Source organism: Sphaerodactylus townsendi, linkage group LG16, assembly GCF_021028975.2.
Source record: "Sphaerodactylus townsendi isolate TG3544 linkage group LG16, MPM_Stown_v2.3, whole genome shotgun sequence".
NCBI lineage: Eukaryota > Metazoa > Chordata > Lepidosauria > Squamata > Sphaerodactylidae > Sphaerodactylus > Sphaerodactylus townsendi.
Window position 1 is genome coordinate 6,168,555 of NC_059440.1, and position 143,288 is coordinate 6,311,842.

At 50.2% G+C, this 143,288-nt stretch overlaps 2 protein-coding genes across 3 annotated transcripts; one reads left to right on the forward strand and one right to left on the reverse strand.

Annotated features, from left to right (window-relative positions):
* Positions 1 to 32,985: 32,985 nt before the first annotated feature.
* PTRH2 (peptidyl-tRNA hydrolase 2) lies at positions 32,986 to 38,331 on the forward strand. Of its 2 annotated transcripts, none has more exons than XM_048518968.1 (2): positions 32,986 to 33,162; positions 37,661 to 38,331. In XM_048518968.1, exons 1-2 carry the CDS (start codon positions 33,036 to 33,038, stop codon positions 38,191 to 38,193), a joined length of 660 nt encoding a protein of 219 aa, XP_048374925.1. In that variant the 5' UTR covers positions 32,986 to 33,035; the 3' UTR covers positions 38,194 to 38,331. The 2 variants fall into 2 exon arrangements, with proteins under 2 accessions (XP_048374925.1, XP_048374926.1); XM_048518969.1 differs by lacking the exon at positions 32,986 to 33,162 and adding an exon at positions 33,211 to 33,603.
* A 9,363-nt stretch (positions 38,332 to 47,694) lies between these two features.
* Positions 47,695 to 119,777, reverse strand: CLTC (clathrin heavy chain). Its single transcript, XM_048519374.1, is given in 35 exon segments — positions 47,695 to 49,319; positions 51,018 to 51,093; positions 56,416 to 56,436; positions 58,524 to 58,745; positions 59,300 to 59,470; positions 60,147 to 60,257; positions 61,841 to 61,972; positions 63,663 to 63,812; positions 65,912 to 66,079; positions 66,177 to 66,284; positions 66,844 to 67,008; positions 67,397 to 67,554; positions 72,384 to 72,576; positions 74,159 to 74,212; positions 74,214 to 74,352; positions 77,077 to 77,222; positions 77,314 to 77,436; positions 78,962 to 79,201; positions 80,690 to 80,827; positions 81,640 to 81,765; positions 85,346 to 85,509; positions 88,173 to 88,353; positions 88,528 to 88,692; positions 89,727 to 89,864; positions 92,111 to 92,233; positions 93,710 to 93,862; positions 95,649 to 95,849; positions 99,755 to 99,952; positions 104,431 to 104,604; positions 105,987 to 106,100; positions 107,221 to 107,382; positions 109,375 to 109,643; positions 113,270 to 113,272; positions 118,181 to 118,388; positions 119,688 to 119,777. Coding segments are annotated over 35 exon segments (5,109 nt in total). The 3' UTR covers positions 47,695 to 49,194.
* Positions 119,778 to 143,288: the final 23,511 nt, after the last annotated feature.

The following is a 143,288-nucleotide window of genomic DNA, read 5'->3' on the forward strand; positions in this document are numbered from 1 at the left end:
TTTCAGTTCTTGCATGGCTTGTTCCTGACTAAGAATGCCAGCTCTTATAACGGTTGCTTTTGCCTGGACTTTGCTAGTTCGTTACACCAAGCTGGCAGGGGCTGATGGGAATTATAGTCCATTAACATCTGGAGCAGTGTAGGTTGGCCACCCCTACCCTACAGTGAGGAGGAACGGGCCATATGGGAACAGCCTGTCCCACCAATTGACTCCCTTCAAGCTTGCAGATAAATTGGCACAAACCAGCATCTGATAAAGAAATGGTGCGGCATAATGGTTGGAGCGCTAAACAAGGTCGGGCAGATCCACTTCGTGGTCAATCCCTCCTCCAACCAGGAAAGCCTAGGTCAGGGGTCTGCAACCCGCGGCTCTCCAGATGTTCATGGACTACAATTCCCATCAGCCCATGCCAGCATGGCCAATTGGCCATGCTGGCAGGGGCTGATGGGAATTGTAGTCCGTGAACTTCTGGAGAGCCGCAGGTTGCAGACCCCGGGCCTAGGTCAATCATAAACTGCCAGCCTGATCTTCCTCACAGGGCTGTTGTAAGGACAAAACAGGAGAACTAGGCATATCACCTGGATCCCTTGGGAGTTAGAAACAGATTTACGGCACCGCATCACTGGACTGCTCCATCAGCAAGAACCAGGGGTGGCCTTTGTGCAGGGATGGCCAATCCAGATTTTCATGGACTACAACTCCCATCAGCCCCTGCCAGCATGGCCATGAACATCTGGAGCCCCATAGGTTGGTCACCCCCTGTGTTAACCCATGCAGTGCAGCTCTGGCTTTTTGGACAAACTGTGGCTTTCTAGGGTTTCAAACAACTGCCCCGAGATCTGCCAAGAAAGATGGCCAGGAGTCAGACCTGGGGCCGGTGTTCTGCCACAGCCTATTCCCTAAATATAGGCTTAGATGCCAGAAGATTCACCTCGGTTTGCCAGAAATAAAGCAAAACCAAGCATGCAAGTACAGAGGGGAAGGCGCTTTAGCTCTGCTTCACGCAACTCACTGGGGCAAGGGCACCATCTAGTGTTTGCTATAAACACCACGTGGATTCGATGCATCGTTCGAGGCTTTAACGGCTGAGATCAAGCGGCTGTCGTGAGTTTTCCGGACCGTGTGGCCGAGATCTGGTAGCTTTGCCCGTACACGTGGGCGAAAAGCTAGAGGCAAAAACAGTGGTAGGATTCAAATCATTTAACAACCGGTTCCGAATGGACTCCGTGGAGGATTTTCACCCAGTTCTCTGAACTAGACAAAAAATTAGCTACTGGTTCTACCGAATAGGTGCAAATAGACTGAATCCCACCACTGGGCAAAAACTAGCAGACTGCAGCCACACAGTCAGGGAAACATACAACAACCAACCATGTGGATCTTAAAAAAAAAAAAAAGACAACTAAGTAGTCCAACCTCAGTTTAAGGGACTCTAAAACAGCTGATAATGCTAAATTGACGAATGGGTGTGTAATCTATGATGATGCGGAATTTTGGGATAGTGTTGAACAGTTGATCTGACTAACCAAACCGATTGAATCCCCAGGTTTAAGTTCAAGTTTTAATTTATGGATTTAATTTATGGATTTAAGGCTTTAATTATGGATTTGTACCCTAAACCATTATTAATTGTCAATGTTTATTTACCATCTACTGACATAGACTTGGAACTTGGTAACTACTGGAGTCAACTTGGGGACTATCTATTTAATTTGGAAGTGAACATCCCTAATATCCAGTGGTGGGATCCAAAATTTTTAGTAACAGGTTCCCATGGTGGTGGGATTCAAACTGTGGTGTAGTGCCAATGGGGCTGGGCAGGGCATTCCTGGGCGGGGCTGTGGCAAGGACGCAGCCGCTGCGCCGATCCTTGGGCGGGAAACAAATGCACGCAGGCACAGGCTGCCACGCATGCCGGTGCACCTCCTGCTAGACTGCTTCAAGTTCTGCGCCTACTGCTGAGAGGAGGGGCGTAACTAAGGCAAAAATCCCGTGGCAAAATCACCAATTAGTAACCCCTTCTTGGCACACACAAATAATTAGTAACCTACTCTCGGGAACCTGTGAGAACCTGCTGGATCCCACCTCTGCTAATATCCTTATACTTATATTGGGTGATTTTAATGCCAGAATAGGTAAGGGAATTCCATTCCATTCCGGAACCTTTATTAGGCATAAAACTGGTGTGTGTCAAGAATTCCAAATACAATAAGAAGGTCATTATTGCACAACTTGTAGTACACAGAGTAAAAATATAGCAACAGCTTCCGAGATTTCAGCATTAGAATTATTTAGAAGCTTAGCCATTTTAACTTATCAGAAAAGAGCATAAATCCTGTTGCTAATACAGTCCTCAAATCAGTTCTAATGTTGTTGTATTTTGAACAGTAAAGCAAAATATGAGAAAGTGAATCAGTTGTATCAGGACAGAATCGGCAGCAACGCTCATTTTGTGGAATGTTAGAAAAGCGACCTTGGAGATGTACTGATGGAAAAGAGTTACACCTTGCTCTAGTCATGACCCATCTGCAATTGTAATTAACAAGTTGTTCCAGGTATATATCAAGGCTAGATTTCGGAGGGATAATCCCAAAGAATATTGGAGAGCAAGAGCTTTGCGCTTTGCTCAGGAGAAACTGATATTCTTGATCAAATAATCTAGTCTTTAGACGATGGTAAATCTCCGGAGCGGTGGGCATTTGTAGGGCCTCCCATGGGAAGCCCAAGGTAAGGGAATCAATTAATGACTCTAAAACAGCTTGGTCCTTAGTTCACAGCGACCCCAAGTGGAGGATTTCAGCAGTATATTTTTCTGCAGAATTGGTATTAGTAGAAGCAGCTATCAATAAACTTATATATTACTGGGAAAATGTCTTCAAGTAAGTAAGAAGAGCCAGAATGGCCGCGGTTTAGAGTGCTGGACTAGGATCCAGAAAACCCAGGTGTGAATCTGTACACGGCCGTGGAAGTTTGCTGAGTGATTTTGGACCAGGTACATTCTCTCAGCCTAACCTACTTTACAGGAGAAAAACAGAGGCGAAGAAAATCATTAACCCATGTTGGGATCCCCACAGGAAGAAGAAGAGTTTGGATTTATATCCCCCTTTTCTCTCCTGAAGGAGACTCAAAGGGGCTTACCATCTCCTTGCCCTTCCCCCCTCACAACAAACACCCTGTGAGGTGGGGGGGCTGAGAGAGCTCCGAGAAGCTGTGACTAGCCCAAGGTCACCCAGCTGGCGTGTGTGTGAGTGCACAGGCTAATCTGAATTCCCCAGATAAGCCTCCACAACTCAAGCGGCAGAGCTGGGAATCAAACCCGGTTCCTCCAGATCAGAGTGCACCTGCTCTTAGCCACTACGCCACTGCTGCTGGAATTCCCTTACCTGGAATTCCCTTACACTGGAATTCCCTTACCTATTCTGGCATTAAAATCACCCAATATAAGGAGAGAAAAATGAGGTATGAATCCATTCGGTAAATAAGCAGTGCTTCTTAAAAAGGCAGGATATTCGAGTTCAGCCTGGCAAACAGTTTGAGATACATTCCCTCTTTTGAAAGGGGCAAGAAACCAGTTCCACAGATGATACTAAACTTTTGAAGCATAAGAACATCAGAAAGAGCCTGCTGGATCAGACCAGAGTCCATCTAGTCCAGCACTCTGCTACTCGCAGTGGCCCTCCAGGTGCCTTTGGGAGCTCACCTGCAGGATATGAAAGCAATGGCATTCTGCTGCTGCTGCTCCCGAGCACCTGGTCTGCTAAGGCATTTGCAATCTGAGATCAAGGAGGATCAAGATTGGTAGCCAGAGATCGAATTCTCCTCCATAAATCTCTCCGTGATTCTGACAGGCAGCCCACAACACAGTTTTATTTCACACACCCTAAATCACTGCTGGGAGGAGATCGTTTCAAAAAGCTGAGTATCCACATTTCAATGTTATATCTCTCTTTGACTGCAGCCCTAATAAAGCCCAGATTTGATATTCCACGTATTATTTATTGGTTTGTTTAATTTATTATACCGTCCACTCCCTGAAGGGCTCTGGGCGGTGTACAGATAAAACTCTTCAAAGTCGTAAAAACAATTAAAAATAGAGGCAACACAACTAACAAATTCTAATGTTGGATGGCAACCCGTAAAAAGCCCCTAACCCCCTGGGAGAGGACAAGGCGCAATAAATTGCTGGTCCGGTACTAGCCAGGCCCATGTACTAGCTGGTCCGGTACTAGCCATGCCCATCTGGTTACTACCAGTCAGTAGCTGGCCCCTCCATTACTGTCTTTGGACGAGAGAGAGACCAGTAAACCTGGCGAGGCAGGAGCTTAGGAACACAGGAAGACAACTGATGCCAGAGGCGTATGGCCTTTAGGGACATGGGGCCACCCGTATCCCCGGGCACACGCCTTTTGGTCACAGGAACAAACGGTATGCACCCCAGCCGCACCCCAAGCCCCGCACCCCCACCTCAGGAGCCGGCCTGCAGGGAGATGGGGGTGCAGGGCTCAGTGATGGGCGGCTGTGGCACCTGCATTCCTTTCAAAAGCCGGCGTGCATGGAGGCCGAGGGAGCCATGTCCCCAAGCACGGGTGTGGGGGGGGGTGTACAGGGGACGCGTGTGGGGGTGGGAGCGCCCGGAGAAGGAGTTGTCTCTAGCCCCATGTTCCCCCAATACACCTCTGACTGATGTCCCCACCCACAATGCCAGAGTAAGGCTAGAGGAGGAGTCGAGGGGAATGGCCACAATAACCTGGTGAGAACTGGGTTGGGGCGGTTGGAGAATTTTCAAATAAATACAGACAGAAATGTAAACGTGTTTCAAGGTATATAAGACAGGATCGTTCGTTTAGCTCAAGATTCCAAACTGATTAGCCCGTCAGCCTGAATTTAACACTACAAAGCTATGGTACGTGTTGGAGGAAACGGAGTATTTATTAAAGCTCTTATGTCACACAACTGCCCTGTGGCTCGAGGTAGCTTACAAAATATAGCTTACATCGACTGCGCTGGAGAAGTAGTTCTCAACCTCCCGAATGCCGCGACCCTTTAATACGGTTCCTCATGTTGTGGTGACCCCCAACCCTAACATTGATCCATTTTACAGGTGGAGAACACTGATGCAGAGAGTCTTCGGCGACCCCTGGGAAAGGGCCGTTCGACCCCCAAAGGGGTTGCGACCCACAAGTTGAGAACCACTGCGCTAGAGGAATCGTTCTGGATTGAAAGATAATGTAGGTTTTATATAGAAGAAGAAGAAGAGTTTGGATTTAAGAAGAAGAAGAAGAAGAGTTTGGATTTCTATCCCCCCTTTCTCTCCTGCAGGAGACTCAAAGGGGCTGACAATCTCCTTGCCCTTCCCCCCTCACAACAAACACCCTGTGAGGTGGGTGGGGCTGAGAGAGCTCCGAACAGGCTCTACTTAGGGCCGGCTCCAGGGTCATGGGGGGTCGGATGGTGAGTGGTAGAACAGAGTCTGCACAACCTGTGGCTCTCGAATGTTCATGGACTACAATTCTCATCCAGCCCCTGCCAGCATGTGGTGGCTGCCTGAGGGAATACAAAACCTACTGTATTAGATAAGGACAGTCTCCTGATTATACGCTGAAATCTTGGTGCCGCTAGCCTAAAAACTACGCCCCCTGCAGGCCAAAAATGGAAAACCACTAAAAATACCAAAAACGAACCCTGCATTTTGATGCCCCCCACAAAGTGGTGCCCTGGGCAGCTACCCACCTTGCCCAGTGGGCATTAAGCCCCTGCTTGCAACAAACACCCTGTGAAGTGGGTGGGGCTGAGAGAGCTCAGAAGAATTGGGACTAGCCCAAGGTCACCCAGCTGGCGTGTGTGGGAGTACACAGGCTAATCTGAATTCCCCAGATAAGCCTCCACAGCTCAAGCGGCAGAGTGGGGGATCAAACCCAGTTCCTCCAGATTAGAGTACACCTGCTCTTAGCCACTACGCCACTGCTGCTCCTGAAGATGCTCACCTGTAAAGGTCCCATTGTGCTGTTCTTTGTTCATTCCTATGCGCCTCTGGTCACAATCTGTTCCATTTTCTGCCATTTCATAGATCAGTCGCTTATGGGAACCTAGCACCAAAAAACAAGCCCAGAGAGACAACAGCATTAAGCAGAACATCAAACACAGCAAAGCTGACATCCGCACAAGGCGGTTCAGGTAATAATACCCCAAAGCCTCAGTTCTGCCAAGTCCAGGCACCTGAGAACAGGCTTTCCGTTGTTCACAGCAACCACCAGAAGGAGCACTCCCGCACAAACCTCTCAAGGTTAAGACCTCAAGCCTCAGTGGTTTAGATCACTGAGTTAAGTCCTGCCCCCTGAAAAGCAGGCAATAGAGACACCATTTATAACGGGAGAGCTGTGGACCATCTTCCAGATGGGAGGAAAAGGACAGTTCCATAGTCTTAGCCATAGTTGCCTGGTGGAGACCTGAGGACCAAAAACCAGGGGGGTTTCCCTGTGGACTTTTTTTTTAAAAAAACTACTTTCCGTGGCCCAATCTATGGGACATAGAGGAGAAGAGTTTGGATTTATATCCCCCCTTTCTCTCTTGCAGGAGACTCAAAGGGGCTTACAATCTCCTTGCCCTTCCCTCCTCACAACAAACACCCTGTGAGGTGGGTGGGGCTGAGAGAGCTCCGAGAAGCTGTGACTACCCCAAGGTCACCCAGCTGGCGTGTGTGGGAGTGTACAGGCTAATCTGAATTCCCCAGAATTCCCCATTTATTGCCCTAAATATGAGGGACCCAGGGCCAGGTTCTTTGCTTTGTTCCCTGTAAAGTTTAATGAATATACAGCAGCTGGGAAGGTCATATTCTTATTAAACAACTCTTCTCCTGCGATTGCAACCTCTGTAGCCAAGTTTCTATCAGACATTTTGGATTAATTTATTCTGTGCTGGCTCTTCATGTATAGAACAATCTGACTTGCCAGTGCCTGTTTTCTTCCTTTTATTTTTTTAATGCCTAATAAAGGTAACCAATGGCAAAAAAAACTACTTTCAGACAGAAAAGCAGGGAAATTCTGAAGAGCACTAAACTCCTTCTGCAAACTGTTTTCTCTTTTGGCACGAGTGAAATACTTCTTAATACAATGAGGATGATCCAACCTTCTTAAGCGGCTGTCAGAAGAGCCATGAGTCGAGAGGAAGGAAGGCTTCAGACTTTGCTCAATGTAGTGCTGGGATCCACCCAAGTGTTTTACTTAAATTGTATAATATGACCTTTTTAAAATCTAAAACAATTTACAGCATGAGTTGATGACGATTCCTATTTACACACACTAGTATTTACTAGTTCTAGGGTATTAAACATAAGAACATAAGAACAAGCCAGCTGGGTCAGACCAGAGTCCATCTAGTCCAGCTCTCTGCTACTCACAGTGGCCCACCTGGTGCCTTTGGGAGCTCACATGCAGGATGTGAAAGCAATGGCCTTCTGTTGCTGCTGCTCCCGAGCACCTGGACTGTTAAGGCATTTGCAATCTCAGATCAAGGAGGATCAAGATTGGGAGCCATAGATCGACTTCTCCTCCATCAATCTGTCCAAGCCCCTTTTAAAGCTATCCAGGTTAGTGGCCATCGCCACCTCCCGTGGCAGCATATTCCAAACACCAATCACACGTTGCGTGAAGAAGTGTTTCGTTTTATTAGTCCTAATTCTTCGCCCCAGCATTTTCAATGGATGCCCCCTGCTTCTAGTATTGTGAGAAAGAGAGAAAAATTTCTCTCTGTCCACATTTTCTACCCCATGCATAATTTTATAGACTTCAATCATAGACTTCAATAGAACCTATTTCAAATATTAACAGCTTCGCATCCTTGTTTCTACACGATTCTTCACCAAGGTATTCATAGGTATTCATATTCTGAGCCGTGGTGAAGGACCACAGACCCTAGCTAAGCGTGCCTTCAGACGGCTCTAGAATTACAAGTTTCAATTACAAGTTTCAATTTCTCAACCATTAATCAATTATCACAGTTGCACAACAAAGTACGAACTGGTAGCAGCAACATCCAGAACGGCTCATCCTTTGTGAAATGCTTCTTGTTAACCAAGAACAAGCAGGGCATTTAACAGGCTCTTAATGAGAATATAACGAAATCAAGCCTAGGATAGCCACGCTTGCTTCCAAAACACCTGGGTTCTTTCCTCCCCAAACCGGCTGAGTTCTCGAGGATTTTATTATGAATTGAAAACAAAGAAATGAAATAAGAACATAAGAACATAAGAACGAGCCTGCTGGATCAGACCAGAGTCCATCTAGTCCAGCTCTCTGCTACTCGCAGTGACCCACCAGGTGCCTTTGGGAGCTCATGTGCAGGATGTGAAAGCAACGGCCTTCTGCCGCTGCTGCTCATGAGCACCTGGTCTGCTAAGGCATTTGCAGCCTCAGATCAAGGAGGATCAAGATTGGTAGCCATAGATCGACTTCTCCTCCATAAATCTGTCCAAGCCCTTTTTAAAGCTATCCAGGTGAGTGGCCATCACCACCTCCTGTGGCAGCATATTCCAAACACCAATCACACGTTGTGTGAAGAAGTGTTTCTCCAGTTACAGAGATTTCTCAGCTAAACACGTTCCTTTTGGATCCCTTTGTCCTTATCTCAGGAGCCCATGGCCCAGAGATGGTTCTCTGGCCAAGTTCTGAGGTGGAAATCTTCCAGCCTTTGTCTCTCATGGCTCAGGAAAACTGTTCTGGCCACGAGGTTATTTACATCTTTGAAGTGTACCCTTTGAAGTGTACCCTGGTACATCTGTATAGGCTTTCCTGTTCTCCATCCAGGAGATCAAAGACCCTTTTCACAGTCAGGTGTGGCTTCTGATACAGCAGAAGAACAACTTCATCACTGTTTATCACATGCAGAAGGTCCCCAGCACAACCCATCACCATCAATACTTAGCAAATCTTGAGTCACAGAGGTTAGGAAAGACCCTTCTGTGCCTACCCTTTAGTATCGCTGCCAGCCACTAAAGACAAAAACCTCTCGCGTTCTGATCTAGCAACGGTGAACCATGCAACGGTCACCTCCAGGTTAGACTACTGTAACTCGCTCTACGCGGGCTCGCCTTTGGCCATGATCCGGAAATTAAAACTCATTCAGAATGCAGCAGCCGGGCTGCTTACTGGCAGTTCGAGCAGGGATCGAATTACACCGATCCTATACCATTTGCACTGGCTGCCGATTGAGTTCCGGATTATGTTTAAAGTGTTGGTTTTGACCTTCAAAGCTGTTTGCGGTCTCGGACCTGCATACCTGAGGGACCGCCTCTCCCCATATTGCCCTGTCAGGCCCCTCTGCTCCTTGGAGGAGGACCTACTCGTGATCCCTGCTCCCTCAAATGATCAGGGGTTGGCCTCCTGACGCAGGGCAGGCCTTTTTCAGCTCCTGGCCCCTACCTGCGGGAAACAAACTCCCTAGGGAGATCAGGGATTCCAAGGGACTTACAGAGTTTCCGCAGGGCCTGCAAGACGGACCTGTTCCACCAGGCGTTTGGCCAGCCTGGTTAAAAATACATCTACCTTGTCATCTGGCCTCCCGTGGACACAAGGGGGGGGGGGGTAGCCAGACGCCATCCGCATTTTTAAATGGGTTCTGTTTTTATGTAATTGGTATTCAAATGATGTTTTTTTCTCAAAAAAAAAGAAAAGGGGAATAGCAATGTATGTTAAGAAAGAATTGGACCCTAAATTGGTAATGGAGGATAAAGAAGCCAGGTATCTGGCCGTAGAAGTTAGACAAAATGGCTCTCCTATTATTCTAATTAGCATATATGCCCCAAATGATAATAGAGCAAGCTTCTATGCAAATCTATTGGAAAAATTATTAGACTTACCATATGAAAATTGGGTAGTTATGGGAGATTTTAATGCAGTAGTAAATACTGCATTAGATAAGAAAGTGACGAAGGAAAGGAAAGCCAATACAGGGAAAAAGCAATCAGAAGTACTCAATATGGGCAGACTACCAAACTCTTTTTTCAAACTGATAGATCTGTTGAAATTATATGACGTATGGAGAGAAAAACATCAAAAGAACAAGGAATATACCTTTTACTCTCACAGACACCAGAGCCATACAAGGTTAGATATGATATGGGCCTCCAGGTCTTTATATACTCAGACACAAAATGTTGAAATACAATGTAGGCAATTCTCCGACCATAACCCAGTAAAATGGACATTGGGAGAGGTCCAAACACGAACACAATGGAAATGTAAAAATTGGCTATTAAAGAAACCTAAAATAACAGAAATTACTAGGAAAGCAATTACTGACTTTTGGGACATCAATAAAAACTCAATCGAAAACAAAAACTTAATCTGGGACGGTATTCAAATGATGTTTTAATGTATGTTTTAACCTTGTTGTGAACCGCCCTGAGCCCTCAGGGGGAGGGCGGTATATAAAAATTAATAATCAATAAATAAATAAATAAATAAAAAGAATGAGCTAGCTGGCTTGATTCACTGTCAACCAGCCTCGCGCAATTGATTCCAAGTCCAATTTTCTCACCCCTTACAAGCAGATCACCACCCACCCATGCAAGATACGTTGCATAAAAACATCTGTTTATCTTCCCTGTTGTTTTCGAGTGTGCCAGGCTGTTTACATTTGCCTTCAAGGGCCCTCTGGGCACAAGGCGTTCTTTGTAACCCGCTCTTCTACTTTGACAGTGCTTCATTCAGCCCGGGCCCATCTCGTAATAGATCTTCTTGCCGATGATTCAATACCTTGCTAATCAAAACATGGCCTTGGCCACAGGAGCCCGAGAGATGGATCAGCCAAACTGGGGGTGTCCAATGTATAGTCGAATGTACTGTCGAAGGCTTTCATGGCCAGATTCAACTGGTTGTGGTGGGTTTTCCGGGCTGTGTGGCCGTGGTCTGGTAGATCTTGTTCCTAACGTTTCGCCTGCACCTGTGGCTGGCATCTTCAGAGGCGTATCACAGGGGGAAGTCTGTTACACACTGGGGGTGTTAACTTTACACTGAAAACAGCTGTAGCAACCCATTCATTTTTTTTGAACAGGCAAAGTTTAAATGTGCTTCTGTTCCAGGAACTGAAATGCAGAAGACAAACCCATTTCAGAAAAAGGGGGCAGGGAGCTACTATTTCTCACAAGGAGGAGGGGTAGGATTACTTTTATCTGTTCTTTACAAATTTCGATTCCACATTTAGGTGTGTAAAAGCATGCAAGGAGGCCAATCAAAATGTCAGCACAAACTTGACAGTTGAAGGCAAAGCAGTTTAAAAAACATTAATAACCTAGGCCAGGAGTCCCCTACCCAGGAGTCCCCTACCATTTCAAGGCTATGGACACATCTGGAATTCTGACGTGGCATGGTGGGCGCAGAAGAACGATGGCTGAACTAATCTACGTATTTTCAAAGGCTTTCACAGCCGGAATCACTGGGTGGTTGTGTGGTTTCCAGGCTGTTTGGCCGTGTTCTAGTAGCATTTTCTCCTGACGTTTGGCCTGCATCCATGGCTGGCATCTTCAGAGGATCTGATGGTAGCAAAGCAAGTGGAGTATATATACCTGTGGAAACCACACAACACCCCAGAACTAATCTATGTTTCTAGCCAACACCTTGTTGAGAAATAATGAAAACCACCTTTTTTTTTAAAAAAAGGAATTATTATAACTTAATGTACGTTTAGTTTTCCAAAGATGTCAACCCTGCATGGTTCTTCTTCAGCCGCAAGTTTACAACACTGAGATCAGCCTACAGCCACAAGACATTTCGAACAAGGACATTTGAACAGAAATAAAGCATTGTGCTGGGAATTGTTTTTAAAACGTGGGTTTAGAGCTTCCTACATTTACGAGTTTGACTAGTGCAGTTTGACTAGTACAGTGGTGGCGAACCTTTGGCACTCCAGATGTTATGGACTACAATTCCCATCAGCCCCTGCCAGCATGGCCAATTGGAAATTGGGAATTGTAGTCCATAATATCTGGAGTGCCAAAGGTTCGCCACCACTGCACTAGTGGGAGAAGTTTTGCTCTGTTGCTAGATTTGCTCCCGACTCCTGGGGGGGGGGGAGGGGACCGGGGGCAACAAACCGACACTCCTGCATTTCCTAGCAAGTAGCATTGTTATTTTTGTTGTTGTTATTGCTATTTTTGTTGTTGTTATTGTTATTTTTGTTGTTGTTGTTTGGTTGTGGTGGTGGTGGTTGTTGTGGTTCTTATTTATTCGATTTAATAGACTGCTCTATCCCCGAAGGGCTCAGAGCAACGTACAAGTCAGACAGGAAACAACAAATAACAGTATACAAAAGACAAACCAAATAACATCATTAAAATCCAGTTAAAACAGCAGCAGTAGTAACAACCCACCCACAATTTGGTGGATGGCATCCAGTCCTATTATTTTATTCCAAACATAAAATGGAATGAAGGGTAACAGCAGAATCATGCTAAGTAAATTATACATTTGTGCTTCTTGTCTGTGAAGGTTTGCTTCCTCTTTGTGTCTAATCTAATTAAATGAGGTGTGGAATTCTTAGTACATCCTAAATAGTAAAAGATGTCCCAGGCTAGTCTGATGTTATCAGATCTTGGAAGCTAGACTGGGTTAGCTGGGAGACAACCAAGGAAGTCCATGGTTGCTACGCAGAAGCAAACCACCTCTGAACTTCTCTTGCACTAAAACTCCTCCAGGGTTGGCCCAAATCAGCTGCGACTTGTCAGCACTTCCCACCACCAACATGATGGTCATAAAATGCAAGAGGTGAGCGACTACCAAAAGAGTGACATTCTTGGCTTATCAGATTACTGGATTGAAATCCAACAGTAGGTGGACCCAATGCAGAGGCGTACTGCCTATAGAGACGTGGGCCACCCATGTTGCCAGGCGCATGCCTGTGGGGTGCCCAGCAGGCTCCTGCCCCCCTTGCCCACCCCCCCACCCACTGACCACTGCCGCCGCTGCTCACTGGCCATCCGGCCGTCGTCCCCCTTCCCCACAGGCTCTGAGGCTTGGCTTTAGGGAAGCTGCCACTTAGGCAGCCTGTCTTTATGATTTCTTAAAATTGCACTTTTAAGAAATCATAGAGACACGAGCGGCAGCTTCCCTGAAGCCAAGCCTCAGAGCCTGCAGGGAAAGTAAATGGTGAGTGCTGCGAGTAAGCGGGGCTCCGTGGGGGCGGGGGGGCAGGCGGTGGGTTTTTAGTCTCTGGGTGCCATTTAGAACCGGCACACCACTGACCCAACAACAGTGTCTGACCAGCCAAGTGACTAGCATGCCAACACTATTCCTAAGACACCTGCATGCACAAGCACACCCCAACTGTTGTGCCATGGAGAGAAACACCTCTTACCACAACAAGCCTCTGAAGATGTCAGCCATAGATGTGGGCGAAACATCGGGAGCAATAACTAGCAGACCATGGCCACGCAGATGGGAAAACACACAACAGCCAGACACCCAAACATCTCCTCTAGTGTTGCGGGTTTTCCAGGTTGTATGTCCGTGTTCTAGTAGCATTTTCTCCTGACGTTTCACCTGCATTTGTGATCGGCATCTTCAGATGCCAGCCACAGATGCAGGCGAAATGTCAGGAGAAAATGCTTCTAGAACACGGACATACAACCCAGAAACCACACAACACCCTAGTGATTCCGGCCGTGAAAGCCTTCAACAATACATCTCCTCTAGACTTTCAAAAAACTCCCCACCCCCACGTTTCACACAGCAGGAACATAATAGCAGCAACACCCTAGCAGTCTTTGGGGGAATCTTGTCCACACTTACTGATTCGCCAATCGCGGAACCTCTGCTGAAATACACCAGTAGCTTAACCAGAACTGATAAGACAACTGTAGCATCTGTTCACTAGAGTCACATTTAAGCAAGTCTCCTATGGTCATAAAACAATACACTGAAAGTCCCTGTGATTTCAGTCGTGGGTCCTCTCTTACAGCCCCTATCAAAGCAAACCCAATGAAACATTTCAAATGTTCAGAAGGCAGGGCTCACAGGGACCAAAGGAATCACCCCAAGTCCTAATCACAAAAGTTACAGTTTTAGGAACTTAGTGGGAATTTTTCCTCCAAACCCAACAAGCAGGCAGTTAAATCACTACACGCAGGTTCACCTACTTCAAATGTCCCAAGGAATATACCTCTCCGCAGTTTTGATTTCCTAGGTTTCAAACTCACCAAAAGTGTCCACTGCCTAACCGGCGCAGATATTAGGTACTCTACCAGATCCAAGGAGATACAGCGTCTCTTGCCCAGGGTGGGATGTAGAACACTTGGCTTTTCAAGGTTATGATAAGAGGTTTCTTAATAAGCAATCGGGTGGCAAGGGAGCAAAGTAGGGAGGGGGGGAAGCAACTCGTGATATTTTTAGCTCCCTGAACACCCAAAAGGAAAAAAACTCAATTAGACAGAAAAATAGAACAAGAATTAGGACATTTCATCAAAGATTTCCACTTGGTAGAGAATGTCCCCCATCCAAGGTTGGTCACTTCAGAAGGACATACAAGTCTAGAAATGGGACAGCCACTTCAAGCATCACTGGGGCAGAAAGTGCCGTGAAGACACAGCTTTATCTATCTGTCTGTCTGTCTACCGTGTTTCCCCGAATATAAGACAGTGTCTTATATTAATTTTTGCTCCCAAAGATGTGCTATGTCTTATTTTCAGGGGATGTCTTATTTTTCCTGTGTTCTGTTCGACGGGCATGCTTCCAAACAAAAACTTTGCTATATCTTACTTTCGGGGGATGCCTTATATTTCGCACTTCAGCAAATCCTCTACTATGTCTTATTTTTCGGGGATGTCTTATATTAGGGGAAACAGGGTATGTCTATCTATATCTATCTATCTATCTATCTATCTATCTATCTATCTATCTATCTATCTATCTATCTATCTATCTATCTATCTATCTATCTATCTATCTATCTATCTATCTATCTATGTATCTATCTATTTTATATACCGCCTTTCCCCCGAAGGGCTCTGGGCGGTGAACAACATAACAACAACAAACAAATGGAGGACAAAATAAGTTATAAATTATAAATAAATAATATAGGCTCCATGAACCTGAAAATCACTAAAACCCATTAAATACAGTGTTTCATACAAACTTCCCAGCGTCCGACATGAAAAACTTTCAGTAAAAAACCGTCGCCACAGGGTTTTCAAGATAAGAGACATTTGAAGGTGGTTTGCCATGGCCCGCCCGCCTCTGCTTGGGCTAAGAGAGTGCTAAGTGAACTGTGATTGGATCTGAGAGAACAGCGGCTGGCCCAAGGTCACCTAGCAGGCTTCAGAGAACCAGCGTGGTATAGTGGTTATGAGCAGGTGGATTCTAATCTGGAGAACTGGGTTTGATTCCCCACTCCTCCACCTGAGTGACACGGGCTTATCCCACTCTTACATTTCTGCTGGGCGACCTTGGGCTAGTCACAGTTCTCTCAGGACTCTCTCAGCCTCACCTGCCTCACAAGGTGTCCGTTGTGGGGAGAGGAAGGGAAAGGAGCTTGTAAGCCACCTTGAGTCTCCTTACAGGAGAGAAAGGTGAGGTATAAATCCAAACTCCTCCTCTTCTTATATGGGCATCAACTCATCCCAAACACTCTTTTGCTCACAAGACTAAAGTGAATTCTGCCCAGCATATTTGTAACCAGCTGCGGTTAGTATAAATGAGCCCATTTTCTTTTTTCCATTCACACGTGTGCCCTTTACATGTTCAGGAAGCGACTGGAGACCATGGAAACAATTCAAGTCACTTTCACACCTTTGCATAGAAACGCTTCTCTTAAAAAAATTCAACACATGCATGGCTACGAAGGCATAGAGAAATGAACCCCCACAACCATGCCGTTCGTCCCACAATCCGTTCCACGCACAACATTAAAAAGAAAAAGGGATTTTCTGGCAACGGCCAGGCAATCATGAATGTGTTACTGTAGATCAGTGGTGGCGAACCTATGGCACGGGTGCCAGAGGTGGCACTCAGAGCCCTCTCTGTGGGCACGCGCAAACAGAATCCCCCCCCCAACACATCTAGGCTGGCCTGGACCACTGGGCTCGATTATTAGCAATAAACCTAAGACCTACCCTGTTTCCCCGAATATAAGACATCCCCCAAAAATAAGACATAGCAGAGGTTTTGCTGAAGTGCAAAATATAAGGCATCCCCCGAAAGTAAGAAATAGCAAAGTTTTTGTTAGGAAGCATGCCTGACGAACAGAACACAAAAAAATAAGACATCCCCTGGAAATGCTTTGGGAGCAAAAATTAATATAAGACACTGTCTTATATTCGGGGAAACACTGTAGTTTTGGGGAAGCAGTGTCGGTAACCCTGTTCACAACACAAGCCTTTATTTGCATATAAAACGGGACAAAATTTTAATGGTAACCCTGTTAAGCGCTGTTAAACCCCACTGATTTTCATGTGAAGAACTAAAGCACTATCCTTTACCTGGGAGTACGCTCGGTTGCTGGCAATGGGGCTTGCTTCTGAGTAAACCCTCCTAGGGTCATGATTCACCCGTTCGAAGAGTTGCACAGTTGCTTCAAAGCAAAGCCACCGACTACCACTAAGCTTACTCCCGAGTAACGCACGCCTCGGAGCCAACTGTTTTTTCTAAACTAAAACCTCAGTATTCAGGTGAAATTGCCGTGTTGGCATTTTGCGATAAAGAAATGGGTTTTGGGTTGCAGTTTGGGCACTCGGTCTCGAAAAGGTTCGCCGCCACTGCTGTAGATCTTTGAGTGACCCAGCAGTCACACTCGCTGCCAAAGAGAAAAAACACGCTCAGCGGCCTTATGAAAGGGCAGGCGCTCAGAGAAGCTGCCCACAGCCTCCTGGGCAAACTACACAGAACAGAAGGTGGGTGGGCGGATTCTCCCCGACACAGCAGATGGTGGCGGAACCAAAAGTAAACGGGTGGAAGGGAGGAAAATAAAACGTCTGCCGCCTGTTGGGTTCGCCCGGGAGTGCCTTTGACCCAGGAGTGTGCAAAAGGATCGCTGGTTTCGCAATTTTTGTAAAACCCAGGTTGAGAGAAATATGAGAGGGCTGAGTCATCTTGGGGAAGACAGCTGGGTGAAGCTCTTCCCCAATAAGGTCCAGAAGGCATGATACTTGCGCCATGCGGAATCTACCTAACTTTACAGAACTGATTCTGATCCCCGGTACATTCCCATTTTGCTCACCTCTCTGCTCTGCTCCTCCCCTCCAATGAACAGCGTTTGGGACTCTTTGGAGAGGAGACGTCTGAGGGGGGATATGATTGAAGTCTATAAAATTATGCATGGGGTAGAAAATGTTGACAGAGAGAAATTTTTCTCTCTTTCTCACAATACTAGAACCAGGGGGCATTCATTGAAAATGCTGGGGGGAAGAATTAGGACTAATAAAAGGAAACACTTCTTCACGCAACCTGTGATTGGTGTTTGGAATATGCTGCCACAGGAGGTGGTGATGGCCACTCACCTGGATAGCTTTAAAAAGGGCTTGGACAGATTTATGGAGGAGAAGTCAATCTAAGGCTACCAATCTTGATCCTCCTTGATCTCAGATTGCAAATGCCTTAGCAGACCAGGTGCTCAGGAGCAGCAGCAGCAGGCCATTGCTTTCAATTCCTGCATGGGAGCTCCCAAAGGCACCTGGTGGGCCACTGCGAGTAGCAGAATGCTGGACTAGATGGACTCTGGTCTGATCCAGCAGGCTTGTTCTTATGTTCTTATCTTAACAGGGTTCGGGTTCCAATTTTAATTGTATGATTTTAAAGCATCCACAACCTTGCAGAAGAAGGCCACAAACCTGCCCCAGAGGCAATTTGCCTGCTTGTTCTGTCTGACCCACGACTTGCCCTAAAATGATCAAAAGACCGATCTTCTTTGTAAATATCCTCTTCCTTGTCACCGGGATGCAACTTCTCAGCAGGGCTTGAAAAGCCAATACTCCAAAAGCCATTACGGGCTTCTCACTCTCCCGCTCCAAGGAGTTCCGCAATGATGCACCCTGACCTACGGCGGCAGAGCGGTAGTCACCCTTGCATTACTGAACCCTAGTCTTAGCAGAGCCATATCAATGGCTAGGTTTAATGTTCCGCCTTCAGCGCTGCTATATGGTAGATTTAAAAAAAAATAGAGGGTGCAAAGATTCTGCACCTTAACTCAAATCAACTGGAAACTCTAGCCCAGGGGTGGCCAACCTATGGCGTTCCAGATGTTCATGGACTACAATTCCCATCAGCCCATGCCATGCTGATGGGAATTGCAGTCCATGAACATCTGGAGCACCACAGGTTGGCCACCCCTACTTTAGCCTCTTCCATTGCACTAAATACGAGGGTATTAGGGCAGTAGTGGGATCCAAAAATTTTAGTAACAGGTTCGCATGGTGGTGGGATTCAAACTGTGGCGTAGCGCCAATGGGGCTGGGCGGGGCATGACAGGGCGTGGCCAGGCATTCTGGGGGCGGGGCATTAATAATTTCTCTGTTACTGTAAAAAACTCTTACTGTAAAAAAAAAGTTCCTAATTTCCAGCTGGTATCTTTCTGTCCATAATTTAAATTCATTATAGCAAGTCCTATCGTCTACTGCCAACAGAAACAACTACTTCTCTAATTGACTGCCTGTCAAATACTTAATACTTTCAAATACTTAATTTTGTTTCTAGAAATCAAAAGGAGGATACTTTCCTTAAACAAGGAACTTTACCATATTTCTAAAACATGTTTTAAAAACAGCCCAACAGGGAGAATTATCCCGTTTTCTACCTTCGCTAACCAGCCACATAGGAAACAACAGGACTTTATGATTTTTGGACCTAATGGAATTTCTAACGGAAAAGCAGACCCAATTAGTAACCCCCTCTTGGCACACACAAATAATTAGTAACCCACTCTCGGGAACTGGTGAGAACCTGCTGGATCCCACCTCTGTATTAGGGGAAAATATGCAATTGCCCTTCTCTGGAAATGTGACAGGATATCAGATGCTCAAAAGATCTTATCCTTGCTAAATAATTCTGATCCTGTAGTTTGTGGTGGCCAAGTTTTTACTAAGAATTATATCCCCTAAAGGACAGCTTTTCAATTTTGTTGTGCCAGTCTGTTATTAAGAGATTCTCTATTATTATTTTATTTGGGGACTGTTTTACATTTGTATCCTACCTGTACCGTGCCATATGCCAATAAAGGCTTGCTTGGTTGGGAACCCTTGCATTAAAAAAAAGGGAGATGGCCCGTACAGCTGGTGCCCGCTCTCTTGGAAGAGCCAAGCTTCAAGTTCCTTAGAAGCCTAGCCAAGTATGTCTCAGCAAGGGGAAGCCAGGGAAGCTTTATGTCCTTAAGTGACCTTTGGGGACAACAGGTGCTCATCTACTCTTCAGATGAACTGCCAAAGAAGTTCAGCTGTCCATACAGCACAGGGCCAATTGTGTTTGTGCTTCCCCCCTTACCGCAGGAGCTGTGTTCAGGACTCTTAACTACCAAGTAATGTTCCAACAGTGTAAAGACACTATTACTTTTTGGCACGAAATCCGCTGCTGGACATCACAAAAGTAATCCTTAGCTCAGAGTGGTGTAGTGGTTAAGAGCAGCTGAATTCTAATCTGGAGAACCGGGTTTGATTCCCCACTCCTCCCCCGGAGTGGCAGAGGCTTATCTGGTGAACCAGATGTGGTTTTGCACTCCTACATTCCAGTTGGGGGGCTTCGGAACTCTCTCAGCCCCACCTACCTCACAAAGTGTCTGTTCTGGGAAGAGGAAGGAGCTTGTAAGCTACCTTGAGACTCCTTTTTTTTTTAACAACAACCACGAGCCTTTATTGGCACACAAAACAGGGCAAAATTTCAAAGTAAAACAAGATTAAAAAACACAGTTAAAATGACTAATTTCCGGTATAAAATTTGCAACAGTCTCGCACAAGAGCACATCAGAGCGCTCTGTTCAGGAGGTTGGGTATCTTGTCACACGCTTGCCACTGAGAACATTGCAAGAAAACAGAGTTCATATATTTCACGCGTGTCTTATCATATTTAGGGCATACAAACAGAGAATGGTCAAGTGTTTCAACTGTAACCAGATCACAAGAACCAACCCCTTTTAGAACGTTCTATATTCTTACCTCTTCCCTCCAGGAGAGCTGATGGCAGCACCTCAGCCTTGAGACTCCTTACAGGAGAGAAAGATGTGATGCAAATCCAAAACTCTCCTTCTTCCTTCTCCAGTGCTGCGCCCCCCCCCCCCCACCCAATTCCACGACCCCTTACCGCAGGAGCTGTGTCCAGGACTCTTAACTACCAAGTCATGTTCCAACAGTGTAAAGACACCATTACTTTTTGGCACGAAATCCGCCACAAAAGCAATCCTTAGCTCAGCGTGGTGTAGTGGTTAAGAGCAGGTGGATTCTAATCTGGAGAACCGGGTTTGATTCCCCACTCCTCCCCCGGAGTGGCAGAGGCTTATCCGGCGAACCAGATGTGGTTTTGCACCCGCTGCCCTGTTGGGGGCTAGTCGAGTTCTTCGAACTCTCCTGAAGCTCCCCACTTTGCCTCAAAGTGTCTGTTCTGAAGAGAAGGAAAGTTAGGTGCCAATCTTTTGAGACTTTTCTTTTACAGGAGAAGTGCTAAAGATGCAAATCCAAAACTCTCCTTCTTCCTTCTCCAGTGCTGCCGCCCCCCCCCCCCCTTCCCCAATTCCTTTATTTGCTGGTGTTGCAACTGAATCCAAACAGGCGGTCATGGGGAGAGGAATGTCACGCTATGAGTTGTGCAACAGGCCATGTTCCTTCAGCGCCACCATCAAACTGGGCCAAGCGAGGCGTCCTACATTGCGCCAGGATGAGGTCGGCGGCTCCGAGGGTGGGGCTGGGGAAATGGGATCCAGCTCCGTGCCCGCAGAAGACGAACGAGGTCAGGAGGAGAAAGCTGACTTGTGGGTTGATTTATATATTTGTGCGTGTGCCACTTTGGCAGGAGCCGGGCTGACTATGGAAACCGAAGGATGGAAAAGATTAACTTATTCATTAGAACATCGATACCCTGCCTTTCCTTGTGGTTCAAAGTGGCTTACAACAAGAAGTACAAATAATTTTGGGTTTAAAACAGAAAAATGAAGAACAAGAAAGGTTTGGATTTATATCCTACCTTTCTCTCCTAAGGAGACTCAAGGTGGTCTACAAGCTCCTTTCCCTTCCTCTCCCCACAACAGACACCTTGGAGGAGGAGGAGGAGGAGGAAGAAGAAGAAGAAGAAGAAGAAGAAGAAGAAGAAGAAGAGGAGGAGGAGGAGGAGGAGGAGGAGGAGTTTGGATTTATATCCCCCCTTTCTCTCCTGAAGGAGACTCAAAGGAGCTTACAATCTCTTTGCCCTTCCCCCCTCACAACAAACACCCTGTGAGGTAGGTGGGGCTGAGAGAGCTCCGAGAAGCTGTGACTAGCCCAAGGTCACCCAGCTGGCATGTGTGGGAGTGCACAGGCCAATCTGAATTCCCCAGATAAGCCTCCACAGCTCAGGCGGCAGAGCTGGGAATCAAACCCGGTTCCTCCAGATTAGATACACGAGCTCTTAACCTCCTACGCCACTGCTGTAGGTAGGGCTGAGAGAGTTCAGAGAGAACTGTGACTAGCCCACGGTCACCCAGCAGGAATGTAGCAGGAATTATAAGAAGGGTTCCTTATAAATCTAAATAAGTAAATAATAACCTTCAGAGTGCTGGCAGACAGTCACATTTGCCCTCACCACTCCCATATCCCATACTGGAAAATCTCACTCCAGAATTGACCACTGTGGGTGGGTGGGGGGAAATAAACTCAGAGGGACTGTTGGCAAAAAGGCTTTCCTTACTTGAGAGACTGAGGATCCCCTGAACAGCTTCCAAGAAAAGCGTCCCTGTTTCCCCATAAGTGGCTCTCATGGGAGTCAAAACATGGGAGCGTTCATAGTTGCGTTTTGCAGCTTCCAATCTAAAGACCCATCCAGTATGGCCCTGTGCATCAAGCCAGGGTGCCCAAAGAAATCATACATGTCTGGTTCTGGTGGGTTTTCTGGGCTGTGTGGCTGTGGTCTGGTGGATCTTGCATTTCGCCTGCATCTGTGGTTTGCATCTTCAGAGGTGTATCAAAGAGGGAAGTCTGTTACACACTGTGTCCAGTGACACACTTCTCTCTGTGATACGCCTCTGAAGATGCCAGCCACAGCTGCAGGCGAAACGATAGGAACAAGATCCACCAGACCACGACCACACAGGCCGGAAAACCCACCAGAAACAGTTGAATCCGGCCGTGAAAGCCTTCGACAATCCATCATACATCTCTGTTCCTATTAACATCTGCTAGGGATGATATTTCTAACTCATCGTTGGGCTGGATATCACCATATCCTTCAAGCACTGAGAGATATGAAGCAAAAATACTACGCAGCACTCAGCGGAGGCTCCCAGTGAAATCTCTGCGTGAGTCACTGCTCCGGCCTTTCGCCATCCAAACAGACGACACACCCAGGACAGAAGAACGCTGGCCCTTCTAAAAGCAGGTTACTCTTGCTCCGGCCAAAAATGATTTTTTTCCCAGTGTCAAAATGGAAGGTTCCTGACAATTGTGGAGGAGTGTGAATAAGTGAGCAGAAATCTGGGGTGGGGAAGACACCACTTGAAATATTCATAGCTATTTTCTCTCTTCACCTTGTCCTCAAGAACGGTTATATTTGGCTCATGAATGGAGGAGCTTCACAAGTCCGAGTTAGAAGTCCAGGATCCATTTGCTTTTCTTTCCCTCAAAGCCGAACCATCGTCCACCCCCCCACCCCCCCGCACCATGCCAATCCTGCAAATGAAATTGCTCAAGAATGAACACGGAGCCTCAAACTGAACCACAGGTCAATGAATACAGAGCCTCAAACTGCTCAAGAATGAATACAGAGCCTCAAACTGAACCAGTTTCAATGAACACGGAGTCTCAAACTGCTCAAGAATGAACACGGAGCCTCAGACTGAACCACAGGTTCAATGAACACAGCGCCTCAAACTGCTCAAGAATGAACACGGAGCCTCAAACTGAACCACAGGTTCAATGAACACAGAGCCTCAAACTGTTCAAGAATGAACACGGAGCCTCAAACTGAACCACAGGTCAATGAACACAGAGCCTCAAACTGCTCAAGAATGAACACGGAGCCTCAAACTGGAGCCTCAAACTGCTCAAGAATGAACACGGAGCCTCAAACTGAACCACATGTTCAATGAACACGGAGCCTCAAATTGCTCAAGAATGAACACGGAGCCTCAAACTGCTCAAGAATGAATATGGAGCCTCAAACTGAACCACAGGTCAATGAACACAGAGCCTCAAACTGCTCAAGAATGAACACGGAGCCTCAAACTGAACCACAGGTTCAATTAACACGGAGCCTCAAACTGCTCAAGGAGGAACACGGAGCCTCAGACTGAACCACAGGTCCAATGAACACGGAGCCTCAAACTGCTCAAGGAGGAACACGGAGCCTCAGACTGAACCACAGGTTCAATGAACACGGAGCCTCAGACTGAACCATAGAGGAAACCAACCTCCAGGCGCACGAGAGTAATAAACACGAAGCCCACAGCACGCCTCCAGGCTCATTCACACGGCCAACTTCCACTGAAATGCAGAGTTTCTCTCTCACGCAAACATGTACACACACCCTTCAGACACCCACTGTTCAGCTGACTGCACGCTGAAATAAAAAGCAGCGGCCCAATGCACACTTCGGCAGCGAGTTCAAGAGGATCAACATTAATTCTACGAGAGGTCACTTCTCTTAAGAAAAAAAACCAGGGACATCACTGTATCTGTCACACACTGGCCCAAGACGGTCCTTCTGAGACCAGGGGCCTCCTGACACCCTTGATTTGCATTGCAGCTCAGTCCCGGGCTCAGCAGCAGCACCAGCTATGTTCAAATTCCTCTTTCCACAGTCCTGACTTGAGCATGGTGTCTCCCCTGCCAGGCTCAAATATTGGCTGCGCATCTGTTTCAACCGCGATGCAGCCTCCTTGTCATATAAAGCCCTCAAGACTTCTTGTCACTCGGAATGGTGGGGCATTATAGATCCAAAGATTAACAAATTAGGCTATTCTTTGGATTATCTGGCCATTCTACCATCTAAAGAGACTTTCCAACTTCTGAGGAGAAGGCTGTTTGACCAGGAACATCAGATCCTACTCAAAAAGGCTTCCAGGACTTGTTCTCCTTTAGCTCTAGGCATCACCTACGTTGGTAATAAGGAGGCTCAATACCTGCACCAGATAACCGTGCCCAGGCTCCGTAGAGCAATGATGTTGGCCCGTTGCAATGCCCTTCCATCAGCCATATCAACAGGGAGATTCACCAAAACCCCTTACCGCCAAAGGCTACGCATATGCAACGGGAATTGTGTTGACTCTATAGACCACATTTTACTTTATTGTCCACTTTACACAGTACCCAGAGTCAAATACTTGTCACCTCTGCTACTCAAAAAAGAGTATGCATCTGACTTGCAAAAGATTACCTTTCTGTTGGACAGCCCCAGTAGTGATGCAAACGAAGCAGTCACCAAATTTTTGGATTTGTATATAAAACAGCGCTTTAGGAGCAAATCCTGAACATCAGCCTTCTCTACCTGTACATTTATTTTAGTTTCCCTCTACTTGGTTAAGTGGATCTGTGTATATAATGTTGTTGTGCCAATAAAGGTTCTTTGTTTGTTGTTGTTGACTTGAGCATCAGTCTTGAAAACAGCAAACTGGAGTTATCCAGAGACAAGACAGAGACCCTGATAAGTATGGGGAATTGCCAGATGTGCTGAAAAATATAGCTTTAGACATGAGGGGGGAGATACTAAAATGGCCTGAGGAAGACTAAACATGCTCCCACACACAGTTGAGAGTCAAAACATGGGAGCGTTCATAATTGCGTTCTGCAGCTTCCAATCTAAAGACCCATCCAGTATGGCCCTGTGCATCAAGCCAGGGAGCAGATGACTTAGTCCAGGGGTCTGCAACTTGTGGCTCTTCAGATGTTCATGGAAAATTGCAGACCGTGAACATCTGGAGAGCCACAGGTTGCAGACCCCTGACTTAGTCTGTCCAATCTTCTGAGATCTTAAAGAGTACGGGGCAGAGAGATTGGAGAAGGGGGACAGCGTCGGTGTACAAATTGCTCCTCCCCCAACTGGCAATCGCTGGCGGACTCCCACGTTGTGTGCCTTTAGCAAACAGACTCAACTACAGACAATCTTGTTCAAGACTGAACAATCGGCTATAACACAGCAACACGTCAAGTTGGATGGCACTCACCCAACTAAGGTGGAAAGTGCCATCAAGTCGCAGCCGACTTGCGGCAGCCCCAGAGGGTTTTCAAGGCAAGAGACGTTCAGAGAAGGTTTGCCGTTGCCTTCCTCTGAGTGAACTCAGAGTTCTGAAAGAACTGTGGCTGGTCCCAGGTCACCCCGCAGGCTTCATGTGGAGCAGTGGGCAATCAAACCTGGTACTCCAGATTCCAGTACATTGCTCACTACCACCACATAAGAAAGAGCCTGCTGGATCAGACCAGAGTCTATCTAATCCAGCACTCTGCGACTCGCAGTGGCCCACCAGGTGCCTTTGGGAGCTCACATGCAGACTGTGAAAGCAATGGCCTTAAGAACATAAGAAAGAGCCTGCTGGATCAGACCAGAGTCCATCTAGTCCAGCTCTCTGCTACTCGCAGTGGCCCACCAGGTGCCTTTGGGAGCTCACAGGCAGACTGTGAAAGCAATGGCCTTAAGAACATAAGAAGGAGCCTGTTGGATCAGACCAGAGTCCATCTAGTCCAGCACTCTGCTACTCGCGATGGTCCACCAGATGCCTTTGGGAGCTCACATACAGGAGGTGAAAGCAATGGCCTTAAGAACATAAGAAGGAGCCTGCTGGATCAGACCAGAGTCCATCTAGTCCAGCACTCTGCTACTCGCGGTGGTCCACCAGATGCCTTTGGGAGCTCACATGCAGGATGTGAAAGCAATGGCCTTCTGCTGCTGCTGAGCACCTGGTCTGCTAAGGCATTTGCAACCTCAGATCAAGGAGGATCAAGATTGGTAGCCACAGATCGACCTCTCCTCCATAAATCTGTCCAAGCCCCATAATACTCTGGCTCTCTAAATAACGATAATATTTAGCATTTGAATATTACCTGTCAAGTGCCTGGAAGACTTCACTTTTGGTAATTCAGCAATCCACTCAATATTTGAGTGGATTGGAAAAAGAAATTAGAGAGGCCAACAAAAGCAAAAATGTCGTGGTAATGGGCGATTTTAACTATCCCCACATAAACTGGAAAAATGCATGTTCAGGTCATAGTAAGGAGAGAACATTCCTGGATATGCTAAATGACTGTGGCTTAGAGCAGATGGTTGTGGAACCAACCAGGGAGAGGTGATCCTAGATCTAATTCCCATGTGGGACCCAGGACCCGGTGCGAGAAGTCGCGTTGTTGAGCCGAGGAACAGCTGCACCACAATGCCAAGTCAGATTCAGGCATCTCTGCATGCTTAACAAGTGACAACTACTAATGTAGTTACATTCACTTCAGAAATGGTAGAAATTTCTCAAAGATGAGGGAGAAAAGCGTAGGAAGCCGAAAGGGAAAATCAAGAGATGTCATCCAAGGTGCTTGGAGGTTATTTAAAACACAGTCTTAAAAGCTCAGCTGGAATGTAATTCCAGAGAAGGGGAAAGGCAGCTTCATCCAAAGAAAGCCACCATGGTTAACAAGGGAGGTTGAGGAAATTATTAGGAAAAAGATGTCTTTAGAAAATGGAAGTCCAACTTAACTGATGAAGAAATACCAGAGAGACAAACAAGTAAAAGAGAAGCAAGTTAGCTGTAAGGCAAAAAAAGGATTATGAGGAATCCATGGCTGCAACATCAAAACTAGCAAATGTTAGTTCTTCAAGGCCATCAAAAAGCAGGAAGCCAGCTAGGTGCCGTGTAGGCCCTAGATGTGGATGTAGAAGGGAACAAAAGGTGCTAAAAAAGCATTTATTGGTGGGAGATTGCAGAGAAGTTGAATGAATTCCTTTGCATCTGTCTTCACCCAAGAGGAGGTAGAGGAAAATTCTGCACCTGAACCAAGCTTCTAGGAGGTGAACTGAGGAAACTAGTTAAGATAGTGGTAGACATAGAAGAAATTTGGCAGCCATTGATAAACTAAATGCTACCAAATCCCCGCCCAGATTGTATCTACATCCAAGTTCTTTAAAGAGCTCAAGCATGAAAATTGTTGATGTTCTCACATTAATATGCAACTTATCCCGAAATCAGGCCCATCCCTGAAGACTGGAAGATGGCCAATGTCACACCAATCTTTAAGAAAGGGTCTAGGGGGACCCAGGAAATTGCTATGGCCAGTCATTTGACATCTGGTTCCCGGTAAATTAGTAGAATCTACTAATAAAGATAAAAATTATTAAACATGTAGAAGCAAGACCCGGGTTGAGGAAGAGTCAGCATGGCTTTTGCAGAGGCAAAGTCCCATTCTACAAACTTACTAGAGTTCTTTGAGGGTGTAAACAGACATGGATAAGGGGGAACCAGTGGACATTGTCTACTTGATTTCCAAAAGGTTTTGGATTAAAGCCCCCACCAGAGACTGTTGGAGAAAAAACTGAGCAAATGAAGGAATAAGAGGGGAAGTCCTCCCATGGATTAAAACCGGTTGGAGGAACAGGGAAACAAAGGGCGGGTATAAATGGAAGTTCTCACAATGAGACGTATGGTGTCCCCAAGGATCCGCTTTGGGACCAGTGCTCTCAACTTATTCATAAAATGACCTGGAAGTAGGGTGGGTAGTGTGGTGGCTAAGTTTGCAGATGATACCACCATGTAGGGTGGTAAGAACCACAAAGGATCAGCGGCGAGCTCCAAGTGGACCTTGATAAATTAGGGTGAGTGGGCTAAGAAATGGCAATGCAGTTCAGCGGCTAAATGTAAAGTGATGCACATAGGGGCAAAAACCAAACTTCACATACACGCTTGCCAGGTCAGTGCTATCAGTCACAGACCAGGAAAGGTGGGATTTGGGTGTCTTAGTTGATAGTTCCATGGGAAATGTCAACCATGCTGGCAGCTGTGAAAAGGCAAACCTCTATGCTGGGGATAATTAGGAAAGGAGTTGATAATAAAACTGCAAGGATTGTCATGCCCTTATATAAAGCAGAAAAGTAAAGCACCGCACTTGGAGTACTGTGTTCAGTTCTTGGTCGCCATATCTCAAAAGGGATATCGGCGAGATAGAAAAGTGCAGAGAGAAGGGCAACGAGGATGATTGAAGGATTGGAGCACCTTCCTCTTATGAGGGAGAGGCTGCAGCGCTTGGGACTCTTTAGTTTGGAGGAGACGCCTGAGTGGGGATATGATTGAAGCCTATAAATTATGCATGGTAGAAAATGTTGACAGAGAGAAATTTTTCTTCACAATACCAGAACCAGGGGCATACATTGAAAATGCTGGGGAAGAATTAGGACTAATAAAAGGAAACACTTCTTCACGCAACGTGTGATTGGTGTTTGGAATATGCTGCCACAGGAGGTGGTGGTGGCCACTAACCTGGATGGCTTTAAAAAGGGCTTGGACAGATTTATGGAGGAGAAGTCAATCTATGGCTACCAATCTTGATCCTCCTTGATCTCAGATTGCAACAGCAGACCAGGTGCTCGGGAGCAGGAGCAGCAGCAGAAGGCCATTGCTTTCACCTCCTGCATGTGAGCTCCCAAAGGCACCTGGTGGGCCACTGCGAGTAGCAGAATGCTGGACTAGATGGACTCTGGTCTGATCCAGCAGGCTAGTTCTTATGTTCTTATGTTCTTATCCTTCTAAGACAGACGAGCTCCATTTCCATAATGCTGCAAGACACTGACTCTAAATTCTCAGACCAACTGAGATTTCTGAGGTTTGAATTGGCTCGCTGTTTATATTCTGCATAACAGTGCTACTCAAGCTCAAAAAGTTGCACAAAGCAAAACAGAAAAAAACATGTAAATAGAAAAAAAACATGTAAAAAGCAAAGACAAGAGTTTAACACCGAAAAGTCCAAAGGGAACCTTGATCTAGATGAAAATATGCACAGGAAAAAGCCTGTTGGACTTTTGCATTGATAAGAAAGAGACAGACTTTGTACCACTTCAGAGCAACTATTTTTAAAACTGCTCTTCCCCAGGATGTAGTTATCAAACACTAAACGCATTAGATCAAACTAGCAGACAATGCCATTGGGTTTAAAGAAGAGCTGCACAAAACACACATACAATCTCACATTTTTAAAGGTGTTCAGAAATAAGTTTATATCTGATTTCACACATTACTAAACCGCTACTCAAATCGCCCCACACCACTATTGCAAGAACTGTAGCAATGCAAAGATCCTACCTACAGCCAGATCCTTGTGTTCCCAAACAAATACTGGTATGAGAGCGCATCAATTTGAAACCAGGTGAAATCCAAGCACGGAGCAGTCAAAAGTATTGGCTGAATCTCCATCAGCCGCACACTTATCTACATTGTGGGGAAAATGATACTGATCTACCTTTATGGATCATTGCAGGATTCCTGAGATATACCCCCTGTTATGCAGCAGTTAGTATCATGTCAGGACTGAGGGAATCAATGGCTTAACTCAGTATAAAGCAACTGCCTGAATTCATATCTATACTGCAATTTTAACCATCTTCAAGTTCTCAGGGCAGCATGTAGATTGAAGTCTATAAAATTATGCATGGTTTAGAAAATGTTGACAGAGAGAAATTTTTCTCTCTTTCTCACAATACTAGAACCAGGGGGCATTCATTGAAAATGCTGGGGGGAAGAATTAGTACTAATAAAAGGAAGCACTTCTTCACGCAACGTGTGATTGGTGTTTGGAATATGCTGCCAAAGGAGGTGGTGATGGCCACTAACCCGGATAGCTTTAAAAGGGGCTTGGACAGATTTATGGAGAAGTCGATCTTGATCCCCTTTGATCTGAGGTTGCAAATGCCTTAACAGTCCAGGTGCTCGGGAGCAACAGCCGCAGAAGGCCATTGCTTTCACATCCTGCAGGTGAGCTCCCAAAGGCACCTGGCGGGCCACTGCAAGTAGCAGAGAGCTGGACTAGATGGACTCTGGTCTGATCCAGCTGGCTTGTTCTTACGTTCTTAGAGTGTTTCTGTCAGTCCTGGGAGAGAGCTTCAGCACAGAATGTACAACTGGACCTTAAGATAATGAAGAAGAGTTTGAATTTATGACCTGCTTTTCTCAAGTAAGGAGTGTCAAAGCTGTTTACAAACTCCTTTCCCTTCCTCACCCCACAACAGACATGTTGTCAGGTAGGTGGGGCTGAGGGAGTTCTGAGAGAACTGGTCACCCAGCAGGGTCCAGGTGAAGGAGTGGGGAAACAAAACCAGTTCACCAGACAAAAGTCCGCTGCTCTTGTGGAGGAGTGGGGAGTCAAACCTGGTTCTGCAGATTAGAGTCCGCCGGTTCTTAACCAGCACACCATGGCGGCTCTCAAGATCACCCAGAGAACTTCATGGCTGATTGAAACTTTGAGCCTAGGTCCTTCCAGGCCCTAATGTGACACTCTAAACACTATGCCACACTTGCGCATGGCTTTTGCAAGTGTGCCACCTTAGGGAAATTATTTTAAATCTCTGCATCTCTATAGGCTACAAAGAGGAAGAGCTACCAACAGGCAAAGCATTTAGGTCTCAGACACCTGGTTCTGCAGCCCCCAAGCAGGCAACCTGTGAAATGGTACCCTGGCCCCCCTAAACATTTTTGATTCAGAAGCTCACCTGAATAGGATGTAGTTTTTTTTCCCAATAACCTTTATTGGCATTAGGTATGAGACAGTGGTTAAATAGGATGTAGTTAAGAACATAAGAACAAGCCAGCTGGATCAGACCAGAGTCCATCTAGTCCAGCTCTCTGCTACTCGCAGTGGCCCACCAGGTGCCTTTGGGAGTTCACATGCAGGATGTGAAAGCAATGGCCTTCTGCGGTTGTTGCTCCCGAGCCCCTGGTCTGCTAAGGCATTTGCAATCTCAGATCAAAGAGGATCAAGATTGGTAGCCATAAATCGACTTCTCCTCCATAAATCTATCCAAGCTATAGTTCTTCGAAAGCAGGCTCAGAATTATAGTCTTGGTGGAAACTATTCTAAATTTGCACACTAGAGGGAGCAAATGCGGAATGAAGAGAGAAAGAATCCCACTCAGGTGTGAAGGACCTCTTGGCTGAAGGGAAAAGATGCTCATTACCTAAAACTGACTTTTCAAACCAAGGACAGCTGGGGCAACAGCGGCCAGCTGTTGGAGCTCAGTCAGAAAATGCAGCACTACAGAATCCTACCCGTCAGTCACTTTTGGAAAGCCGCTTTGCTATTTTGCAACAAAACGCCAAAAAACACATTTCCCCCTTTCTATTAGGTTAACTGATGCCAACGGGAACATTAACATTCCCATGTTCTTGGGGAATGGGAGCACATTACTGTGGGACAAAGTCAGGGACAGGGCGAACTTGCTGCTTGATTAGCTAAGAAGAATAGGGAGAAAAGAGAGTTGTGGTCCTGTAACTGTTGTTCATTGGGTGGTCTTCTGTGCAGGCACGCATTTGGCATACATACGTGGGGCTGTACAGAAGCCACGATGGCGAAGGAGGGGATTGGCATCTTCACGACCCTATTCAGGACTTTGTAAATTGAATGGAAATGACCCTGGTGACCATGTGCTGTGATGACAGAGACTAAGGGACACAGAGGATGTTCCAGTAAGTGCATGCTGTCTAGCACGAAGATACAACCACCACCACCACCAGCTCTTCATTTACGAAAAGGCACAGAATGTACCATAACAGCCGGGATCAAGGCAATCATATATCAGACTAGGCTGAGCTCTTTCCACAGCACACTGTGCTTTCATTCACACGCAATAGGGCAGCAGACACTTAAGGCTACGTGGCTTCCGAACCTCGCTGTCACTTGGCAAGCAGCTTCTCACAACGCCCACAGCCCATGCCTGTGTAAATTCTCTCCTGCCTGGATCAGGACACCCGACCAACAGCCCTGCTGGATCAGACCAGTGAGGGTCCATTCAGTCCAGCATCTCAGACAGTGGCCGACCAGTCGCTCTGGAGCACAGGTGTCAAACTCGCGGCCCTCCAGATGTTAAGGACTACCGTTCCCATCATCCCCTGCCAGCATGATGCTGGCAGGGGATTAAGGGAAAGGTAGTCCATAACATCTGGAGGGCCGCGAGTTTGACACCTGTGCTCTGGAGGCTGAGGATAGTCCTCTTTGGGTGAGACAAGTGGTCTATCTAGTCCAGTATCTGGCCCCACACAGATGAAGGGACTCTGGCCAGTCCCTGGAGCCTCTGGCGGGATCCCAACGCTTTTGCTGGCTTGCAGCCTTTCCCTCCTCTGCCGGGCTCCCTCAGCCGCTCAACTGCAAGCTCCTCGGGGCTTGCTCCTCTTTCCCTCCACTAAGCGCATCCCGCTGCCCGGGAGAACTGCTAACAGCAAGAAGGGGAAGGGGAAGCACCGTGGGAAGAGGGCAGGTCACCACCAAGAGAGGGGTCACCACTTGTCCCTCGTTGGGCAGGGGAGGGAGAAAAGGCGGAGAGGGGCCGGGATTTGAACCCGAACCCAAGCCCCCCCTCCTCCTCCCCAGCACAGGTGAGGCCCCCTGACCAGACAAAAGTCCTACTCCTGGATGGCGCCCCCTCCCCATGCCCGAGGGGGACCCAGCAGCTGTGGGCAGGGGGCGTGGGGCACCGCCTCGGCCTTCCCCGCCCCTCAGGAGGCCGCCCCACCAAGCCCACCCCTGACGCACTTCCTCCCTTCCTTCGTTCTTCCGGCCTCAGGCGCCCGCGGCTCCCCTTTGCGGCGTCTCCGTCCGGCTCCTCTCGCGCTCCGCCGCTGCCTCCTTCGCCTCCTGCGGCTCTTCCCTCCTGGGCCCGGGCCAACCCGGAAGTGGCGAGCGGGCGCCGAGTCCAGCTCCGCCCATGGCCGGAAGCGGCTTTTCTCACGCTCGCTCCAGCACGTCAGTTCCGTCTCGTTTTCGGCCTGGAGGGTTCTTGTACGTCATTTCCGGGGGGCGCTCTTCCTCCACGCTTGGGTGGCCAGCCCCAGGTAGGGAAATACCTGGAGATTTGGGGAGTGGGGCTTAGAAGGGGCGGGGTTTGGGGAGGGGCTTCAAGGGGTTAGAAGGCAGAGTCCATCCTGCCATTCGCCTGGTGAGCTCCAGCCACCGCCTGGAGGTTGGCAACCCTCTCCTCCCCCAGCCTCCAACAGACAGCCCGCCCGTCTGCGGTGTCACGGGTACCTGAGGACAGACGCGTGGGCCAACGCGCGTCACCGATTGGTCGGCGCGTTCGTGACATCACGCAAAACGGCTTGGGAGCAGTGAGGGGATGGCGGGGAGTGGCCTGCGTCCTACGCCCTGATTGGCTGGCAGTGTTTGTGACGTAGACGACCGGAACTTGTCGTGGCTGCCGTTGGGAGCTGCTCGAGGCGGCGTGGAGGGGCCGCGTGGAATCCTGGTGCCCACGAGGAGGCTCGCTCGCGAAGCAGGTGGGAGGTGCCAGGCTGTGCAGATTGATGTAAATTGGGTAGCAAGGGGAAGCCTTAAGTCAAAGGTGTCAAATTCGCGGCTCTCCAGATGTTATGGACTACAGTTCCCATCATCCCCTGCCAGCATGATGGGAACTGTAGTCCATAACATCTGGAGGGCCGCGAGTTTGACACCTGTGCCTTAAGAAATGAGAGGCTTCCTTCCGCTCCCGCCACCAAAGTCCCATAGGAGTCTCGCCTACTTCACAGGGTTGTTGTGAGGACAAAAAGGGAGCGCCGCACTTGCCGCCCGTAATTACATAGAGGGCTGGACTTCATCATAAAAATCCCACTTAAAATGGACAGTGTATGCCAATAGTGAGGTGTGGCGGTTAGAGTGTTGCATTAAGGTTTAGGGCAGGGGTAGGGAACCTGCGGCTCTCCAGATGTTCAGGAACTACAATTCCCATCAGCCCCTGTCAGCATGGCCAATTGGCCCCCTGACCAGATAAAAGTCCCACTCCTGGATGGCGCCCCCTCCCCATGCCCAATTGGCCATGCTGGCAGGGGCTGATGGGAATTGTAGTTCCTGAACATCTGGAGAGGCGCAGGTTCCCTACCCCTGGTTTAGGGAGACGTGGGTTCGAGTCCACAATCAGCTGTCACGATCACTTTAGTCAGCCTATCTCAGAAGGTCGTTTTGAGGGCAAAATGCAGGAGAAGAGAAGCATGAGCACTGCTTGGAGCTCTTTGCGGATAGTTAATTATGTAAATGAAAATGGAATAAATCATCACACACTTTTCCAGGTTCAGTAATTTGTATACATCCCAGCATGGTTGGAATATCTTATTGTCTCCGTTGAATCAGCTCTAAGGGTACTACAGAAACCTGCTGATATAATATCAGAGCCTGCGTCCATGACGTTTGAGAATTGTTTTGAGAACGGCTGAAGCGTGGCAGGTTGAAGACAGGCAAATGTTGTCCCCATCTTCAAACAGGGTGAAAAAGAAGGATCCAGGTAACTTCCAGCCTGCCAGCTTCTATGCCGAGAAACGTTTTAGAATAAACCTTCAACCAGTTAGTCCTTGAGTGTTTAGGAAGGATGGCTTCGTCAAGAACGTCAAAATACCTAATCTTTTTTGAGAGAGTTGGGGAATGGGAGCATCAGGGGAAAGCTGTGGGCATATTTATCCAGTTGGGGAATGGGAGCATCAGGGGAAAACTGTGGGCATAGTTTATCTTGATACAGTCATGGTTTGGGTAGGGTTCCACATGATATCCTTTTTGACAAGCTGGTAAAATGTGGTGTAACCAGATCAGACCCAAAGAGTGCTTGTTAATGGTTCCTCATCCTCTTCAGGAGAAGTGACAACTGGAATGGCTCAGAGATCTTTCCTGGGCCCTGCATTGTTCAATATCTTTTTGGATGAAGGGATAAGAGGGATAGAAGGGATGCTTATTCCATTTGCCGATGATACTTGGGACGGGTAGCAGATACAGTAGAAGACAGAGTCAAGATACATGAAGGTCTTGACAGGCTGGAAACCGGGCTAAAACTTAACATGAATTTCAACAGAGATGGTTTGCCAACAGAGATGAACACAAAGTTTTGCATTTTAGGATAGAAAAATCAAATGCATAATTATGGGATGGGGGAAGAGTTCCCTTGACAGTAGTGCATACAAAAAGAAGAAGAAGAGTTTGGATTTATATCCCCCCTTTCTCTCCTGCAGGAGACTCAAAGGGGCTTACAATCTCCTTGCCCTTCCCCCCTCACAACAAACACCCTGTGAGGTGGGTGGGGCTGAGAGAGCTCCGAGAAGCTGTGACTAACCCAAGGTCACCCAGCTGGCATGTGTGGGAGTGTACAGGCTAATCTGAATTCCCCAGAGAAGCCTCCACAGCTCAGGCGGCAGAGCTGGGAATCAAACCCGGCTCCTCCAGATTAGATACACGAGCTCTTAACCTCCTACGCCACTGCTGCTCCTGGGAGTCTTTGTAGACCATACACTGAATAGCTAAAAAGGCAAATGCAATTTGGGACCGCATCAAATGAAGTATAGCGTCCATATCATGTGAAGTGATTGTATCACTTAACGCTGCTCTGGTTAGACGTCACTTGGAATATTGTGTCCAGTTTTGGGCATCGCAGTTGAAGAAGGATGTTGACAAACTGGAACATGTTCACAGGAAGACAATGAGGATGGTGGAGGCAGGGACATATCTACAGAAAATGACACCCAGGGCAAGTTCTCAAATTGTGCCCCCTCACCTCTTGCAATCTGGATGTTCTGTCTCTGTTGGTACACCTCAAGATCGCATTGGCTTTTTTTGTCATTGCATCACACTGATGGCTCATATTTAACGTACTGCCTACCCGTACCTCAAGATCTGGTTCTCACACTGCTACCCAGTAGTGCAGTGGTGGCCAACCTTTGGCACTCCAGATGTTATGGACTACAATTCCAAATTGGCCATGCTGGCAGGGGCTGATGGGAATTGTAGTCCATAACATCTGCAGTGCCAAAGGTTCGCCACCACGGCAGTAGTGTATCCCCATCCAGAGAGAGAAAGGGGGCAAAGAGAAAGGGAGAAAAATGCGGGAAAGAGGGTAAGAGAGAGCTTTGGTGGGGGAAAACATCGCCTATACCCACCAGCACCACAAAAAAAGAAAGAAGAGGCTGTAGTTGTGTTAAAATTATGATTAACATACGTCTAGGTGAGCAGTGGCCACGTGGAGACTGAGGGCGGCGACAAACCAGGGAAAGAACCCCCAGTCTCCTCCTGGCTGTTGCTCACCTAGACGTATGTTAATCATAATTTTAACACAACCATAGACCTTTTTCTTGTGGTGATGGGAGTGCGGTAGTGGTGGCCGGGGGGTCCCCAGGCAGCTGAGACCCAGTTGTCTAAACTACCTGTTAGAAGAAGAAGAGTTTGGATTTATATTCTCGCCTATAAGGAGACTCAAGGTAGCTTGGAAGCTCCTTTCCCTTCCTCTCCCCACAACAGACACCTTGTGAGGTGGGTGGGGCTGAGAGAGTTCCGAAGAACTGTGACTAGCCCAGGGTCACCCAGCAGGAATATAGGAGACACATCTGGTTCACCGGATAAGCCTCTGCCACACAGGTGGAGGAGTGGGGAATCAAACCCAATTCTCCAGATTAGAATCCACCTGCTCTTAACCACTACACCACGCAGGCTCTCTTAGCTATTTAAGAGGTGATGGACACCAATAGTGTGCTTCAAGCAGCTTTCTTTTGTTCTTGTTAAAATATTTATATTCTGCTTTTTCTGTGGAAGGAGATCTCATTATTTTAAACATTAGCAACTGTTCCGCCTAGCAGAACTCAAGGAGGCCTAAAATATCAATAAAATGACTATGAAAAACACAATAAAAACAATAAATATAAAACAGCAATTATTTAAAAAAACATAGATCTGAATTAGTCTGAAAACAGCTTACATTGTATAATATAGTAGTGAAGCCTGTTTACAAGGTGGGCCAATTAATCATGCCTGTATTCTACCTTTCTTCTAAGCAGCATAGAGCAGCATGCATTAAGTTAGTCCCATGAACTTCACAGCACGCCTGTGAGGTAGGCCAGGTACAAAGAAGGTATCATTAAGAAGAAGAAGAGGAGTTTGGATTTATATCCCCCCTTTCTCTCCTGTAGGAGACTCAAAGGGGCTTACAATCTCCTTGCCCTTTCCCCCTCACAACAAACACCCTGTGAGGTAAGTGGGGCTGAGAGAGCACCGAGAAGCTGTGACTAGCCCAAGGTCACCCAGCTGGCGTGTGTGGGAGTGTACAGGCTAATCTGATTTCCCCAGATAAGCCTCCACAGCTCAGGTGGCAGAGCTGGGAATCAAACCCGGTTCCTCCAGATTAGATATACGAGCTCTTAACCTCCTACGCCACTGCTGCTCCTTCCTAGTTCAATGATCAATGGGAACCCATGTCTCGACCTTCCAAGCCCAACACCACACAAAACTGTACTGTGACCATCTGAAATTGGCCTAGTTTGCCACCTCGATCCTTCCAGTAATGCTACTGAAAATCTGTTCTCTTCTTAGTCTGCGGCCACGCTATGGATTACCTGTCTAAGCCTGGTCTCTTCAACCTAATTGCCGGAGTCGCCTGCGGGGTATGCCTGGGTTGGGCCCTTCGGAGACAGTTCCACCGCCCGTCCAAAGCCAGACTGGCCCTGGCTGCCAATGAACTGGGTGACGGGGCCACCAGTATGAGCGAAGGTGGGGAGTTCAAGATGGTGATTGTGGTCCGCACTGACCTGAAGATGGGGAAGGGCAAAGTGGCCGCCCAGTGCTCCCACGCCGCCGTCGCGTCTTACAAGCAAGTCAATCGCCTAAACCCCGAACTCCTGAAACAGTGGGAATATTGCGGCCAGCCCAAGGTGGTCTTGAAGGCTCCCGATGAGGAGACCCTCCTGCAACTCCTGGCAGAGGCCAAATCGGTGGGCTTGCCGGTCAGCTTAATCCAGGACGCAGGACGCACGCAGATCGCTCAGGGCTCCCGAACGGTCTTAGGCATCGGGCCAGGACCGGCTGAGATGGTGGATAAAGTCTCGGGCCACTTAAAACTCTTTTGAAGGGAAAAGAAACACATCCTGAAACGGTGGTGTGGAATATAATCACAATTCATTTTCTGCTGGGTTTTTTTATAATATATGAAGATCATGCATCTACCTACACTCTGACGCTTGTTTCATAAATCAGTTTGTAAACCATTGTGCAATGCAAATGTTTTTAAGTACTTTACATTTTACACACACAGACACCATGGAGGTATAACAAACTGAGTCCATACAAAAGTATCTTCATGAAAGCAGAAAGATCTTTAATATATGTCTAGATCAGTGTTTCCCAACCTTTTTGAGGTCAGGGTACCCTTGACCTCACTCTTCATATCTCATGGTACCCCTGCCGCCACCCTCCACCTTCCCCTCCCATTGCCCCTGCTTGCCACACACCCCACCTTCCCCTCCCAGGGTGACGGGAAGCACTGGGGGTGGGGGTGGCTGCTAACCTTGTGGCAGGCCCTGCCCCATGGGCTAGCTCCATGTCCTTGCTGGCGCCGGTGGGAGACACCACAAAAATGAGGGGGGGGGGTAGTGTTGCTGCGGTACCCCTGGGACATGCTCACGGCACCCCAGGGTACCAGGGAACCCTGGTTGAGAATGGCTGGTCTAGATGAAACATGGTCCTTGAGAGAACTGAACTCCCAAAGTACAGTAAAACATGAAGAGAACTTTTGGGTCCGCCTTTTTTTAGATACTTTCACACACAAGGCTAGACCAGTCTGGGAATAGCGCCAAGCAAGAGATAACACAAACGGCAACAGTAGAAACAGGTGTAAGGAAGAAACAGTCACATTCCAATCTTGGGTGCTGTGTGGTTTCTGGCCTGTATGGCCGTGTTCTAGCAGCATTCTCTCCTGACGTTTCGCCTGCATCTGTGGCTGGCATCTTCAGAGGAACTGATGTTGGGAAAGCAAGTGGAGTATATATACCTGTTGGAGTGTCCAGGGTGGGTGAAGAAACATTGTCTGTGAGTAACGAAGAAGACAACCAGGTCAATAGTTGAGGGCATCTGAATAGAAGTATGAGTAACAATAAAGTCACTATTGACCTGGTTGTCTTCTTTGTTACTCACAATGTTTCTTCACCCACCCTGGACACTATACAGCCCGGAAACCACACAGCACCCCAGTGATTCCGGCCGCGAAAGCCTTCGACAATACATTGCTTTCCCTCTCTTTGATAGCCTCATCCATGACAGATGGAGGGGAGGGGATTTCCCCCCCCCCAGGAGTGGGGGAGGAGGTCTGTCTGCTGCCCCTTCCTGTAGTGATGTCATCAAACGACCATCGGAATTATTTTTCAAAATTATTATTCTGAGCATATTCTTCAGGGTGTCGTGGATATTTGCATGGCTGCAAAGATCTAAATCTGGCCCTGTGGGCAGTATGGGGGAACATTCCGGAACAGGAGAATTCACTTTCTGGAAAGCGTCCATCTAGAGAAAGTGTAGAAAGATCCAAGGTGCGCCTCTTAAACACTTGGGCGCTTGGTGTGAGAAGGAAGTTGCTGGGCTCATGCATCTAATTGCCTTTGGAAGTTGCTGGGCTCATGCATCTAATTGCCTTTGGCAGACACCTAGCACAAACTCAGAAGAGACACAGGGCCCATTAATAACAGCTGATCTAAAGTTCATTGATTATAAAACACATCTGGATCATTCAAACCATCACGGCACTTCGGCGACCATTCTCCCAACAGGGCATGTAACCCACACGAGCACGTGACACACCAGTAGCCTTCTGAGATAGCTGCCTAGAAGTGGATCTTGAATGGAGTCCCACAGCCTGGGAAACAGCCACGTGTTGGTTTAGGGTAGTGAATCATAGAGTTGCAAGGGGCCAAACAGGCCATCTAGTCCAGCCCCCTGCATAGTGCAGGATCAGACTAGAGCATTCCTGACCAGTGTTCGTCCAGCTGCTGCTCGAAGTGGGCCGTATCCTACCGCTCCCGTGTAGAAGGTGTACTTTTCCTATAGTCTGATCAGTTGCTGCAGCTCCTTCCAGCCCCCAGAAAGATCCTTGCAGGATCTGTGCAGACCAAGGGCCCCACAGGGGTGTGTGTGTGTGGGGGAGGGGGGGAACGCAGAGTAAGGGAGGAGGAGAAGAAATCTCAGGTACGAGTTCCTTCAGGGAGGGGCAGTTTTACCCCTTTCCCCTGCCTCACTCTAGCCCAGTGGTGGCGAACCTATGGCACGGGTGCCAGAGGTGGCACTCAGAGCCCTCTCTGTGGGCACACGCAAACAGTTTGTCATGTGGGGGGGGGGGAGATCGCCCCCCTCCAACATCTAGGCTGGCCTGGGCTGCTGGGCTCGAGTATTAGCATTAAACCTAAGACCTCGTTTTGGGGAAGCAATGAAGGTTAAACCCCACTGATTTTCATGTAGGAACTAAAGCACTATCCTTTACCTGGGAGTAAGCTCGGTTGCTGGCAATGGGGCTTGCTTCTGAGTAAACCCTCTTAGGGTCGTGATTCACCCGTTCGAAGAGTTGCACGGTTGCTTCAAAGCAAAGCCACCAACTACCACCAAGCTTACTCCCGAGTAACGCACGCCTCGGAGCCAACCATTTTTTCTAAACTAAAACCTCAGTATTCAGGTTAAATTGCCGCGTTGGCACTTTGCGATAAATAAGTGGGTTTTGGGTTGCAATTTGGGCACTTGGTCTCGAAAAGGTTCGCCATCACTGCTCTAGCCCACCAACTTTTGCTGTTACTCTGCCTGAATCCTGAAAACCCAGGCATGATTTCCGCAACATCAGAAAGAACTACGGAATCAGAGAGGAATGTGGGAAAAACACTGTACCTCCCACACATGGAAGATAAGATACTGCTCAACATTCCCAAACTCCGCATCCGTGCATTTTGGGATTAAAAGTTGAAGCGATGCACAGCACCCATGAGATATGCATGTTATGTTCTCAGCATGACGGAGCAGCTGTGCGCAAGAGCAGTTATCGTTTCGATGCCTTGTCGAAGGCTTTCACAGCCGGAATCACTGGGGTGTTGTGGGGTTTCCGGGCTGTCTGGCCATGTTCCAGTAGCATTTTCTCCTCACGTTTCACCTGCATCTGTGGCTGGCGCCTTCACGGTTATCGTTTCCTTCATTGATCATGGTTCACACAGGGACTGTGTTTGTTTCAGATCCGATGTCCCGTCAACTGTAGGCCAAACTTGACTCAAACAACATCCATGTGTCCCCTACAGGGGAGGGCGCAGTATAAATCGAACACAAGAACGATGCAACGTCCCTACAAATTAGTAATGACAAACGAGTACGATAAAGTGGGGAGATCTGCTTTGTGAGGGGATGGCGGATACGTCACCCAACAGGGCAGCTGGATTCTTGGAAAGAGCATTTCAGCCTCTCCTATTTATCCTACACGCATGCATGATTTCCTGCAAGGAGTCTCCACCTGTGAAGTCAGTGCAGGATAAAGTTGCACGGGGTCCTTGCGCAGCTGAGAAAGTATCATGCTTAAGAATAAGCCGTGAGCAGGAGTCGACCGGTCTCAAGTCTCAACCATAAAAGCACCCCCTCTTCCTCTGTCCCGGGTATCTCGGACTGCTTGAAGGATTAACGTGATCACTGTAGATTACTGTGATCATGACCAGCTTTTACACAGACTGCGCTGCACAAACACTCAGAATCCTCCAATAGATTGGGTTCATATTTGGATTGTTGTTCTTGTGGCTTCGCATGTTCGAGCCGGAAATATTTTATTTGCCTTCAGCAAGAAAGAGATGATTGTACTCATTCACCAGTGCCGGGCAGGAACTCGGAAGAGGGTGGAGTTAGTCTTGTTTGACCCCTTTCTATTCTGTTACTCTAAGCAAACGGGGTTGAATGTACAGTCCTTGCAATAGAGGGGAGGGGGAGCAGTGTTTTCCTGCAAGGAACAGTATTGGGGCTAGGACTTTTAAAAAAAATAAATTATTTGGAATTGAATGGGAGATTCAGTGTTGCCACTCAGGGGGAGGAGTGGGGAATCAAACCCAGTTCTCCAGGTTAGAATCCACCTGCTCTTAACCACTATAGAAGAGTTTGGATTTATATCCCCCCTTTCTCTCCTGTAGGTGACTCAAAGGGGCTTACAATCTCCTTGCCCTTCCCCCCTCACAACAAACACCCTGTGAAGTGGGTGGGGCTGAGAGAGCTCCGAGAAGCTGTGACTAGCCCAAGGTCACCCAGCTGGCGTGTGTGGGAGTGCACAGGCTAATCTGAATTCCCCAGATAAGCCTCCACAGCTCAGGCGGCAGAGCGGAGAATCAAACCCGGTTCCTCCAGATTAGATACACGAGCTCTTAACCTCCTACGCCACTGCTACAGGATATATAGCTTGCTGAGTGGTACAGAGGATTGTCCAATAACATTTCCACTGGGTCGACTTGCGGTAGCTGATTCCGCATCTCGGGGAACAGAGGCACGCTGGCTGAAACTCTGAAATGTAATTCGGCAGGTGCTCATGAGGGAATAAGAGACAGGCCAACTTGGGGGGGGGGACACAAGGGTGGATACATTAGCAACTGCTTCCACCTGAAGTTTATGCAAGAAAGCAACTGATGCAACAGCATGTAAGAAAAGTGGCGTGTTTTGCTGCTAGCGCCGCAGCCAGAGTTGCCTTAAGGGCAACAGGATGGAAACGGAGCCTCCAGCGCCCTCTGCTGTCCATTCTGTTACCATACCGCCCTGGCATAGCGGGGTGTGTGTTTGTGTGTGTGCTTATTCACAGATATCCCTGCCCGTGTACCAACCTTAAGTGTGATGCTGGCATTGAAGAGATGGGGAGCCCGTTCTCTGGCAATAGCCAGGTCTACCTACAAGGGATTTCCAGGAATGTTTTTTTCTTTCTGTTCTCAAGGTCTGTTTGCTTGCCACAGCAGCACATTTTCAGCTACACAGACCAAAGAACGCATCCTCAACACCATGCAGCAGCCCTGCTGAATGGATACTCATTTCCAGACACAAAAGGACCTCTGATGACATTGCCTGCTCTGGTTATCTTAACCCAGATACTCCCTTCTGTCACTAACGTCTCCTGACCACCTTACAATGCACTCTATTGTTTCCCAAACAATTCATCCCAGGTTATCCCAACACCTCCCAAAGGTAGTCCTGACACACACACCCCGCCCCACAAAGGTGGTTCTTCACCCTATAAATATCCTACCCTCCAAATGGCTAATCACCCAGCGCCATTGACACATTTCCGTCTTTGCCACTGCGCCCAATGCTTTGCCCCCTGGAACCAGCCAATGGCCGTTTGGTTTTGAGCCCCGGATCGTCTTCATGTCATGACCCGATCGCTATGTGAAGAAGATCTGAGAGATCCCATGCCCCTTTGTATTCCAAACCTATTTTCCATCATCATCATCATCATCATCATCATCATCATCATCATCATCATCATCATCATCATCATCATCATCATCATCATCAACCTTTTATTGGCATGAGTTTAAAATACAACAGAGAGGTTGAGGAGAATCAAGTTAAAAATAAGTAGGTTCAGACATTTCCAGCAGTTAAAACAATAAATAAATAAACTAAAATCTGTGGCGAATCTGTTGTGCCAGCGCCAGGAATTTGGCAACGTCCAACTGAGGAGACTGATCACAAAGCAGATAGAAAGATTTGATCTTGTCTGATGAGTAGGCATAGTTCTCAGTATGTGGGTCTATATATTGTCTTCTAGATGAAGCATATAGTTCGCAATCTAGGAGGATGTGCTCAATTGTTTCGATGGCTTTTTGTGAGCAGGGACACGTTCTTTGTTGGTATGGATCGAGAAATTCGCCGCTTCAGGACTGCCGGTGGACGTTCCAGTACGGCTAGCATTAAGGTACGCTGGAGGTACGGCGAAGATATATTGTAGAAATACCTTGGTAGCCCTTTGCTGAAGGGGAGAAGGTAGGAGCCCTCCGGTAAAATGCCCTTCGTGTGCTGAGTAGAAAGCAGTTGGTTTTCAGCGTCAAGTAGCCTTAGCAACAGAAGTTTGACTATTTGTGCTTCGTCCAATGTTTATGAAAAAATCTAAAGCGAAGCCTAACATATTTTCCAACATGTTTATATCTTAGGAACTCTGTGTGTGTTATTACATTGCATCAAGTACTTGTGAATCTCTAACCCCTATAATACAGATGGTCAAATTGGCATTATATCCCTCTCTGTGGATTTTCTTCCAGGAGCTGATCTTCGTATACTTTGGTATGAAAGATTCCCTACCTGGCCTCTTGCAATATTAATAAGAAGCCTGCTCTGAGCTAATTTTCCCCACATTATTGAGAGACTGCGTCTCCAGTCTGGGAAACAATTCTTCCCCAATTATGAGTAAGATTGTAGCCCGAGAGCCAGGGTGGTATATGGTTCTGGTGGGTTTTCCGGGCTGTGTGGCCGTGATCCACCAGACCACGGCCACACAGCCCGGAAAACCCACCAGAACCGGTTGAATCTGGCCGTGAAAGCCTTCGATAATACAGTGTGGGTGTATGGTTAAGAACGGCGGACTCTAATCTGGAGAACTGGGTTCAATTCCCCACTCCTCCACATGAAGCCAGCAGGGTGACCTTGGGCTAGTCATAGTTCTCTCGGAATTATCTCAGCCCGTGAGGAGGCAGGGGAGGGCAAGCCACCTCCGAACGTCTCTTGCCTGGAAAGCCCTTTTCACCACAAGATTATAGCTTAAACTTTTGGGAGTCGGAGACTACTTCAGCAGATTCTCAGCCAGACGAGTATATGCAAGTCCTGACCTGGATAGCCAAGGCTAGCCAGTCTCATCCGATTTTGAAGCTAAGAAGGGTGGGGTCTGATTAACATTTGGATGGGAGGCCACCAAGGAATGCCAGGGGAGCTGCGCAGAGACAGAAAATGGAAAACCACCACTCTTCATCTCTTGTATTTGCGACTTTACTGCAAAAAAAGAGAGAGACACACAGAGAGAGAGAAAGCAGCAAGGAACTGAACAGCAGGATTAAAAGGTCTTGGCGCAAGAGATACTGCCTACCTTTATGCAAACAAATAAATCAAAAGAGCAACAGGCAGAAATCTGTGGTGGTTTTCAGTTCCCCCTGGGCCATGGGTTGACCTGGAAGTCAACATTGCTCAAAGGAGAACTCCAAGGTGACCAACACTGTGAATTAAAAGTTGATTCACTTGAGACCACACTTTTCTCAGCTGCTAGAGATACTCACTTGCTTAGCTTGATTAGGATGGCCAATCACCCATTGCAGCTCTTTTGTACTGTCCTGATGCTTATCTTACAAGCTTGGGAACATTTTATGCCATTTGTGTACATGTATCAGTACGCCCCGAGGACTCACGTCATGCGTCTGGCAAAGTGGGCTCTATTTCCCCGAAGTGTCTGCCATGAGGCGTCTGTCTTTCGCTTGGGAGTTGCAGACCTACCCTGAGCCTGACCCCTTCTCATCCATGTTCCGTCCCCGCCGCCCCCAAACAGGGCATGCAGAAGGGTGTTAGCCCACTGATCCAACCGTTCCAATGTGGTTGCCAGAACTTGGTCATGCTGATAACAGACGGAGTTCCCGGGATGCTCTACCAAATGTCCCATTAAGTTCCCTTTTTTTTGGCCATTTAAAAGTTTACTTGTACTTAAAAGTCTGTATGTCATCAGAATTACACAGAGAGAAATTCACCAAAGCGCAAGGTGTATATTCCGTAAGGACCCCCCCAGTTCCTTCTGCACCGAATATGAACTACAAGAGTACTTACCACTTGGCCATTAACTACCTTGGTAAAATAGGATCTTTAGAACTACTACTGATAAAAGTCTCACTGTTCTTATTTTAACAATCCATCACCTTCAAAACCGCTAATCATCCGTTTATAGCAGCCAGCATAACTGCATTCCAACTACCGTGTTTCCCCGAAAATAAGACAGTGTCTTATATTAATTTTTGCTCCCAAAGATGCGCTATGTCTTATTTTCAGGGGATGTCTTATTTTTCTGTGTTCTGTTCGTCAGGCATGCTTCCAAACAAAAACTTTGCTACGTCTTACTTTTGGGGGAATGCCTTATATTTCGCACTTCAGCAAAACCTCTACTACGTCTTATTTTCCGGGGATGTCTTATATTCGGGGAAACAGGGTATCCAGTTAAGTTCTCCACTTCAAAGCAGGAGTCTGGTTGGCCACTCGTCCTCAAAGCCTCCCATGGAACAGCTGTGCCATTTCTCCCACAAGAAGTGCAATTTCATACTTCAGCTGGAATCAGGTATCCCTTTTTCTTTAGCTACCACCAACCCTTTCCGCCATGAAAGACTTTGGGATCAGTACAAAAAAAGTTATGCTCACAATCCACGTATTATGTGGAACCATATAATCAAATGTGAAGAAAATGGTGAAATAATCCCTTTTCTTGAAGCCCAATTTTAATATATGCAAAAATGTAAACTGTGGTGCAAAGTAAATCTACATTGGACTTTTGAATTGTATTTTATATATTGTTAGAGTGCTAATGTGCACCTTGTACATTTCTACAGCATTGATTGTTAAATCTGGTTGGTTTGCAGAGTGCAACTACGCACCGCATTCAACATTTTTGTTTATAGTCGTGCAACTATATATACTAACATTGGGCTTAATGATAAAACAGACCGATTATTTCATCACCATTTTTTCCCCATTTGATTATATTGCTCCGTATAGTACAGTGATGGCGAACCTTTTCGAGACCGAGTGCCCAAATTGCAACCCAAAATCCACTTTTTATTGCAAAGTGCCAACACAGCAATTTAACCTGAATACTGAGGTTTTAGTTTAGAAAAAATGGTTGGCTCCGAGGTGCGCGTAAGCTTGGTGAAGCAACCATGCAACACTTCAAATGGGTGAATCACGACCCTAGTAGGGTTTACTCAGAAGCAAGCCCCATTGCCAGCAATCGAGCTTACTCCCAGGTAAAGAGTTGTGCCCAGGCCAACCTAGATGTGTGTGTGTGTGGGGGGGGGTGATTTTTTGCCCCGCCCACTTGATGAACTCTGGGTGCGTGTGCCCACAGAGAGGGCTCTGAGTGCCACCTCTGGCACCCGTGCCATAAGTTCGCCACCACTGGTATAGTATGTTGATTGTGAGTGTATCCCTTTCCACCATGGCTGACCCACCATTCTTACACCTGCCTGGATACCCACAACCATCAGCTGTTGGTTCAGCCTGTTATGTCTGTGGTATGGTTTAGAGCAGGGGTGTCCAACTCTGGTGCCCCAGATGTTCACGAACTATGATTCCCATCTGTCCCTGTCAGCACAGCCAATTGGCCAATTGGCTGTGCTGTCAGGGGCTGATGGGAATCGCAGTCCATGCACATCTGGGGCACCAGAGTTGGACACCCCTGGTTTAGAGGTATCCCTCCTTTGGGTTGTCTCTTTCACGCTCTGAAAAGGGGGATCAGACCCCTGCTGCCCTGAGACGATCTGCAAGAACCGGGCTCTGAAAAACGGCTTCTTTCCTCTCTCGGCGACTGGGTCTCTCTTGCACATGACAAACATGACAGTATTCAACAGTGCTGAACATTGAAGTCAACTTTATTTTGAAGCTAAATATATTAAGGCAACTTAACATACCTATAACATGATCTCTTTTTTTGTCAAATTTAAATTGGAACACTCAAAACTACAACCCTAAAGAGGTTTTATTTTTCTTTCTTTCACCTGGGTTAGAAGACACTGCCGTTGGCTCAGCTCACAGCCAATCGTTGCAAAGTGCTATCACATCTTTCTCCCACGCCGGTATAGAGTCCCAAGCATTTATAATACACATTTCCTCACGCAGTCTCTTCAGTGCAAGATGCCTGCCAATCGTCTCCACAGAAATAAATTTGGTATTATGCAAAGCTGTTGGTCCTGCCCTTTGACCTTTTAGAACACTGTTCAACCTGTCTGTTTTTTTGAGGCCGGGTGCGTCTGTAGCCAAGGAGTTTGAAGAGAGATGCATACTGAAAAACTACTATAGAGGATTTCCACAGTCCAGTTATTTATTATTATTTTTTTCAATTTGAGCCATTTTAAATTGCACAAACATAACTGAACAGCAATTAAAGTTTTTTTTTCCACCCCTCCCCCTCGTTTTTGATTTCCACTCTCTTCTGTACACTCGGGAAAAAAAGTGATCTTGAACACCACAATATCCAACATACACAAACCTCGGGGCAGGATTAGTCAAATACACACAGATTGGATTCACTGGTTCTCTTGCTCCTCAAATAGAAAATTAAAAAAAGAAAGAAAAAAGAAATGGTCCCCACATGAAAGCACAGGGCACAGCACAACAGGAGGGCAATTGGTACATACGGAGTGAGCGAAGATCTAGCATTTCCTCTATGAGTAACTGGATTCTGCATAGGTCGAACGGGAAACTTTACTAGGTTTGTTTTAAAATTCAGGGAAGGTGCTTGTACGCAACTGGAATTTCTTGTTTTCCTGTAAAGAGCGCGGCCACCCAACCTGGGTAGGACGTGCCTGTTTAGTGTTTCAACACCAAATCCAAATTCTTCTCTCCGCTTTTCTTCCTCCCCCTTCGGAATACAAGATGAGGCCTTTAAATGCATTTTAGATACGACAGTACATATTGTTTTGTAAGCTGCGCATACACACTGAACTTAAAGAGAGATTCAAGAAGAGAGTTTAAACGTTACAGAGTGCAAATTGGAATCGTCACTAGAGACCGGGTTTCATGTCGAGAAGCGGTCTTGCAAATAAACCAAATAAACCGAAACACAACAAAACCAAAGGGCGTGGGGTGGGATGGGGAGAGAAAGCCCACTTGGAACATTGGAAACTATTCCCATTTGGGGAGGAGGAGTTCTAAGTGGCCTGTGGAATGTGAAAAACGGATTACACTAAATGGGATCCAAAGAGCTTGCACGGGGGGGGGGAACAAAACAACAGTCCTTCATGAAGTAGGGTTACAAGGACACAAAGCTTTTCCCTGTTGAGTTGGGCGGGGGGGGGGGCGGGGACGGTGGCGGTTCAACATTGATGCTCACTCCAGACAGACTTTGCTCCTCACATGGTGTACCCAAAGCCGGGCTGAGGCTGCCCGTAGGGAGGCGCAGTGTAGCCGTAGCCGAAAGGTGCTTGCGGGGGGACCGCCACGCTGGGGCCGGCCGTCAACATGAGCTGTGGCTGACCTGGAGGAGGGAGAAAGAGGACACGGTCAGCGGCCAAACGGAAGCCGGTCAGCAGCACGGGGTGATAAAAAAAGCACCAACGCTGAATAAAAGAGTTGGACACGTTTCGAATCAAGCCAACCCGGCTCTAGCTTAGAGGGCAGCAGCTTCTGCCTGTCAGGCCCTGGCCTGTCAGTGCCCAGACGTCTTGCTGTGTAAGAATTGCAAATGTTTTCCTGTAACTGCTTTTCTGTTTCCCTCTTCCCTTCCTAGCAACTCCCTGGCGCCAGCTCCCCTGCAAGAAGGTGCGAACGGTTCAGGTGGGTGCTGTATTGAGTTAAGGGTTTGAAAGTTAATTTGTGTTGGCATCTTCAGAGGAAGATTCCTCTGAAGATGCCAGCCACAGATGCAGGCGAAACGTCAGGAGAGAATGCTGCTAGAACACGGCCATACAGCCTGGAAACCACAGAGCACCCAAGTGATTCCGGCCGTGAAAGCCTTCGACAATACGGTTCCCAGGTTCTTTGAAGCTCTGTAGTGCAAATGTTGTGGAATTTGTAAAGCGCATTTGGTGTGGGACAATTGGGGGGGGGAGGGGGGTTGAAGGATATAATCTCTGGATCTAAGCTGGAGAGCTCAGATTCAGCTTTCTTTTGTTACTCTACGCGTTGTTAGAAATAAACTGCTTTAGGACTTTCCTACGGTCTCTGTTATTTCCACGTTTGAGAGCCTGACACTGCCATCGTGGAAGGAAGAATGCCAACTTGTAACCTAGTTAGGATACCTCTTCGATATAGAAGAGTTTGGATTTATACCCTGCCTTTCTCTCCTGTAAGGAGACTCAAGGCGGCTTACAAGATCCTTCCTCTCCCCACAACAGACACCTGGTGAGGTGGGTGGGGCTGAGAGAGTTCCAAAGAACTGTGACTGGCCCAAGGTCACCCAAAAGGCTTCACGTGGAAGAGCAGGGACACGCATCCAGTTCACCAGACAAGAGTCCGCTGCTCACGTGGAGGAGCGGGGAATCAAACCTGATTCTCCTGGCCCACTGCTTTTTACCACCACACCACACTGACTCTTGTAGCCAGTCAGGGGGTTACCGCCCCCTCCCTCATTCGTCCCCACAAGTATTTGTGGCAGGATGTTCCCTGCCTCAGAGAAGAGAATGGCCATCATCTCTCACAACTGAAGATGTGGTGTTACTGCGGCGGCAGCGGCCTTGCTCTGTGCCGCCTTCAACCCGGCCTCCATTGTGGGAGGTGCACAGAGGAAAATCTAACTGACTTTACTGCGTAAGGAGTGGAGATCCTAAAGCAGGGGTGTCCAACTCTGGTGCCCGATGTTCATGGACTACGATTCCCATCAGCCCCTGTCAGCTTGGCTCAAAAGAGCTTTGGCCTCTCAGCCAAACCAACCCCCCGCCAATTGGCCATGCTGGCAGGGGCTGATGGGAATTGTAGTCCATGAACATCTGGAGAGCCACAGGTTACAGACATATGACCTAGCCAGCAAGAGTCACATGACTTAAAGGTGCATGTTCTTATACACTTGTCTTGTGCTTTCAACTTGGCAGCACTGAACAGGGTCTGGTCGCAGCTCGAGGAAGCCTCCTGTTGACCCCCAAATCCCCTTTTAAAAACACGAACCCGAGATCCACAGCACAACCACGCAAGGAAGCCCCTCCGAGATCTAGCTGCCAAACAATCAGCGGGTCATTACCATAAACGATGGGCTGCGTCTCTGTTGCTTGTTCCTCCTCTTTCCTCAGCGACTCTGAGGCGTCCAGCTTATCCACCTGGGAAGACAGAAGAGCACCAGAAATTAGGCAAACCCACACCCCCACAGCTCACGTCCTATGCGGTCTGGCAGAGAAGTGGAAAAGCCTTCAGTGGGCGTGTAACACGGTCAGAGACAGGCGGCCACTTATTGACAAAGGTTTTGCGGGGGGGGGAGGAAAGTTAACGATGGGACTGCTAAAAGGACCGTCCGCACGTGACACTTGCCGGAGATGAAAGTAAGGAGGATGGTTCTGGAGCCTTCCCCGTCCAGGTTAGCATTCAACAGGTCCAGCTTGGACTGGGGTTTAGCACTGAGAACACTCAAGAAATTGGGCTTCCCTCCGTACATCTCTAGCGCTATCTTCATGCACTGCCATTTTAGTTGGCTCAGTGCCGTCTGCTCGTGGGCTTGGCTCGAAAGAGCTTTGGCCTCTCAGCCAAACCAACTGGGTAGATTTTGGAAGCCTCCTGGGGCATGGACTTCCGTGGGACCTGATTCTCCTAGATGGAAGCCATCGGCCCAAAAGAGTGTAATGGGAGCAATGAACTTCGGGGAATAAGTCAAGCGGTAACGGCTGCCATCCAGCCACTGGCGCCAATTCCTTTTCGAGACCCGCTACTTAACTCCATTAACAAACTACCTTTCCCTCTAGCCATCTTTGGAATGCGCAGTGAGGGGTTTGGAGCAGGTGACTCACAGACTGGATATGCCTCGAAGCAGTTACTCCCCCCAGCAGTGTGGATTTGCTGTGGGGACAGTTAAGTCAAGGTCTTTGGGGGTAAACAAATGCACCCTGCCTTCTCCCCCCGGTGTTTTTTGGAAGAAGTTCAAATCCGATCTTTGCAAAAAAAAGTTGAAGGTGAGTTTTAATTTTCCTTGGAAATATGCTGAGGCCCCTGCAGCTGTTTCTGCCTCAGATCATGCACTCCACGTCTACCTTCGTATCAGAAGCTGTGCTGCAACCCTCCTTCCTAGTTCCAGTGTCAATATGGATCTCAGATTGAGCGTTCGTTAACTAAGCCAGGCAGCCTGTTTGGCATCGGTGGGCCACATCGGGAATTTCCCATGAACAGGCCAGCACGTAGTTCAGTTAATGCAAGGATCTTTCACAAGTAGGGCCCTCTCGAATCCAGAAACAGGAGACCCCGTCTCCCTCCTGCAACATAACCCCACTGAAAGTGGTCATCACAGTATCTAGACATGCAACAGGACTGGTTTGTAGTTTCCCCTGAGCATGCTCACAGCCAACTTGCAAAATACCCAGGATCCCATGCTAGTTGACGTGACCGTAGCCATTCACCCTGCGCAGTGAGCATGACAGGATGTGCCTCATCCCTGCGCTGCAAGCTCGGTGTGTGTGTTGAAATCTTAAGACGGGACTCCAAACCCTGGGAAGGCCCTTGCAGAACCTGGCCCAGGTCTAGCTTCCGGTGGCATTCGCGTGGCCATTTCCATAGCATGGCAGGCTAACCCAGAAGTGCGCCCGAGGGGGTTTCCGGCACTCCTGCCTGAAAGGAGGGGGGCTGGCAGCCCCTGGGCAAAAGCTTAGGATCAGGCCTCCTACGTGCCTCCCCGGTCTATAGGATCAGGGGCAAAAGCCACTTCAGTGCGGGGCCAGTGAGCACTCTATCTCTGTACCTGACGAGCAGCATGTCTACTTAAGACAGTGATGGCGAACCTTTTTGAGACCAAGTGCTCAAATTGCAACCCAAAACCCACTTATTTATCGCGGAAGTGCCAACACAGCAATTTAACCTGAATGCTAGGAGGTTGTGAAGTTTAGTTTAAGAGAAAACAGTTGGCTCCAGTGATGCGTGCTACTTGGGGAGCAAGATTGGCGGTAGTCGGTGGTTGTGAGGTTGGAAGCAATTGCTGCAACTCTTCCAACGGTGAATCAATAATTCTAGAATGAGTTTACTCAGCAATCAAGCCCCCATTGCCAGCAAACGTGTTTACACCCAGGTAAAGGAGTTGTGCTTTAGTTCTTAGCGATGAAAATCAGTGGGGTTGCACCAGCTTTAACAGGGTTACCTACACTGTCTCCCCAAAAACTATAGGTCTTAGGTTTAATGCTAATAATCGAGCCCAGAGGCCCAGGCCAACCTAGATGTGGGGGGGGCGGGGCTCTGTTTGTGCGTGTCCACAGAGAGGGCTCTGAGTGCCACCTCTGGCACCCGTGCCATAGGTTCGCCACCACTGGCTTAAGAGGTGGATCGTTGCTGTTTGTTTAAAGCAGTGGTTCTCAACTTTCCTACTGCTGCGACCCTTTAATACACCTCCTCATGTTGTGGTGACCCCCAACCCTAACATTTATCCATTTTACAGATGGAGAACACTGATGCAGAGAGTCTTAGGGCTACTCCCAGAATTCGTAGAAAGGAAGGTCGCTCGACTTCAAAGCGGTCACGCAATTCATGGGTTGAGAACCGCTGGTTTAAAGCAACATGGATGCTGAGACTCAGCCTACAGGCCAGTATCAAGCAACCCTCTGGAAAGAAGTCCAGCAGTTACTTGTGTCCCGTTTCAGAATCCCTCTCAATTTGTGCAGTGGGAGTGAACGGGACAACTCCAGGAGCACTCCTGACTGCTACAGCCACCCCCTCCCGAGTCTACCTCTCCAGAGGCAAAAATGTGATATTCCTTTCCTTAGGAACCAGGGTTCACTGGATTCTCACCTAGCTGGAATCCATCTCTTCTGCTAGCTGGCCCTCAAAGGCTTTCAGAAGTGCCAGACTCGGGAAGCCAGCTAACTGCGGCAAAGAGATGACCTGGAGCCTCGCGTAGCACTCTAGCCATCCCGGTTCTAAGCGCCTTAACATCCCCGCTGATTGTACAGAAACGAAGCGGACCAACACTGGCGGAGCCAAGCCCGGCCATAAAATACCTCGCTAAAGTCTCTACGGGTGCTCGCGAGACGATTCCGACTTCAGTTTCGAAGCGCCAACTCCCTCTTCGTAGGTGCAAAACATAAAGGCACAAGCGCCACACCTGCCATTTGTGCAGGGCTGAGCCACAGACCCAGGCCCACCAGCCATAGCCTTCCGATCAGCTGGCAAGCTCACACCAAAACAAAACACACGAAGCTGCCTTTACCCACTGGAGTCACGCCATTGGTCCGTCTGGCCAAGGTCAAAGCTGTCCACTCCAAGACTGGCAGTGGCTGCTGCCACCAAAGTCTCAGGTGGAGGTCTTTCACGCCACCTGCCAGGGGTTGTAATGGGGGACCTTCTGGGCTCTGCCACGGAGCCCTCCCCCACCAAGAGAGGGTTCTAGAACAAAAGAGGGGCTTAGGAGAACCGGACACTCTCCCCAGCAAGTGCCAGCCTTCAGAGTTAACCCTTGGCTCATCCCAACCCTGTCCTTCCAGCTCAGGAATATCAGAAATCAGGCAGAACAAGCTGGGAACGTTTGAGGCGCTGAAGCAGAGATCCAGACAGAGGTGCGCGTCACAGAGGAACGCAAGCTAAGCAAAGAGGAACAGCTGCCGTGCAGCCGGCCAGCTTGCAAAAAGTGGCCCATTTTTGGGCTGTTTGAACGACTCTTTTGAGAAAAAAAAAACACAATACAAGCAGTGGCGGCATCCAAAAATTTTAGTAACAGGTTCCCATGGTGGTGGGTTCAACCGTGGGCGAGCCAATGGGGGCTGGGTGGGCACGCTGACGGGCATGGCCGGCATTCCAGGGCGGGCATTCCTGGACGGGGCTGTGGCAAGAACGCAGCCACTGTGCCGGTCCTTGGGTGGGAAACGAATGCACGCAGGCGCAGGCTGCCACGCACGCCGGTGCACCTCCTGCTAGACTGCTTCAAGTTCTGCGCGCTACTGCTGAGAGGAGGGGCGTCACTAAGGCAAAAATCACGTGGCAAAATCAGCAATTAGTAACCCCCTCTCGGCACACACAAATAATTAGTAACCTACTCTCGGGAACCTGTGAGAACCTGCTGGATCCCACCTCTGAATACAAGGGTGTAGAACACTCCATGAACAAATGCAAGCTTGCTTCAAGGGGAAGGGGCCGAGAGAAAGTGCTCTTTTATTGACACAAACCACACTGTTGGATGCCCTGCTGACAGGTTGATTAAGCGCACACAATTGTTGTTAAAAAAAAAAGGCTTTTCCACAGAGACTGCGATAAAGCTGCAGAGGAAGGAAAAGAAGTAGAACAAAACAAAAAAAAAGAGAGAGTCACATGCAGTCAATGTTAATACTTCCGGTGTTTCATGTGCATGGAAAAAAGGCAAAAGAACTGAAGCAAGGAGTGAGGCTGGAGATGGCGGCCAACCAGGCTCCCCTCCCGAGAAAGGTCACGGCACACAGCCCCCGCCCCCCCCCAAGCCCTCCCCCACAGCAATGCTCTGCAGCTTCAGGGAAAGTGAGATGTACATCACAATGACTGTTGAACATGCTCAGTTCGAGATGGCAAACACTGCAGTTCATGTACCTTTTTCCACACACCACACTTTCACCATCGCCAATGCCTAGCTGCTGGAGGGCGTCGGCGCCCAACACGTTTGAGGCAGGTTTGCCAGCGGGGTCAGGGGCCATCGAGGGGAGAACGGGGCCAAGGGCCAAAGCAAAGATCTCCCCTGCCGACTTTTACGGGACGGCCTTGAGGTTCCCAAGATGCCATCAGCCCAAACAGGCTGAACTTTGGAGAGTCTTGCGCCTGAGCTCCGGTTTAGGATGGAGTGCCAGGAATTCAAGGTGAGAAAGGATCGACCAGAGCAAGCGGACCCGAGAAAGCGGCCTCGGTTTGGAGCAAAAGGGGGCAGCGGAGCCCGCTGGAACCACGAGAGACCGGCACCTGCTTAAACGTGAGAGACCGGCCTCAAAGCAGCTAGCATTTGGGTTGTCGCCTACAGTCAGCAAGAAACATTAGTAAGACTCATGAGATCAGGCACTGGATCACAGCCCTTGGCAGGGAGGTAAAAAAAGAGGCTATTACGGGCAAAACCCAATCGCCACCCTTGCTACGCTTCAGGGTGGTATCGTTAATGGTTGCACTGCGGACAGCTGCAAATTTCTTTCAAGCGTCCTTGCGTGCAGAATTCAACCTCACCTCGCCGTTTCTCTGGCACGCTGTGATCCAACCGATCGCTTCTGACCTTCCTGCCGAGTCCATTAGCCAATTAGTGTCTACTGTTTGGTCCTACGGCTAAATGACTATGGTTTTAAACTTGCAGAGGCTTTAGTGAGATTTTTGTTGGGGGGAGGGGGCGTGGGCGGGGGAGAAAGCAGCAGCAGCAGTGTAGTAAAAAGGTAGGAAAGAGAAAACTCATGCAGATTTCCTTAGACTTAAGAGTCTCCAGACTTAAAGATGGAAAAAGAACCAACTTTCACCTTTTCCTTTATTGCATCAACCTGCAAAGGAATTCAGAAGGTGCAGCTTAGAGGAGAAAAAAAAAATCAAACTCCATACTGAGCATGTTAAAAAAAAAAGGTAGAATCAGCAAAGTGCGAGGGAAGAAAAAAGTTAAAAACCAAACAGCACGTTGGAGGTACTGGCTGCAGCAAGCCGATTTGGGCTTCGTCGTCCGAGGCTGCTCCGCTGGCTATTTTTATGCTTACACGGGGGCATGGCCTGCGGGATTTAGGTATTAGCCAAAAAAAAAAAAAATCCTGTTAAAGTGTATACTGTTTTCAGTGCCAGAATTTTCCAGCAATTTATTACAAGATTATTTTGCGGAACTCTCCATGCAAAGGGTGAAGATTCCCTCTTTAAGTTTCTGTTGCTGAAGGAGGCAGAGTCCGAGGATGTCATCCAAAACTCCACATAATCTGAGATGACCAGCTGCCCTCTTGGTCTCAGCCTTCCTGCGTTACCCTTGGTCAATCACTCTGTCTTTCCTTTGGTTCTCTCAAGGAGGAAAATAAAAGTTCCTGGCAGAAGGCAAACTGAACAAAACGGAGGCCCAGCCGCATGGCTGCCACTTAAACGAAACTGCAGGGCTTTAAAACTGGAAGTCAGGCAACGAGTGCATCCTTTCCAAGAAGGCTTTTGCTGTTGCTGTCACAAACTCCTCGCAGCGACAGACACAAGTTTCAGGAAAACCCCAACAGTGAGCATTTCTACTGCTGGCCAAGGAACATGGTTATCGACTTCTGCCATCTACTGGTGCCACTGCGGCAGAAGTTCAGCCATTTCCCAAGAAGGATCTTAACATTTGGGAACAATCATACAGCAAGGGATGTCAAAGCTACCTAGAACTGGCCGAACAAGGAGGGCCACCATGTGACAGCAAGGAGGGAAGGGTCCCAGGTTCAAGTCCTGCCTCACTCTCATTGCCACGGCAACCCCCAACCTTACAGTCTTGTTGCAAGGACTGCAGAGAGTCCACAAAATGCTTAAAAAATGTGCTTGAATCGCACCAATTTCCCCACTAATAAAATACGAAGGAGGGAGTCCTATCTGGCCACTCGCTGAGCTACGGAGATCGTGAGACCAACCTGAATATAACGTGGGTCAGGGGCTAAAGTAGGGAGGAAGACAGACAGCAGGCCAAAAAAAAAAAATCTGGCTAAGCGTATCCTATGAAGTGTCAAGAAAAAGAAGTTGGCAAGAAACTGATCCATTCTACACTCCCCTTTCTGAACACCTGGACGAGCTGCGGTGAATCCAAAACCCGTGTGTTGTACAAAGAAGCTGGAGACAATCGACCTGGCAGAGAGTCGACTGTACCAACTACCCTTGACAAAGGGCCACCTACTGTCTCAGGATGATGCAGATCTCTGCATTCGATTGATGAGTTACAACCCCAACAGCTCAGAACCGACTTATGTTCCCAGAAGAGGTTGGGCTGGAGAGACGCATGATAAACATGGGGAGGGTAGCTGGACTTGTGTTCACGGATTATTATAGGGCACTGGCAAGTCTCAGATGTTATGGACTACAGTTCCCATGCTGGCAGGGGATGATGGGAACTGTAGTCCATAACATCTGGAGGGCCGCGAGTTTGACACCCATCCACTACACAATGACAACAAGTTCTGTATTTAACTTGTACCTCCTTGGGGCGATGGAAAGGTGGGGCAGGGGATGATGGGAACTGTAGTCCATAACATCTGGAGGGCCGCGAGTCAACTAGCCAAAATAAGGACAGGTCAGAAGATGGTCTTTCAGGGATGTAGCTCCACGAGTGAGCCACTCTCCCCCTCAAGTGACTTCGGCGTCGTGGGCAATGCAGCCAATTCAGGGTTTGGCCACAGAACTTGCTGCCAGGTTTCTAAATGACAGTGGGGCTCCATTTCTGGGCTCGCAGCAGAACCGAAAGCCATCTCCCTCAGCTGGGCCCAGAACGAAGAGGGCAAATGGGGACAGAGACGGACATTCGCTAAGGCAACACAGGTGTTAGTAGCACAAACACAACAGAGGTGGACCAGACAAACAGGACAGCGAGCGGCTAACGGGGAGGCCCTGGGCTGACTGGGCGGCGGGCTCAGGCCGTTACCTTGGTCAAGTATTCCTTCATGACCTGAATGAAGTAGGGCATGGCGAAGTCCATGATGTTGTGCCTCCAGGCAGTCTCCAAGACCACGTCCGGCCGGAGAAGGTCGTAGCAAGTGAAGAGACAGGCTCCAAAACACTCCTGCTTGCCCTCCTGCAAGAACCACTGCAAGAGTTCCTCCGCCAGCTCTGTGTCTTTGGACTCGGACGCGTACTGCATGGCATCCTGGCGCAGGGAGAGGAAGCAGAGGGCAGGTCAACGAAGGTGGAGAAATGCCTGCCGTTCCAAGGACAAACAGCGTCTAACTTTGGCAGAGGAGGAGACCTGGTTGAGGTCACCGAGCATGGCCTAAAAACCCTTGAGCCGGAGACCAACAAGTGAAGGTGATGGAATGAGCAGGCTTCCCAAGAAGGAAAACATCTGAGCCAGCATAGTGTAGTGGTTAAGAGCAGGTGCGCTCTAATCTGGGAAACCGGGTTTGATTCCCTGCTCTGCCACTTGAGCTGCGGAGGCTTATCTGGGGAACTAGATTAACTTGTGCACTCCAACACAGCTGGGTAACCTTGGGCTAGTCACAGCTCTTTGGAGCTCTCTCAGCCCCACCTACCTCACAGGGTGTTTGTTGTGAGGTGGGGAAGGGAAAGGAGACTGTCGGCCCCTCTGAGTCTCCTTACAGGACAGAAAAGGGGGGGATATAAATCCAAAGTCGTCGTCGTCGTCTTCCCCTCTTCCTTCCCACCACCCTCCCAACGATTCTGTGAAGCACGCAAGACCACCACCTTGTATAGCCTGTCTTTCTTGCACAGCTCAACGCTTTGCTTCCAGCGATTGTTGCCTTTGAAGAGGTACGCAGCAATCCTCCTGAACTCGATCAGTTCGTGCTTCTCCAGACGCTGAGCGAGCGAGATGTTGTCAAAGTTGTCGTAGGCATCTATTGATGTCCTGAGCGCCTTGGGAGGAGGTACAGGTTTTTTTTAAAAAAACTGTTCTATTTATTTGCATATTTATTTGCATTTATTCCCTGCCCTTGACCACAATCTCAGGGCGGGTTACATGCAACCATACCACAATAAAATTACAAACGGTAAAAACCCAACGACAGTAACACAATAGCCCCATCCTAAAAACCCAAACAAAATCTAAAATCTCCCCACCCATTCAAAAAAAAGGGAGGGGGTGTACGGTCATCTTAGGGAGCCCCCTTCCAGTGGGGAGTCAACACTTTGAACATGACAAGTGACACTTGCTTTTTGCAAAGCCTGTATTGGGAGCCCTCTGAGAATAAGAACATAAGAAAGAGCCTGCTGGATCAGACCAGAGTCCATCTAGTCCAGCACTCTGCTACTCGCAGTGGCCCACCAGGTGCCTTTGGGAGCTCACATGCAGAATGTGAAAGCAATGACCTCCTGCTGCTGCTGCTGCTCCCGAGCACCTGGTCTGCTCAGGCATTTGCAATCTCAGATCAAGGAGGATCAAGATTGGTAGCCAGAGATCGACTCCTCCTTAAATCTGTCCAAGGAATGTGTGGAGTGGGGAGTCCATTTAAAGTCTGCTAAGCTTGAGAGTTTTATTATACGAAGACTGGTTACTTTGAGTGCACCAACTTTCCTGAAGTGAACACCTTACCTGGTAGTCTTCTTCTGTTATGAAGAGATTGTTCAGAGATTCATTCACTGATTTGTTATTGTGGTTCTGAACTGAACGCAAGTAGGGTTTCACTAGAGGAAGCTGTTTGACCTGTAAAAAGAAGAAGAACAAGGCTATGTACGGCTTTCCTCATTGACACAAATGGATATGACCACTGTGGTATTACTGCTGCTTGATAGCAACGGTGTTTGACCTGTAACAATCTGTTTGACACAAACAGATATATGATCCTCTGAAGATGCCAGCCACAGATGCAGGCAAAACATCAGGAGAAAATTCTACTGGAACACGGCCATACAGCCCGGAAACCCCACAACACTCCAGTTGTTCCGGCCGTGAAAGCCTTCAACAATATACAAACAGATATTACTGCTGTGGTTTCAAGGATTGCTGTTGATTTGGTGGACCAAAAGCCTTTAAAGCCCTGGCACATCCAAAACAGTGCCGGTGGCACCCTGAGTCTCGAGGGACACAGGCGAGGCACTAGTAGGACCCAGACGGCCAGCCAAGCCAGGAGACAACCAGTGTCAAATCCACTGTTTTCCACAGGCACTCCAGCCTTGTGGCTTTGATTTCAACACAAGTTCTTTGCAAGCTGGAAGGACTTTTCACATGCCTTGGGAGACCCAATTCACAGACTGAAGGAGGGCTAGGGTGCACACAACCCCTCAGTTCCCATGGCCCGGGGCCCAAGTTTGATGGAAGCCCTTTACGCGACACACCGACCCTGGAAAGGGAAGAGGCTCTTTAAAGAAGTTTATGATAAAACAAGTTCAAAGTTTCATGGGAACCCCCAAGAAGCTTCTTGGGAACCCCCAAGAAAAGGATGCAATGGAAGAAGGTCTTTGGATCATGACCAGTATCTCTTAACAGAGGTGGTTTGCCTTCTTTGTACAAGGAACCTCTAGGTTACTGGGTGCACACAACCCCTCAGTTCTCATGGCCCAAGTTTGATGGAAGCCCTTTACATGACACACCGACCCTGGAAAGGGAAGAGGCTCTTTAAAAAAGTTTATGATAAAACAAGTTTTGCAGATGGGTCATGACTAGAGCAACGTGTAACTCTTTTCCGTCAGTACATCTTCAAGGTTGCTTCTCTAATATCCCACAAAATGAGCGTTGCTGTCGTTTCTGTCCTAATACAACTGATTCACTTTCTCATATTCTGCTTCACTGTTCAAAATACAACATCAGAACTGATTTGAGAACTGCATTACCAACAGGATTTATGCTCCTTTCTGATAAGATAAAAATGGCTAAGCTTCTAAATAACTCTAATGCTGAAATCTCTGAAGCTGTGGCTACATTTTTACTCTGTGTACTGCAAGTTGTGCAATAATGATCTTCTTATTGTATTTGGAACTCATGACACACTCCGGTTTTAAGCCTTATAAAGGTTTTGGATTTGGATAAAACAAGTTCAAAGTTTCACTGGAGCCCCCAAGAAAAGGATGCAATGGAAGAAGGTCTTTGGATCATGACCAGTGTCTCTTAACAGAGGTGGTTTGCCTTCTTTGTACAAGGAACCTCTAGGTGACTGGGTGGAGGATCAAATTTGAGTGGTATACATCTTCTCCTTCTGAACTGCCTTGCCTCTTGGGCTGACAAGGGTGAAGCACAGCCAGCCACTCGCTGGAGAGGGGACAACCAGAGCTTGGGGAGGCATTTGATACCTTGCTAAAGAAGTTGACGGCACGGGTGTGGTCCAGTCGAGGAGATAGCACCATCAGCAGGTCATTCAGCAGCAGCGGTTTAAACTCCAAATAAAACTGGATTGCTTTGTAATACAGTTCCACGTTGGCCACCTGTGGCAAAAAAACAAGAATTGCTCGCTCACGCTTCTGCAGACCGAGGGTTGCTAGACAACACAGATCCTGCCACAAAGCCACAGCTGGCTCCCACAACCACATCAATCGGGCCTTTGTTGTAGGCACTTCCCCTACGTTCAGCTGGGGGGGTGAGGGAGAGAGCGCCACTGATGCAGGAAATGTTCACGCTACAGATTTCGGAGGCAGTATGGCGTACAGCCACAGGAAAACAGCTGCGTCAGGCACACCAAGAAAAGGAGAAAACAGCGACTGAGTCAGCATGCCCTCAACTTGAATGGTCTTTGCGTGCCACAAAATGGGCCCCGGATGGTCTTTCTGTGAGGGGATTGCCGGAATCACTAGCTGTATATGTAACCCCCTGACTGAACTGGCTAAAAACCAAACAAGCTACACTTATTGCCCTTTTGGAATGTCACATATGACTCCAGAAGCTGCTGAATACGGTTGTTCAGCATCTCTTGCTGTGCCCTTGCTATTCCGGTGCATCTGAAGACCTTCCGGTCCCACTCTAGAGATTAGCAAGTCTTCTCCATCCATGCCTTACTTTGCCAACAGAAGGTGCCAGCTTGCGTGGAGGCCACCAGCCCTCGACCCAGAAGCTGTGCCCCCCCAAAAAATGCCTCAATGTGGCAAACCGCTTCCTGTAACTTTCCAGCCCTACTCTCCCCAGCTGCCGAACGAGCTGCCTGTCTTCCAGACTCTCTGCAGACACAGGAGCCGTCCAGCTCTCTTCCTGCCCTAAGCTGTAGCAAAGCAGGGCAGAAATTATGCTGACTAAGCCACTTCAAAACACATGGTGCGGTAGAGCAAACTAACTGCACCGGAAGAAGAACGCTTTACGGCGTTGCAGCTGTAGAGACAGGGCCAGAACTGGGGAGCTCCTCCCACCAGAAGGGAGGGGCTTAAGTTTGCACCACCCCGTAAGAAGTAGGAGGTATGGAGGCCAGTTGGGGGTCACCTCTTCCACTAACAAGACACACACTATAGCGCAGGCCAGGAGCGGTATTTTTTGGAACAGAAGCCAGCCATGACTTTAAAAAAAACAATAACTGAGCAGGGGTTCAAATACCCCTAAGCATGCTGTTATCATTCATTCTGTGTCCAGACCACCCCCCCCAACCAAGATCCCACAACTGTTTACAACATATCAGAACAACTTTAGTAAAATATACAACATAAAGTTTTAGTAAAAACCACCAACAAAATCCAAGAGCAAAGCTGTAAGTAGTGGTTTGCAGTTTCCCCTAAGGGAATGGAAGTGTTGTAGCTAGCTTAGGGAAATCAAGGTGACCTGTGCAAAAGCCTAGAACAAGAGGGGGACATGTTTGTCCAGATGTCCGTGCCCGTGGAGTGAGGAGGGGGCTATCCTTGCTCTGAATACTCTCCCTCTAGTGCAGTGGTTCTCAATCTTCTTAATGCCGCAACCTTTTAATACAGTTCCTCATGTTGTGATGACCCCCAACCCTAACATTGATCCATTTTACAGATGGAGAACACTGATGCAGAGAGTCTTAGGCGACCCCTGTGAAAGGGCCGTTCGACCCCCAAAGGGGTCGCGACCCACAGGTTGAGAACCACTGCTCTAGTGAGAGAGAACACGAGATTTCCCATTTGAGCCTGAAAGGAGAAAAAAAGCCTGCGAGAGCATCGAAGACGACAGCGGTACCTTAGTGATGATATCTTTGAACTGTCCTTCTTTCCACGCATCTGTTGCGTGGTTCATCATTGTAATTATGGCGTTGTCATACTCTTCGTATTTGTCGTACAGGAAGACCAACTCTGCCCAAAGGTGTGCTTGTTCAGCTGCTCTTAGAACCTGTGGAACAACGAAAAGAAAGGATTTGGGATGAACAGCCTAAGTCCAGTGCAGTTATCCCCCAGCCAGATCTGGGAAATGCTGGCGAGGACCTTCCTCCGGCTTGTCCCCACCGCTAGTGAGCCTCATAGTGAGCCGTAGGACACCCCTTATCTATTACGTTTGATTTAGATTTCAAGGCCGATCAACAGATCTTTCATAAAATCGCCTTTACTATTATCCTGTGGCAAGGAATTCTGCACCATAAGAACATAAGAAAGAGCCTGCTGGATCAGACCAGAGTCCATCCAGTCCAGCACTCTGCTACTCGCAGTGGCCCAACAGGTGCCTTTGGGAGCTCACATGCAGGAGGTGAAAGCAAGGGCCTTCTGCTGCTGCTGCTGCTCCCGAGCATCTGGTCTGCTAAGGCATTTGCAACCTCAGATCAAGGAGGATCCAGATTGGTAGCCATAGATCGACTTCTCCTCCATAAATCTGTCCAAGTCCCTTTGAAAGCTATCCAGGTGAGTGGCCATCACCACCTCCTGTGGCAGCATATTCCAAACACCAATCACGCACTGCGTGAAGAAACGTTTTCTTTTATTAGTCCTAATTCTTCCCCCCAGCATTTTCAATCTATGGCCCCTGGTTCTAGTATAGTGAGAAAGAGAGAAAAATTTCTCCCTGTCAACATTTTCTACCCCATCGTGTGAAGCCAGCCTATGAACCTAGTACCGTCCAGAAGCCAACCTGCCTAGACGCTATATATTTCTTTCAAAATAATTTTCTTTATTTTTACAACACACAAGACACATTAAAGCATACACAGACAGCAACAATAACAGAAAAACAAGAAAGGAGGGAAAGAAACAAATTAAAACCTAACTGAACACTATATTTGATCCTGGCCCATCACCCTCAGCTCCTGGGATGGGGATCCAGCGTTTTCACTCCTAGGTTTATCTAATTTTTATATATTTAACTGTCATGTTTATAACCTGCCCTCCACATGCCAAAGCAGGGATTCAGGGGCTGTTTACAATACAATCATGGTAAAATACATCCCCCAATCAATAAACGCTACAACAATAAAATCAACCCAGATAAACTTTTGTACGACAAATCTGGAAACAGCTTACGACAGAACTGTCCTCCGCTGCAATTAACGGGTGCCAGCAATATGCTCTGCTGTTAGCGGGACAGACAGACAAGCTGGATTCCACCAATTCGTCTACAGCTGTCAAACTCGCAGCTCTCCAGATGGTATGGACTACAGTTCCCATCATCCCCTGCCAGAATGATGGCAGGGGATGATGGGAACTGTAGTCCATAACATCTGGAGGGCCGCGAGTTTGACACCGAAGCGATTAGTCCAAGACGAATCCCCACCAAACGTCAACTCAAGGCATATAACCACCATGGGCGTAACACAAACAGCTCTGGCTCGGGCGTACTCAGTGATAAGATGCCAGTAGGTGGTGCGCCCTCCCCTCCTCCCCAAATACTGTTTGTCTGAAGGAGTGAGTCTACTCTATGGGCACTAGAAGAAAAAGGACAGTTTGGATTTACACCCTGCCCGTCTCTCCTGTAAGGATTCTCAGAGCAGCTTACAATCACCTTCCATTCCTCTGCCAACAGATACCTGGTGAGGCAGGTGAGGCTGAGAGAGTTCTGAGAAAACTGTGAATGGCCCAAGAACACCTAGCAGGCTTCATGTGGAGGAACAAGGGAAACAAAGATGGTTCGTTAAGATTAGAGTCTGCCAGCTCAGGTAAGGAGCAGGGGATCAAACCCGGTTCTCCAGATTAAGAGTCCACGGCTCTTAACCACCACACCGTTATCTTCACAGTCCCACTTTTACGGTGCTGTTATTCGAAGGGAGCTCTTGGCAACATGTCTGGGAATTAGTCTGTCAATCCCATAAGGGTAATTCAACTGACAAGTAGCAACGGGCTCAAGGGCACAACTGAGCAGGGGATTTAGACTCTGTCTTCGCTCCTGCACTGCATCTCCCCAGAGTCATTAAGCCTCTGTTAACACAGAATTGGGGGAGGGGGGACATTTCTGCTACAGCCACATTTACCTTTTAACGCAGGCACCCTTTTTAACGTGTGCATTACCTTAGGAATATTGACTCTGGACCAAAACAGCTCTAAGTGCTCTCTCATCTTCTGAGGCTTGAATTTTGAGTAGAGGATGGCCAATTCTGTGAACATCCCCATGTGGGCCCGCTCCAGCCCTAGCGCAGCTTCCAGCATGGTTATCAACTCCTCAAAGTAGCCACGGTCCTGAGGGAAGGAAAGACAGACACATGCCAATTAACACCCAGCAATTAACAGCCACCTCCTGAAAGCATAAGGAGGCAGATCCCAGACTTTCCCTTACCTGGTAATAGTTAATTAGCTCCTCCAGTTCATCCGCGTGCACCACAATGTGAAGGCCACACATTTGGGCCAGGCGGAACTCCTTCCCATCGACACACGCAAAGCAAACCTGAAAAGACACGTAGCTCTTAGCGCTGGGAAGAGAAGAAAGGGAGAAAGCCTAATCCACTTTTAACCTTAAGCCCCTCCACAACGGCCAATTGAATCGGGATTTTAAAAATCCCTTTTCGCTACCATTATTCTCAAGGCTTAAGAGCGTTTAGGCACAGACTGCCAATGAAGTAAACAGCCTTGCTGGACTGGACTAGTCCAGGGGTCTGCAACCTGCGGCTCTCCAGATGTCCATGGACTACAAATCCCATCAGGCCATGCTGGCAGGGGCTGATGGGGATTGTAGTCCATTACTATCTGGAGAGCTGCAGGTTGCAGACCCCTGGACTAGGACTCCACATTACCCAGCAGTGGTCCCAAGAGCTCTCAGCTCAGGAGAAGGACTCCGCCCATCCCATTCACGCTCAGCATCTTTACCCAGAGGCTCTATTTGCCTGCCAGGTAATAATATTAATAGACCTGCACTCCCCTGTAATGAATCTGCCCGGTCAAAGCGCCCAAGCTCATGCCCCACCATACCTGGTGGCAGCAAGTACAAGCCGACTCAAAAGGCCCACCTCTTTCCATGTTCGGGTGCTGTTTGCTTTCCGGGCGCCATCGACCGCCGCTTGGTATTCGCCCAGGTGGACCAGCGTGGATGCTAAGCGGCCGAAGTTGGATACGTTGTTGTACAGCAGCTTGGCGGCATCGTACATCTTCTCCTCATAGCAGCGATCACCAACCTGAGGAGGCAAAAGCGATTTATACCCTTGAAAACGACCTCTCCGCTTTCATCGGCCCAACTGAGATCAAGCACTATTTAGCATCACAGACTGGTCTCAACGCATTACAAAGGCTGGATACTTTCTTAAAGAGAGCTGTGTACGCTGCAATTCCTCCACAAACGTGAACGCTGCTGTAAAGGAAATACCTCCATCTTCACAAATGCATTCAGAGGGAAGATTTTCTTCATTCAGTAAAACTTTACAGTCGCAAATGTTAGCTCCGCTTCCTGGTCGGCTGCCCAGCCAGCAGCAAACCAGCTACCCCTCCGAGCCCTGCAAGAACAGCAAGGACCCAGCCAAAGACTCCCGCAGATACCCACATCAATAACATGACGGAAGCACTCACTTGCTGAATATGGGCATTGTTGGGCCCGTTGATGAATTCTTCCAGTTCGGCTAAGCGGTTGGTCTTAGCCAGAGCAAAAATGAGTTCGGTCTCCACGTAGGACTCCCTGGCCTTCCGGCGTGCCATCTGCAGATACTTCACCAGCTCTTCCCAGTTTCCTAGGCAGGGACAAAGAGGCAACTTTGGTCACGTGGCAGGAGAGACCCAGCATGCTCGCTCAGTTCAGACAACACGCGGCGAGCCGGGGAACTTTCTGCTTTAAAGCCATGACTTCAGAACCAGCCCAGGGAGGCTCACTGGAACAGGGGATGCCTGTTAATCCCCCCCCCCCGTGTGTGTGTGTGGGGGGGGTGCTGCGGCATGTACGATGCTGGCAAAAGCCGAGGAATGAGCCACCAGAGTACTGATTGATTTGTACTTAGACTCTGGCTGTTTGTGTGGAGTTCTGTCAGAGCCGAACAGTCGCTCTTTCTTACTGCACGGAACACAAGCTTCCCAAAGCTGGAAAAAAACCGGGTCAGCAGAACAATCTGCTGCTTTGTCGTACACTCCTTATACTGAGCGACTCTGTTCACACATCTGGTGTAGGACAAAATGCACTCCACCGTGAACTTGGGTCCCTGTCCATTGCGGGGGGGGGGGGGGGACACGGGGATGGATGAGACATGATGTTTCAAAAAGCAACGTGGCTGCCCAAAATTGTTGGAAGAAAGGGACTTTACGCTGTTTCCTGCCTCATCCTACAGAGGGGTTTTTTACTAGCGAGCTAGTGGCTAGATAGGGACTTAGGAATTTGTCACCTTTATCATGCTGACTCTGTCCCTTTGATGTAGACTGATACTCTTAGGGACTTCCTCCCTTGCTTTCGCCTTCTTCCAGCAGTGGCGTAGGAGGTTAAGAGTCCGTGTATCTAATCTGGAGGAACCGGGTTTGATTCCCAGCTCTGCCGCCTGAGCTGTGGAGGCTTATCTGGGGAATTCAGATTAGCCTGTACACTCCTACACATGCCAGCTGGGTGACCTTGGGCTAGTCACAGCTTCTCGGAGCTCTCTCAGCCCCACCTACCTCACAGGGTGTTTGTTGTGAGGGGGGAAGGGCAAGGAGATTGTAAGCCCCTTTGAGTCTCCTACAGGAGAGAAAGGGGGGATATAAATTCAAACTCTTCTTCTTCTCAGAACTTCTCCATCTTACTTTCACCATGCCTACGGAGAGGATGCATGCCTCGAGCATCCGCCTCCATCCAGCTAGAATAGAATAGTGAACCTATCTCTCCACCTTTCTATCCAGAATGGAGTTCACTAATAAATACTCCTTTTATTAGATTAGAAACTACAAACGACTCTGACTTTCTTTTGTGTCTGAAGTTCTCTCTAACAAGCTCAGCCACGTGTGTGTGACCAGGTAAGCTTCTCTGTGTTCAGCCTCTGTGCCGCTCTGCTACTTTTGCGAGGGAAACACACGCACCAGGTGTGGTCCTCCCAACAAAAATAAATGGGGGGGCTTTCCCTAAATTATGCTATTTTTGCTATTTTGGGGAGGGGATATTAAGGGGCAGTCATCCAACAGGAAGCTGAAAAAAGCAAGGCCACCCGTGTTCAGCTACTGTTTTCCCACCCTTACTTGGGTAAATATGCTGTCCAGTGGAGGAACCCCCTATGGGATATATAAGGCCTAGAACTAGTGTACATTGGTCTATTCTTCTAATCATAACTCTCCCCATGTCATAATTGAACCAACATCCAAAATATTGGGGTGCTGTGTGGTTTCCGGGCTGCATGGCCATGTTCTAGCAGCATTCTCTCCTGACGTTTCGCCTGCATCTGTGGCTGGCATCTTCAGAGGATCTTCAGAAGATGCCAGCCACAGATGCAGGCGAAACGTCAGGAGAGAATGCTACTAGAACACGGCCATACAGCCTGGAAACCACACAGCACCCCAGTGATTCCGGCCGTGAAAGCCTTCGACAATACCCAAAATATTATCTTTATGACAAAGCTTATGCTATGCTACCAAACTGATTATGTAAACCAACTGCAATTTTTGACACTACAACTGGATATAGATGGCAACCACATCCTTTCTAAATCTTGTACTCCTATCTGTGTCCATCTGTATTTTACCTTGCTATGCCAATAAAGGTTTTTGTATTGTATTGTACTTGGGGGGTGGGGGGATCCTTAGACAAAAGGAAAGAGGCAAGGCTACAAAAGCTCTGGCTGCCAGACACCTGCCTGCTTCTCACCACACTGAAAGGCACCAAAAAGGCCATTGACTCAGCCTATCCCCAAGGAAGGAGAAGGAAAGGTGAGAAAAAACCTTATTCCCACTGGAAAGAAAGCCAGCACAATGTAGTGGTCACAAGTGAAGAGAGAGTTTTAGATTTATACCCCACCTTTCTCTCCTGTAAGGAGACTGGAGGCAGCTGACAATTTCATTTTCCTCACCCCACAAAAGACCCCTTTTGGGGTAGGTGGGGCTGAGAGAGTTCTGAGAGAACTATCATTATTCACAGCTTAGGCGATGTAGGCCCGTATTCTTTGCAGCAATCTAGATGTTGTGTGGACTACAATTCCAATTGGCCATGCTCGCAGGGGTTGATGGGAATTGTAGTCCATAACATCTGGAGTGCCAAAGGTTCACCATCACTGCGCTAAGGTCACCCAGCAGGAATGTAAAAGTGAGGAAACAAATCTAGTTCACCAGATAAACGAGTCTACCATTCATACGGAGGAGGGGAGAATCAAACCCGGTTCTCCAGATTAGAGTTCACCTGCTTTTTACCTCTACACCCTGCTGGCTCCAGGCAGGAGTGGCGGAGTCTGATCTGGAAAGCCAGGCTTGATTTCCCCACTCCTGCACATGCAGCCTGCTGGGTGACCTTGGGCTAGTCTCTGTTCTCTCAGAACGCACTCTCAGCCTCAGCTACCTCACAAGGTGCCTGTTGTGGACACGGGAGGGCGATTGTAGGTGGACTCCTTTCAGCAAAGAAAAGAGGAGTGTATAAACCTACCTTTCTTCAGCCTCAGCAAAGAATCCTCATTCAGGAGCCGAGCGCAAAGCTGCTCAGATTTCCAGCTCCTTCTGTTACTCTCTCGGATCCGTGATTTGGCAGGCCAGAGAATGGGAAGGGGAGAACAGCCCCACCCTTAGTTCCTACCAAGGTCGTTTCCTTCCCCCAGCATGCTGGATCAGAGAAGCATTACCACAGCAGGGTGAACATACGAACATCAGAAAGAGCCTGCTGGATGAGACCAGAGTCCATCTAGTCCAGCACTCTGCTACTCGCAGTGGCCCACCCAGGTGCCTTTTGGAGCCTACATGCAGGATGTGAAAGCAAGGGCCTTAAGAAACATAAGAGAGCGAGGCCTGCTGGATCAGACCAGAGTCCATCTAGTCCCAGCACTCTGATACTGCATGCGGCCACCAGGTGCCTTTGGGGAGCCTCACATGCAGGATGTAGCAATGCAGCCTTAAGAACATAAGAAAAGAGCCTGCTGGATCAGACCAGAGTCCATCTAGTCCAGCACTCTGCTACCGCAGTGGCCCACCAGGTGCCTTTTGGGAGCTCACATGCAGGATGTGAAAGCAGAGCCCAAGAACATAAGAAAGAGCCTGCTGGATCAATCTCGAAAGAGTCCATCTAGTCCCAGCACTCCTGATAATTCACAGTGGCCCACCAGGTGCCTTTTGGGAGCTCACGCGGCAGAGGAGGTGAAAGCAAGGGCCTTAAGAACATAAGAACGAGCCTGCTGGATCAGACCAGAGTCCATCTAGTCCAGCACTCTGCTACTCGCAGTGGCCCACCAGGTGCCTTTGGGAGCTCACACGCAGTGATGGAGCAATGGCCTTAAGAACATAAGAAATCCAGCCTGCTGGATCAGGACCTCAGGAGTCCATCTAGTCCAGCACTCTGCTACTCGCAGTGGCCCACCAGGTGCCTTTGGGAGCTCACGTGCAGGAGGTGAAAGCAAGGGCCTTAAGAACATAAGAAAGAGCCTGCTGGATTGGACCAGAGTCCATCCCTAGTCCAAAGCACTTTGATACCGCGAGCGCTCACCCCTGGGTGCCTTTGAGGAGCCTCGCCACATGCAGGATGTGAAAGCAATGGCCTTAAGAACATAAGAACGAGCCTGCTGGATCAGACCAGAGTCCATCTAGTCCAGCTCTCTGCTACTCACAGTGGCCCACCAGATGCCCTCGGGAGCTCACGTGCAGGATGTGAAAGCAAGGGCCTTCTGCTGCTGCTGCTCCCGAGCATCTGGTCTGCTAATCTCAGATCAAGGAGATCAAGATTGGAAGCCAAAGATCTACTTGAAGAAGGGGGTGCCAGCTATCTCTGCACAAGGAACAATACCACATCATGTTCAAGTACGACCAGAAGGCTAGAATGGTCAAGAAACACAGAGAGACAAAGAGTTGGACACTTTAAGCCAGGAGTAATCCCAGAGCCTTCAGATAGTTATGGACTGCAATATTCATCTCTCAGCCCCTGGCCAATTGGCCAGTGTACGCTGGCAGGGAGCCGATGGAATTGTAGTCCATAACATCTGGAGTGCCAAAGGTTCGCCACCACGGTCCTAAGTCCTCAGCCCCAGCCCATCCACAATATTCTATTCCTGTTTTATGCCCGCAGCATTTGGTAGGCAGAACTTTTCTAGCATGCACCCAGAGCATTGATGTTTTGGAGTGATTCGATCGTGGTATTTTAATGGAGACAAGTACACCCTGCTGCCTTCTGCAGAAGTTTGCTTTCAGGGTCTTGCTGAGTTGGAAACGCACAGCTCACACAGACCACCCAGGGCGTTTACAGAATGGAAATCAAGTCAACACACCCACGCCAAAAGCCCTCTGGGACCCCTTGTCATCAAGACAGCAGATACAAAATTCCACAGCGAGTAGAAATAGGAACCTCTAGGATCCTGCCTAGAGATTCATCAGCTCCCGCAAAGGTCATTCAGGTGCTGGAAAATGCAACCTCAAGACCTACCACTAGCGTTGGCAGCCTGGACGACTTCCATGTACGAGGAAGGGTCGTCTGCTTTGATGTAGGAGTCAATCGCTTCCTTCACCATCCCCTTCTGGAGCTGAGCTTTGGCCAGCTGGCTCCACACGGCTGGCTCGTTGCAGCGTTCGGCAAACTCGTACGCCCGGTCCAGGTTTCCAATGTGTTCGATCAGAACCTAGGGTCACAGAGCAGACAGTTGCCGTTAAGGTCCCGAAGCTGGATTTAGGGCTTACCTGTGAAGTGGACAACTTTATGAGAGGAAATCTAGATTAATCTGATTCTTACGTATAGAAAATACAGTGAGAAATGCAGAAGCAGTGACCTTTGGCAGAGTACCACAATAAGGTCTCTCTAACCCCGTGGTGGCGAACCTTTGGCACTCCAGATGTTATGGACTACAATTCCCATCAGCCCCTGCCAGCATGGTCAATTGGCCATGCTGGCAGGGGCTGATGGGAATTGTAGTCCATAACATCTGGAGTTATGGTTCACCACCACTGCTCTAACCCATAGGTGTCAAACTCGCGGCCCTCCAGATGTTATGGACTACAGTTCCCATCATCCCTTGCCAGCATCATGCCGGAATGCTGGCTAGGAATGCTTTTCTGCTGTTGATACTGTTGGGCCCTTAAGGCTCCATAGCAAATGCTTGATATTGCCGCCCTGCTGCCAGGACTGGTTCCAGCCAGGAATGGACTGAGGACACAGAGGCTGATCACAAGGAAATCTTCAGGCAGTCAAGATCTGGTTACATCTGGCCTCCGGTGGGCTCCGGTGGGGGGAGGGAGGGGGTTAAGTTTTTATCGCCACCTGCTTATGTTTTAAAGTTTCTATTGGTTATTGGTAGTTCTGTGCGCTTTAAAATTGTTAAACTGCAACATATGCTGTTTTATTCTGTTGTTCGCCACCCTGAGCCCTTCGGGGAAGGGCGGCCTATACATTTAAAAACAAAGAAAAAAAGAGAGAAAGAAAGAAAAAAGAAAAAAGAAAGAAAGAAAGAGAAAGAGAGAGAGAGAGAGAAAGAAAGAGAGAGAGAGAGAGAGAAAGAGAAAGAAAGAAAGAGAGAGAGAAAAAGGGAAAGAAAGAGAGAGAAAGAAAGAGAGAGAGAAAGAAAGAGAGAGAGAAAGAGAGAGAAAGAAAGAGAGAGAGAAAAAGAGAGAAAGAGAAAAAAGAGAGAGAGAGAAAGAGAGAGAGAAAGAAAGAAAGAAAGAAAGAAAGAAAGAAAGAAAGAAAGAAAGAAAGAAAGAAAGAAAGAAAGAAAGAAAGAAAGAAGGAAGGAAGGAAGGAAGGAAGGAAGGAAGGAAGGAAGGAAGGAAGGAAGGAAGGAAGGAAGGAAGGAAGGAAGGAAGGAAGGAAGGAAGGAAGGAAGGAAGGAAGGAAGGAAGATGCCCGTTTGGATCATAGGCTGACTGGCACCATTTTCTATGAAATGTCAGCAGGACTGGAGGGAGACACCTGGCAGCCTCAGCAGCTAAGTGGCAGCCTCAGCAGCTAAGCTGGAGGTGAGGCTGTGTCTCTACTGTTTAGAATCATAGAGTTGGAGGAGACCACAAGAGCCATTGAGCAACTCCCTGCCACACAGGAACATACAAAGTACTCTTCTGACAGATGGCCATCCAGCCTCTCTTAAAAAACCCCCAAAGGAGGAGATGCCGTCGCCCTCTGAGGCAGCACCACGTGTAAGGCAAAGAGGGTTTTTTGCGCCACTTGAAGATCATCTGCCGCCCCCCCCCCCCAACTCAGAATCCAGCCGTTACCTGCACAGCAGAGGTGTTGACATCAAACTTCCTAAAGATAGCGCTAGGCCTCGCCGAAAAAAAGTTTCCTCGTTGCTTTGATTGCAATGTTACTTATATCAGGAGCATCATAGTTGTCCAAGCGGTTGATATACTCCATGACGCGGGTGCGATCGGCCTTGATTGCTGTCAGGATAAGCAGGTTCTGCAGGTTCCTAAAGAGAGCAGAGGAGAAAGGAACAGATCAGTAGCTGCAGTTCCAAATGAACCCAGATCGGAATTTGACGCCTGTGTTCGGGTAGCAAGACTGAGCTGCTGTTGGTCATACACAGAAGAACCACTGCTGAGACTCCAAATAGGGTGGCTATATATGTCCTGTATTCCCCCAAATTACTATGCATTCATCGGAGGTGCCCTGCAAGGTACAAACATGCTTATCTGAACCTTCATGAATACTCCAGATAAAGGTAAAAATAGTCTCTGTGCGCGCATTGAGCATTACTGACCCATGGGGTGAAGTCACATCGTAGCAATCCCCACTATCTTTAAGAGTGCAATGTCAACGTTAACCTAAATAAACTCAAAAATACACACGTTGCACTCTGGCTGTGTCCAGTCTTATATATTGATCTTACATATAATTAAACATGGGAGCGGGCAACTCTTAACAGAAAGCCAATATACCCATTAGAAGCCTCAAAGAACTGTTGGAAGTTGATTGAACATACTGACATACTGAGGAAGACGCACAAAAAACGTTCTATACGCACGAGACGTTTTTATGTAGAACCTACAGAATTGGAATATGGACTATATGGAACTGAAGCTTCGTTTCTGAACAAAGAATTGAATGGACTAAGTGATTATTTATGTGTAGTTATAAGAGTTGGAAGACTTATGCTGTATCTTTAAGAACTTTGTCAGAGAAATAAGGAAATGTAAATACAAATAGAAGTGTTAAGTTGTTTAATTATACGTAAGATCAATATATAAGACTGGACACAGCCAGAGTGCAACGTGTGTATTGTTGGATTTATTTAGGTGAAGTCACATCGTAACATTTACTAGGAGATTATGTTTAAGGGGCAGTTTGCCACCGCCTTCCCCAATATTCACGCCAGCGTTCTCAACTCCATGCCGCGAACCCCTTTGGGGGGTCGAACGAATCTTTCACAGGGAATTAAGCTTAAGACTCTCTCTGCATCAAGTGTTCCCCATCCGTAAACGGACAAATGTTAGGGTTGGGGGTCACCACAATATGCAGAACTGTATTAAAGGGTCGCGGCATTAGGAAGGTTGAGAACCACTGTTCTACGTTCTGGATAGGCTGAAAAAAAAATCTGGGCTTTTAAAAAAAGGAAGCAGTTACAAATTGAGCAAACTTTCAAGATAGGCTGCAGCGTTTCAAAGGATCTGCATAATTCATGCTTCTTGTGCTGGTCAAGTGATGTGAGGCTATTACTAATGAAGCTCTACCTTTAGGTTTCAAGTAGTCTTCTTTAACTTCTGGGGTCCTGTCAAACATTTTCCTACAACCCCGACAGCTAGAAACTTCATGAAAGATAAGGTTTTTTCCAGGAAGCGGAACACCACATCCTATGGTCTTTCTTCACTTCCAGAGTCCCGGCAAACAAACAGCCTAGCTAGCTTATTGTAAAGAAGAGAATGGAATTTGACGGTTTGCGTTCTTACACCTGTTTTCCCATTGCAGTTTGTGCTATCTCTTACTTGGCGCTATTCCCAGACTTGCTCAGCCTGGAGTATGTGAATGTGTTTATCAGTATCTGAAAAGGCGGGTAAAAAGTTTTCCTTAGACTTCACTGTCCTTTTGCCTGTCAGCTCTCTCAAGAACCATGTTACGTCAAGACATATTATAAAGATCTTTCTGCTTTCATGAAGATACTTTTGTATGGACTCTGAATGTTACACTTATATCTCATCCAGCCACCATTACTGGGCCAAGACTTGCTATCCCTTGCTCTAAAGAGCCAACACTGTCAAAACACAAGTGGGAAACTTTTCAGAGGACCAAGGGCTACTTCAGCATACTAAGCTTCCGAACAAAGTCCACCTTTTTGTATCACTAATGATCTGGCCACTCAACAAAGAGGGACGCTGTTTACCCCCGGGTATTGCTGGGGATTCAAAGGTCTTGAGGGGCAGGGGGAGAGAGAGATAATAGAATGCACACAAATAGTGGACCATGCTTTTTAGGTTTCGCTGTAGCCTTGCATAAGCCAAGCTGTCTCTCACACACACGCACAAACCTACTGCAGTCTTAACTGTCCACTGCACGGGAAGGTGAGCAAGCTATCTTCCAGGAAAGCTGGCCTATTACAACTACCGGTAAATCTTCTCATTAAGAAATCTCTGGTTACCTGCCACGGTATCTCAGGGTTGCCCAGAAGAGTCTGAAAGCTCTCTAGAGCCATGGTGGCGAACCTTTGGCACTCCAGATGTTATGGACTACAATTCCCATCAGCTCCTGCCAGCATGGCCAATTGGGGCCGATGGGAATTGTAGTCCATGGACATCTGGAGTGCCATAGATTCACCACCACGGGTATAGGCCTTTTCAGTGGCTTGCAGATTGAGACTTATGAAGAAGATAGAGTGTTCCATCCCCTCCACCCCCAGCAACAAGATGGTCCCCAGCCCAGACTCAGATTCATCCACGAAAATGATGAAGGGCTGCGAGAAATACGGATTCTGAAGGACCGGTGAGTGGAACAGGGAGTTTTTGAGATTGTGGAAGGCCCGCTCACCATCGGCAGTCCACTGAATCTTATTAGGTTGATCCTTCCACAAACTATCAGTTAAGGGGCTGGATTGGCTAATGGTGAGTGCCAAAGGTTCGCCACCATGGCTCTAGAGTAACGGATACATACTAAGTAGTACTGAAGGAGGAAGGAAGTAAAGAAGAGCAAACCCCACACCAACCTGTGTTCGCTGAAGACGGAATTATCCAGGACAATTTTCTCCAGCAGCTCAATCAGTTCGTTGGGTAGGTCAGCTGTCATGAAAGCCTTGACCGTGACAGACACTTCTTCGGGGTCCTGAGTCTCCGACAGTGCTGTCTGCACAACCTACAAACACAGGAGGCGGGTAATGGTCACCCTTTCTTGCTTTCACTTGCTGTACCCATTGGCATTTCCAAAGAAGGCTGAGAAACAATACCTGGTCAATCAGCGGTCTTCGGTAAGGATTGCTTTCCAGTAATACGCTGGCCCACAGCTCAGGGTCCTTGCGGCGCACCAAGTATCGGGAGAGGCTCTTGAAGAGGGAATTCTCATTGCACACCTGAAAGGCCAGGGACAGAGGTCACGTCACAGCTCAAACTGACATTTTGGGGGCACTGGAAACAAAAAGCTTTGCCCCAAACTGTAGCATTCGATCTGGATAAAAGAAAGCTGAACTGATGAAAAGAGGCTTACCTGGGCCGCAGGTAACTGGCCCCTTTGGACAAGCTGCCCCCTTGACCCAAATTCCCAGGTTATATTAAGAAGAAGAAGAAGAAGAAGAAGAGTTTGGTTTTATATCCTTCTTTCTCTCCTGCAGGAGACTCAAAGGGGCTTACAATCTCTCGCGCTTCTCCCTCACAACAAACACCCTGTGAGGTAGGTAGCCTAGAGAGAGTTCCGGTGAAGCTGCGGACTAGCCCAAAGGTCACCCAGCTGGCGCGTGTGGGAGTGGCCACAGGCTAATCTGAATTTGAGAGAAGCCTCCACAGCTCCAGGCTGACAGAGCTGGAACGTTCAAGCCAGCCCTTCCAAGATTAGATACACGGTCTTAACCTTCACGCTTCATCAAGTTGCTCCTAAGGAGAACAGCAGTAACGTCCCGACCCAAAGAGAGCTGATAAAGACTACAGCCACACACTGAAAGCAATTTAAAGGTACACAGCGCTGACTCCAAAGCGCAAGACAATTGGCCAGTTTAGTTGCAGCCTCAGAAACTTCTATTCCACTACACAGAAATTACAGTGGTATTAGGCCACTCAAGACCACTATCTTGCCAAAAACTAAGCATCAACTTCTAACTCCATTTAAGTTTTGCCGCATGATTTATTCCTGCACCCACAGAAGCATTATGATGCAATCGACATTGCAAGCGTGATAAGCGTAGGAATAGCTGCTCTGTGACTTTGGGGGGCAGGGAAAGAAGAGAGGTGCGGTCATACCACACTCCTACACTGGTTCAGTGACATGCCCCCAGAGGAATTCTATGGGGCAAAAATACTCAAAAAGCCTCTACTCGGAAGCTGCAGGGCAGAAGAGAAAGCCTGGTTTTGTGCATTTGAAGCAGTCACGGAGCTACAAGGGGGCTGGGGCAAGGGCCAAGTGCATGGAAGCATACGCCAGGGGCGGAAATGTAAGCCAAGCCCCTCCCTTCCCCTGCTTCCTTCGCGGGCACTTTTCCACACACTTACCTTAGTTGATTTCCTTTCTTTCAGCACTTTTCGGGCTGCAAACCGGGGGGTTTGTTTATAAAAGCGGCCTGAGGAACTCCAGGCTCCCAGGAGACCTTGGGGCTCACAAGGTCTCCTGGGAAGTACAGCCCCACCAGGGCCATTTTGCATTGAGAACAGGCCTTTACTGCAGCCTGAAAGTTCTAAAAAAAGGAAAGCGAACTAAGAGTAAAGGGGAAGGCTTGGAGGTACTGGGCGGGTCGGGGAGGCCCGCTGGGGCATGGGGACTGAAATTAGAATGCGACTCAAGCGCAGCGCTTCTGGTCCAGCTACGCCTCTGATTTGAAGTGCGAGCCCTAGGACAACAGGAAAACCTTTTTGAGCCTGTCTCGTGACACTCCCCAAACGTATACGCACGTTAATCAGCTCCAGGTCGCATTGGCCACGCTCATAAGCCACGCACGCCAGATGAGGGTCTCTCTTCTCACAGTACTTCCCCACCACGCGGCTGTCATAGTAGGGGTTCTCACGCAGAAATCTCTCAGGGTTGTTGTTGCTGTCAATGTAGATCTTAGCCAGGGCATTGTGCGTAGCTGGCTCCTCACAGCCCTCGTGAATTCTGGCTTCCAACCACGGAAGGAGCAGCTTCAACCTAGAGAGAACATGTATTTGAGATCGGTTGGTTCCGAAAACAGACATCCTCCAACGCCTGTGCGAGGCCGTCCTTCAGAAAGCGGGGTTGACACACTTTTAAGCCCTCGAAGTGCCAGGCCTGGGAGGGCTGGACTCAACCCCTGCTTAATGCTTGTCTCGGTTTCCCCATCTGGAAACTGTAGGATGTTCTGAAGTCAAGCTGAAATAGTGCACCGGTTCTAGAAAGTGCACAAGCCAAGCAGAGTCAAGGAAAACGCCTTGCTAGCAATTGACAGCAGCAGGGTGACCATGTGGACACTACGCTGAAGTCTCTGCTTCAGCAGCTAGAAGCCCTGGGTTCAGAAGTGTGGCCGTGGCATGCAAGGGAGGGGAGGGGGGAGGGGGCCGGCATCTGGACATGGTCCACCCACCCTAGCAGATGGAGGGGTGGCATGCAAGGGTGGGGGAGTGAGGAGGATGAGGGAGTGAGGGGTGGAATGCAAGGGAGAGGAGGCCTGGCATCTGGACATGGCCCACCCACCCTAGCAGATGGAGGGGTGGCATGCAAGGGAAGGGGAGTGGGGGGAGTAGGGTGTGGCATGCAAGGGAGGGGGAGGGGGCCTGGCATCTGGACATGGCCCACCCACCCTAGCAGATGGAGGGGTGGCATGCAAGTGAAGGGGAGTGAGGGAGGGAGTAAGGGGTGGCATGCAAGGGAGGGGGCCTGGCATCGGTGGACAGATTATGCCCACCCACTTGAGCGGAGAGAGGGGGGTGGCATGCAAGGAAAGGGGAGGGAGGGAGGGGAGGCATGCAAGGGAGCAAACTTATCAGGGAGCCACAGGCAAACAGTATTGATCTTGGTCTTGGCTCCACCGAATCAGTCTTTTCGGATCACTGAGAACATCCAAACCAGGGGTCTTCAAACTATGGCCCTCCAGATGTTCAGGGACTACACTTCCCATCAGCCCCTGACAGCATAGCCAAGTGGTAGGGCTCATGGGAATTGTAGTCTCTGAACATCTGGAGGGCCATAGTTTGAAGACCCCTGATCCAAACACTCAGGGACTCATTTTGTTCCGGATTAAGGCATCCTGAGGGCTCAAAACAACCCAAAACTGTTTCTCGGTCAGGCGGTTACAAGTAGTTTTGAAACGCAACAGAGGCACTCTTTGACCCAATTCGTTATCCAAGAACTCTTTACCCAGTGAGACTCACTCAGTGCTTGGGAGCCACCTGTGGCTCTTCTGAGCACTGTTCCCCAATGTGGCACCTGCTTCCTGTTTCAGAGAAGTCGGTGCAAAGGTGGCGTTTGAGGTGGGCAGGTGCTTCTCAACTTGAAACAGCTGTCACTAGAGGAAGGGGTGCAGCTGTGAGCTTCCTTGAGGTGCAGGCCCCAAGCCAAGGATGGAGGCAAATGTGGCTCATCTGGTGGGTGGCGGCTGCAGCTCTTTGAGAGACTCGAAGAGCAGGACAATTCCATTCCAGGAGGTCACAGGAAGTACCTGTTTCTTTTTTTTCCACTTCAGCCACAAGCTCGTCTGTGGAGAACTGGCCCCTCACAACTAAGATCAGGCTCTTAATGACATCTTCAGAGCAGTCGACATCGAGCAAGCCCCCAATGACCACAGGTAGACGGCTTGGGTTCACCTACGGCAAGAGAAAAAAACCTCCCATAAGATTAGTCATAAGAGGGACTGTTCAGTCAAGTGTTATCAAAGTGAGAAATTAGATTTTTTCCAACACAGGTGAGGGAACAGGCTGCAATCCCGGAGGCAGTTAAGCAGCAACCTCAAACTGCTTGCTAGGCAGTAGCCTCACGAAAGACAGGTCAAACGCACCAGGTATGGGTTGTCCGTCATCTTTAGTAGGGGCACACAGAAAAAAGGGCTTGCTTGTAAGGGATGTAGTGGACATCAGCAATTAATCAAAGCGCTACTATACTCCATCTAGAATAGGGGTCTGCAACCTGTGTCTCTCCAGAGGTTCATGGACTACAATTCCCATCAGCCCCTGCCAGCATGGCCAATTGCAGACCCCTGATCAGGAAGAGAGGAAACTGATGAGACCATCTTTAAATCTGGATCAATGATTACTTCCTTGAGTTGCAGGCGTGTCAGCTGATTACCTCCAGATAAGCAGGATTACTTTCCCATCAGCCCCTTCCAGCATGGCCAATTGGCCATGCTGGAAGGGGCTGATGGGAATTGTAGTCCATAACATCTGGAGGGCCAAAGGTTCGCCACCACTGCCCTGGAGATTCATGTGGCTTTAAACTGCCGCATGCATTTCGCCAGTGCTTGGAAAACACAGCAGGAGTGGTGGGCCACTGCGAGTAGCTGGAGTGCTGGACTAGATGGAGTGCTGGACTAGATGGACTCTGGTCTGATCCAGCAGGCTAGTTCTTATGTTCTATGTGTTTAGAATTGTCTCTAACAGAGAAATGATCACTAGATTCTCACCTTTTGCACGTAGATTTCAATGTATTTTTGTAGGTTGTTTCTATACAAGTAGAGCACCAGATCATGGACAAAGTCGAAGCGGTCACAGACAATAATCAGAGGGAGCTGGTCGGTCAGTTTTGCTTCCTGCGGGAGGGAAGAAAAGGAGAAAGCGTTGTTCTGATGCAGAAATCCTACGTGCCAACGGGGAAAACTGAATAAGCCAAGCTGAACTGTCACAATGAAAAGCAAACTGCTGACAGGACTTGGGACTGGGGAACAGTCAGGTTTCCAATCAGCTTCGTTTAAGATGTTTTTTTCACTTGAAGGCCTACAAACGTTTCCTCCGACTCTGAGCTCCTACAGTGTTGGGGGGAGGGGGGGGGAAGACGCAAGTCCAGTCCAGTCACCACTTCTTGGCATGCTCACGTTTACAAGCAATATTACAAAAGGGACACGGGACCACAGGAATTACAAGGCTACTCTAGGCTCCAGCACTGGTGAGCTGCAACTGCTATTAGTGTGCAGGATCAACTCTGGGATTGCAACAGCTAGAACGAACTGAAGGCAGATGAGAGGTTTGTTTCCCTTGGCCCTGCGTTTCGTGGCTTCCCATCCGGCTTGCCTTGTCTCCGGTGCTGAGCAACAGAGCCCCAGGTGGCCCAGCAGTGAAAGACGCGCAAGTTGGAAGAGAAAAGGCCTTGCCATGCTCCCATCCGTTGGCATGCAGGCTAGCAGGGGTGGCTCCAGGTTTTGGCCCCTCCTCTAACCGCCACCAGGCACTCCTGCCCTCCGACCCACCCACTTGCCTCTCACCTGCCTGCATGTCCTTCCCTTCCTTCTCACAAGCAGCCCCACTGCCCCGTGCTCATAGCAGCCTGCAGACCTTTCCCCAGAGGCACCGAGCAGTGCCGGCAGCAGGGAGCAGGGGTGGTAGGGTGCTAGCAAGTGAGTGGGCAGAGGGTGCTGGCAACAGTGGGCCCAGCTAGAAACCTTGGTCCCCGGCAGCTGCCCCAGCCCAAGGTACATTGATGCTGCTCCTGCCTACTAATAACCTATGGGTTTAGATGCAAGACTGTTTTAATCTGCACTCCCAGCAGAGCCTGTGGAGAGATGGGATACAGCTGTATTTTGCAATCCCTTCTCTGTAAAATCAAGGCATTTTACATGGAATTCTCAAGCGTTCTTTCATCTGCACACCGAGACCACCTTCGCTTCAGCAAGATATATCCCCAGAGCCCAATCTGCTTAGGGATCAGATGTTCAAAGCGGGGGGTCACAAAATCTCTAGCCAGTTTTAACTGACCAAGTGCACAAACCATTCACATTCGAAGGTTAGGTAAGAGTTCCCCTCCCCAGGATGCCTTGCTAAACTCACCTTTGTGACCCCCACCACAGCTAGAACAGCCCCAGATCCAAACACAAGATGGGAATCAAAGCGTGTGTGTGTGTGTGTGTGTGTGTGAGAGAGAGTGAGTGAGTGAGTGAGTGAGTGAGTGAGTGAGTGAGTGAGTGAGTGAGTGAGTGAGTGAGTGAGTGAGTGAGTGAGTGAGTGAGTGAGTGAGTGAGTGAGTGAGTGTGTCCAGAGGAGATGAAGTGGTCCTAATAACTGCGGTTATTCTTTTAAGAGGAGAGATTGGACCAATGAAATAATTCAATTCAACCCCTATAAACGAGAGATTAAGCATCATTTCTCCTTGTATGTAGGTCAAGACCTGTTTAAAGGCAGGGCACTAAGAGGAAAATCACGTCACCCATATGAACAGCTTTCAGGAATGCAAATCCCAGGATCTAATCCTATACATAAAGTGGACGGTGAAGGATGTAATAGATTTGGGGAAACCTATACTGTGGGAGAGTTACCTGGTACATGTCCTGAACATTCCAGAGACAAAAGGAATAGCACAAAAGACAATAAGCTCATCAGGAAATGCTTGTCACACAACTTAAAAATTGCTGATTACAGATGATTCTCAAAAAGAACTGTTACAAAGACTTTCACTGTCCCCAATCTCGGCACACGGGCACACACAAGATCCATTTCTGGCCAATGTTTTCTGGGACAGCAACCATTACAGATAACAAATGGACATTTAGCAGCACTACTACAGTCCCAAGTGCACACAGGGCAAGAAAGGTCCCCAGAAAAGGAGGAGAAGATCTTGGGGCTATCTCAGGGGTCTGCAACCTGTGGCTCCCCAGATGTTCATGGACTACACAAATCCCATCAGTCCCTGCCAGCATGGACAACTGGCATGGGGCTGATGGGATTTGTAGTCCATGAACATCTGGAGAGCCACAGGTTTCAGACCCCTGGGCTATCTATAAGGGTCCTTTCCAGTGGTGGGATCCAAAAAATTTAGTAACAGGTTCCCATGGTGGTGGGATTCAAACTGTGGCGTAGCGCCAATGGGGCTGGGCGGGGCATGACGGGGGCAGGCATTCTGGGGGCGGGGCATTCCTGGGCGGGGCTGTGGCAAGGATGCAGCCGCTGCGCCGGTCCTTGGGCGGGAAATGAATGCATGCAGGCACAGGCTGCACACTGATGCACGCCATGCACGCCGATGCACCTCCTGCTAGACTGCTTCAAGTTCTGCGTGCTACAGCTGAGAGGAGGGGGTGTAACTAAGGTAAAAATCACATGGCAAAATCACTCATTCGTAACCCCCTCTCGGCACACACAAATAATTAGTAACCTACTCTTGGGAACCTGTGAGAACCTGCTGGATCCCACCTCTGGTCCTTTCCCAAGATTTGTATCAGGCTATCCCTCATATTCTAATGTCATGAACACCCATCAAATGTCATGAACACAATCAAATATTTCAATGAGAACAGTGCCATTCAGCAATGCACTGAGGACTTCTGTTTAAGGATCACGAGCTTCATCTATCACGGCTCAGGTATAGCTCTAGGCCCAATCCACAGTTTCTTTCACCTTTGGGCAGAGATCATGACCCTTGCTCCAGGGATCAGGCAAGTGAATCCCAGGTTTATGAGCCAGGCCAGGCATGTGATTCTGACACAAGACAACCGCTTAATTTTCTGTAATACACAAGCTCCCGCCAATAAAAAGTGCCCCGCATCTACCCAGAAAGGAACTGGCATATTTTATCTAGGCAAGTTTTAAAGATCTGCCCTTGGCTTGTTCCTCTTGCTAGGAATGAGTCACTCAGCTGCATTTCTGCAATTCAAGCAAACTACCGCTAAAGATCAAAATAGAACTTCTGGCCCTCAGAGGATGCTGACCGTTGCCTCTCTCCAGGAGTCTCTGTCCTTGGCCTTCCTTCTGTCAATCAAGAGGCCCATTTAAATCATGCCGAAACAGAGAAGGTGGGCGAGCTCCGGGGTGAGTGAGGTAACTTTTATGAGCTTTAAATGTAACCGCCGGCCCCCCCTTTAGAGCCAAATGGTAGGCTTGCCATTTTATTTTATTTTATTTATTTATTTCTTAGATTTCTGTATCGCCCCATCCCCAAAGGGCTCTGAATTCAGGAAGAGTTTGCCCCAGGACTCTGAGTTGCTGAGGCGTCACTGAGAAGCCACTGTCCTTTCAACATCCCCAAATGCTTCTGATGCAGGCAGAAAGTTTATTTCAGCACACCTGGAATACAGCTAGCAGTCTGGCCGATACAGCCTCCGTCACCCATCGAGGAGGGAATTATCAGCAACCATTCAAGTAAGAAGGGCCTGGAGTCAAAGGGACTCACAGCCCTTTTCTGTTTACCTTGAGGAAGTTCTTTACACGTTCTGGGTCGTAACAGTTGCTCTCCCTGCAAATTCTTTCCACCTCTTTAATCTGGCCTGTCTTGCAAGCGGCTTGGATGTATTTGAAGTGCACATCAGGGTCCTGGCTGAAGTTGACAATCGAGCCCAGGAAATAGAAGAGACCTTAAGGAGGAAAAAGTATATAAATATTGAAGGATTAGAAATCAAGGTAATCAGCGTGACGAGGATTTTACGTGAAGTCATTGTAGTTTAGACCCCACGGTTGCATTTTGTTTTCAGGAATTGCGTCTTCCAAAGCAGCTCGCTCTAACGGAGAACCTCACAAATATAACTGATTAAAAAGCTTTCCCAGTGACCTCAAAGAGGTTTGCAAGCTTTAAAGCAGAGAAATGCCAAAGGGAGTAGTATTTCATGCCAGCTCCCTTCGCAAGGGCCTTGTGGCAGAGTTAGTCATTCTGAAGAGAACATGGCCAGCCACGTATCTACTGAGTTAAGCTCCATGCTCTGCGCTCTGGGCAAAGGGGTCATTCTAGCCAAGCAAAAAAGCAGACAGTGACAGATCGGCCATGTCCGATGAGCATCTCACAACCTCAAAAGGAAAGCACAGCTAAAGGAGGGGTCCCCAAGCTGCACAGCCCTGGAAAGTTTATTTCACTGCAGGAGACCGGGCAAAATTAGAATTCCGGTGATCTTAAAAGGGAGACGTCTGCTGGAGTCCTCTGTGGAGGCCCTGGACTTTCATGACTATCCAACAGAGTATCCTCCACTGACTTTCCTACTCTAACCTGAAAGGAGCAGCAGTGGCGTAGGAGGTTAAGAGCTCGTGTATCTAATCTGGAGGAACCGGGTTTGATTCCCAGCTCTGCCGCCTGAGCTGTGGAGGCTTCTCTGGGGAATTCAGATTAGCCTGTGCACTCCCACACATGCCAGCTGGGTGACCTTGGGCTAGTCACAGCTTCTCGGAGCTCTCTCAGTCCCACCTACCTCCCAGGGTGTTTGTTGTGAGTGGGGAAGGGCAAGGAGATTGTAAGCCCCTTTGAGTCTCCTACAGGAGAGAAAGGGGGGATATAAATCCAAACTCTTCACTCTTCTTCTTTAAAGGGAATTTCCCTGTCAGAGAGGGTCTCCTTTATCTAATGTCTTTAGCAAACATTTCCTGCTTTTTTTCAAGCAGGCTGCCCAAACCAGTTCACTGTATTTTTTAAATGCAGTGTTCTGGTTTTGTTTTTAATTTTTTTTTCAACAAATAAAAGCCACAGGACAAACGGACCTTTAAGCCACAAAAATGGAAAGAACCCAGATTGGAGAGAGGGAAAGGTTCAAAATGCTGAAAGGGAAGAGACCGCAGAATCAATAACGCACCTCTGCCCGAGTGGATGTGAGAAAGGAGACAATTAAATGGGGCAGACTGGAGCTGGGCCAGGGAAATCATGTGACAGTATCTTCACAACCCTCTTTTTCCTCCTCTTGGCTCAGCCAAAGCACAGCTGCCCTTTTATGGATGCTCTAGAACACGGGGTGTTAAAACTTGTTTGTTACAAGCGTGACTTGGTCAGGCCTGGCCTGGGGAAGGGAGGGATGGCTGCCTTGGCTGGTGAATCCCCAGCTGGCTACCTGTCCCAGATTGGTACGGGGGGGAGGGGGGCACTACCTCAGCTTGAGAGGGCTTATCAGGCCCATAAGCCAGATGAGGCAACTCCCTTCCTTTTGACCTGGCCAGGCAAGGGGGCATTTGCCTCAGCTGGCTTGAAGAAAGCCCACTCAAGAGGTCAGATCCAGATCTGGGCCACATGTTTGACACCCCTGCTCTAGATGGCATCCACTTCCTTGATTAACCTTGCCCAGCAACAGAAGATAAGGGCAGAGCATCTGTGGTGGGCCAGGCTGCTCCGGGAACTTTTCGCACCCTCTGCCACTGAAGACCTGTACTTCTGATCCCTTGCTCTGGAGGCAGGAACTTCCAAGATTTTTTTCCCTCACTTCCTTCTTGGCTTAGAACTTCCTCCCAACTGCCAGTATCGAACTGACCACGTAGTACACACACATGCTTACACGACAACCATACTGGAAAAAAACTGTTAACATTGAACTATAAACCACCTAAGATACTTAGGTAACCTATTTGAAGTTTTGACCGAAGATTAACCTATGCAACAAACTAACCATATTATCTGAAAGTTAAGAAATGTTCTCGGAGACTTGATTGAAGGGAGGGCCAAGATGCCCTCCGGCCCACAGGAGAAGGGCCCTTCACGGTAAGTGCCTGAAAGTAGGATCAGTATGTAGAACAACTTTACCTGGATGAAATGTACAAAGGCTAGAGCTAATGGATAAAGCCCTAATTTCCCTTCTAGCCGTGGTCACCGAAATTAAGAACAATAATTTCATCCTAAGCCAGGGGCGGCCAACCTATGGCACCCCAGATGTTTATGGACTACAATTCACATCAGCCCCTGCCAGCATGGCCAATTGGCCATACTGGTAGGGGCTGATGGGAATTGTAGTCCATGAACATCTGGAATGCCATAGGCTGGCCACCCAGTTGGCCACCTACCTCACAGTGTGGTTGCTGTGAGAAGGGAAGGGAAAGGAGTTTGTCAGCCCCTTTGACTCTCCTACAGGACTCAATTGGCCATACTGGTAGGGGCTGATGGGAATTGTATTCCATGAATATCTGGAGTGCCATAGGTTGGCCACTGAGTCCTAAGCCATCTAAGGTGGACTGACCTGAGTGGCTTGAAGGGAGGTTTAGTAAGACCCACCAGCACCGAGCAACAGCGACAAGACGCCTCTTCCAGCGTGGAGTCTGAGCCTAGGCCCCTTACCTTCGAAGCTCTTGAAAGATTCAAAGAGCTCAATGAGCGATTGTGTTGAAAGCTGCTCATGATACTTGGAAGCAACCTGGACACATATCTGCAAGTTCTGGCGGATGTTAGCGGAAAGCATTGCACGCAGACACTCCAGGGAGTCCTCAACAGACAACGAGCCAAAGTAGTTCACCAACCACTAAAGGTTAACAAAAAACACAAATCAGCCAGCGCCTCGGATTCCAATCTCCTTCGTACTCAAGAAGCATCCAAGGCAACTGCCCTGGAACTGGGGGGGAGTTAGTGACACTCACGGTGCAGACCAGCCAGCTAGGGAAACCGTTCCACACACACCAGACTGCAGGCATCGTACCTCAGGGTTGAGAAGGTGAGTGTGAACCACTGCACGCTTGATGTCATACAGGTCTGTGAAGTGTTCCAAGGCTCTCTGGAGGAGGCCAGCTTTTTCACACAGCTGGGCGATGTGGGCCCGGTCATAGTGAGTGAACATCTGGTTCCCCAAAATGGCATCGGCAACCTGGAGAGAGATGGAGCAATTGGAGCGGGGCTCATCTTAAGATTTAGAGCTTCAACCCAACACAAGAGACATTGCTGGACAGGTGATATAGGTGGCCAGTCCCACAGCAACACAGGCCTCCTGCAGCTACTCCTACTACAAGCTCCAGGCAGATGAGGCTCGGTTCTAAACACCCCAAGCCTTAAGTGGCAAGACCAGAGAGCCAAAGACCAGGACTCTTCTGGTGGAGGTGTTCACTCAGTAAAATGTGAGCAAATCAAAGAAAGTAGCTGAACATGAGCACTCATGATCAGTGGTGGGATCCACAAATTTTAGTAACAGGTTCCCATGGTGGGATTCAAACTGTGGCATAGCGCCAATGGGGCTGGGTGGGGCATGACGGGGGCGTGGCCAGGCATTCCGGGGATGGGGCATTCCTGGGTGGGGCTGTGGCAAGGACGCAGCCACTGCACCAGTCCTTGGGCAGGAAACGAATGCACATAGGTGCACCTCCTGCTAGACTGCTTCAAGTTCTGTGCGCTACTGCTGAGAGGAGGGGCGTAACTAAGGCAAAAACCACGTGGCAAAACCACCCATTAGTAACCCCCTCTCGGCACACACAAATAATTAGTAACCTACTCTCGGGAACCTGTGAGAACCTGCTGGATCCCGCCTCTGCTCATGATCTTTGAAAAAGTTTCTTGTTTTGGAAGGCTTTGAGGGCACCTAGGGTGATTTTAAATCTCTTGATAGTGCGTTGCTTTAAAACTCCAACATCGCATTCTTTTTAATGAACTAAAGTGCTCAGACGCAGCATTTCCATGTGGCGTTATGGACTTCCAAGAGGTACGCACGCTTCCAGAGCACATCAGCAAGCAATTCAATCTTCCCTTCAAGTCCCTGAGGCATTTCTGAACCCAAGTACCCCGCAAAGCCGATGCCTCCCCCGCCAAGCCACAGTTGGGAAGTGTGGTTGCGAGACCCAGGGCGCCAGTCTCACCAACTACCAAGCTCTACGGCCAAATCCGCTCTTCAGAAGAGGCACGGGAAGTTACCTGAGGGGCATGCATGAGGTTCATTTCGAGCAAACGGGTCTGCAAGGGTCCCTCGGAGGGGCGGTTGTTTTTCAGGGCATCCAAGAGGAAGGCTGTACACTGCTGGATCAGGTTGTACTCCATGAACACATCCACTATCTGAAAGGAGAAGAAGACTTGCTTTAGAGCCCACTGTACTCCTCCCACCAACAAGGCAGATTAAGACGGAGATTGCACCGTTCGTTCAGAACACATTTCTGAAATGTGCACAGCGTTCCTTCCGCCCAGGACAAAGCGCTTCTTGCGGCATCTCCTCCAGCGCATCTCACAATTTGCTCCCACGGCTTAGACAGGAACACAGACTTCTATCGAAAGAAAATGGTGGGCCACTGCGAGTAGCAGAGAGCTGGACTAGATGGACTCTGGTCTGATCCAGCTGGCTTGTTCTTATGTTCTTAAAATCCAGAACACCAAAATATTGCCTTAAACACACACACCCCACCCAAATCCAAGCATGAAACCCGTGGTGGCGAACCTTTGGCACTCCAGATGTTATGGACTACCGACTACCCCATAACCTCCCCCTGCCACCAACACAATGCTGCAACATACAAGCAGGCCTTAAGTGAGCAGGGAGGGAAACCGCACACAGCTAATCCTTTCTCTCCTTTTGTGCCATAAATGGAAGGTGTATGTAGGGAGATGCCTATATAGGTATATTTGCAAATCAACCAAGTTTTTTCAGAACTTACAGCCATTGGAAACTACACTGTGCTATAAAGCACCTCTGGTAGCTGCACGCCCCCTACGTGCTTAAACACATCTAACCACCTGTTCAGGGGGTGCGCAGCATGCATTGGCAGCAAGCTATATTGACTCCCCCGCCCTTCCACAGGAGAGGATTATAGCACATTTCATCACTGGTTACAAGATAAGAGCTACATGGCACGGAAGAGAAACGGCCTACACACAGGCCAGAAGGCATCTTAGCAGTTTTATTACAGATTAGGATGCAAATGAGATCCAGAACGAAGAGATTCCACGCTTAGGTGTCTTGATACCAAATTAAGAACTATTATCTCAGCTCTCAGAGTCACAGCCTCCCCCATTCCTTCTGTTAAAATTGCACTCTCTTTGGTTATACCCTTTATTCCGATTCTAAGATTAGACAATGCAAAGCAGAAAAGAACACAGATCAAAAGCACATTTGTACATTCAGTCTAGCCTAGAGTCTAACAGATCATAGCCTTCGTCCAAGTTACCTGCAGCAACATTCCTCAGATAACCGAATTATGCAACCACTATTAAGCAGGTTCTTACTGGAGGAGAAAGAGGTTCTTGCGTTGAAAAAAACACATCAAAAATGAGCAATGAATTCCATCAAATGCTTCATCTCTGCCCACTGTTAAATGCCACCATTTCACACAGTTGTGGCAGCCAAGTAAGAGAATTCCCAGTGTTTACTTTAGTCATAGGTTCGTGCATCGTAAGTATACACTTGCCTAATTTAGGATTACATTTGCGGACAAAGGATCTCTGAATTAATCCGTTGCATCTTGAAAGACTTAAGAGCATTATGCTCTTAACTGGTGGTCCCTGGCTCAAATGTTGTCCGACTACCCTCGGTCAGGAACAGGACCTTCTCGGCTCTGGCCCCAGCCTGGTGGAATGTCCTGTCAAGTGAGACCCGCGCCCAGCAAGACTGGATGAAGTTTCTCTAGGCCCGTAAGAAGAAGAAGAAGAAGAGTTTGGATTTATATCCCCCTTTCTCACCTGCAGGAGACTCAAAGGGGCTTACAATCTCCTTGCCCTTCCCCCTCACAACAAACACCCTGTGAGGTAGGTGGGGCTGAGAGAGCTCCAAGAAGCTGTGACTAGCCCAAGGTCACCCAGCTGGCGTGTGTGGGAGTGTACAGGCTAATCTGAATTCCCCAGAGAAGCCTCCACAGCTCAGGCGGCAGAGCTGGGAATCGAACCCGGTTCCTCCAGATTAGATACATGAGCTCTTAACCTCCTACGCCATCGCTGCTCCTGAGTTTCTGCCGAACTTATGGCTAAGGACAGCTACAGCATTCACCTACTGGTCTCCCCCTTTTTTCCCTCCTTCTACCGGTATGAATGTATGAATGTGATTTTGAGGGATACAGTTAATTTGAATTGTTATCCTTTAGTGTAGCAACGGCACCAGAATATAATTGCTGATTTTTATTAATGTTTTTGTTTAATTGATGCTGTATGCCACCCTGAGCATATCTGAGGAAGGGCGGCCTATAAACCGATTTAAGCAAACAGAAACATTATGAAAAAGTACTTCAGACCCTTTCACCTACGAGCTAATGCAAGCAGACTTTCTGAGACGAGGGCCTCTTTATAAACAGAATGATTTATTCATACACAACACTTACTTGGGTAATATCAGCAAGAGGTTCCTCGTCCTGAACCAGCATTTGGGCAAACTGCTGTCCTTGGTCTGGGCTGATCCGCATAACATTCCTCAAGAGAAAGATCCAGTCGGGAGTATAGCCAACCTAGGAGGGAAAACACAGGTGCAAAAAAGGGGGCACCATAAGCTTTTCAAGCCTCAAGAGAGGAGAGAGTGTCAAGTCCCGGATCTGCAGACCAACAGACGACTCTGGATTTCAATCAGAAGCCTTTATTGACAGGCATCGGCTTGGCTTAAGAAGCCGGTTCCAAAGAACTGTCTTCGGGTTCAATCTTTTTATCCCCGAGTTTTCCCCCCATCCCAACTTTCACACCCCATATCAAAGGCAGAGTGAAACAAGACAGGAATGTTACAGCCGCTAGGTTCTCAAGGCTGGTGTAAAGAGATAACGCCAGGCACTTAGTTTGTTACATGTTGCACATCAAGGGAATGTGGGAAGCTGAAAGTAAAGGGAAGGGAAGGCCCATTAACATGACAGAGTACAGAGACCCTTTGACGCCTGGAAGGCTCTTCCTGACAAGAGGCTCATGAAAAGCCAACCATTTCTATGCCACAGATATGAACCCACAAAAGAGTTTACATGAACACCCACCACTTGCCCCTTTCTACTACCGTATTTCCCCGAATATAAGACAGTGTCTTATATTAATTTTTGCTCCCAAAGATGCGCTATGTCTTATTTTCAGGGGATGTCTTATTTTTCTGTGTTCTGTTCGTCGGGCATGCTTCCAAACAAAAACTTTGCTATGTCTTACTTTCGGGGGATGCCTTGTATTTCGCACTTTAGCAAAACCTCTACTATGTCTTATTTTTAGGGGATGTCTTATATTCGGGGAAACAGGGTATATGCAAGACTTTTCCAAGTCATTCCCCTTTGTCTGCAGCAGCAGGACTCCCGTTTCGTGGCCTCTGTCCCTCACTAGCACCAGGAGGAAGAAGAAGAAGAGTTGGATTTATATCCCCCCTTTCTCTCCTGTAGGAGACTCAAAGGGGCTGACAAACTCCGTTCCCTTCCCTTCTCACAACAACCACATTGTGAGGTAGGTGGGGCTGAGAGAGCTCAGAAGAACTGTGACTAGCCCAAGGTCACCCAGCTGGCCATGGGTTGGAGTGCACAGGCTAATCTAGTTCACCAGATAAGCCTCCACAGCTCAAGTGGCAGAGCGGGGAATCAAACCCAGTTTTCCAGATTAGAGTACACCTGCTCTTAACCACAACGCCACTGCTGTTGGACTGCATCTTTCGAGCCCAGCCCTTAGCCACCTCTGAATGTTACCAACAGGTTAGGGGACCAGGGGCAGTTTCACAACAGTGCTTGGGCAGAAGGAGACTGTGGCAGCATGTTGCCCTGTAACAAAACTCACCCTCCTGAACAGCTGCACTACAGTCGCAGACATCAGCTCCTGAATCGAGCAACACTATTCACAAGTTCCTTTTTACATCCCAGGCACACCAAAACCCACCGAGATCTCTGCCATTACCAACATCTTCAGCAATACTCCTGAATCAGTGGGAGGCTTCTGAGCCCCCCAACGGCTACAACCAGATCAGCACCAATTACCTTCTTTGCATATAACACGATCTTCTGAACTTGTCCCGTTTCTGCAAAACACTGGATGACCTTGTTGGGGACGTTAGCCCTCAGGTAGACGCTGAGAGCCAGGGTTGGGTCCACAGACTTCACCAGATCTCCCAATTCTTCAGAGCACTCCAGCTGTTGAAACAACAACACACAAATCATTAAAGGTCTGGATTCTGGAGGAGCTGCTGGTTTGCACAGAATTCCAAGGCCTGCTGTAGAATGTTGTGATCTCACTGAACCAGGATCTTCGCTTGGGCAGCAAGCAGCCACCATCTCAAGGACCCTACTGTCTCTGACCCAGGGTAAAATGGAGTGCTTGCATTTATTGGATATATACACTGGTGGGGAACTCTGTGGAGACGCCTGTCCAAAAGGAAATGTCGGTAGACTGCTATGCTCATCACCACGAAGCCGCTGGCTTTCCACCCCAGTACTGTTTTCCTTCTGCACTCTGCTTCCTGCCTACCATGATAGGCTCATTCAGATTTCAAGAATCTGAGCCGTGATACTTTGCTAATTAGAAAACCTTCTATATCGACTATCGCCCCGCACTGTGCTTATTAAGCATCTTAAAAATGGACTATTATATATTTACACAGTGCAATTTGAGTCTCAGTAAGAAAGGCCGACTTAGTTGCAATAAATAAAATAATAAAATCAAAATAATAAAATTCTAAGCACACGTGGCTTGGAATGCAACCAGAATTTTTACAAGTATGCACACAATCGAGGGAATCTGGTTACAGGTGGGAAGTGACGAAGGGAGTGGAAACTGCGCCTGAGGCATGAACTGTGCGCATGCCCTCCTTGCCCTGCCCCAAAGCCCCTGGCTCCGCCTCCCCACGTGACTGCAATGGCGGTGCCTGGAACAAGCCGCCCCGGATATCCCCATTGCAGCTACGTGCCTGGGGGTGGGGGAAAGTGCTACCACTACCTAATCTCCACTGGCGAATAAGCTCCTAAAGCACTCAGCAGTTGCCATCTGAAAACTGATGTTTTAAAGTCAGCCTTTGGCAGACTGCGGGAGCCTTTATCCACATGCAGGCTACAGGTTTTTGCCACGGACTGTAAGAACACAGGATACAGTAGTGAATGAAGCACAGAGTTCAGTCTGAGAGCGTTTTTCATTTGCAGCTATTAACCTGAACAAGCTGTGATAAATCACAGGCCTGAAAGGGTGTTGGCCATTCATGGCAAAGGCTCAAACAACTTCTCCTTGGGCGAGATTCAGTACTATGCTTTGCTCCTTGCTCTGCCCTACGACTAGATGCAAAGCTACAAGGCAGGACCACAAAGGCACAAACCAACTTGCAGATTAGTTCTTCTGGGTCACAGTTTCGGTTGGCTTACCCCTACCGCTCCCCCTGTGTAGGGCATGTAGCCAGAGGTGGGATCCAACCAGTTCTCACCATTTCTCTAGAAGTGGTTACTAATTTTTTCTGAGTGCCGAGAAGGGGTCACTAAAGCAACCTCCCTGCCCAATAGGGACTGGAGGTGCGTGTGTGCGACGGCGCCACTGTTTGAATCCCACCACCGTCGGAACCTGTTATTAAAATTTTTGGATCCCACCACTGCATGTAGCCCTTTTTATACCAAGGCAGTTGAAAAGAGAGGGGATCCAAGATCCAGATAGAGCGATTCATGCTTTGTGTCCGCTTGGGGTCTGCTTACACAGAGAGCCCCCAGTTAGCTGAGCACAAGACACTGCTCGATGCACGTGGAACTTTCACTCCATGCCTGCCATGACAAGGCAAGAGCCACTTAATTCCACAACAGCCACCAATCGAAGGCGAACTGGAAGGCTGACGCTTGCAAGGTCATAAGGCCTATCGCCAGGTCCTCTCAGCATACGAACACTTGCACGTAGCTAGCCACTGAGGATCCCAGGAGCCCACACACCCAGCCAATCATGCCTCACCTTGTCTTCCTTCAGCCATTTCTCCAAGAGCTGCTTGCGTCCTTGCTGGAGCACCGGCCTGCAGAGTTCTAGTGATTCGTATTTGTTCAGCTGACCTTGGTCTAGCAGGATTCCAAAATACTGGAGCAGGGGAGAAGTCTGACCGGGCTGTGCTGGAACACTCTGGAACCGGCGGATGGTGTCTGGGGTACGCAAAATTCCCTTTAAAGAGAACCGAATAAAATGCAACTCACTCATCCTTGGCAAACTCAAAAGGAGATTCCAACTGAGAGAGAGGCAAGCTCACCGGCTAGCTGGGCGTTTAGCGCTTCCTAACCTATCGTTTGATGGATGGATGGATTTTATTATGGCTTTTAGCCAATTTAGTAAGCATATTGGGGTAAAATAAAAAAAACCTTCATAAAAACCCTATTAAAGGTGAATAGTTTAAAAACAGCAATGAACAGAACAAAAGTAAGCAGTAATACAATTAATAATACAATAAAAGAATGAGCAAGGAACGTTTTAAAATTTAAAACTTTTACAGGAAACCATTTGCCTTAAATTTAATTAGCTGGCATTTCAGCTTAAAATAGGATGAACTTCATATGCTGAACTTGCGCAAAATCTTGCTACATGAATTGTAAAATAAGAACTTTAATCAGAGAGGAACTTGTTAATTAGATCGTTTTTCGGAATATCCTAGAGTCTTATCCAACAAGGGATGGATAATCCTAGGACCGGCCTCATTGTTAAAATAGAGCCAGAAGAAAACATATCCTAACATTTCTATTTTCCCCCAACTTGCATGGACATATTCTCACCAACATTGGGGTCTTATTTTTTATAAATGTTTTTAATTAATTTTTATCATTATAAAAACGTATACAGAAACAATAAAGAAAAAATAACATCAAGCCAATTTTTAAAAACTCATAATATTCAAAAATACAATCCTAGAGTAACAAATAATAGATAAAATGGATCTTACTTTTCAACAAAATATAATCATGATATAAAATTTAAGGGTGAAGGTTCCTTCTATCTTGCTTATTTCACCTAACATTCTTTTACACTAATAATGCCAACATGTATGTTTTGAATAAACACTGACAAATATCCTTCTATTCAATTAACTTTTCTTATTCTGCTTTTAATCCCCATTAATACATTTTAAACAACTGATTCAGCTACATACAAAAAAACACAATTCCCACTTTCCATCAAATTCATGTTTGGACTGTCTATAACACTGAGGTCTTGTTGAATCTTCCTTCCAACACAGTGGAGGGCAGATCAGAACACCCCGCTAGCGTAAATACCCTCCTGTGAGTATGTATTTCTAAGGAGGACAGATCGGGAGTAGATACATTCTTCTTAGCCAGGTGCAATTCAGTTTACGGAACTGTTCCTCAGATGCCCTCTAATCAGCTATAACTTGCACCCCTTTCTAATCTAGAAGGTCTTTGCCTCTGTTGTCCAATTCCTGCTATCATACTACAAGGGGTTTCTACACAAGATTATTGGGGCAATTCTGAAGTTTTAAGTTTGTTCAGGATACAACAGCCACGGTATTTGCTGGAGTGAACTGCTGAGAGCATTTTTGCACCAACTTTTTGAGCTGCGATGTCAACTTCCTTCCTGGCTAAATTCAACGTGCAGGCCACTACCCGCAGAATTCTTCAGAGCCTTGGACAATATATCTGAGCATCGATCTCCCAAATACTCCCTCCGCACCACGAAGATGGGCAGAAGATACTTGGGCAACGGTTCTGTGGCATCAGGCCTGTGGCCAGTTCTTTCAACTCCACCCCCAAACTATGGAATCAGTTGCTTGCTGAACTCTACGGAACCCAGGCTCAGTTTCTAAAGAGGCTTCAAAGACTATTTACAAAGACCTGTAATGTCTAATGGGATTGGAGTGTCTCCTTTGATTTTGGGTTATGGTGTTGTACAATGACCAGTTTCAAAAGGCAATTAAATATTTTTACTAGCAACTCGCTTTCAGTTCTATACCCCCTCCCCTGCGAAGAGTATCTAATTTCCTAAAATAAATACCATTTGAAAAAAACAGGAAGTGTGTTGCAAGGCACTTTCTAGATTCAAATTCCAGTAAAAAACAATTATTGCAGACTTCAGCATTAATACAACTACTCAGCAGCAACACTTTCTTTTGGTTATAGGGTTTACATTTCTGAACACTACTTCTCAAAAGCAAATAAAATGAAAGTAGTTTTTTCAGACAGCATTGCAGGATGGGTACCTTAAGACTACATGGCAGGGTGGTTGTTTTTTTAAGTCTCAAAGAGCTGGGTCTCAAGCCAGGAATACCATTCCAAATAAACTTACATTTTCATCCACAGTACAACTCAGAGTTGCCCAGAAACGTCCCTACAGTTTGCCTGAGTCAAAATAAGCAATCTGCTGGTGAATAAGACCCCCATGAGATGGTGTCTACCATATGGAAAGCACAACCCAGGGACAAACCAGCTGTATAGCCACTGAGGGACGTTTCACTGGGCTGATGGGCCTCTCCTACACACACTTGGGCCTCTTCTGCTCAGAGCGGAAGAGCCGGGCACAGCGTTTTGATGGCCCAATCCTGAGCCTAGCAGAACTGTGGGAGGCATCCAGCTAAGCCACACAAGGTGTGGAGCTGGCTGGCTTTCTCCCTCCCTCCCTGATGGGGGTGGAGCCCTGGCAATCTGGAATGGGGCCATTTTTTCATCCCAACCTGCCCTGCTGCCACCCGAGTGAAACACACTGAGCGTCAATTTCACTTAACGCACCACACACAAGTGCACAGAGTAAAAAGCCTGCAACGCCCCCGGATTCAACAGGGCACCTCTGAACGTACAAGGAGCTGGTGCGGTTACTACACGCCAAAGGGTAGTTGCAAAAATCTCAGACTGAGTAAGAGCTAAGGAAGATTCGTTCCCTTTCTTTTTACCCTGCCTTCTCCCCCAACAGTGACGCAGGGAAGATTACATCGTTCTCCTTGTCTCAGTTTCATCCTCACAACCACCCTGGTTAGGGAGCCAATGTGTGTCACTGGCCCAGCAAGATTCCATGGCAGAGAGGGAGTTCAAACCTGGCTCTCCCAGATCCTAGTGCCGTGGTGGCGAGCCTTTGGCACTCCAGATGTTATGGACTACAATTCCCATCAGCCCCCTCCAGCATAGCCAATTGGCCATGCTGGCAGGGGCTGATGGGAATTGTAGTTCATAACATCTGGAGTGCCAAAGGTTCGCCACTATTGTCCTGGTTGGACACATTAACTACTGCAGCACACTGGCTCCCATATATAGCTGACTGATGTAGCAACAGACTATTAGTCCACAGAACTCACTACTGTTTATGCCGCACTTCAACCGTTAGGCAGGGGTCCGTCCCAGCATCAAGGGCTTGCAACTGGAGACTGATCTTAGGACTTTCCACACACAGCACAGGTGCTCTACCACTGAGTTATGTGGCTGCTCCAAAACTTAAGGATGACAAACTCCTGTTGACTGCCAAGCATCATCCCAGAACAATCTGGTGTTGAAACCAACATCAGGAGCACTGATAATATCAAGGAAACAGAAGCAAAATCAATACAGCCCTAAGGCCATCAGCGGCATTGGGCCTACATACCTGAGGGATCGCATCTCCCCGTACTAGGGCCCTCCGCTCTACAGAGGAGCGGTTGCTGGAAATCCCTGGCCCAAAAAAGATCCAGCTGGCCTCAACAAGGGCCAGGGCTTTTACTGCCCTGGCCCCTACCTGGTGGAACAGGCTCCCTAAGGAGACCAGGGCCCTGCGGGACCTTCAGAGTTTCCGCAGGGCCTGCAAAACAGACCTGTTCCGCCAGGCTTTTGGCCAGATGGGATGACCATCTGACCCTCATACCATCTTGGTCTCCCGTGGGCGGGAATGGGGTTGCCATCTGCAAATTTTAAATTGTTTAAATTCTATTAATTTAATATTGTTATAGATTGTTTTTATCTTTGTATTTATATGGTGTTGATGTACACCGCCCTGAGCCCTCCGGGGGAGGGCGGTTTAAAAATGAAATGAAATGAAATGAAATAAATAAATAAATGTGTGCCACAAGTACCGCAAAGCATCCTTTCGACTGTTTGCCTTACCTTCGGGGCATTTGCGGCCACCTTTGCTGCTTCCGAGTAGCTCCCCTGGGCAAAAAGAGCATTGAACTTCCGGGCAAAGAGCTCTTCGGCGCCGGCAAGGTTGTTACGGACGGCCATGCGCAGGGCCAGGTCAGGGTTCTGCAGCACGTTGGTGATGTAAGGAATGATGTTCTCTTCCTCAACGCACACGGACAACACCTGGGTTGAAGGCAGGAGAATAACGTTACATTCTAGAGGAAAGGGTGTGAGATGAAAAACCACGTGTTTTCTTTAGAAGACCTGGAGACCCACCCCCATATCAATCAATCAAAATGCCGCACTGGCAGACCAACAGTCTAACTCAATTCAATTCAATTCAATAAGCCTTTATTGGCATATACACGATAGTTCCAGTTAAAATATAGTTCCAGTTAAAAAATACAGTTCCAGTTAAAAGTGAATAGTAAAAAACTTCGCGTTTGTCATACATTCAGTTTACAAACTTCTGACAAAAACTTTGCCACTACAAGGCAACAATGAAAATCCTGACAATTTAAAAGCGTAACTACTTTATCTGATTCAGCATAATCAATCATAGGGTCTATAGCTTGGGATAGCAGGCTGGATCGGAGTTCTTGGTATAATACGCAGTTCAGGAGAATGTGTGGGATGGAATCCAGCAACAGTCTCACTCAAAAATCATGTACTTAGGCATGAATGTGTGTTAAGTGCTGTTAAGTTGCTTTTGACATGGCAACCCTATGGATTAACCTCCAAAACATCCTATCATTAATAGCCTTGCTCGTGTCTTGCAAAAGGAGGGCCGTGGGTTCCTTGACTGAGTCAATCCATCCTGTGTTGGGTCTTCCTCTTCTGCTAACTTCAAGTTTCCCAGCGAGCCTCGTCTTCTCAGAATGTGACCAGAGTATGATAGCCTCAGTTTAGTCATTTTAACTTCTAGGGAAAGTTTGTGCTTGATTTGATCTAGAACTCAACTTATTTGTCTTTTTGGCATTCCTCAGTCTCTGTAAAACTCTTCTGCCATACCTTGTTTCAAATGAATCAGATTTCTTCTCATCATCTTTCTTCACTGTCCAACTTTCACACTCATACAGACAGTGGTGGGATCCAAAAATTTTAGTAACAGGTTCCCATGGTGGTGGGATCCAAACTGTGGCGTAGCGCCAATGGGGCTGGGCGGGGCACGACGGGGGCGGGGCCAGCCATTCCGGGGGTGGGGCATTCCTGGGTGGGGCTGTGGCAAGGACGCAGCCGCTGTGCCGGTCCTTGGGCGGGAAACGAATGCAAACAGGTGCAGGCTGCCACGCACACTGGTGCACCTCCAGCTAGACTGCTTCAAGTTCTGCATGCTACTGCTGAGAGGAGGGGCGTAATTAAGGCAAAAATCATGTGGCAAAATCACCAATTAGTAACCCCCTCTCGGCACACACAAATAATTAGTAACCTACTCTCGGGAACCTGTGAGAATCTGCTGGATCCCACCTCTGCATACAGAGTAATGGGGAGTACTATGGTATGAGTTATGCATGAAACCTTTAAAATGAGACCATAAGTCTCGTTGAAGGTCTCGTTCTTCAAAAGCATGATAACCCAGCCCCTTTGTTCTGTGTATCCCTGCTGGATGGTGACAGATGTCTTCCTGTGTGTGAAGAACGCACGTTGTGTATCCTTGGACTTTGGGGTCATCAGCAATGAGCCATCTACAGCCATCGTATTCAGAAGGACACAGGATTCATATTGTTGTTTACTGACAGCAGGGCTCAGATGGAAGTCCTGTGTTTTCAGGTCAGATGCGCGTGTCGTTCCAGCCCTCAAGCATGTTTCTGGGAAGTATGCAAGATGAGCTGTATGCTCCACTGGCTACACAACATTACAGCGCTGCACCAGAGAAGTACTGTAAGCCTCTCTCCTGGTGAAGAGGCATCCTCTTTGCCGCACGCTGGTGAACGACGACCCATCAGGTTCCACAGTAGCCATTAACCTAAAAAGCTAGACTCCTCTAGTGTTTTGACAACCATTAACTGTGACTGCTAATGGGAATATTCAGTGACATCACCCCCCTGAATATCAATTGCTGGCATTTCATGAATTTCTTTAGGTTTGCTAACTCCTGACAGAAATCTCGCTTTCCTACGACTGGAGACACTGCAAAACTACACGAATTACAGTTCAGTTTACATCAAGGATTCCATTCTCCAAAATCTGAACTTGTATGGAAAGAATTCTGGCTTTCCTGGGCACACAGGGGATTTAGTGAAGGAACTATCGTTCCAGAGCCAGGGCTTCCAACATCAAGGAAACGTTCTCCACAATAAGCCCTGAGGGAGACATACTTGTTCACCAAAACCAACAGCAACCAGGAAGCAGAGTAGGGGCATCTGGGTGGTGGCCCTTGTACGTTCTAGGGCAGTGGTGGTGAACCTATGGCACTCCTCATGTTCATGGACTACAATTCTCATCAGCCCTTGCCAGCATGGCCAATTGGGAATCAGCAGGTGCTGATGGGAATTGTAGTCCACAAACATCTGGAGCGCCATAGGTTCACCACCACTGCCCTAAGGAGATTCTCCAAGCTCATTCTCGGCTCATCAAGGTTACACTTAGTTTTCTGAGTTTTTAGGAGAGGCAGGTTCAGATGGGCCCTCATTTGTACCAAGGTTTGGGCACCTTGGCTTCAAAAACAGTTTACCGTGTAATGGGACAGTGTGGGGGGGCTGCACTTAGCAACACAACTGCACAGTGTGTTGGATCCTGGCCGAGGTTTCTTGCATTATCCTAGATTTCTGCAGAGGCAGACAGAGGCTATGAAGATTACAATTCCCTCCTGCAAATCAGGATTTTATCCGCACGGGACTAGCGAGGGGAACTCACAAAGCTGCTGCCTCTCAGACCACACAGGCAACTGCCAGTGGAAGCTTTCTTTGTAGCCACAGCAGCTTAGCCGCAGATTAAAACGCAATCCGGCTGGAAGGATGCTAGCTATTTGAGAAAAGGATTCATTTTAATCTCTGGAAGAATTCCAGCGGTAACACCAACCCCAAAGCCAGGAGGGCTTGCTCTCAGGCACACACCCAAGACAATTTAGCTCTCATTGGCTGTCCCTTCTTAGCCACCCTATTTATTCATTCAGAATGTTTTAACCGGGGTTAGCAGCACATATTTAACACACTGCTAAGACTGAAGCTTCTCTCCTAGATATAGCACAGTTAGAGCTCTGAAATGGTGTGACGTTATTTTTCTGGGCCAGAACCTCCTACAGATTAAAAAGGCAACCCCTTTATAATATGACTGGTGAGCAAGGAATATGTTTTTACACTGAATTTTACAACTACCAACGCCTCGGCAACTGGGCAGTGATTCTAGAGCAAAGCCGGATTAATATGAGGAAGAGACTGCGTGCTTTCAGGAGCATGGAAGAGACCATGTGGTTCCTGGATAGAAGAAACCTATTGTCCCTTAACTGCGGTGCTCTAATAAATGAGATGACTCTCTGAATCAGTCCTCTCTGCAGCTTCCACAGGGAGCCAACCGGAGCACTCTGATTCCTGGCTGAAAGCAGCATTCCAGAACCACAAACCTCCCTTCTCAAAGCAAACAATATCTGTACAGAAAAGATCCATCAGGGTCAGCAGCGGTAAACAGTGCCGGCGTTCTGGCCACTCTGACCTTCCTTCCGCCTGCTTCCCCAATGCAGCGTTTCGACCTTCTTTCCTGAAGAAGTGGCAAGTTTAATTCTGAACGACAAGCCAATGCTGGAGTGCTGGAGATCTGTGAGACACTTCAACACTCCAGAGTTGGTACTCAATTTCAGATTTTAAAAATTTGAGATTTAAAAAAAGGTAAAGGCGCAAATGCTGGGTCATCACAGACGTCACACCGCAACGTTTACTAGGCAGACTATGTTTAGGAACTGGTTTGTTGTGGCGTTCCCCAGTCATCTACACTTTATCCCCAGCAAGCTGGGTTCTCATTTAACCAACCTCGGAGGGTGAAAGGCTGAGTCAATCTTGAGCCGGGTACCTGAAGCCGACTACCACCAGGATCAGACTCCAGGCCGTAAGCAGAGCTTTGACTACAGTACCGCAGTTTACCACTCAGGGCTTTTACCCACTGCAATTCCAACCTGAGCACTAGGACAATGGTGGCGAACCTATGGCACGGGTGCCAGAGGTGGCACTCAGAGCCCTCTCTGTGGGCATGCGTGAACAGAGTACCCCCCCCCCCCCCACATCTAGGCTGGCCTGGGCCGCTGGGCTCGTTTATTAGCATTAAACCTAAGACCTAGTTTTGGGGAAGCAGCGTGGGTAACCCTGATAAGAGCTGTTAAACCCCACTGATTTTCATTCAAAGAACTAAAGCGTGATCCTTTACCTGGGAGTAAGCTCGGTTGCTGGCAATGGGGCTTGCTTCTGAGTAAACCCTCCTAGGGTTGTGATTCACCCATTGGAAGAGTTGCACAGTTGCTTCAAAGCAAAGCCACCAACTACCACCAAGCTTACTATCGAGTAGCACACGCCTCGGAGCCAACCGTTTGTTTCTAAACTAAAACCTCAGTATTCAGGTTAAACTGCCATGTTGGCACTTTGCGATAAATAAGTGGGTTTTGGGTCGCAGTTTGGGCACTCAGTCTCGAAAAGGTTCGCCATCTCTGCCCTAGGAGAACGAAATGGCCTTACCTGTCCTTTTCGATTGACTCCAATGATTCCAGCTGTTGCTTCGTGGGGTGCGGTGACAAAAATGGTCTCTCCGCTGATTCTGTTCATGTAGATACAGGTGCCTGTTTCAAGGTCATACAGATGGATGTAGCCGTATTTTGTGATCAGAAAGACCACATCATGCTTTTCACTGATCTGCAGAACAATAAACATGAACCTTGAGGGCATCCTTAAGACTCCCAACACATCACGATCAGCTCTACATTCTCTGCGCAGGCATAGGGTTTTAGTTCACACCGTCCACGATGGTGGATTAGCACAAAGAATCTGCCTACTTAAAATTCACCCAGCTGTCCCAGTTTGACTAACTTGCTCGTCTTCCACCAATGAAGAAGAAGAGTTGGATTTATGTCCTTCCTTTCTCTCCTGTAAGGAGACAAAGGGGCTGACAAACTCCTTTCCCTTCCCCCCTCACAACAAACACCCTGGGAGGTAGGTGGGGCTGAGAGAGCTCCGAAGAACTGTGACTAGCCCAAGGTCACCCAGCTGGCATGTGTTGGAATGTACAGGCCAGTGTTTCCCTTTTCGAGGTCAGGGTACCCTTGACCTCACTCTTCATATCTCACGGTACCCCTGCCGCCACCCTCCACCTTCCCCTCCCATTGCCCCTGCTTGCCACACACGCCACCTTCCCCTCCCAGGGTGAAGGGTAGCACTGGGGGGTGGCTGCTGACCTTGTGGCAGGCCCTGCCCCATGGGCCAGCTCCATGTCCTTGCTGGCGCCGGTGGGAGACACCACAAAAATGAGGGGGGGCGGCGGTAGTGTTGCCGCGGTACCCCTGGGACATGCTCACGGAACCCCAGGGTACCAGGGAACCCTGGTTGAGAATGGCTGGTACAGGCTAATCTGAATTCCCCAGATAAGCCTCCACAACTCAGGCGGCAGAGCGGAGAATCAAACCCGGTTCCTCCAGATTAGAGTGCCCCTGCTCTTAACCACTATGCCACTGCTGAGGCAGCATAAAGAGCATGGCAGGTATTGAAGTCCAACTGCTGGAAATCCTGCTCACGCACCATTGGATTTCAGACATCAGGAGGAATTTCCTAAGTTGTCAAGGATCTCCTTGCCGCCCTAATGGTTATCATGAGTTTGTTTTAAAACAAAACTGAGGCACGACAGATGCAGAAAGTTGCACCCAATAGCGGCATGAAGCCACTGAACATTAATGCATGCAGAGAGTCACATTTATGCAGATGTAATTTCAGTTTGGCTCATGCATGGTAACAATTCAAACGGCCCAGGGAATTCTGCCAAGCAACCAACCGCCCCCCTCCCCCTTACTCTTTACGAAATGCTAAAAATACCTGAACTTTTCTTCTATAAAAAGGCAAGGCTAAGCAGCAATTAAAACCAGCTTACGACATTAAGCCCAAGGCTTGGAGGTAGAGAGTAGGAAGCCACCTCATTCTTCACCATTCCGCAACCACCAGCTGGTTAAGACACAGCTGAATGAGAGTGCATCCCCGCCCCCCCCAACGCTAGACATGGAAGGTATCCGCTGGACATTGTGCCCTACCTGCATTGCTACTGGAAAGTCGTTCTGTGCTTCGGGTGGGAAGAAGACGTCCACTGCTTTCTTGGGGAACGGTTGGTTTCCTGTGGGAGGCGTCCCGACTTCGATGATATGCAACTGCAGGGGGACAAGGGATGGGATTATTCACCTTGAGCATCCTCAGGGGCAAGGGCCCAGGTTTGTCAAACTGACGCTGCAGTGGCCAAGAGGCATAGAGGAAGAAGAGTTTGGATTTAAATCCCCCCCGTTCTCTCCTGTAAGGAGACTCAAAGGAGCTTACAATCTCCTTTCCCTTCCCCCCCCCCACCCCGCCCCGCAACAAACACCCTGTGAGGTGGGTAGGGGCTGAGAGAGCTCCGAAGAACTGTGACTAGCCCAAGGTCACCCAGCTGGCATGTGTTGGACTGCACAAACTAATCTGATTCACCAGATAAGCCTCCACAGCTCCAGTGGCAGAGCCGGGAATCAAACCCGGCTCCCCTGATTAGAGTGCTCCTGCTTTTGACCACTACACCGTGCTGGCTCTCAATACAGGAACTCGCGAACAATCAAGTGAGTTCTGTTGCCTTATCCATACAACAGGCTCCACCAGTTCAAGCAAGGCTCTTGTAGCACCTCGAAGCAGTCCAATTTTGTATTTTACCATAGCCTATTAGGAACTAGAGCTGCAAGACTTTCCCTGCTGTTGTTTGTTGTTTTTATAAAATGTACACGAAAGAAGCAAAATGAGACGGAACTCTGCCAAGGAGGAAGCTGCTGGGATTTTAATCCTGGGCCAAACGACAAGGGACAGACAGTATTCACTGAACTGTGGCCACTGCATTGTGCAGCCAGCCCAGAAATAGATGGAATTACAGGCAGGTCACAGAGGTACACTCAACTGAAAAATACCTTTCTGTCTGATGCCCTCCAGAGTGTTTCCTTCTGCGAATGACCACAGCCGCCCCTGCTCCCAATCTACCAATTAATTCATCCCCATTCTAAGTTACCCGTATCAAATTTCCCTTCTCATCAGTAAAGCCTCTCTCTGCAAGGAGGCGTCTCACTCGGTTCATGAGGCGTTCTGCGCAAACATGCCAGAGTAGCTCTTGATGCCGTTTGCAAAGGGAAGAGAAGGCACAGTTTCCCCCCATCGGTAATGATCATTACATCGAGCTCATGAGGACACCAGCCCCCGGCCACAGAAGTGGACCTTTCCCCTCCTACGTAAGGACAGACGACCCAAGATCAAACCTACCTTGCCTCCAGCTTGGCCTCTCACTGCAAAACAGAAAAGGGTGGATTCTTCGGCGTTGCCTTCCATCTTGAACTGCGCAAAGCTAGCAGCGTGGCCCTCGATGGGCTGGGACACTTTCCTATCTACTGAATAAAGCTGCATGGCGCCCACTACACGGTTTTGCTTTAAAGGAAGGAGGACACACACAGAGAGACTGAAGTCAGTAACCTTTGTACAACCGGACTCACAAGCTGAACATGCCAACAGCGTAGTTGTGGGAAGCCTAGGCAAAGTCTGTGTTGCACTCCAGCTGAAGGGGAAAAGGAAACTTTTCTTTGGCCCACTCCAACCGGGTCTGGGAACAGGCGGCCCACAGTATAAACGGTACTGATGTAGCCCCGGGGCCATTCGCACCCTTCCGTGCAGGCGGCCCCAGAACAGCTGAGGCCCGTGGAGGCGCCTCCATTTCATTTTTAAACTTACCTTCTCTTCCCTGCTCTGCAGGGATGAGGGAACACACCCCCATGGCCACGGCAACGCCTCGGGGGGGGGGGGGTGTCGGAGGGCAGCGTGGGTGGGACTCCTCATCCCTGCGGAGCTGCGTAGAGGAGCTGCGCAGGGAGAGAAGGTAAGGCTCATTCTGCACACGCAAAATAGTGCACTTTCAAGCTGCTTTCACAACTGTTTTTGCCATTCCGCACAGCTTCAAAGAGCCCTGAAAGCAGCTTGAAAGTGCATTATTCTGCGTGTGCGGAATGAGCCTAAGTTTTTCAAAAAATGGAACACGCCTAAAAGCGCCGCCCTCGACCTGCAGAGCTGTGAGTGGGGGGAAAGGTAAGTTTTTAAAAAACAGGACGCGCCTAAAAGCGCCGCCCTCGACTCGGCGCCGTTCACTCAACGCTGGTTGCACAACACTGTTTTTGAAAAAACTTGCTCATTGAGCGAGTTTCGAAAACAGCATTTCCCCACCGGTTGGGGGGGGGGGATAAAGCACGGCGCTGCCTTGTTTTGGAGGTGGCAGCTATGCAAACCACGTTCCAGGAACGGTGTTTTTACCGTGCCTGAGGCGCTGTTTTTGGCCTGTGGGGAACGGGCCTTTGACTCGTGTCAGTTTTGCAATACTACCCAGACCAATCTCACAACCTGGAGGAGCCTGCTATTGGGCTACTACAGCTTCTGAAGCATTTATACAGCATCAAGAACCTCCTTTAACATATTATTTGCACTTCTCCTTGGTTCAGAATGCCTGTTATATCCTCTGGGAATTGGATCTCAGCTGGCCCATCGAAAGGCTCTTCCGTTTAACTACCAGCTCATGAAAAGCTCCAGTTAAAAATGCCAACAGGGTCTTCTTTTAACCCAAATGCACCACAGTCTGCTCAAGAAGGCTCCTATCCTGGGGGGAAGAATTAGGACTAATAAAAGGAAACACTTATTCACGCAACATGTGATTGGTGTTTGGAATATGCTGCCACAGGAGGTGGTGATGGCCACTCACCTGGATAGCTTTAAAAGGGGCTTGGACAGATTTATGGAGGAGAAGTCGATTTATGGCTACCAATCTTGATCCTCCTTGATCTGAGGTTGCAAATGCCTTAGCAGACCAGGTGCTCAGGAGCAGCAGCAGCAGCAGGCCATTGCTTTCACATCCTGCATGTGAGCTCCCAAAGGCACCTGGTGGGCCACTGCGAGTAGCAGAGAGCTGGACTAGATGGACTCTGGTCTGATCCAGCAGGCTAGGCTCCCAATGGCACCTGGTGGGCCACTGCGAGTAGCAGAGAGCTGGACTAGATGGACTCTGGTCTGATCCAGCTGGCTTGTTCTTATGTTCTTATCATGTTATCCTATTCAGTCTACTTCTGGATATTTTTCTAGAACAGGGACCAACGAATTAAGGTCTTCTTTAAATGAAGTTCAGCCATTACTCATAAGACAAACTGACAATGACAACCAAACAAACGGATGTAGACAAATTCAACGTCCAAACTAGCCAGGATACATTTTTTTTATGGTCTTCAGCTAAACATAAAGCTCAACTTCATTTTCCTGTCAGGAAAACGGCTCTAGCTTCCTTCTCACACAGCAAATGTGAGCACGACGCCAAACATACAGCCCTGTCAGTGCCTCTCCCAACAAGCGTATGCCGCAAAGGATCAACCTACGCTAAAGTGTTACCTGTGCAGATATGCCAGTCAGAAGCAACCATTTCTGCTTGGCATCTGTACGATAATTGATGATCTGGCAGCCCGCAAGACTAGAGTGGCGGTCAAACATTTTTACGGGCTGGGACTCCCCTTCCATGCTCCAGTGGTATACAGCATTGTCAGTGACCAGGGCAACAGTGTTCAGAGAGATCCACTTCCAAAAGGTGACGTCGTCCGTCATGGTGTGTGCTTTCATTTTGCTCTTCATTTCAATGTTAAAGATTTGAAGGGTCTTCGCAGCTGAAAACGAGACCGCAGCACAAGTTAGCCAAGGTTACTGTTAGCAAGATTCAAACATTCAAAGGATCACGACAAAAATGAAGCGATTGCAATATGGGAGTCGAATGAGGAAACTACACCTTACCGCAGGGAAGGTATCATGCATGGTGTTTGGGTTGTGAAGTTCCCAGTGGTCAGCAGGCTTTTTTAACCGGGCAGCAACATTTCTAAAGCCAAATCTATCACTCAAAAGCCAGTTCCAGCTAAACCAATTGCAGAATTGGTTGTGGCTTCATATCCAGGTGTTGCAAACACAGCTTTGTTCTTACAAAGTTGAAACAACAGCTACTTTTCATGCTACGCTATTGATTGTTAACCCAAGGAGCAGGGTTTGCTTGACTCAATTGCACTAAAAGTACATCAAGGCATACCAGAAAAAAAGCTACACGAATTGTATTTGCATCTACGACGAGTACTGGAGAAACACAAGACGGTTTCCATGAGAATGGGAAACGGTAGTCACAAACTAGACACTTTGTTAGGTTAGCTGGTAACTTTGGTGAACCAAAACCCATAAACCTCAACAAAGTTTCTTTGCTATTGCATATCGTGCGCTACACGTGGGGAGATGGGAGGACACAATGACAACCAGGCAGGAAGGGGAAGAGAAGTGCTTGTCATAGGAAGAAATTGAATATTGATAACAATGTTAAAGCATGCCACCTTCAACATCCTTGCTGCAAGTAAGGAACCAGTGTGGTATGCAGCTCATAAAAGTACTGGGGTACAGACTGGGAAGACCAGGTTAAACTCCCTGTTTAGCCACAAAGCTCACTAGGTAATCACAGGCCAGTCTTTGCCTAACTAAACTATACCAGATGCAAGGATAGAGTGGCAGTGTTAGACCCTGAGCTTCTTAAGAGGACCGTCATTTTTATGAGAACAACCCTGCCGAAATCCAAAGGGTAACGCAGTGCAAATTTTCCTAGATAGATCCCAGTCAAGCTTGGACTGCAAACCAAGAAAGTAAAAACACCCTTCTCAGTCTTGGAATGTTAGGCAAGCCAGAGATCACTATCACTAGAAATGCAGAAGTCCCAAATTGGGCTCCCCTGCTCAAAAAATACCCCCAAAGCCCCAGGGTCTTTTTTCCCCAATGAGGGGAGAGAAATAACTAAGTTTTCCAAACCCAATTCAGAATCAAGCCGGAGTGGGTGGGTGGGGGGGTAGGGAGTTCATTAACCATTACTAGTGAGTGGGGGGGGGAATCCATGGCACCCACCAGCACTAGTGCCAACGAGCGTTTCAAAAAGTGGCCGGAGCCAAAGGATTTTCCATGGGAAGATCAGGAAGATTGGTAGGCACCCAGGCTTTCCTTACTGTGTGGCTGCAGTCCACCTTCAGGCTTTACTTCTTCCTAGGGGTCTGCAACATGTGGCTCCTAGGAGTCTGCAACCTGTGGTTCTCCAGATGTTCATGGACTACAATTCCCATCAGCCCCTGCCAGCATGGCCATTTGGCCATGGTGGCAAGGGCTGATGGGAATTGTAGTCCATGAACATCTGGAGAGCCACAGGTTGCAGACCCCTGTCCTAGGACAGTGGTGGCGAACCTATGAAACAGGTGCCAGAGGTGGCACTTAGAGCCCTCTCTGTGGGCACATGCAAACAGAGCGCACCCCCACACACACACATCTGTGGGCTCAATTATTAGCATTAAACCTAAGACCTAATTTTGGGGAAGCAGTGTAGGTAACCCTGTTACGTGCTGTTAAACCCTACTGATTTTCATGCAAAGAACTAAAGCGTGATCCTTACTGACTAGCTGGCTGTACTTGTGCCTTGCTCAGGACATGGCAGCAAGAGAGGAGGGAAGAAACTAGAGCCACAGAGCATGCTTTGAAACTGGCCAAAATACTGGCTTGTGGGATGCAGAGGAGGAGGTGTATCCAAAGAGGTTCTCTCTAGCACCATTAGAAAGAGCAGAGCTTGTTGCTACAGACCTCAATGGCCATAAACTAGGATACCGCTAAAAGGGTACTAGGAAAACTCATGACGTAGAGGTACATCGAAAGCTAGGCATGATGACCAAACGGAGTCCTCATGTTCAAGGGCAAACTTCAAAATGGATCTGGGTTGCTACTCAGAACAAAGATGGAAGTTGCTACTCTGGGTTGCTACTCAGAACAAAGGCTGGCCCTAGACAGATCTGAAAGTGACTCTGACTGTTCTGTTGTGGAGCTTCTGTTAAACAGCACAGATGTCATGCTCTTGGAAAAAGTAGCAAAAGTTCTTTTACAAGTGACAGAACTTTCTAAGTAATGTATACTGCTATATACAGTCTTCCTGTCTGCGCTTCAAATGTACTCTTGATTTGTATTTCAAAAATGTCTGGCAACGCTCTACAACCTATTTTTAAATGCCAAATAAAGGTGGTGGTTGTTAAAAGTAAATAAATAAAAAAGCAAGGGGAGGGGCAACAGACCGTGTTGGCTTTTCTTTGCAACCTTCTTGTAGGCCTTCGGGCTGGCAACTTACTAGACCAAGTGGACTACCAATTTGAGCCGGCAGAACAGTTTTTATTGTCACAGAGAGAGGGGGTTGGCATTTTGACTCCTAGTCTGCGTAACAAAGAGCCTCCCAACTGACTGATCCACACTGACTCAAGGCATGTCCATTTCTCGTTTTGAGAACTGGCCCATGCAGGCATACAAGGACAGAGGACCAGGCATCCGAATAACCTTCTGGGAAACAGGGCAGGGGAAACAAAGCTGCAAGTACTTCCAAGGACATTACTAGCGCCATATGTTTACACAATCTTTACTTCAAGGAAACACAAAGCTCAGAAGCTACGCAAGTCAGATTTTCAAAGCCAAAAAGAACTAAGTTTCAGAGGCCCCTTCCGCACACACAAAATAATGCATTTTCAAACCACTTTCACAACTGTTTGCAAGTGGATTTTGCCATTCCGCAAAGCTTCAAAGAGCACTGAAAGCAGTTTGAAAGTGCATTATTCTGCATGTGCGGAATGAGCCAGGGTTAAAGGCTAAGTCACAAAAACCTACCAAGGCTCAGAACTTATCTACACTGAATTAGCACTGGTGGTTAGGTTCCAAGTAACAAGTCAAATTGGTTATCAAAAGGCGCTGGGAGGAAAAAAATCTCATTTGAAAACCACTATTCCTTTCACTATGTAATCGTGAATTTTGAGGATGGGGATTGTCCAAAATTGCATCTTTTACGTGGCAGCCAGACTGGCTTCATTGTTCCTAAGAACGTGAAAAGCAAAGGGGGGGGGGAAAAGCAAAAAGCCAGATATGAAATTGTAGGAGTCTCAGTCCTGTTTATAAAAAGCTTGATGCATATCCAAGTTTCTGCCTTCAGTCAAGCATTTCTACAACTCCAAAGCAAAGATGCTGCCATTCCTGAAATTCTCTTGCCGCTATTGTTTGTTGCCGTTATTCTTTTGAAAGGAGGAGCCCCAAGACCCAGCCTCAGGAGCAGCGACAGAAGGCAGGTTTCTTGCCGTCCTCCACGTCAATTATTCAGTGGTGCGCCTTGCTAAGCCTTTAAGCCGGTAAGCCTTTCGCATTTTCTTTTCATAAAACAGGACAAACACAAATACAATCTAAAACAGAGATAACTCACCATCTTCACACACAAGAAAGCATTGAAGGTGTGACAAAAAAAAAATAGTGATATAACATTAAAGCCGTCAGAAAAAAAGGGAGGAAACTACTGTAATGAGAGAGACAAGAGATCAGTATAAAAGCAAGTTTAGCTTCTCCACCGAGGGGGGGGGGGGGGGAACCAGGGCAACACGTTGGCTTTTGTGGAGGCAGATAAGCAGCATTAACAGAGCGAACATTTGGGCAGAGGTGACTAAACACTTCTCATCCATTACACAGTTCGATTCAAGTCAGGACATGTGCTGCGTGTGGCTAATCGACCCAGACTGGCGACGTTTGGTGATCTGTTGTGCAACAGGCGGGGTATTTATAGTACTCTGCCTCCTCCTTCCAGACTTGAGCGCGAACAGGGGTTGAGAGCAATGCGAGAGTGGGACATTCAGGACAGCCCCCCTCCCCCCCCCCATAATCTCCTGCTCTTCAGGAGCAGAGGATATGCTCCCACGGAACCCAGATCCTAGAATTTATTGGACACTTTTTCTTGCCTTGCGAACACTATGATAAGTTAACAGTTGACGATTCCTCTTATGGCCGCTTTCCAACATCATGCTGCTGATTATCTTTTAAACCACAGGTGTCAAACTCGCGGCCCTCCAGATGTTATGGACTACAGCTCCCATCATCCCCTGCCAGCATCATGCTGGCAGGGGATGATGGGAACTGTAGTCCATAACATCTGGAGGGCCGCGAGTTTGACACCTATGTTTTAAACCTTCTTTCAGGGACTGATAGGGCTACAGAAACAGTAGCAAAAAAAGGGTGGCCGCTGCCCTGAATAGGGCTTTTCACAGCCGGAAAGGTATTTTCCCGGTGGCCGCATCACCAAACGCCTTGTTGGAGGCGGCACAGCTGAGCCAACACCCCCCACCCCTTGAATCAGGCTGCCTAACTCAACGATAAACCCCTGAAGAGAAATAGATTGGATCTTTGTCTAGCTTCGATTTTAAATTTTCAGCAGCAGGTAAGATTTCATTGTGTGTGGATTTTCTTTTAAAAAATTACTACTACTACGGCTATCTCCTGAGACCACTGGTGTATATTTTGTTCGTTGCATGTGCTACAAAATCTAAGAAGCCACTGGGTGCTTCCTGGTTTATTTTACGGAGAATAACCAGAAACGATATCTGATGTGGAAGTCTGACGTGGTTTGTATACCTCTCGCTATTGGACACCAGCTGTGCTACTTGACAAAAGTGTTACTATTATTATCTCAGAATTGTTCATTCTTTGAAGAGCAAATATGTACTTCAGTTGGAAGCCACATCACATATTTCTGAGGGATGCTCCTTACAAGCAACACCATTTAACATCTTGGGCCCGTTAACATTGAAGATGGCCACCAATCTCCATCATTCTTTCTTACTGTTGGCTCCCAGTGAAAACTATTGTGGACACTGATTGATCGGTTCTTGTCTTCGCGGTCAAGTAGAATACTTTGGTACTTGCTCACTCTTCGGTCTAAATCACAGGTGTCAAACTAGCGGCCCTCCAGATGTTCATGAACTACAGTTCCCATCAGCCCTTGCCAGTACAGCCAATGATCATGTTGGGAAGGACTGATGGGAATTGTAGTTCATGAACATCTGGAAGGCTGCAAATTTGACACCCCTGGTCTAAACGATCAGGAATAGACAACGAAGCTGCGGCACTTTTGCAAAACATTTTGTTCAAGACCCTCAAATATGCTCCAATCTGGATGCTGAATGTTAAACTGCTCAGGCAACAAAAGCATAGAGCATACTGCCTAACTTGTGAAATGGATCACTTGTATCAGGGTAACCTTGATAACTCAGTTAAGATCTAGGGATAATACTCTCCCCACCACCCCACCATGCTTTCTTCCACCCTCATTTATCTTGGAAAATGGCTCCTCACCTTGGTCTGGCTGATGTAGCCACTATGACATAGGTGTCAAACTTAGGTTCTCCAGATATAGATTCATACAGTTCTTCACCCCTGCCAGCATCATGCTGGCAGGGGATGATGGGAACTGTAGTCCATAACATCTGGAGGGCCGCGAGTTTGACACCTGTGCACTATGGTAACCTGGAGGCCACATTACTGTAACACACTTTACCCAGGTATGCCCCTGAAGACAACTCAGAAACTCTGACTGGTACAGAACTCAGCAACAGAATTATAGAGGATATTATTTCTGTTCTATAGTCATTATATACTGATTAGCAATCAACTCGCAGGCTCAGTTCAAGGTGCTGGTTATTACTTACAAAGTTATTCATGGCCCAGGGTCCGCATTTTGAAAAGGACCACCTCTGCCAATATGTCTAGCTCAGAGGTCTGCAACCCGCGGATCTCCAGAGGTTCATGAACTACAATTCCCATCAGCTCCTGCCAGCATGGCCAATTGGCCAAGCTGACAGGGGCTGATGGGAATTCTAGTTCATTAACATCTGGAGAGCCGCAGGTTGCAGACCCTTGGTCTAGCTCAGGGGTCGGGAACCCGCGGCTCTTCCGCCGCTGTTCTGCGGCTCCGCGGAGCCGAAGCATCCTTCATGGCCGTCAGGCTCGTACGCTGGCTTTGCCTCCTGCCCGCCTCGCTCATTGCAAGGCGGGCGCTGTCCTGGCGGCCGGCCAGGCCGAGCCGCCGGGCCCATCTTCACCCGCCCTGCAAGTAGCAAGGCGGGCGCATCACTGGCCTAAGAAAAGCTGTCTGAAGGTGTCACCCTGCAAATGGGTAAGATCAACAGTTGCCTGTACCTGAGCAATCTCTACTGTGGCTCCTTGCAGGTGGAATGGCATGCCTGAATAGGTCAGGAAGGGTCCCACTTACCTATCATACCTCAGAATACATAACATCATATTGGATCAAGAGGACACTTTTACAAAAAAGGAATGGGAATGCAACGTACTGCATTCCTATTATATCATTCTACATTTTTTTCCGTACCATTTTCTAATTTCTGTAATATCAATTGTTTTGTAATCCGACGTGTACTCCAAACTGGTTTTCTTTTATTGCACTGTTTTCTGACATCGTAATCTGCCTTGAGTCTCAGCCAAAAAAGTTGACTCAAGTAAAATATATAAACGAAATTAAGGTCCTGTATGATGCTGGAAGTCTGAAGGCTGAAGCGGAATTCCAAAAGTCATCTGTTCCACAATGGAAAAGAACTAATCCAGAAATAACACTATGCTAAAGAGTCGTGGGTGTGCAACGATCAAATAATGAGTTTGCACAAAGCCGTGCAAATAAGTTCACAAAGGCACTGGGCACACAAGAAAAGTTTTGTTTGACCATGTCAGTTATCTGACATCTAAATAAAGAGGGTCCCTGATTGGTCTCTCCCGAGCAACTTTTACTTGCCACTGAAGGACAAACAGTTAACTCTTCGTAAGCCCGCTTGCTAGTGTGATTAACTACTTAAGAAGAGGGAAAGGTTTCTGTGGGCTTCAGAGGCTAAACTTTCAAGTAGATAGTGAACCAGATGTTGGAAAAGGAGGGCCAGAACGTCACATTTTGATCACCTCCACATTTTGATCACCTCCAAGAAATCTGACCAGTGTAGTGGGGGAAATGGCGGGGGGGGGGGGGGAATGCCATCTCTCAATCTGGAGAACTGTTCAATTGGCATTGTGAGCCAACCTGCCTGCTTTGGGACACAGCAAGAACCTTTCTTTGGACAGAAGGGTCAGAACGCTCTCTGCTACGCCCCCTTGCCAATCATACAGTAGTAAGATTAGGTTACCCACGGACAAGAAGAAGAAGAAGAGTTTGGATTTATATCCCCCCTTTCTCTCCTGCAGGAGACTCAAAGGGGCTTACAATCTCCTGGCCCTTCCCCCCTCACAACAAACACCCTGTGAGGTAGGTGGGCTGGTAGAGTTCGAGCAGCTGTGATCAGCCCAAGGTCACCCAGCTGGCGGTGGGAGCCGCCACAGGCTAATCTGAATTCCCCAGATAAGCCTCCACAGCTCAGGCGGCAGAGCTGGGAATCAAACCCGGTTCCTCCAGATTAGATACACGAGCTCTTAACCTCCTACGCCACTGCTGCTCCTCAAGGCAGGAATCTTCATCTACCCAGAAGCCTCCCCGGAAACAGAGAACATAACTTTGTGTAATGGGATGGGAACTGAGTGATGGGAACTGAGCATGTTACAGGGAGCGACTGTGTCAACAGCAGTTGAGAGTCAGCTCAAGGGAAAAAAAACTGGAATAGAGCAATGAGGTGGGGGGCAGTGGAAATCCCCCAGTGGTTTGAAAAGATACAGTCTGGATCTTGCTTTCTTACAGTTAATTTTCCAGTTGCATACAAACCTCAATCCCATTAACAAGCTTTAGGTGACTATGTTCCAGTAAAGGTAAAAGAAGTCCCTTCTGCAAGCACCTGGTCATTACTGACTCATGGGGTGACATCACATCATAACGTCTACTGGGCAGATCATGTCTACAGGGTGGTTTGCCGTTGCCTTTCCCAGTCATCTACGTGTTCCAGTAACTATACCAAAAGCCAGTTTGAGGATGGACAAAGTCCTCAAGTCATGAACTAAATCCTTGGGTCTGCCAGCATCACGTCCACACCCTAAGATGCAGCTTTTTATAGTGCAAAAAAGAAAAAAGAAGTTGCAGTGAAATTTACTGAAAGGGAACAGCAATAAAGATAGCCTTAGAGACTGAAAAATCCATGCAGCTTTAAAGCCTGAAGTGCCACAAAATCCAAGCTTGCTGCCTTTCAGATACCATTAATAGGTAAATAACTTGTGTTCTCCAGATTCAGCCTGCGTCATCCTTCGCCAGCATGATGCTGGCAAGGGATGATGGGAGCTGTAGTCCAGAACATCTGGAGGGGCGCGAGTTTGACACCTGTGTTTCAGAGACACCTTGAAACACTTTGAGAAAGATGTTCCGTACCTTTCAGTGCAATGACCTTGCTGGCAGGGTTCATGATTGCGCTGTCAGCGGAAATCGGCCGGCGAATGGGGTTGCTGGGATCATTCATGTCAATGATGACCACCTGGGCCTGTTCCCCTACCTTCTCCCGTATGCAGATGAATTTGTCGGACTCCATCGTGAGAGTGCTGAATCCAATGTTGGCCGGATTAATGCCCAGATTCTGGAGCTAGAACACATACAAGAGCACATTTGACGTCATCCAACAGTTCTGACACTCTTTTTGCAACAGCTGCATCCGGACAAGAGAGAACTGAAAGTGCTAAGATTGGATTGAGAATTTGAAGCCGATCTACTGAAGACGTTGCTAAACGTCCCATCCTATGCCACGTGCCCACAAGAGCACTTCAGATGCCACTCAAAGGCAGCCGAGATGCAACAAACCGAACTTCTCCCATTCATAGATGAACTGCCCCCTCTAATACTAGCACTCTGGGTTTTTTTTTCCACTGTTAAATCAACTGTGAACCATGAGGCTGTGCAGGAATTATTTAATGCTAAAAATCCCAAATCTCGCCATCAAAGGAACTCTCAAATTTGGTCACTGAACAACAGTTGGTCCTACTCACCAGCTTTTTTTTTTTTGAAGAGGGGGGGGGTATATGAAATCCCACATCTCACTCTCTAAAAGAGTCGGCCTGACAACTTACAAGATGCTCACATTAAAGCTGCCAGAGTAAGTATTTAGAGAATGACATGTTAAAAGGCCATATGTATTGTCGAAGACTTTCATGGCCAGAATCACTAGGGTGTTGTGGGTTTTCCCAGTTGTATGGCTACTGGAACACGGCCATACAACCTGGAAAACCCTAGACCCTATGTACTTTCTTAAACCTTCTTATATTCTGAATGCTCTAAGAAGAAGAGTTTTGATTTATATCCCCCCTTTCTATCCTGCAGGAGACTCAAAGGGGCTTACAATCTCCTTGCCCTTCCCCCCTCACAACAAACACCCTGTGAGGTAGGTGGGGCTGAGAGAGCTCCAAAAAGCTGTGACTAGCCCAAGGTCACCCAGCTGGCATGTGTGGGAGTGTACAGGCTAATCTGAATTCCCCAGATAAGCCTCCACAGCTCAGGCAGCAGAGCGGGGAATCAAACCCGGTTCCTCCAGATTAGATACACAAGCTCTTAACCTCCTATGCCACTGCTGCTCTCTAAGCCCGGGGTCTGCAACCTGTGGCTCTCCAGATGATCATGGACTACAATTCCCATCAGCCCCTGCCATCATGGCCAATTGGCCATGGTGGCAGGGGCTGATGGAAATTGTAGTCCATGAACATCTGGAGAGCTGCAGGTTGGCGCCTTATCTCTACAAACAGGCCATGCCTACTTGGTCTTGCTAACTAACGAGTGCTAAAAGGGAAGTGGTGATGGGAGGGCACCCCATCCCTGAAGCACAACAGCTTAAAACTAAGAAGATATGATAGATCAATATGTGAGCAATACATGAGCATGATAGATATGATACGTGAGCATGTAGGAACACAGCAAGAGATGCCGGAACTAGGTGGAGCCTCTCAATGGCAATGAACGTAGAGAGCCAGACATGCCGATCCATCCAGGAGATTCAGATTTGCTGGTGGCAGCAGTTACTGGGTTGTTTTTTTAAACCCTCTAGTAGTGAAAAAAGGTGGGAAGGTGTGATACCAAGTGGATACTTGGGTCCACCAGAGGGGGTTCCTGACCTCCCAGGACCCAAGGGAACCAGGCTTGTGAGTCTGTTCCTTAATGTTCAAGTTCAAGTTCAAAGACCTTTATTAGGCATTAATGTTCCTTAATGTATATATCTGAATGAACATATTTCATTGCGGAGATAGGTGAGAGTTCCCAGTAGAACGTATTTGTTGTGCTCCCCGTGGGGCCTTTCATCTATCATGTATCCATGCAATTGTTCCTGATTTATGTAACTTTTTCTGACTATGCCAATAAAGGCTTATGTATGTATGAATGAACATATGCAAGATCAGCAGCGAGAGGTGTGAGGCCCAAGCCTGCCTGTGGCAGGGGGACACAATGAATTTTTTCCTTCCATTTTTCTGCCAAAAAGTATAAAACTTTGGAGAGCACTGAACACATTCTTATGAAATATTCTCTTTGGGAATTAAATAAGCACATTTTTAAGATACGGCTTTTCTCCCTCAAAATGTAAGGCATGATTTTTTGACAATATTAAAATAATGGGGTGCTGTGTGGTTTCCGGGCTGTATGGCCATGTTCTAGCAGCATTCTCTCCTGACGTTTCGCCTGCATCTGTGGCTGGCATCTTCCTCTGAAGATGCCAGCCACAGATGCAGGCAAAACGTCAGGAGAGAATGCTGCTAGAACACGGCCATACAGCCCGGAAACCACACAGCACCCCAGTGATTCCGGCCGTGAGAGCCTTCAACAATACAATATTAAATAATGATAAATGCTCATGTATACTATAGCATATAAAATATTTTAAAAGGGTTCGTGTGGCCAAATGTGATTACTCGCAGTGACGACAACATGCTGTTAAGTTTGCTGCTAACAAATGAGAAAGGCCAGAGTTTTTAGTGTTATAAGGTTCCAAATAGGCTGATAGTCCTGTTGTGACTTCTTGAGACCGTTCCTGTTCAAACACTGTTATCACATTGTTTTCTAATTTAAGCTTTTATTCCAACTCCAGTATAAGGCCTGTGGTTTGCAGACTTTTGAGCAGAAGGAAATCAATCAAGGCCTCAGATATTTTTCTTCCCCTCTTTCTTTAACAGCTCAGTAGTAAGCACAGCAACACATGGCCAGGGTAAATATTAAACCAACCCCTCTGCAGCCCATTGTGATCCAGAGCCAAGTCATCCTCTATGGGGTTAGAAAGTCCATAGGTCACAGACCTCTCATGTAATGGGTAGCAAAGTCATAAGGGCACAGTTTTGATTCAAAGAACTGAACCGCAAACAAGTTGTTCCACCTTGTGAACTAGGTGTGCGCCCAAAAACACTCCCCTCAGAATCCCTTCAGTGTGCTCAAGGGATTTCTTCGAAAACGGGTTGATACAGAAAGGGCTCTCCCCCCCCTTCGAAACAGAACGTTTCCTAAACAGTTACAGTGAACACTTGTATATGATTAACTTATACATCACGCAGCCCACCCCACAAGCGACGGATACCCCTGCAAAATGGGCCAAGCATAACGAAACAGAATTTCACAAGGCTGGGCGGGGTGAGAGTGAGAATCATTAAAGCAGCTATTACGAAGCAAACCACATTTTCCTGTTTCAACTTGACCAACTTTTTGCAGATCACTGAAAGGAATTTAGCACATACAAAGCATTATACAGAGAACACGGCACACGATGTTGCTTTCAAAATACGTTTCAAGATACACCGTTGGGGTTCGATCTGGGACTACTTGGGTTCAAAGTCTTGTTCAGCCGTGAAGCGTATGAGGTGGTTCTGCCTCCATGAACAGCTTGTAGGAAACACTCAAGAATCAAGATGACCTCTTCCTCACAGCCATTCATACAGATTCATTCATTGCAACTAGTTAAGCGGGTAACGACCGACCAGGAAGCAAATATTTCGCAACCAGCCGCTCTCCTCAGCCTTTCCACGTTTTGTTCTTAAAAAGCCCAAGCCTTTTAGAGTAGTTTCTCTGAAATATACACAGAACAGGAGGAGGAGGTTGGGGCAAGCCCAACGTTATCATCAGCCCTATTTCTTGTGCCTCATTAAAGGCTCCGCCTTCCCGGTTCTACTTTGTCCTTCTTTGTCGCCTCTGATAAAGGCAGGGTGTGTCTGCATTTCACAACTGCTGGTAACTTATAGAGGATGATTGTAAAAAAAGGGCAGCGTACCCACAAAATCCTCCAAATGACTCTTGAAGCACAACCGCATCTAAAGCGTTTCTGCATCTACCACTAACTCAAAGCCCACGACCAACTCAAGAGCCACGGCAATTTTTTCACATTGTAGAATTAATGTTTCTAGGACACTTTTAGCACAACGTTGTGCTCTGGTGCTGCATATGGACAGGCCCAAAGCCGAACTATGAAGTCCGAATTGATTTGAGGGTGCGTTTTCACACTGTCGCCACAAAACGTTACAGAATCACCAATTTAAAAAGAACAGTACATCCTAGTTGGGCCCTGAGTATCTAGCCCAGTTGGGTCCTAAGTAACTAGCCCAAATGAGTATCATAGAACCTGGGGCATGAGTTATTGTCCCAGGGTTTGTGTCCCTGGCCATAACCAAACCTAAGTACCTGGAAGCAGAGGAGAAACACTTGGTCTTCTAGACCAGTGGTTCTCAACCTTCCTAATGCCGCAACCATTTAATACAGTTCCTCTTGTTGTGGTGACCCCTGTATTTGTACGGGGTATATGTGATGGGGTTGGCGATGGTGTTTTCTGATAGTCTTAGATGACCCCTGTGAAACGGTTGTTCGACCCCCAAAGGGGTCCCGACCCACAGGTTGAGAACCGCTGGTCTAGACCAGGGGTCTGCAACCTGCGGCTCTCCAGATGTTCACGGACTATGCTGGCAGGGGCTGATGGGATTTGTAGTCCATGAACATCTGGAGAGCCGCAGGTTGCAGACCCCTAGTCTGGACGGCACCCAGCCACTGTCAGCAAGCTAGCAAGCTCTTCCCAACTTCCTCACCTTGCCCAAAAACACCTCTCGTCTCTCCCAGGCTCAACATGGGAGATTGTTTTTAGAAGACAGGACTAAGCTTGAGCAATCTCTACAACAAAGAATAGCTCCATAGCAGAGCATGTTATCTCAGGATGGGTTTTCCAGATCCTAATCCGACTGATGTCTGACCATTACCGACCACATAAAACCCCCAGAGTTTAAAAGGGCTTCTTAGAATCCTAAGACTGAAGGACGCACAAGGGGGCCACACACTGACTTCGCATACATAATAGAAAGTTTTAGTTGATTCACGCATGGGTAGACCTCAATTTGTGTCTGCTCCAAGAATATGTCTAGCTAGCGACTGTTCAATTTTTGTTTTAAGCACACACATTTGCAAGTAACCACTCATGAGCTATTACTAATACACCACACCTTTCCTAGAAGTGCTGATATCAAGGGTCAAACCACCTGATCTCAAGGGTCAAACCAGTGAACTCTGTCTTCAGCCTCCCACGTTCACTTAAGTGTCACGGAGCCACTAATTAGCCTAACCTAGGCGGCCAAGTTTAAAACTCGTAAAATTGGACACTTCCAATACATTAGTGGGGCACAAATACTATATTTGGACACTTCAACAAATGGGGATTTGTTCCTTGTCCAGAACTCAAGGATTCTGAGCCCCCAGAGTTTAAACTGAAAACGTTGAGATTCAGAAAGTCGCTGGAATGCCGACAGTGCGGGCTGATTTGTCAGTGATCAGCAGATCTCAGTATCATTTCAAGAGGACAGGTGCCATTTTAGAAAATTAGTGGGTGGCAGAGTTAGGTGCTCACCACATGCAACCTCAGCTCCATAGTTAGCAAGTAACCAACAGGACAATCCAGGGTGGTTGTTGCAGCAACTAATACCTTTAGTTTCTTCCACTCTTAACAGCACATGCAGGAATGCTCTTGATGTCAGTCAACCCATTACCCAGCAGTTCCTGATACAATGCCATTTGCTGGATTACCCCTCCTTTGTGCACCAGGGGCACGACGATTAACTCAGCCAGTATCACCCAGATGTTTTCGGAAGTGGAAAGTCCCAGCAGCTCCTGATCTCACTTGGGTCTGCTGGACAGGATGTGAAGGCCATTGCTTTCACATCCTGCATGTGAGCTCCCAAAGGCACCTGGTGGGCGACTGCGAGTAGAAGAGTGCTGTACTAGATCAGGGGTCCCCAAACTACGGCCCGGGGGCCAAATGTGGCCCCCTGTAGGCATTTATCCGGCCCGCCAGGCATGGCGGCGATGGCTCCATTCATGTGCAGTGGGGGCTCGAGGGAGAGGAGGAACCGGCCCCAACGGCTGTTGATTGCAATTACATGATGGCATCCCCAAATCTCCATGAATTTTTCTTCTGGACCTCAAAGAGTTGGAAACCTTTCGGCACGCGGTGGCAACTCCTGCTCCGCCCTTCCCCTCTTGGCATACAATCGCCCATGTGTTGCTCTTCAGGCTTTCTGTTCCGCCTCCACTTCCATTGGAGATCAGCGCCAGTTGGCTTAATCGCCGCTGGCTGATCTAGGCGAGGAACCCGCAGGAAGATACAACGGATCCTGGGTTAGATGGAATGCTTCATTGGGAAAGTTCTGCTTTTTTTTTAGAGGGGAAGGTATTCCACAGCCTCCCCAACAATATTTGGAGCCCACCCTGTACTTGACATACTTTGGTCACTGTTCTAAAAATAGACCATGACAGAAAGGCTGAAAGGTGAAATCAAACATTTTACAATCATTTGTGCATAGGAATTTGTTCATAGTTTTTTTTAGTCCGGCCCTCCAACAGTCTGAGGGACAGTGAACTGGCCCCCTGTTTAAAAAGTTTGGGGACCCCTGGACTAGATGGACACTGGTCTGATCCAGCAGGCTAGTTCTTATGTTCTTATGACACCATTGCCCACAGTAAAGTACTGCTGGTTCATCTGGATGGCTAGTGAGGCTCTGAAGCTACTATTCGTATGCCAATGTGGTTGCCCTTGTAATGCCCAGCTGATGCAGGAAGCAGTGACGAAGGCAGTTGTTGGAAGTGCCTTACTGTGATCCAAGACAGAGAAAACTTCCTCTGAGAGCCAGCATAATGCAACTGTTAGAGCACCAAATCAGAATCTGGAAGACCCAAGTTGGAATCCCCACTCTACTGCTGAAGCTTGCCAAGTGAATAGGGGGCCAGTCAATTTCTCTCCGCCTGTTGTAAGGATCAAATGGGGGTGAAGAAAACAATGTAAAGTGCTATGGGCCCCCATTACGAAGAACAGCAAAGTGTAACTGACATAAATAACACTTTAAGCGGCTATAGGCAGACGTTTAAGAGAAATGCACATTATAAAAATCTTTAAAAGGGGCATCATGTACAGTAGCTGGAGATGAGGAGTTTGCTGGGTGTGGAATCACCCTGTCAAATGGCTTCCCTCAAGGTCACCTCCTTTCTATAAAGCAGTACTGGCTGGTCCAAAGGGCAGCCGGTTATTTCAACACAAGGATCTCGTCAAAGCAGCGCTGTAGTAAACTGGTAGAACGACATGCAGTTTCAGGAACAGCTGCGATTTGTAACATCTGTTGCTTTTTTTCCACCTGAGTTGTCACGCTGGGTCAGAGTACTGTGCAGAGATTTGCTAGGGCCACTGTTGAGGTGGACTGATCAACAGATTAAAGCTGCTAATCTTGAGATAAGACTAGAATACTGTCTCGTCTGGCTGAATTGTCTTGAAGGGTACCGTGGCACGGCTAATGTTGGTAGGCAGAAAAGCAGGCAGGACTAGGCTGCCCAACCACAGAAGGCATGACTGAAAATTCCCAATACTTCCCTGCTCCGCAGGTGTTCTCTGAGTTTTTGCTGAAGTAATGTATCCTCCCTGCACAACATCACACCTAGGATGTACCATGGAAGTGGCAAAAAACCCACAGGGTTTCCAGACGTGCTTCTTGCAGGAATTCTGGCTAGACACCATGACTGCCTCCACACTATGGAGCCAACTTTCCCCTTTGGTACCCAGCTGTGTTTTTGCCACAATTCATAATTGTCGAAGGCTTTCACAGTCGGAATCACTGGGGTGCTGTGTGGTTTCCGGGCTGTATGGCCATGTTCTAGCAGCAATCTCTCCTGATGTTTGGCCTGAATCTATGGCTGGCATCTTCAGATCCTTTAACTCCTCCCTTAAGAGAGGCTGGAGGCTACAAATCTGCATGGCAAGTCATTAACAGTCAGTCGGGAAGGGGTATTAAGTAGGGGAAGTGGAGGCTGCTGGAAGCAACGAAAGGAACAACTCAGTGGTGGGATCCAAAAATTTTAACAACAGGGTCCGATGGTGGTGGGATTCAAACAGTGGCAGTCGCGGCGGCGCACACACGCACCTCCAGTCCCTATTGGGCAGGGAGGTTGCTTTAGTAACCCCTTCTCGGCACTCAGAAAAAATTAGTAACCACTTCTAGAGAAGTGGTGAAAACTGGTTGGATCCCACCTCTGGTACAACTGCTGGACAAACCCGGATTTCTGAATGTGCCTGCAGTAACAAACATCAGTTAGTACTAACTGCAGCTAGGAAGCCCAGAACAAAGTAGGGTTTAGAATCCTAATTAGTAGAAATCCTAATTTCTACAATAAAACAATGCAGACAATTAGGATCTGCTGGAACACTGTTGTGGCTTGCTTTTGTACAGTTCAGAACCACAATGCTAACTCAGTCTGTAGCTTCAAAACAAAATGCCAGCACATGGATATGAAGGTCTAGAAAACCCCCACCCCCACAGTAAGATTTGGGAAAGGGGTTAGTCTCTCCCCCTCAAGACTTTCAACTTTTCCAATTAAAATTAGACATTTTGGGGAGCACTGAAAAGAATCCTACAAAAGATTCTCTTAAAAATATTCTGTTTTGAAATGAGTTCTAAAAACAAAGTTTACTCACTCAAAATGTATAATATAAAGATTTGTTTGGGACAACAATCTATAACATTAGATTTGGATAGTTCTTCAGTATACTGCAGGGGTCTGCAACCTGCGGCTCTCCAGATGTTCATGGACTACAAATCCCATCAGCCCCTGCCACCATGACCAATTGGCCATGGTGGAAAGGGCTGATGGGAATTGTAGTCCATGAACATCTGGAGAGCCGCAGGTTGAGGACCCCTGGTATACTGCAAGCATACATTTATTAAAGGTTGTCCCTTGTGCAAGCACCAGGTCATTATTAACCCACAAGGTGACGTCACGTTTAGCAGGCAGACTATGTTTACAGGGTGGTTTGCCACTGCTTTCCCCAGTCATCCACGCTTTACCCCCAGAAAGCTGGGTACTAATTTTACCAACCCTGGAAGGCTGAATCAAAGCAAAGCCTTTATTGGCATAAATAGAACAACAACAACAACAACACAACAGAAAGCTGAGTCAACCTTGAGCCGGCTACCTGCAACCGACTTCCATTGGAATGGAATTCTGGTTGTGAGCAGAGATTTGACTGCAACACTGCAGGTGACCAATCTGTGCCATGGGGATCTTATCATTATGCACATGGCAAAATACTACTGAAGAGTTCAACATTATAGCTTAATATCTAGATACACCTTTGAAAAAGCACAAGACCGACTACTCACTCTACTATAATATTGTTTTACATTTTCACCTTTACTTTTTTGCTACTTTTTCAGGTAGCAAAAACAAAGGTACATGTAGGAGGTTAAGAGCTCGTGGCGTAGGAGGTTAAAAGCTCGTGTATCTAATCTGGAGGAACCGGGTTTGATTCCAAGCTCTGCCGCCTGAGCTGTGGAGGCTTATCTGGGGAATTCGGATTAGCCTGTACACTCCCACACACGCCAGCTGGGTGACCTTGGGCTAGTCACAGCTTCTCGAGGTGTCTCAGCCCCACCTACCTCACAGGGTGTTTGTTGTGAAGGGCAAGGAGATTGTAAGCCCCTTTGAGTCTCCTGCAGGAGAGAAAGGGGGGATATAAATCCAAACTCTTCTTCTTCTTCTGCTAAAGCAGCATAAGGTGTAATGGGTTGGAAGTCTCTTTCATATGGTGGTCTACTGGCAATCTTTCTTGCAGAAACCAATGTCAAAGTATGTAGATTTACTCCAGCTATAAACTTGTTCCCCCCCCCCCCCCCGGCCATGATAATCCAAAGCAGCTACCATTATTCTCTTTTCCATTTTACCCTCACAACAACCCTGTGATGTAGGTTGTGCCAGTAATATACATTAACCTAAGATCATTCAGCAAGCTTCCATGGCAGAGCGAGCATTAGGACCTGGGACTCCCAGATTCTAACACTTTAACCACTTTGCTTTCACATCCTGCATGTGAACTCATAAAGGCACCTGGTGGGCCACTGCGAGTAGCAGAGAGCTGGACTAGATGGACTCTGGTCTGATCCAGCTGGCTTGTTCTTATGTTCTTACACCACACTGGCTCTCAAGTCAATGAACTAGTGAAGTTCTACATAGGATTCCCCTGCAAATATATTTTTAAGATTTCATAAATATACCAGCCAGTAGATAAAATCCGATTACATTCAAGGATTCTTTTCAAAGTAGTAAAATAAGCTTAAGTTTAATACTGAATATATTCTCATTTTTGTCAAAAATGTGGCTTCAGAACATCTAGACATTTTATCCTTGGTTAACCGGCATAATCTTCCAAGTGCCACTAGAACCGTGGTGGCGAACCTTTGGCACTCCAGATGTTATGGACTACAATTCCCATCAGCCCCTTCCAGCATGATGGGAATTGTAGTCCATAACATCTGGAGTGCCAAAGGTTCACCACCACTGCACTAGAAGGTGCACACTCCACTTGTGGCTGGGGTATGCAACAGGCACTTTTCTTGAAGAAGAAAAAGAGGCTGCAAGTTATAAGCAGGCAATTAAAAAGACAGAAACACACTTCTAATCTCCCAGGAAGCAATTTTGTACCAACTTTGCCATTGGTTTAATTACCCGCCATTTCAAGTTTATTCTTGAGAAACATCTGACTTAAGAAACTGTAGCCTAAGCCACTAGCGTGACTCAGGATCTCAGCTAAGCTATGGTAGATAACATTCATATATTTCTACAAGCCTTTTTCAACTAGCTTTACGTGGGGCAGGGGGGAGAGCTACAGAAGAGATGCAACTTTCTTCTAAGAGGAATAATAACATGCAAGTAAACTTTTGTGGATCTGTCACCCCTGAACCCCAAGCGCTGGCGGCATCCATCTGGACAACAGCAAGTTTGCTGACCTCCTCCAGGAGAGAAATCTGCACATTTTGCTAGAAGAAAGGGGGCCTTGAGCTGCCCCTTTCCAAAGGAAGTGCAAAAATGCTGAGAATGCAGCATTTGCTAGTTTTGATAGCACACAAGCGGATGCAAGCCATTGTTCTGGCGGGGGAGCATCTGTTTTCAACCAGCAAAAGTTGTCAAGTTTGCAGTATAATGCAGTTTTTCTAGATTGTTTCCCAGACTTGATAGTTAGGGCAGGGTTTGTTTTTTTTCTGAATTAAAGAACTAGGGACGCTCGTCTCTTACACTTAGAACACATGCATATGACTTTTCAATCGGCTCCCAGAAAAGGGAGAAGAGTTATCCTGCTTGTACTTGCAGGCTATCCAGTGGTGGGATCCAAAAATTTTAGTAACAGGTTCCCATGGTGGTGGGATTCAAACAGTGGCGTAGCGCCAATGGGGCTGGGCATTCCGGGGGCGTGGCTGGGCATTCCGGGGGCGGGGCATTCCTGGGAGGGGCTGTGGCAAGGACACAGCCACTGCGCCGGTCCTTGGGCGGGAAACGAATGCACGCAGGCACAGGCTGCCACGCACGCCGGTGCACCTCCTGCTAGACTGCTTCAAGTTCTGCGCGCTACTGCTGAGAGGAGGGGCGTAACTAAGGCAAAAATCACGTGACAAAATCACCAATTAGTAACCCCCTCTCAGCACACACAAATAATTAGTAACCTACTCTCAGGAACCTGTGAGAACCTGCTGGATCCCACCTCTGAGGCTATCCCAGTTACACTGACTCTTAAGTCAATGCCCAAGCAGGAAGGCGACAGATCTTATGGCAGTTACCGTCCTAGGCTATAGTGGGCACATGTTTCAAACAGTGCCTACTCTGTCAGAGTATAGGTATACGATCATGTTTTGTGGGCAACGGTTTTATATCTGGAACTGCACTGATGCAGGTTGCATTGGGGATTCCCCACTATCAACAGAAAATCACTGCTTATATATGGGTGCCAGGGGAATGAACTTTTGGATGTATCTAGACACCAAGTCTCTTTCCTGTGGTTTTAAAAAACCTGAGATTACAATTTAGTATGTGCTTCATCCATAAACCCATAGCTGCATGCTTGTTTTGAAGCTTCAACATAATGAAGTCTTGGTGCACCAAGAACTTTAGTGCCATTTGCATAAATGGCCAACTGTGCATGCGTTTGTAAGATTCAGGCCTGGTCAGTTATTCGTGTCGTTTTCTACTTAAAACCCACAGCCTAGTTCTGACCTCACTGTGTAAAGTCATTTTCAATCCTGCCACACCCCACGTTTGTGAAGTGAAAACAGTAATCAGAAGAGTTGTAGGATTTCTGGAAGATCTGCCTTTTCAAAATCTGGACACGAGCAGCAAGTTTTTCCTCCTGCACCCCTGAATGTAGAAAAGACAGCCTAGTCAAAACCTCTGTTAAACATCGCATGTTACCAGATTTTGCTCTGGTTCAAAATACTGTGCCATATTGGAAGGCGATTTTTCAACAGGGGAGGGGACACAATGGCCCATCCTGACTGCCCAAGTTTCACTTCCCAAAAAAACTTCTTGTACAAACTATTGCTGGTCCTGAACTCCATGTCCAGAAACAAGTTTCCATTTTGACTGTGCTCTACTGATGAGCAGCCATCTTTCCGGCTAGTAATTATAGGTGAGTCCTGTATCTTTAACTACAGACGTGAATAGTTTCAGTGTAACAGATCATTCTGAAATTATTTGGAGGGCTGATGTTTTTTATTTTGGTATCTGTTTAGTCTTTCACTTATGATACAGAGTTTAAATACAGTTTCTCTACTATTAAGCCATGGTGCATCTTACACATTTTTAATTAGTCTCTCTCCAGCTAGAACAGGCATATCAGTCTATACAGCTAGGCTCATTCCGCACATGCAGAATAATGCACTTTCAAACTGCTTTCAGTGCTCTTTGAAGCTGTGCGGAATGGCAAAATCCACTTGCAAACAGTTGTGAAAGTGGTTTGAAAACACATTATTTTGTGTGTGTGGAAGGGGCCCTACACACATTTCATTAGCCATTTGAGGTCCTTCCTACATTTCTCAGGGGGTGACAGCAGATAGGAACTGTTCTGGAATAAATACTGCCATAGCAGCAGACCTGCATGAGATATGCTCTTGTTCTGTTCAAGAACACTCTTGACAAATTAAAAAAGTATCTCTCCCCACTTTTTAACTCAACTGCTAATTCAGAATTAACCAGGGTCTCAAAAGAGCCACTTTACCTACTCATCAGAATTTTCTCCAAGCAACTGAGCTTTTCTCTGATCCCACAAATTAATACAGGCAGTGTTATTTACAATGTTTATAAGCCCGCCTAAGAGAGAGAACAATAAAATCAGCACAACATAATTCAAAGAACAGGATGTTTTGAAGTCAACAGAAAAACTTGAAATTTTTCCTTCTGAAGACTAAAATCGAGTGTCAACAAATCAGAAACTATCAGCCCAAGTAGTTATTGCTATAGGAAGTTCAGGCTTCTCCCATTTCTACAGGTCCTGGCTACAAAAAACGTATACATACCTCATGGTACATCTTAAATTCCTGAAGTTAACATAATGGCTGCCAAGTGTTTACTGTTCCCAGAAAAGGGAATTCACAGCGCAATCCCAAGGAGAGTTAAACCAATCTAAGCCTATATGTTTCAATTGGCGAAAACTGGAGTAACTCTCCTTAGGATTGAACTGCCAATCTCCCTGGACAGAGACGGATAAGGGTCACGTACTGCCTGTGTGTTCCGTGGAATGTAAGTACTTTATGGCTTCTTGCTCATACGAAAATCTGGGTGTCACTGGATTCCAGCATCATCTCTCGGCATTCAGACAATTCCACACAGGTGGGGCAGACCTTCAATAGGATTTGTACTTCATGACCTGGCAGATTCTTCCTCTTCATTCGCATCCAACTCCTGAAGAAGAGTTCTGGAGAACCCAAAAGCTTGCACACAGTTATGCCATTTGGTTAGTCCTAATAAAAGGTACTAGAAGGACTGCATTCTGGTTTTATGGACAATCTCCCTTCTATCCGCTCTCATTTCTTAAAAAAAATACTCCCAGCTTCCTCTTCTTCTCAATCACCACTTCTCCAGGTCACCCCAGGCACTGCTTCTTTTACTCTTCTGCTACCTGCCTTTCTGTACCACCGAGGCATTACCCATTCCATTATCATCCCGGTTTTGGCACAAATTTGCAGAGCGATGGTGACTTCTGAAGATGAAACTCAGCATACCAAAATTGTAACAGGGTCCAACGCGGGACAGCAGGCATCTTAAGCACCCAATGTAGCCACTTACTGTTTGTACTATGACAAACCAGATTTCACTAAAGGCGTTCACATGACAAATGGGCATCGCTCCATCGTTACTTTGGCTTTACACTCACAAATGTTAATGTGCGGAAGGACAATGGCTCTGCTCAAACATGCCTTTACAAACACACTTCTGACGCAATGGCCGAGTGTGCTCTGAAGCTCTGTGAACGCACACAGGAACGATGGATGATTCTCCTCCGCCTCTCACCGCCGCCTGATGAGCTGACGCACATTCAAACCCTGGATCCCCGGCTGCCTCATAAGCCTGCCACTGCTCCTCCCCACTTCTCAAGAAGCGGAATTAAGAGGAAGTCTAGCAAATTTCCAGTCACACAAACACCACCGCCAGAAAGTCATGAACAGCTTCCTACCCAGGAAGGTGTTCTGCTGGAAGTGAGAAAGTGTCAGGGGATGGTAGGACCCCTGATTTTGCCCATCTCACAACACCTGGTAAGGAAGGAAGCACAGTCAGTGAAAGAGGCATAGAAATGTTTTCCCACTTTCTGTCAACCATGCCTGGTGGCCTGTAGTTTCAATTAGAACAGGGGTGTCAAACTCGCGGCCCTCCAGATGTTCATGAACTACAATTCCCATCAGTCCCTCCCAACATGAGCATTGGCTATACTGGCAAGGGCTGATGGGAACTGTAGTTTATGAACATCTGGAGGGCCGCAAGTTTGACACCTGTGAATTAGAACATCTGCTAAGGGGGTGTGTCAAATGTAAGGAGGCAGTAAGGGAGTCCTGCTGGAGCTCAGGCAGATGTACTCTTGCAGGTTAGCATACTCTGAAAATCAACTAGTAAAGCAGATATACTAGTGGGGGGAATGAGTTTTAAAATACACCAAGCAACCTCAGCCTTCATGAAGAGTATGCCTCCCAGTGACAGTGGGTCAGATCCTATTAATCAAGTCCGCTAAAAGCTGAGCCCTGTTCTGGTACAGCATTGAAGGAAGGCTACACAACTTATAGGGCAGAATCATTTGATTCAACCCATTATGCATATAAACAGGTTTACAAAGTATTAATGAATTCCACTAGCCTGAAAACACACACCACCGAAGTCCTCAAGCCTCCTGTAAAACATTTTTAAAAAAGAGTGCACAACAGGCTCTGAACCAACCAGACAGCGACGGACAAACAAACCGGAATACTTTCAGGCTCAAGGTGCACACGTGGGTGGATGGATAGATGGAGAGCACTCAGCCCACCTTCCAAGGCAAGTGATCTGCTGCTAGTAATGTTTTGCTGTCACTCATCATTGCAAAGTGCCTCATGAATGCAATCTAGCATGGAATAAACACCACTGTGAATTTATCTAGCACGTTGCCATCCGCGGCAAGCGATTTTCATCTAGCACATGCAAGTGTCTTCAGGGATTATAAAGCATCAGACCCTCCCAGTAAGCAAAAGAGGGGAAAGTAAATATGCTTTTTTTGTGCTGAATGACAGCTTTCAACAGACTTGCTTCCACACTGGCAAGCAGGGACCTGTTCTTAGATCTTATCTTACAAACAGCTTACATAGACGCTAGTCCATAAATCATTTGAAGCAATACCACAGACCAATTTCAACAAAAATGTTAACAGAATAGTTCAGAAACAAGTAGACATATCCAGCTACAACGAGAGAGGGTGTCAAAGGGGGGGGGGGGAGTTAGAAAAGGGGAATAAAATCTTCCTTCCCTGAAAATGAGGGAAAAACTGCAAAATCTTTGGGGAAAGTGGTGTCTTCAAAGAGATTAGTTAAGTCTGACATACACACTTCTGCAAATCTTGAGTCCATTGGAAAAATTAAGGAGCTATAATATGGTTTGGGATGGGTGTTAAGCAATATGTGTGCACACAGAAGATGGGGGGCGGGACAACACGCAGGGTCAAACAGAAGTCTTGATTCCACTGTTTAAAAATACTGCAATGGAGCACAGAAGGCATGATATAGATGCAATAAATCAGCATTCACCTGGCTCTCTTACCAGCATCCTACACTCAGGATTATGATGCTTTTGTTAAATGCTCTCAAGTTGCTGCCAACCTATGGCAACCCCTCAGGGTTTTAAAGGCAGGAGATATTCAAAGGGGCTTGCCACTGCCTTCCTCAGAATACCACCCCTAGGCTTCCTCGGTGATCTCCCACTTAAGTGCTAATTTTGCGCGCTTCCACAGTACCTACAACAGAACACATGCCTGGGACCTTAAAATCCTAAAGAACATTCTGGATTTCAGTAAGATTCATAAGTCTCCATGGGTGGACCACTTTAACTGGGGACCCTCTCGATCAGGGTATTGAAGCCACATTCACCTTGAAGTAAGTAGTGGGAAGAGGGGGAGGGGTGGCATGCAAGGGAGGGGAGGCCCGGCATCTGGACATGACCCACCCACCCTAGCGGAGGGAGGAAGGGGGAGGGGTGCCATGCAAGAGAAGAGGAGGGAGGGAGGAGAGGGAGGGGTGCCATGCAAGGGAGGGAGGGGGCAGTGGTGGGATCCAAAAATTTTAGTAACAGGTTCCCATGGTGGTGGGATTCAAACTCGTAGGCGAAAGCACCAGTAATGGGGCTGGGAAGGCGAGGGCATGATAGAGGGGCATGGCCCAGGCATTCCCTGGGTGGAGCTAGTGGCAAGGGAGGCAGCTACTGCATGAAGTCCTTGGGTGGGAGAAAGCAGAATGCACGCACTTGGAGTGCGGAGGCTTGCCACACAGCCTTCGTGCACCTCCTGCTAGACTGCTTCAAGTTCTGTGTGCTATTGCTGAGAGGAGGCGTCCACTAAGGCAAAAATCACATGGCAAAATCACCAATTAGTAACTCCCTCTCTCTCGCACAATACAAATAATATCAGGTAACCCTATACTCTGGCCGGGAACCTGTGAGAACCTGCTGGATCCCACCTCTGGGAGGGGGTCTCATCAGATCTTGCTTAGCATACAAGATCTGATGAGACCAGGCTAACTTGGGCTATCCAGGTCAGACTACTGAAGACCTGGCCTTCCATCGTGCCCAGAATCTCTCCAGCCTTACCCACCATGTTCTTTTTCTTAGCCTGAAGAGTTTATGTGCTGCCTTCTTTTCAAGGTGGCTTCCAATAATGAATAAAAACGTTATGATCACAATGCAGATCTGCTTTAATAAAATGCAGAGCTAAAGAACACTGCCTTCAGCTGCCTGCTAAAGATGAAAAGTGAGGGGGCCAGGCCTATCTCCCTGGGGAGGCTCTGCTATAATCGTGGGGCTGCCAGTGAAAAGGCCCTTCTCTGTATACCCACTGAAGGAGCTTCTCTGATTGATGAGGCAGTCAGGAGGGCTTCTTGGAATTGAACAGAAAAGGTAGAAAGGGGTGGGGGGGGGTGGGGGGGGGGGGGGGTGGCGAGGGGGGAAGGGGGGGGGGGGGAGGGGGGGGGGGGGGGGGGGGGGGGGGGGGGGGGGGGGGGGGGGGGGGGGGGGGGGGGGGGGGGGGGGGGGGGGGGGGGGAGGGGGGGGGGGGGGGGGGGGGGGGGGGAACGGGGGGGGGGGGGGGGGGGGGGGGGGGGGGGGGGGGGGGGGGGGGGGGGGGGGGGGGGGGGGGGGGGGGGGGGGTGGGGGGCGGGGGGGGGTGGGGGGGGGGGGGGGGGGGGGGGGGGGGGGGTGGGGGGGGGGGGGGGTGGGGGGGGGGGGGGGTGGGGGGGGGGGGGGGTGGGGGGGGGGGGGGGTGGGGGGGGGGGGGGGTGGGGGGGGGGGGGGGTGGGGGGGGGGGGGGGTGGGGGGGGGGGGGGGTGGGGGGGGGGGGGGGTGGGGGGGGGGGGGGGTGGGGGGGGGGGGGGGTGGGGGGGGGGGGGGGTGGGGGGGGGGGGGGGTGGGGGGGGGGGGGGGTGGGGGGGGGGGGGGGTGGGGGGGGGGGGGGGTGGGGGGGGGGGGGGGTGGGGGGGGGGGGGGGTGGGGGGGGGGGGGGGTGGGGGGGGGGGGGGGTGGGGGGGGGGGGGGGTGGGGGGGGGGGGGGGTGGGGGGGGGGGGGGGTGGGGGGGGGGGGGGGTGGGGGGGGGGGGGGGTGGGGGGGGGGGGGGGTGGGGGGGGGGGGGGGTGGGGGGGGGGGGGGGTGGGGGGGGGGGGGGGTGGGGGGGGGGGGGGGTGGGGGGGGGGGGGGGTGGGGGGGGGGGGGGGTGGGGGGGGGGGGGGGTGGGGGGGGGGGGGGGTGGGGGGGGGGGGGGGTGGGGGGGGGGGGGGGTGGGGGGGGGGGGGGGTGGGGGGGGGGGGGGGTGGGGGGGGGGGGGGGTGGGGGGGGGGGGGGGTGGGGGGGGGGGGGGGTGGGGGGGGGGGGGGGTGGGGGGGGGGGGGGGTGGGGGGGGGGGGGGGTGGGGGGGGGGGGGGGTGGGGGGGGGGGGGGGTGGGGGGGGGGGGGGGTGGGGGGGGGGGGGGGTGGGGGGGGGGGGGGGTGGGGGGGGGGGGGGGTGGGGGGGGGGGGGGGTGGGGGGGGGGGGGGGTGGGGGGGGGGGGGGGTGGGGGGGGGGGGGGGTGGGGGGGGGGGGGGGTGGGGGGGGGGGGGGGTGGGGGGGGGGGGGGGTGGGGGGGGGGGGGGGTGGGGGGGGGGGGGGGTGGGGGGGGGGGGGGGTGGGGGGGGGGGGGGGTGGGGGGGGGGGGGGGTGGGGGGGGGGGGGGGTGGGGGGGGGGGGGGGTGGGGGGGGGGGGGGGTGGGGGGGGGGGGGGGTGGGGGGGGGGGGGGGTGGGGGGGGGGGGGGGTGGGGGGGGGGGGGGGTGGGGGGGGGGGGGGGTGGGGGGGGGGGGGGGTGGGGGGGGGGGGGGGTGGGGGGGGGGGGGGGTGGGGGGGGGGGGGGGTGGGGGGGGGGGGGGGTGGGGGGGGGGGGGGGTGGGGGGGGGGGGGGGTGGGGGGGGGGGGGGGTGGGGGGGGGGGGGGGTGGGGGGGGGGGGGGGTGGGGGGGGGGGGGGGTGGGGGGGGGGGGGGGTGGGGGGGGGGGGGGGTGGGGGGGGGGGGGGGTGGGGGGGGGGGGGGGTGGGGGGGGGGGGGGGTGGGGGGGGGGGGGGGTGGGGGGGGGGGGGGGTGGGGGGGGGGGGGGGTGGGGGGGGGGGGGGGTGGGGGGGGGGGGGGGTGGGGGGGGGGGGGGGTGGGGGGGGGGGGGGGTGGGGGGGGGGGGGGGTGGGGGGGGGGGGGGGTGGGGGGGGGGGGGGGTGGGGGGGGGGGGGGGTGGGGGGGGGGGGGGGTGGGGGGGGGGGGGGGTGGGGGGGGGGGGGGGTGGGGGGGGGGGGGGGTGGGGGGGGGGGGGGGTGGGGGGGGGGGGGGGTGGGGGGGGGGGGGGGTGGGGGGGGGGGGGGGTGGGGGGGGGGGGGGGTGGGGGGGGGGGGGGGTGGGGGGGGGGGGGGGTGGGGGGGGGGGGGGGTGGGGGGGGGGGGGGGTGGGGGGGGGGGGGGGTGGGGGGGGGGGGGGGTGGGGGGGGGGGGGGGTGGGGGGGGGGGGGGGTGGGGGGGGGGGGGGGTGGGGGGGGGGGGGGGTGGGGGGGGGGGGGGGTGGGGGGGGGGGGGGGTGGGGGGGGGGGGGGGTGGGGGGGGGGGGGGGTGGGGGGGGGGGGGGGTGGGGGGGGGGGGGGGTGGGGGGGGGGGGGGGTGGGGGGGGGGGGGGGTGGGGGGGGGGGGGGGTGGGGGGGGGGGGGGGTGGGGGGGGGGGGGGGTGGGGGGGGGGGGGGGTGGGGGGGGGGGGGGGTGGGGGGGGGGGGGGGTGGGGGGGGGGGGGGGTGGGGGGGGGGGGGGGTGGGGGGGGGGGGGGGTGGGGGGGGGGGGGGGTGGGGGGGGGGGGGGGTGGGGGGGGGGGGGGGTGGGGGGGGGGGGGGGTGGGGGGGGGGGGGGGTGGGGGGGGGGGGGGGTGGGGGGGGGGGGGGGTGGGGGGGGGGGGGGGTGGGGGGGGGGGGGGGTGGGGGGGGGGGGGGGTGGGGGGGGGGGGGGGTGGGGGGGGGGGGGGGTGGGGGGGGGGGGGGGTGGGGGGGGGGGGGGGTGGGGGGGGGGGGGGGTGGGGGGGGGGGGGGGTGGGGGGGGGGGGGGGTGGGGGGGGGGGGGGGTGGGGGGGGGGGGGGGTGGGGGGGGGGGGGGGTGGGGGGGGGGGGGGGTGGGGGGGGGGGGGGGTGGGGGGGGGGGGGGGTGGGGGGGGGGGGGGGTGGGGGGGGGGGGGGGTGGGGGGGGGGGGGGGTGGGGGGGGGGGGGGGTGGGGGGGGGGGGGGGTGGGGGGGGGGGGGGGTGGGGGGGGGGGGGGGTGGGGGGGGGGGGGGGTGGGGGGGGGGGGGGGTGGGGGGGGGGGGGGGTGGGGGGGGGGGGGGGTGGGGGGGGGGGGGGGTGGGGGGGGGGGGGGGTGGGGGGGGGGGGGGGTGGGGGGGGGGGGGGGTGGGGGGGGGGGGGGGTGGGGGGGGGGGGGGGTGGGGGGGGGGGGGGGTGGGGGGGGGGGGGGGTGGGGGGGGGGGGGGGTGGGGGGGGGGGGGGGTGGGGGGGGGGGGGGGTGGGGGGGGGGGGGGGTGGGGGGGGGGGGGGGTGGGGGGGGGGGGGGGTGGGGGGGGGGGGGGGTGGGGGGGGGGGGGGGTGGGGGGGGGGGGGGGTGGGGGGGGGGGGGGGTGGGGGGGGGGGGGGGTGGGGGGGGGGGGGGGTGGGGGGGGGGGGGGGTGGGGGGGGGGGGGGGTGGGGGGGGGGGGGGGTGGGGGGGGGGGGGGGTGGGGGGGGGGGGGGGTGGGGGGGGGGGGGGGTGGGGGGGGGGGGGGGTGGGGGGGGGGGGGGGTGGGGGGGGGGGGGGGTGGGGGGGGGGGGGGGTGGGGGGGGGGGGGGGTGGGGGGGGGGGGGGGTGGGGGGGGGGGGGGGTGGGGGGGGGGGGGGGTGGGGGGGGGGGGGGGTGGGGGGGGGGGGGGGTGGGGGGGGGGGGGGGTGGGGGGGGGGGGGGGTGGGGGGGGGGGGGGGTGGGGGGGGGGGGGGGTGGGGGGGGGGGGGGGTGGGGGGGGGGGGGGGTGGGGGGGGGGGGGGGTGGGGGGGGGGGGGGGTGGGGGGGGGGGGGGGTGGGGGGGGGGGGGGGTGGGGGGGGGGGGGGGTGGGGGGGGGGGGGGGTGGGGGGGGGGGGGGGTGGGGGGGGGGGGGGGTGGGGGGGGGGGGGGGTGGGGGGGGGGGGGGGTGGGGGGGGGGGGGGGTGGGGGGGGGGGGGGGTGGGGGGGGGGGGGGGTGGGGGGGGGGGGGGGTGGGGGGGGGGGGGGGTGGGGGGGGGGGGGGGTGGGGGGGGGGGGGGGTGGGGGGGGGGGGGGGTGGGGGGGGGGGGGGGTGGGGGGGGGGGGGGGTGGGGGGGGGGGGGGGTGGGGGGGGGGGGGGGTGGGGGGGGGGGGGGGTGGGGGGGGGGGGGGGTGGGGGGGGGGGGGGGTGGGGGGGGGGGGGGGTGGGGGGGGGGGGGGGTGGGGGGGGGGGGGGGTGGGGGGGGGGGGGGGTGGGGGGGGGGGGGGGTGGGGGGGGGGGGGGGTGGGGGGGGGGGGGGGTGGGGGGGGGGGGGGGTGGGGGGGGGGGGGGGTGGGGGGGGGGGGGGGTGGGGGGGGGGGGGGGTGGGGGGGGGGGGGGGTGGGGGGGGGGGGGGGTGGGGGGGGGGGGGGGTGGGGGGGGGGGGGGGTGGGGGGGGGGGGGGGTGGGGGGGGGGGGGGGTGGGGGGGGGGGGGGGTGGGGGGGGGGGGGGGTGGGGGGGGGGGGGGGTGGGGGGGGGGGGGGGTGGGGGGGGGGGGGGGTGGGGGGGGGGGGGGGTGGGGGGGGGGGGGGGTGGGGGGGGGGGGGGGTGGGGGGGGGGGGGGGTGGGGGGGGGGGGGGGTGGGGGGGGGGGGGGGTGGGGGGGGGGGGGGGTGGGGGGGGGGGGGGGTGGGGGGGGGGGGGGGTGGGGGGGGGGGGGGGTGGGGGGGGGGGGGGGTGGGGGGGGGGGGGGGTGGGGGGGGGGGGGGGTGGGGGGGGGGGGGGGTGGGGGGGGGGGGGGGTGGGGGGGGGGGGGGGTGGGGGGGGGGGGGGGTGGGGGGGGGGGGGGGTGGGGGGGGGGGGGGGTGGGGGGGGGGGGGGGTGGGGGGGGGGGGGGGTGGGGGGGGGGGGGGGTGGGGGGGGGGGGGGGTGGGGGGGGGGGGGGGTGGGGGGGGGGGGGGGTGGGGGGGGGGGGGGGTGGGGGGGGGGGGGGGTGGGGGGGGGGGGGGGTGGGGGGGGGGGGGGGTGGGGGGGGGGGGGGGTGGGGGGGGGGGGGGGTGGGGGGGGGGGGGGGTGGGGGGGGGGGGGGGTGGGGGGGGGGGGGGGTGGGGGGGGGGGGGGGTGGGGGGGGGGGGGGGTGGGGGGGGGGGGGGGTGGGGGGGGGGGGGGGTGGGGGGGGGGGGGGGTGGGGGGGGGGGGGGGTGGGGGGGGGGGGGGGTGGGGGGGGGGGGGGGTGGGGGGGGGGGGGGGTGGGGGGGGGGGGGGGTGGGGGGGGGGGGGGGTGGGGGGGGGGGGGGGTGGGGGGGGGGGGGGGTGGGGGGGGGGGGGGGTGGGGGGGGGGGGGGGTGGGGGGGGGGGGGGGTGGGGGGGGGGGGGGGTGGGGGGGGGGGGGGGTGGGGGGGGGGGGGGGTGGGGGGGGGGGGGGGTGGGGGGGGGGGGGGGTGGGGGGGGGGGGGGGTGGGGGGGGGGGGGGGTGGGGGGGGGGGGGGGTGGGGGGGGGGGGGGGTGGGGGGGGGGGGGGGTGGGGGGGGGGGGGGGTGGGGGGGGGGGGGGGTGGGGGGGGGGGGGGGTGGGGGGGGGGGGGGGTGGGGGGGGGGGGGGGTGGGGGGGGGGGGGGGTGGGGGGGGGGGGGGGTGGGGGGGGGGGGGGGTGGGGGGGGGGGGGGGTGGGGGGGGGGGGGGGTGGGGGGGGGGGGGGGTGGGGGGGGGGGGGGGTGGGGGGGGGGGGGGGTGGGGGGGGGGGGGGGTGGGGGGGGGGGGGGGTGGGGGGGGGGGGGGGTGGGGGGGGGGGGGGGTGGGGGGGGGGGGGGGTGGGGGGGGGGGGGGGTGGGGGGGGGGGGGGGTGGGGGGGGGGGGGGGTGGGGGGGGGGGGGGGTGGGGGGGGGGGGGGGTGGGGGGGGGGGGGGGTGGGGGGGGGGGGGGGTGGGGGGGGGGGGGGGTGGGGGGGGGGGGGGGTGGGGGGGGGGGGGGGTGGGGGGGGGGGGGGGTGGGGGGGGGGGGGGGTGGGGGGGGGGGGGGGTGGGGGGGGGGGGGGGTGGGGGGGGGGGGGGGTGGGGGGGGGGGGGGGTGGGGGGGGGGGGGGGTGGGGGGGGGGGGGGGTGGGGGGGGGGGGGGGTGGGGGGGGGGGGGGGTGGGGGGGGGGGGGGGTGGGGGGGGGGGGGGGTGGGGGGGGGGGGGGGTGGGGGGGGGGGGGGGTGGGGGGGGGGGGGGGTGGGGGGGGGGGGGGGTGGGGGGGGGGGGGGGTGGGGGGGGGGGGGGGTGGGGGGGGGGGGGGGTGGGGGGGGGGGGGGGTGGGGGGGGGGGGGGGTGGGGGGGGGGGGGGGTGGGGGGGGGGGGGGGTGGGGGGGGGGGGGGGTGGGGGGGGGGGGGGGTGGGGGGGGGGGGGGGTGGGGGGGGGGGGGGGTGGGGGGGGGGGGGGGTGGGGGGGGGGGGGGGTGGGGGGGGGGGGGGGTGGGGGGGGGGGGGGGTGGGGGGGGGGGGGGGTGGGGGGGGGGGGGGGTGGGGGGGGGGGGGGGTGGGGGGGGGGGGGGGTGGGGGGGGGGGGGGGTGGGGGGGGGGGGGGGTGGGGGGGGGGGGGGGTGGGGGGGGGGGGGGGTGGGGGGGGGGGGGGGTGGGGGGGGGGGGGGGTGGGGGGGGGGGGGGGTGGGGGGGGGGGGGGGTGGGGGGGGGGGGGGGTGGGGGGGGGGGGGGGTGGGGGGGGGGGGGGGTGGGGGGGGGGGGGGGTGGGGGGGGGGGGGGGTGGGGGGGGGGGGGGGTGGGGGGGGGGGGGGGTGGGGGGGGGGGGGGGTGGGGGGGGGGGGGGGTGGGGGGGGGGGGGGGTGGGGGGGGGGGGGGGTGGGGGGGGGGGGGGGTGGGGGGGGGGGGGGGTGGGGGGGGGGGGGGGTGGGGGGGGGGGGGGGTGGGGGGGGGGGGGGGTGGGGGGGGGGGGGGGTGGGGGGGGGGGGGGGTGGGGGGGGGGGGGGGTGGGGGGGGGGGGGGGTGGGGGGGGGGGGGGGTGGGGGGGGGGGGGGGTGGGGGGGGGGGGGGGTGGGGGGGGGGGGGGGTGGGGGGGGGGGGGGGTGGGGGGGGGGGGGGGTGGGGGGGGGGGGGGGTGGGGGGGGGGGGGGGTGGGGGGGGGGGGGGGTGGGGGGGGGGGGGGGTGGGGGGGGGGGGGGGTGGGGGGGGGGGGGGGTGGGGGGGGGGGGGGGTGGGGGGGGGGGGGGGTGGGGGGGGGGGGGGGTGGGGGGGGGGGGGGGTGGGGGGGGGGGGGGGTGGGGGGGGGGGGGGGTGGGGGGGGGGGGGGGTGGGGGGGGGGGGGGGTGGGGGGGGGGGGGGGTGGGGGGGGGGGGGGGTGGGGGGGGGGGGGGGTGGGGGGGGGGGGGGGTGGGGGGGGGGGGGGGTGGGGGGGGGGGGGGGTGGGGGGGGGGGGGGGTGGGGGGGGGGGGGGGTGGGGGGGGGGGGGGGTGGGGGGGGGGGGGGGTGGGGGGGGGGGGGGGTGGGGGGGGGGGGGGGTGGGGGGGGGGGGGGGTGGGGGGGGGGGGGGGTGGGGGGGGGGGGGGGTGGGGGGGGGGGGGGGTGGGGGGGGGGGGGGGTGGGGGGGGGGGGGGGTGGGGGGGGGGGGGGGTGGGGGGGGGGGGGGGTGGGGGGGGGGGGGGGTGGGGGGGGGGGGGGGTGGGGGGGGGGGGGGGTGGGGGGGGGGGGGGGTGGGGGGGGGGGGGGGTGGGGGGGGGGGGGGGTGGGGGGGGGGG

What these genes read in the sequence shown, in the direction of transcription:
- PTRH2 (XM_048518968.1), top strand. Translation starts at nt 33,036, where the DNA reads ATGGCCGGAAGCGGCTTTTCTCACGCTCGCTCCAGCACGTCAGTTCCG. An exon ending in GCTTGGGTGGCCAGCCCCAG is followed by an intron (nt 33,163 to 37,660) that starts GTAGGGAAATAC and finishes TTCTCTTCTTAG; the next exon opens with TCTGCGGCCACGCTATGGAT.